The sequence below is a fragment of the Idiotropiscis lumnitzeri genome, chromosome 15, assembly GCF_059441095.1.
Source record: "Idiotropiscis lumnitzeri isolate Australia: NSW breed Sydney's pygmy pipehorse chromosome 15, RoL_Ilum_1.0, whole genome shotgun sequence".
In the NCBI taxonomy this organism is placed as follows: Eukaryota; Metazoa; Chordata; class Actinopteri; order Syngnathiformes; family Syngnathidae; genus Idiotropiscis; species Idiotropiscis lumnitzeri.
Window position 1 is genome coordinate 12,169,445 of NC_142405.1, and position 117,146 is coordinate 12,286,590.

At 41.1% G+C, this 117,146-nt stretch overlaps 7 protein-coding genes and 1 long non-coding RNA gene across 19 annotated transcripts; 4 read left to right on the plus strand and 4 right to left on the minus strand.

The window, feature by feature from the left end:
* Positions 1–433: 433 nt before the first annotated feature.
* rbbp6 (retinoblastoma binding protein 6) lies at positions 434–15,287 on the plus strand. Of its 2 annotated transcripts, none has more exons than XM_088317504.1 (19): positions 434–1,255; positions 2,511–2,604; positions 3,259–3,307; positions 5,820–5,864; positions 5,992–6,074; positions 6,162–6,258; positions 6,400–6,539; positions 6,626–6,798; positions 7,004–7,107; positions 7,877–8,035; positions 8,185–8,237; positions 8,580–8,682; positions 9,694–9,727; positions 9,827–9,851; positions 9,982–10,281; positions 10,381–10,491; positions 10,609–12,528; positions 12,789–12,906; positions 13,927–15,287. In XM_088317504.1, the coding sequence occupies exons 1-19, from the start codon at positions 1,090–1,092 to the stop codon at positions 14,893–14,895; spliced, it is 4,743 nt and encodes a 1,580-aa protein (XP_088173630.1). In that variant the 5' UTR covers positions 434–1,089; the 3' UTR covers positions 14,896–15,287. The 2 variants fall into 2 exon arrangements, with proteins under 2 accessions (XP_088173630.1, XP_088173631.1); XM_088317505.1 differs by having other exon boundaries at positions 12,792–12,906.
* LOC148322951 (uncharacterized) lies at positions 2,464–2,800 on the minus strand. Its single transcript, XR_015846682.1, has 2 exons — positions 2,682–2,800; positions 2,464–2,585 (listed from the first exon to the last, which is right to left on the minus strand). It is a non-coding gene; the product is annotated as an uncharacterized LOC148322951 (long non-coding RNA).
* A 10,871-nt stretch (positions 15,288–26,158) lies between the features above and the next one.
* On the plus strand, positions 26,159–65,371 carry tnrc6a (trinucleotide repeat containing adaptor 6A). 5 transcript variants are annotated; one of them, XM_088316364.1, is made up of 27 exons: positions 26,159–26,431; positions 27,753–27,802; positions 36,562–36,657; positions 42,289–42,586; positions 43,429–43,476; positions 44,364–46,394; positions 46,509–46,653; positions 46,761–47,227; positions 47,509–47,640; positions 47,762–47,914; positions 50,229–50,417; positions 50,534–50,697; positions 50,833–50,910; positions 52,286–52,444; positions 53,091–53,231; positions 53,765–53,881; positions 55,323–55,442; positions 55,599–55,691; positions 55,776–55,950; positions 56,077–56,217; positions 56,331–56,501; positions 56,569–56,709; positions 56,792–56,899; positions 57,112–57,342; positions 57,507–57,577; positions 57,657–57,796; positions 57,960–65,371. In XM_088316364.1, exons 5-27 carry the CDS (start codon positions 43,431–43,433, stop codon positions 58,306–58,308), a joined length of 5,562 nt encoding a protein of 1,853 aa, XP_088172490.1. In that variant the 5' UTR covers positions 26,159–26,431; positions 27,753–27,802; positions 36,562–36,657; positions 42,289–42,586; positions 43,429–43,430; the 3' UTR covers positions 58,309–65,371. The 5 variants fall into 5 exon arrangements, with proteins under 5 accessions (XP_088172490.1, XP_088172491.1, XP_088172493.1 ...); XM_088316366.1 differs by lacking the exon at positions 26,159–26,431 and adding an exon at positions 26,457–26,830; XM_088316365.1 differs by lacking the exon at positions 36,562–36,657.
* A 970-nt stretch (positions 65,372–66,341) lies between these two features.
* On the minus strand, positions 66,342–68,486 carry ndufab1b (NADH:ubiquinone oxidoreductase subunit AB1b). 2 transcript variants are annotated; one of them, XM_088317179.1, is made up of 5 exons: positions 68,261–68,486; positions 66,976–67,092; positions 66,816–66,903; positions 66,643–66,759; positions 66,342–66,564 (listed from the first exon to the last, which is right to left on the minus strand). In XM_088317179.1, the coding sequence occupies exons 1-4, from the start codon at positions 68,429–68,431 to the stop codon at positions 66,668–66,670; spliced, it is 468 nt and encodes a 155-aa protein (XP_088173305.1). In that variant the 5' UTR covers positions 68,432–68,486; the 3' UTR covers positions 66,342–66,564; positions 66,643–66,667. The 2 variants fall into 2 exon arrangements, with proteins under 2 accessions (XP_088173305.1, XP_088173304.1); XM_088317178.1 differs by having other exon boundaries at positions 66,647–66,759; positions 68,261–68,485.
* Positions 68,487–68,841: 355 nt separating this feature from the next.
* Positions 68,842–72,049, plus strand: dctn5 (dynactin 5). Its single transcript, XM_088316960.1, has 6 exons — positions 68,842–69,008; positions 69,153–69,221; positions 69,318–69,436; positions 70,582–70,693; positions 71,313–71,415; positions 71,516–72,049. Exons 1-6 carry the CDS (start codon positions 68,961–68,963, stop codon positions 71,611–71,613), a joined length of 549 nt encoding a protein of 182 aa, XP_088173086.1. The 5' UTR covers positions 68,842–68,960; the 3' UTR covers positions 71,614–72,049.
* A 427-nt stretch (positions 72,050–72,476) lies between these two features.
* hapstr1a (HUWE1 associated protein modifying stress responses a) lies at positions 72,477–79,827 on the minus strand. Its single transcript, XM_088316959.1, has 5 exons — positions 79,432–79,827; positions 78,338–78,418; positions 76,735–76,802; positions 76,408–76,618; positions 72,477–74,887 (listed from the first exon to the last, which is right to left on the minus strand). Exons 1-5 carry the CDS (start codon positions 79,625–79,627, stop codon positions 74,568–74,570), a joined length of 876 nt encoding a protein of 291 aa, XP_088173085.1. The 5' UTR covers positions 79,628–79,827; the 3' UTR covers positions 72,477–74,567.
* A 3,208-nt stretch (positions 79,828–83,035) lies between these two features.
* usp7 (ubiquitin specific peptidase 7 (herpes virus-associated)) lies at positions 83,036–102,850 on the plus strand. Of its 6 annotated transcripts, none has more exons than XM_088316974.1 (31): positions 83,036–84,016; positions 88,838–88,951; positions 89,059–89,257; positions 89,423–89,561; positions 89,718–89,806; positions 89,920–90,028; positions 90,172–90,302; positions 91,549–91,603; positions 91,694–91,774; positions 91,918–92,008; positions 92,308–92,390; positions 92,768–92,877; positions 93,465–93,621; positions 94,041–94,185; positions 94,290–94,420; positions 96,181–96,315; positions 96,891–96,992; positions 97,067–97,172; positions 97,513–97,605; positions 97,696–97,763; positions 97,960–98,060; positions 98,152–98,305; positions 98,516–98,583; positions 98,861–98,969; positions 99,548–99,625; positions 99,697–99,797; positions 99,921–100,020; positions 100,493–100,612; positions 100,683–100,754; positions 100,851–100,941; positions 101,049–102,850. In XM_088316974.1, exons 1-31 carry the CDS (start codon positions 83,932–83,934, stop codon positions 101,153–101,155), a joined length of 3,324 nt encoding a protein of 1,107 aa, XP_088173100.1. In that variant the 5' UTR covers positions 83,036–83,931; the 3' UTR covers positions 101,156–102,850. The 6 variants fall into 6 exon arrangements, with proteins under 6 accessions (XP_088173100.1, XP_088173096.1, XP_088173097.1 ...); XM_088316970.1 differs by having other exon boundaries at positions 83,037–84,016; positions 93,465–93,642; XM_088316971.1 differs by having other exon boundaries at positions 83,037–84,016; positions 93,465–93,642; positions 98,867–98,969.
* Positions 102,851–103,525: 675 nt separating this feature from the next.
* litafd (LITAF domain containing) lies at positions 103,526–110,316 on the minus strand. The gene is made up of 5 exons (XM_088317527.1): positions 110,150–110,316; positions 106,401–106,447; positions 106,228–106,320; positions 105,740–105,941; positions 103,526–104,309 (listed from the first exon to the last, which is right to left on the minus strand). Exons 2-5 carry the CDS (start codon positions 106,441–106,443, stop codon positions 104,192–104,194), a joined length of 456 nt encoding a protein of 151 aa, XP_088173653.1. The 5' UTR covers positions 106,444–106,447; positions 110,150–110,316; the 3' UTR covers positions 103,526–104,191.
* Positions 110,317–117,146: the final 6,830 nt, after the last annotated feature.

Genomic DNA, 117,146 nt, shown 5'->3' on the forward strand with positions numbered 1-117,146 from the left:
TGGCTCAGGCCCAAATAAATGGCCCTCAGTTTACACAGTCACTGCAGTGCAGAATAACTCACATGGGCTCGCGATAAATAATGTTTTGTCTCCCTCCAGAGGATGATTTCAAATGCACGAATAAAACTGAAGTCAACAAAAACGTAATGACAAACCGCTATACTATATTTATATTTTGATGACGACAATACTAATTGAGAAGGTTATTAGTTCCAATGTATCTTAAGTGGTTTCGCAAACATTTTGAGAGTTTTAAAAATAATAGTACTAAAAATAAAAATCGAATTAATAATGTGGACAGACGAAATCTATTGCGTAAAAAACTTTATCCGGTAAATGATTCTCTTCCTCATCATTTGTCTTGCTCAAACAGGTGCTCCACTTATCGGAAAGGCACTGTGCTGCCGCTTTCAATGCCATCGGAATATTCACAATGCTGTTGTCAAATGTGGTCATAGCGCTCCAACGACATAATCTATGGTTTGATGTGGATACATATGAGCGGTTTAGATCAAAACTGCATAGATATAAATCTAAGTTTACTTATTTTTAACAAATGAGCACTATGCAGACACTGATTGACTTTCACACGTGAACAAAAAACAACCTTGATTTAAATTTTTTGATGATTTTAAAATAAAAAATAAGAACTGATATCTAGTTAAAATGTTCATGCTATTAGAGCGAACAACTTCAAGCACCTAATCAGATAAGGACGTCTACGTCCGCGCCTACGTGTTCGGGATCACTTGAACGCAGCATCAACCGGCTCTTTGCTGACGACGAGCAGTCGCTTGGAGAAAGTGGAAACAGCTGGTAGTTTCTGTCAGCTACCAACTCGTCTCGAAAGCCTCGTTTTGTGTGAAGAAAGCACAAATTGGACTCCCAAGCAACTGACTCAGCCTCGACCTCACCCCCTGTTGGCGATCTACCAGGATTTGAGAGATGACATGTCTTAGTGTCTACTTTGCCAGACACTTGTTAGCTAGCCAAGTCAAGCTCCGGGCAGCTAACGCTAGCTAAGCTCCTTTACCAGCACGCGTGGGAGGTTTCCTGTCAGTGGGGTTGAAGCGGTTGCTTCGTGTCAACATGACTCATATACATTACAAATTCTCCTCCAAACTCAGCTACGCCACGGTGGTGTTTGACGGGCCGCACATCACGCTGACGGACCTGAAGGAGCGGATCATGAGCAGGGAGAGGCTGCGAGCCGGCGATTGCGACCTGCAGATCACCAACGCGCAAACCAAAGAAGGTAACGTGACATTGGCAGGCGTGAACGTCTGGATGTGTTGTTCTACTTGTTCTTTAACAAATGTTTGACAGATAAATGTTGGTTAGAAAACACGTGGTCCCGCGTTGCCATGCAGCTGTCTGGTGGGTCAAGATGAGTGGTGCATTTAGAATCCCCGAACCCCGCTCTCTCTATGTGTTTAATCGTAGAAAGAAAATCTGCGATCCGTTAGAATATGTAACCGCCAGGGGGCGATGTTTTGCGTGGCTTGGGTTTCGACTGTTTGGCAGGTTGAACATTTAACCGTGTTGAGTGGATTTCTCCATCATAAAATTTGTGCGCTGCATTCTTATCCTGGGGGAAATTCGGCACTCATGATTTATTTAACTTTGCAGTAAAGTCTGCTATCTTAATGCAAATACATAATTTGGCGCGCTATTGACAGGTAAACGAATGGCATCAGTGTCGCAGAGTTAATCAACTGATATTTGAAAACAACACTTGTAGAAGAGTAATATAACAATACTCGCAAGTATATATTCTTCATCCTCTGCAATGAATGACTAACATAGCTGGGGTACTGAGAAGCTGAGACCATTTCCATTCACAGTACAGTTGTAGATATGTATGATACTGCCAGCAGGTGGCCAAGGCGCACAATGGAGCAGCACAATGTCCATTAAATTGAATTTACAAAAAGTGATAAAAAGTGCCTTCATTGCCTTCCATTTAATGATATTGTTACTGTATGTTTTTATACCATTTTATTTGGGAAAGTTGCTTTGAAATGTGATTGTTTTGAGTTACAAACGTGTTCACGGAACAAGTTAAACTTGTATCTCAAGGTCCCACTGCATTTGTTTTTTTTGTGAGAATTATTATTGAGGAAGAACCAAGTTACAAAAAAAAACTACTTGTTTGTATTAAGGAAGTTTATTTATGTATTTTATTTTTTAACTGAAGCATTTTCAAATTTTATTCAATCTGATTTACACATTTTAAGTTGTCAGCTGTTTTTCCATTGGAGCGTTTCTTTACCAAAATGGCCTTGCGCTTCCCGCTGAGTGGTCGCTTTTCGGCCATATTTCATCAAACAACTAAAATGTTAGAAGTTGAAGTAAATCCTTATCTCATCAACATTACTGGTGTCTAAAACAGACCTGACACTGTAAAGACCTAAACGTTACTGTCATAGTCATGCAGTGTAAAAACGACAAGAAAGGTCAGGGTAAAATTCATTGTGGAACTTCTCTGAAGCCTTACTTTTATTTCTCAGAGTATACAGACGAGGAGGGGCTCATCCCCAAAGGCTCTTCAGTGATTGTCAGGAGGGTCCCCAACATCAGGGTCTCTGTGAAAAAGACTCACATGTAAGTTTCAACACTTAAAATACATTCAGTTCCATTTTAATTCTAATAGCACTTGTTTATCTGTGGCCACATCTTACATGAAACATACGCTCCGGAAGGTCTGCTTGCATGCTCTTGAAACAAATATATGAAGCCAGTTTTTGGTAGGGAACTTTGGTTTTTTTCACAGTTGGAACGCAGTAAACGACCTCAGTGGAACAGTCTTGTAAATAATAATTTATGTAACCAAGAGATTTCAGTGTTAATATGTAACCAAGAGGAGCTGTTTGTTCTTAGTGGTACAACCAGCCATCCAAAAATAGTAAAAAACAAAAAGGAACATGATGAAATGTTTTTCATCCAGAACTCTGATCAACTAATTTCTTTGACATTTACAGTATGTGGCTCTTTATCCATTTGTGTACAGCTTGTTCGAAATAGTATTATTTAGATTATCAATAGTATTTTTTTTTTACGATCACAACCAACAATTTCAATCTGTAACCTTATTATAGTCAAGTAATATGTATGAAAAATATTGCCACCGCGGTGTTTAATATTGTGCTACCTGTTGAAAATGGAGCCTAACGATAAAGTCATCCATTAAAGTGTTATCATAACACCTCATCATCAACTATAGTAAACATGTTTGTTCTTTTTCCCCCCATGTTGTAGTGAGCGCTCAGATGCCCATTGCCACTTTGCCTCTGGAGCCGTCAAAGCAGTACGTAACTAAACCACCACACTCCTGCCACATTGCTGTTGCGCACCAAACCTAAAAGTCAATTAAAATTATTTTGCAAGTAAAACGTTGTGTCAAATTTGACCTCAACCTACATTATTTACGTTTGGGAGGTAAAAGAAACTGCTTAACTGAGAACATGCTGTATATGATTTTTAAAGAGTGTACCACAATACCCAATTAATCGCTGATTCATTGACATTAGCGTTTCCACATGTGAAATTGCAGCAGCAGGAGAGCATATTGTGACGTTGTAGCAGAAATCAGGCCAAGAAGCGATCGATCAGCAAACTCTTTTATTAACTAAGACGGCTACTGTTGGCCACAACCAGGCCGCGACAACCAGCATAACGCTGACTCGAGTCAGTTAAAAATCAGTCTCTCCTATCTCACTCTTATTTCCTCCCGCCCTCCGCCATCCACCCCCCTGTTGCCTTCACAGCCTCTCCAGAGAACAGGAAACCGCAGAACTTGTGAACTATTTACATGGTCGCGGCACTATGAACAATAATCAAAGGACACTTGAATGGAAAAATCTTCTCAATTATGCATTGCATTGCATTGACCAATCTACAGAGAGCTTTATTTCCCACTCCAGTCATATGCAAATGGGGTGCCAAGTTCAGCCTGGGCGGGTCAAACGTTATCAAGCAGGCGGTTATTGATGTCTGATAAAAAGTCAACTGTTGCGCCATCATTCTGCATAATGGTGTCAGCCAATAGGCTCACATCCAAAACTGCGAGTCAGTTTTGGATTAATATCCAACTGTGATAAATGGAAGACGTGTACGTTTTAAAAAAAAAAATGTAGCTGCAATACTGTAATGATTGTTTTTTGTTGCCTCCCCACACAAAAACAAGCGGTTTTCCCCAAACCTTTTGCCATTACCAAAATAAAATGCAATAAACATCATCATACCTTTCCTATGTTGAAATAAGAATAATTTTAAAGATTTTACTCAGTCCTAACAAGTAGGCTTTTGATGACTTTTTTTTTTTTTTTGATTGTTTAGTCCGGCAGAATTCTATAAACAAACACCATATGTGTCCTCTAAAGCTTTTATTTGCTTACTGACCTGACTTGATTTTTCTCTCTGATTTCTCAGTAGAAGACGTGTCGTCCTCACTCCTTAGCATTGATTCCGTTTGGACTTTCTAAAGCTTCTTGTTTTTCTTCAAATAAAGGTGTTATGATGAAGCTGCCCAATGTATTATGTGTTTGATTTCAATTGAGTTATTTCATCTTGTCAACTATTCCAATTAGCGTCAACCATCTTGGTATAACCAGCCAATTTCATTGTTTTAAAATTGATGGGAAGACAAAAATTGTACTAACATTGGAATATTTTTCAGAAAGTATTTCAGGTAATTGATATTTGAGCTTCATTGACAGTTAATTAGATAATAACTACATCATATTATTGGTAGAGCAATATAGCTTTTTGTATATGACGCAACTTTACATAACCGGTAAATTATATCAATACAAAACCGATAGCCCAGCAAAAGTTATCTTTAATTGTTTGCCGATGACTTTTCTGGGCTGTCTTTTCTGCTTGTTTTGAGTTATTTTTGTGTTGGTGGCTACTCAGCAAATACTCAGTTCATGTGACCAGCCTAGCCAATGGTGGACATTCAACTTCTCGGTGGAATACCATTGGGCGCCGTTGTCCTGCTCTATTGTTGAAAGATAAATCCCGTGCTTGTCAACCAGTCTGTGAGCACGCTGATCGTTGAAGCTGAAAGTCAGCACTTAACATGCATTGTGCTCCTATTCAAAGACAGGAAAACTGTTCATCCACAATTGGGTGAAGAAAATCGTTAGTAGCCAAGTCATTTCAATATCATTTGTGTAATTGAATATTTATATTTTACTTTGTGGCAAAGTTTGCCGAAGATTTTCAAAGGAGGCAAATATACATTTGCATAATACATTTTAGACTCAAGTACAGACACACACCCATCTTGGGGTATTTAAATGCATTCTAACGTGTTTGATTTATTGTGTAATTGATATTTGACCTTCCGAATGTGCTGCTTAGTTTTAATTGGTGGATTTTGTGTAACGATGTTTATTGGAGTTGTAATTTACAGTGGTGTAGAAATGCACGGTGTCCTCATCAAGGTCTTAAATATTATTTTTTTCATTATTTCAAAATGGCTTTTGATCCTTATTTTTGCTCTTCCATACATGTACTGAGGCTAAAAATCCAACGTAGTAACTGATGTAATGATCTGGCCACAGACTTTTAAAAGAAAATTTAAAGCACAGCGATATGGACTTGTAGTTTTCATTACAGCCGTAGATGGAGAAGTCCTGGATTGAGAAGAATGGTAATGTATTTTTGCCCATAGAAATGTGTTGAACCACTGAACTAAGTGATACTTCTGTAGCACAAATGAGCACTTGCGCATCAAGCTTTATTATATGCGTCCTAAGTCTTTCTGAAACTGGGGTTTGTCAGTGAAATGGATTTGTGTTCAATTCTAACAGATGGATGACCATAGTTCTTCCAAAACGCTGCCTCTATTCTCCAAGGTATGCTCTAATTCATTCCCTCGTCATCCTATCACTCACCTTTTACCTGGATTATTTATTTATTTTAAAATGTGCAGTTGTGATGTGGTATTTGTTGGGGGCACACAAAGCTTTCCTCTCCATGCAGATGCTGAACCTGGCAGCTGCTGATGTGTCAGAGGATGATAAGATCAAAGTGGTGATGAATCAGTCCTCATATGACCCCATGACGTGAGATCTGCTCCCGTTTTGCTCTTAATTATTTCATATTATTCCATTCATGGTAATCCAGTCGTTTACTTCCGTCAATCTCTCTAGTTACAACAAAATGTTAGGTGGGGTGCTCCCTGCCAACTACACCTGTTTCCGCTGTGGAAACGCTGGACACCACATCAGGAAATGCCCATCCGCTGGGGTAGGAGCAAATAGTCTATAATAGTAATAATAGAATATACCTGATCACGTTTCAATTACTACAATTTGCAGTATTAGATTTTTAGAGTTGGTCCTAAATCAGCTATTGAGCAAAACCTTGTTTGTGTTTTACTGACTACAGGATAAGAATTTTGATACTCCTCCAAAGATAAAGAAGAGCACAGGCATTCCTCGCTCCTTCATGGTGGAGGTGGATGACCCCAACATTAAGGGAGCCATGCTGACCAATTGTGGACGTTTTGCAATTCCTGCCATAGACGCGTGAGTGTAACTGGGTAACTCAACACCCCGGAAGTAAGGAAAAGAGCAAATATGTTATTTGTGTGTGTTTCACCATGCGCCCACAGTCAGGCGTACGCTGTGGGCAAGAAAGAGAAGCATCCGTTTTTGCACCAAGAAGAGGTTGAGCCAGAGGATGAAAAAGTCCCTGTGCCTGAAGAACTCCAATGTCTCATCTGTCGAGACCTGCTTGTGGATTCAGTTGTCATACCGTGCTGTGGAAACAGTTATTGTGATGACTGTGAGTATCTGAGAAGCACACACCGAGTCACCTTGCAAGTAGTACCTTGGACATGTCACTCTGAACTGTGAAAGGTCAATGACACCATTTTCCGTCCTTAATGGATGGAATTTATTAATGATGTTGAACCACCAAGCTGTTCGGTTATTGTTCTACAGTTAAATGCATGCTATTGACGTACTACTTGTCAATCTCTTGTGTTCAGGTATTCGTACAACCTTGCTGGACTCGGATGGACACGTCTGTCCCACGTGTAACCAATCGGATGTTTCTCCTGACACACTGATAGCCAATAAATTCCTCCGTCAGGTAAAGTAGGAGAGGGGTTGTGTGATGAGATCAATGTTGGAAAGGTTTCTTTAAATATTTTTAAAGAGGTTATTTCTGTACTGTAGAGCGGAATCTCCAAAGTTGAACACAATCCATTGCACAATGAAGTGAAGTGAATGTATTTGGTGGAGGCTCAAACTGTTGCCGTTATATAACCTTGAACTATAGGGGGAAATGTTTTCCTCAAGCATTTTAGAGCATGGATGGATGGACGTGATATTATGTTTGCATGAAAGAAAAAAAAAAACAGCCATTGTGCAGCTACCGTTGGTTGTGTTTAACTTTTTTCCTGATGACAACTGACTAGCTATGGCCCTGCGTTGACCCAGTGACGTCGCTAGCCGTCTGACACCCCACAAGTGTGATTAGCGGCTTTTGCATTGATGAAGAAGGCAGCTACTCAAGAGAAATAATGTACATTGCATAAGACATTGACCATCGCCACTTTATGCGTACGTTGCAGTAGTATGCTTCATTTCGGCGCAAAGACGAACACGAGCGGGGCTCATTTATTGGAAAAGTCATATTTAATTACCTCATAATAGTTTTACCAGACCATTTTGATCTTTTGCAATTTATTCTGTGGTTGTCATTACGCTCGCATTTTTTTCTGTAAAACCTTCTAAGTACATTGGTTTTGGGGCATTAGACATTGGAGTTTCCACTGTAGCTTACTTGATTCCTTCTCTGACTCACCCGAATAGTTTCAATTCTTTTATTTCCCTTTTACTGTTTGTTTATCACACAGGCTGTGAATAACTTTAAGAAAGAGAGAGGCTACACCAGAAGTCTGAAAGGAAAGTCTGCCCCCCCTCAGTCACTCACTGCTGCTGCGACACCAAACCCTGTTCCTACTCCATTAACAACCCAACAACAGAAGAGCCACCAGTCCACCCGCAACCAGCAGGTCAACCTCTTTATGACTGGTTTCATCTCGAAGCAACACCGTTTGGAACTTGCGTACTACTAAGTGTGATCAGAAGGAGAGGAGTTGCTTGTCTCTCATCTTACCTCTACTGTAATGTTTTGTTGTCTCCTGTCTCACAATGCACGTAGGCTGACGTTAACGAGTCTGGGGCTCATCCTGTTTCCGGTCTACTACCGTCTGTGTATGTATTCAAATTATTCTTCGACGATTAGAACTGTTTTAGAAAACTGTCGAATGATAGATGTTAGTGTTCACCTGGAACAAATTAGGAGCTCTTGTTCTCATACCTAAAAGCTCTGGCTTTATACTTTTGTCTACAATTGTGCACTGCATACTGTAAATATTTGTACTGCCAACAGATGTTTATTCAAAGGCACCTTCATGTTGTTTTTTGTGATACTGTAAACACATTAATATTTTGTGGGTTCCCAGCCTTTGGATGTTGTGACAGTGATGTCACCGACTCTGAGTGAGGAGTTGATTAATACTTTATTCATTATACAATTCTGTTCTTTGTACGCAGTGAAGCTGAAGAAAAAACACAAGATGATTCAGCGGCTGTTCCGCCTTCTTTGCTGTTCTTGAACAAAGACCCCGCGGCTGTTCAAACACAGCCAAAGACACTGGTGAGGACACACACAAACGCGTCTTCTTCAAATGTACTGGTGGGTCCCAAAAAAAATAGAATGTCGAGGGAAAGTCCATTTATTTCAATTCTTTATTTCCAAAAGTCAAACTTGTATCTTATATTAGTTCACCACACTCTAAGGGAAATATTTCTAGCCTTATATATTTCATAATCAAGTTTTTGTGATTATGGCAGAAAGATGTAAAAAAAAAAATAATTCAATGTTTCACAAAAATTTTAATATTCCATGTGACTGACAAAAAAAGTAACTTCAACACTGAAACGTTGACCTGAGTTGTATTTTAAAGTACGATGACCTCATTTATTTGGGCCTGGTTTTGCATTAATGACAGCATAGACGTGGCATGGAGGTGATGATCCTTTAACACAGTTCAGGTGTTATTTTATTCTAACCTACTTTGATATTGGCCTTCAGATCTTCTGCATTTCTTGGTTTCTGGTACCCCATCATCCCCTTGACCCTATGTTGAACACACATACAGTATTAGCGTTAACACTTGATTGGTCATTGGTGTCACTGCTGTGGCAACGTCGAGGATGCTTGCTTGGTTTTGGCTGCATGCACACATGAAATGCGGTCTCCTCAAGTAAACATGTTTTTTCAGTGGCCTATTCACACTCAGGGCTCTTCTTCTGCGAGTAGAAAAGCAAGCAGCTGATCGCAGTGTGCACTCTGCGATGCGGAAGAAGAAACAGCCGAGCGCTGGCAGAAACGGGTGCACATTAGCTTGGCGAGAGTAATCCAATGGTTCACCTTTGGCCCGGCAGTGTGTTGTACAGGATGAGGGCTGGCTCTCTGCCTGAGACATACACGCCCTAAAATAAGCTAATTCAACTGTGGCAAGGTCTAATGTGGTCTATTATTCTTAATCATTGGGTAATTTGGACGCAAGCATGCCACAGACATGTTCAGACCCCTGGGAACTGTTTAAAATTGTGAACAAAAGTTTAATGTCTCCTTTAAAATTAGTCTTCGGTTTCTGATCAGGTTCACAATGACCCAGTGCAGAAAACCTCCTTCGGTAAGAAAGTGTTTAAATCGTACAGCTCAATATCTTCAACAAGTAATATTTTTAGTAATGACATGGCTGTTTTTTTTTTTTCTTTCCCTCAACTCAAAGGTCAGACACCAACCGGCATGCACAGGTCAGCATAGTTTGTGTGTATAGTTGTGCGCATAAGTATACCCTCGGGGTATGTACACTTATGTGCACAACTGTGCGTGGGTCAGGTTGACACCATCCGCAGTTTCAAAAGTCGTGTATCTTTCCCACAGTTCCTCCTCATCCTCAATTTGTCCCACGGGAAGTACAACTGAATTCCAGCCCATCCCTCCCTCATCATCCTCCAATCCACCTGCTCCTCCACCTCTCTTCCTCAGCCACCATTTCCACACATACCCTCCAGGTCAGCCGTATCTAAGTCACCCACCAGGACACCCAGTGGCCCTGCCTAATTGGACTCACACAAACCCTCAGGGTGCTCCCATCCCTCCCCTCATCCCCTCTCCCTCCTCCTCCACCCGTCCTCTCACTCAGAGGGAATGGTTCAGCCATCATGGACGCAGAAGGGAAAGGTGAATGACATGTCTATAAAGCGGACACTTGAAAAACATTCAAATGTCTTCAATGAAAAGTTTATTTTTAATTCAGTTGTGTTTGACTGCGTGCTTCAGGTCGCCTGGTATACGATCCACCTACAGACGCTCCTCTCGTTCAAAGTCCAAATCCTCTCGCTCATCAAGCAGGTCTAGTCGCTCCCGCTCAAAATCCCACGGCCGATCAAGGTGACTGCTGCAAAATATTTTCTGTTAGATTTTTATACACATGGAATAAGTGGTCAGAATGGTATTTGATGTGTTTTTAATCCTAGATAACTATACTTTGTTTATATTCTTCACCAGGTCACCATACTCGCGTCACAGAGTCCCACACACCCGCACCGACCCCTCCCGCTCCTACAGCTACGGTTACAAGAGGTCCCACTCGCCCACGCCATCATCATCATCTTCTCCCCGGGACGGTTCTCGTTCTACGTCGCAGTCAGATCACCGGAAAAAACGCCATCACAGCAAAAAGTCCTCTCACAGCAGCTACAAATCCAGGAGACGAGTGGAACACTCACCAACTTCTTCCAGGCATGCTGAGAGCCACTCCAGGCAGGGTTCTGCCAGTGAACCAACAAGCAGCCAGGAGACGAATACTGATTACTACCAGCAATGGAAAATACAATATAAAGAGTGGTATGATAAGTATTTCAGCAGTTATGTCACCCACTTCCACCAATTGCCACCTCCCTCGAATCCTATGTGGACGGACCAAGCTGAGAACCACTCCAGCCAGAAGTTAGACTCAATCAACCATCTAGACTATACGCGTAGCACTTTGACGCATTGTCATTCCCCTCCGTCTCAGTCATCCAGCGACAGTCGCTCCAGTCACTCGCAATCCTCCAGCGAGGGACATTCGCCTCCGTCTCGATCTTTGAGTGACTGCAGCTCCCCTCTGCCTCGCTCGCCCCGTGACACCCGCTCGCCGCCATCCGAGAAGGCTGCCTCTCACTGGGGGGATGCTGAAAAAGACAGCCAAGAGCAGGGAGCAACAGCAAATTCTGAAGACATCCCTGCCCTCAAACCTGAGCATGAAAGAAATATGAAATATGATGAAATAGTGTCAGAAGACAACATTCGTTCCCCGGAGGCTGCACACCCAACAGGCAAGGTTAAAAGGAGGACTCATAATACTTGCAGTGACTCAATCCCGGTCAGTGATGCTTCCGATGCTGTCCAAATTCCCCTCAAATCCAATAAAAAGGAGAAAGAAAAACCACGCAAACCAGAGAGTGAAAATAAATGTAAAAGAGGCAAAGATTCAAACTCTGGGCGGCAGGATGTGGAGAGGCGTGAGAAAGTCAAGCCCAGGGAAAAAGCTTGCAAAGTGGATAAAGACACACACCCTGAAGTCGACATTGCCCCAAAATCCGACAATAAGGTGAAAGGAGCAGGTGAGAAGAAAAATAAAGAGAAAAGTCCCATCTTACCTCCTGAAAGTAGGCACATGGAAGCCAATCTTGAAATCCCCAAGAGTGAATGTCTTCAGCCTATTGACAAAGAAATGCAACAAGAGCAGAAGAAAGAGGAGAAGAAATCACTTCCTCCAAGTGTGACAAACATCTGGGAGGAAGGGATGAAAGTGAAACGACAGAAGAAGATTAGCATCAACATCAAACTGGATGGAAAGAGACCTGAAGAGAAAACCCAAATACAACAATGGCCCTGTTCAGAAATTAGTGATGTAAAAGAAAATGAAATAGAAGCTCCGGCTACTGAAAAGCTGCAGGCAACTGGCCTTCATGACCTTTGGGCTGCAAAGGAGGAAGATGGGACAGAATCAAAAAAAGGGCATGAGAGACAGAATATAAGAGACACTGAGGAAGATGAAAGCGTGAGAAACGACAATGGAGGAAAAGCGATGGGGAGTGTGAAAGAGGAAGTGACGATTGATAATGAAGAAAAAGAGAGGACGATTATGAAGGAGAACAGAGAAGATGAGAGCGTGGCAAATAATAGCAAAGGAAAAGAAAGCGGCAGTGGGAAAGGGATTGAGGTAGATGACAGCGTGTCAAATGATGAGCGAGGAATAGAACATGACAAGTCAGTAGTTACGACTGAAAAGAGGACAACTGAAGAGGAAACTGGTGAAGAGCTGCCAGAAGAAGAGCTGGCAGAGGGAGTGAAGATAAAGAATATAAGTGATGAAGATATTGACTCTGTGATGATGTCACATTCCAGTGAGAGGCCAAACGCTAGAGCGGAGAGTGACAAGTAAGGAATCCATATTTTTCTTGCCCGCCACATAATGTCGTATTAAAATTGAATCAAAACTTCAGTTGTAGATCAATTATGGTTTTAAATCCAAATGAATATCCTCAGCGTGCTGTTCTGACAAATGTAATCGTCTCAGAATCATTTCAGTAGAACTATGGAACAAACCACATGATGGAAAAATTACTTTTAAAACACTTCTCTTCATTCCGTATTGTATTATCTTTGCTTTCATGCTGCTCTTTGATTTTGGCAAACAGCAGCACTTTCGCGCTGGACCACGGGGGAGGTGAGGAGCCTCTGGAGAGCAGAACAGAGGTGACAACACCCCCTCAGGAACAGAAACACGGTGAAGACGACACGCTTGAGCTCCTGCAGGTGTGTGACTCTTATTGTCTAGTTGCTGTTAACGTTTATTTCATACAGTGCAAATAATGACCTCCCTACAGACCAGCTTTGTTGATTTCATTGTTAGTGAGCAACCTCAGTTTTAAGACAGAATGCCCGCATGCATTCGAAAGTTATAGACTGAGAATTGAAAAAAAAATTCTCTTTGAAATGGCTCACAGTGCCGAGATGAAGGCTAATGCAAAAAGGATGTAAAATATGTCAATTATAAAATCAACCTAATATGTAAAAACAGCAATAATGTTGAGCGGTTGAGGGTTCTAATAGTTTTCACTCATCTTTGGTGTCATATTTGGTGGGAAAATAAAAAGAATAGTGTTGTGTAATCGCAGTTTCCCTGATTAAGCTGTTTCCAGAAAATGGACTAAACCAAATTGTATGACAACTTAAGCAGTATTTTTATAAGGAAATTATGTAAATCCAATTCATGCCTACAAAACACACAGAAATATAAACAAAATATGTTTTACGTCTGCTCCACAAATCAGAAATCTGAGCTGTGATCTTGCCACAGGACATCTGGACCCGAGTAATCAATGGAATAATGGGGATAGGCTAATTGAGTCTGAAAAGATCAGTTAGTGACAGGCTTACCTTAAAGTATCCCAGAATGCAAAGTAGTGCTCAACAAAAATGATTACATATCACATGATGCATGGCAGCGATACATGGGGGGGGGGGAAAGGGACTTTCCATTCCCGTTTGATTTGAGAAAGAATTTAATATCATTAGAACAAAATGGATGGACAAAGTGCTTTGTCTGCATTCAGTTTGTAAAATAAATGAATCTTATAACACTGTTATATATCTTTGATCATTTAAGAATCTAGCGGGTAAAAATGCTCAAAATCATCCCGATTATCAATATCTGTGTACAGATGTTTTAAGTCTCGGCCTAGGTCTGTATTGTTTGATTGCTTTTTTTTTTACTTCTCTGGTGTGTGGAGCAAGTTCACAGATGATTGGGTCACAGCCTTTCTTTTTTTCTAGGTCCCTTGCTTCAAATTTGAGGAAGAAGACCCTGCAGAAGATGAAAAAGTAGTGACGCCAGGCCACGGGGAAGCTCAGGGAGACGATGAGAAAGAGAGACCAAGATTAGCTGAGATGCATCCTGCGACTGAAAACAAAGAGCAAAACCCTTGTCTGGCTCCCTCTAGTGGCCAAAACAGAAGTGCCACTGAGCTGGAAGGAAAGATGGGAGCTGAGAGGCCTTTGGAGTACGAGATAGACTTGAAAGGTGAGGTGGGGAATGAAAAGCAAAACGCAAAAGAAGATGCAGAAACAGAGTCGCCAATCCCACCCAAAATCCAACCCTCCTTGACATCTCATCATGCTGACTTGGGGAGCCATCTAATCGATCACAGTGAGTGTAAAAAACAAATAAATGTAATACCCGATGACAATTCTAAAAGCACAAATTACGCTTATGTCCATATCGACCAGCATCTCGATAATGACATGGCGGAAAGTAAATCCATAAGAACAGAAAACAAAAATAGCCCTCTGCGTTCCCTCGTTCACCTCTCTGGAAAACTTCACGGACCCCCAGAGTCTAGCAGGTCGAGCCTGGCATTAAAGCCTTCTGATGAGCCCCCGGCCAACTCAGTGTCCAAGTATCACCATGAAGTCAAACAATCAGATCCGACCACCGTCAAGGTGAAACCCCTGAGCAGACAAGAGCTATGGAAAAGGTACAAGCAAGAAAAACTGTTAAAAGAAAGCCAACAGAACCAAGGGGTGACAGAGCCGGAGAGAGAAGCAAGTCGTGAGCTCAGTACACACGAGGCAAAAGCGGAGCGAATGGATGGAGAAAAAGCCTCCAGTCACAACAGCAGCATCATGAAGAAGAGTGAGCATGAAAGGAAGCCAAAGAAGGGCAAACGACACGGAGACACAGACCGAGAAGAGCTGGAGAAGGAACTCAAAAAGTTCAAGCAGAAACATGATGGTTCTTATTGAAGTGGAAGGCTTCTTTTCCTTTTTTTTTTTTTTTTTTTAATTTTCTTTTCATAAAGTGCCTCTCGATTAGCTTCTTATCATCTTCTCATGTTAGGTTTGGTTGAACTTCATCCAATGATCAAAATGAAAGGTGAAAGAAAAGCACTTTAGTCTTTAGGTGGAGCTCAAGATGCATCTAGGAAATGTTACATGTCGTAAAATTTAATTTGACTGCCGCCTAGTAGCAGTCCACAGAATTTTGCTGAATGACATTTGTGACTAATTTATTGTGATAATTTATTGAACCTTTGTTGCCTGTTTGTGTAAATTTAATTTCAGAAGGCATGCTGCTTATAGGTTATAAGGAAATTTAGTTTTTCCTGTTTTGTAGGAAATAAAAATAATTCTATGCATTTAAATGTTTTTTTTTCTTTTCCTCAGTCAAGTTAATAACTTGGTAAGATAGTCGGAAAAATGCACTGCAGTGGCATTTTTTTTTTTTCAGTTACTTTCCCTATAAATTTCCGTTTTACATCAAAAACGCAATATTAGGCTTGTTGTTAATGTAAATACTTCTGACAGAGTCGTTCTAAACTGAAGAATTGTTGTTACTGCTCTTTTATTGGATGTCACTGGACAGCGCTGGTACGTCTTCACAGACTCCATTGAAATCCAAATCAATTTTTTTTTAGATTCTGCTTTAATTTGTCTACGCGCAGTACTGCAAAGTTATTAAAGGCCATCTCGTCAAAGGAATTTGCAGCAGATAGACGGGTGAAGCATGCAGCAATTAAGATCAACATCTCATCTGTTCTCATTGCGTGTGGCGGGGCTCACAACATGAGGTATGATTTTCTTCACCGTTCACCGTTTCAGCATTTCACTCGTATGATTTCTGTCATTTCCTTTGTGTCCGTGTGATGTGTCTGCAGACATGTCAGAACATTCTCCCGACACTGTCTGGCTGTGCTTTGTGTTGTTTGTGCTGCATACAGATGCGGAGAATGAACTGTTGGGATAAAGCACTGCATGTTTCTGAATTTGAGGAACGAAAGAAGCACAGTTTAGTGGTTCAGGGGTGGAAAGTCGTTAACGTGGCTGCTTTACATCTTTAAGGTTTGGGGGTCGAATTTCGACTGCAGTCTCGTTGCGGAGTTTGAAGGTTGTATTTCTCTTGGTATTCCATCTTCCTCAACAACCTTAACTAAGACTAAATTGTATGCAAGTGTGAATTTGAATGGTTGTTTGCATAAATATACCACAAGGTGGCAGTAAAGCTGTTTTTTTGTTGTTTAAATGGAACTCCTCAACTCTCTTCGACATAGTTTATTGGGCCACAAAAACAACAAATGGGAATTTTTCTCTTGTTCCAGAGGATAGGTTCCCAAAAAAAAAAAATAATAATAATTTCCAGTTCCTTGAATTGTTATCACCTCTAGGCTAGCTTGTCATATTCAAAGCTTCCGATGCCTGTGAGTGTGTTTTGGTTCATTCACATGATGTCATCCATCCCCACTTCTGTGTTGTGAGTAAGATGTCAAATTTCTGGCTGTGCGAGCGCTCTCTTTAATTAGCGTGACCGTGGCGAAGACTGAAGGGTCATTAAGATGTGGATAAGGGAGGCGTTTAGGCTATTATGTTGATTGGAGTGTTGTCTTGTCATTGCAACAAAGCAAGGCCATCATCCTGATGCCTGCAACCATTGTTTATTATGCACGATCATCATTCAAATCATCCATGCTTTTAAAATACATAATACAATTCAGTCAATATCAGACCGTTTAATGAAAATTGTATTAAAAAATAAATTCAGGCTGGTCACTGTTAGGAAATAAGGAATCTTGCAGTTGGTGGAAGTGGCCTGAAAGTGCCTATACATGTTTTTCTTGTGGCCCCAGCAAGCGTTACACTGTGCTGCCCTGCATCAAAGTCAAACAGGTCAAAATATTATTTTCTTTGTCTCTCTCTGGCCACAATGATCACTCACATGTTGGAATAAAATAACAACAGTTCACCTTGTTGTTACCTTCTACTTTTTCTCACATCGGCTGCACCTTTTTCGTCTCAACTCGCTCTGCGTCTTCCTGTGACTGAAACGGCTTTGCACCTGCCATCTTGGGATTTTCCTCCATTTTAAAAACCTCAATCCTGGTCTTAGTAAAATAAAGAATACATGACATAGTTTGTGGTCCATGAAAGATTCAAATTATTGGTAGCGATGAGGGGTGTGTCTGTTTGTCTCCATGTACTGTGTGTCTGTGTGTGGGCGAAGTGTAATTCTATGCTCTCATGAATAAGTTATGCAGGCACTGACTTCAAGAACGCACACACAAACATTGAGCTCAATAAACGCATGTACATGCTTGAAATTGAACTTGTACAAACTTGTATCATGCACATTTTACAGTTTAGTCCAAAAACAAGCACACCCTTGATATATGTAGAGCAAAAACAGAAGCATTTGTTTTTATCTCTCAATGACACAAGTGCGATTCATTTAAAATGGGTTTTGGCCTTTTTTTTTTTTTATTGCATTTTACGAAAAAGAAAGTGCTCCAGTGGTCTAAACATGGCATTGCATTTTTATCCATCTCCGGGGGCACCCATTTTGTCATTTGCTGTCGAATGAAAATTACTTCAAAGTTGCTCAGTTAACGACCAATTATGGCTCACCTGTTTTCTGAGTTTGATCATGTGACATTCGCAAACTGAGCCATTGGTTATTAGCTGAGCCCTGAGTAGTGATGCCATTATCAGTAAATAGCAAGTGGCACAATGACTGTCCTCCTGAGATAGATAAAAACTTAAGACTACGCAGAACATATTATCGTTGAGACATTTTTGGGGGGTTGACATCCCCTTTAATAAAGATTTGTTGTTCAGCAGTTTTGTTCCGTCCTTGAATGGTAGTTTTTATTTGGTAGAGTCTTTGTCGTGTGGTCATATTTATTTGCTTTGCTGCTGTGTTAAGTCCTTTTATACATTCATTGCGAAATGTGTTATGACCATTTAAATAGACTATATTTAGAGCACGTATTTTGCACATATGCATGCATTCTGAACGCCATTTTTGTCTTACATCTGGTTAGGAAGTGCGTAGTCCTACTGCCCCTTCGGTCATGCTGGTGACAAATTGTGCACCCCCTTCTAACATTTAAGTTGCCCATCCCTGGTGTAGCATCATGCAGAGAACAACCAAGGAACAGATAAGGCGTGAGACATTAGTACTTAATCAAGGACAAGAGGTAAAGTGATACAAAGTTGATTAAAGACAGCAAGGGACAGTTAAATAAAGTAACCAATTTTTGATGAGGTAAAATAATGACAAAAGGGGAGCAAGAGTCATTCCGGTTTAAAAAAGTGTCTATTCATAGCCTAGCATTCGTTTAAATCTAATGAGGACAATCTACTCTTATAAAGGGAGGCTGATATGTTAGTGGCAATCAAATGAAACCAATTGATGGTGTGTGCGCGTGCGCGCTTGTGTGTGGGTATGCCATTGCACCGCTGTGTAGAAATGATGCACAAGCTCTGGATCTTGCTCTGGGGTTGCCGTGGTAACGCCCGTTACACTGCCAGGCCACAACTGTGCATACACGCACACAGTTGTAATGAGAGACAGGGAGATTGGCAACGTGCCAGCACCATCTTAACATACACACACGCGCACACACACACACACACACACAGCCCTACCCCCATGTCCAGGAACATTGTGAGCAGACACACAGTTGAGGTTGGGGTGGGGGGAGGAGGGGGGCTGGGTCAGTGTGTGATGATGCACACACTGAGAAACTTAACCAAGATCAATTATGGCAAAATGCATAAAATGACCAAAATGATCATCTGCAGCGGTGTTCTAATGAATAGAATCGGCTTGTGTTTTTTTGTTTTTTTTTTAATCCAATGTCATCTCCTTTCATCTGCTGTCTGCTGACACTTCCTCTCATCCTCTTTTGTCATTCATGCTTTCAAGTGCGCCCTCTTCTCTCTCACCGTCTCTCTTGCTCTGCAAGGGGTCTGTTCACGGCCAACAAAAGGCCAGTGGTGGTCCGCTACATGACAATGCAGCTTTCAGGTCGGCCACATTTTATTGTATCACGAGCCAGCACACTCCCTCCGCTGGGTTTCCCTTTTCTAATACATGGACTCTACAGTCAAAAAGCTTCACTGGTCAAAGTGTCATTTTTTCACCTCAGACTTTACAAACTGGATTTTTAATGTCAAACCTGCATGACGTGAGTCACAAGGTTTTAAAAAGTATTTATATTCTATATAAATATATGTTGATGATACATAGACATGGATGGATGTCATTTGTCACCTATCAGGGGGGCTGTGGCAAATGCTCCCATTTCTTTTAAAGCAGAAATTTTCAATTTACAAAAATCTGGCCATGACGCTCAGTCAGCTGAGCAAACTTAATGAGGACAAGCAGCATAGAAAATGGATGACTGAAAGTTATTAGGTAGAAAACTGATTTGATGGTAAATTATTGGTGGCTGCTGTTGCGGCAGATTTAGCGTGATAAACAGGGGCTGCACTGCATAAGTACGCTTCAATTAAAACATTTTAACCGTAAAGTTCTATAGAAACGTTCTGTTAGAAAATGATTCTAATGGATGACGAAAACAACAATTGCGTACTTGAAACTCAATACAGTTAAACTCTGGACTGAATACAATACCTCTGTAATATGAACATTTTAACGGTAATCTGTCAGTTGTGGTTGGCAGGAATTTGACAGTGACATGTAAATAACAAAATATCACAATAGTGGTTATGTCCACAATGAATATACCGTATGCAAATAAATTTAAACAAGGTGCAGACATTTTGAGCATTTGCCTTTTTATGAGACAAATGGAAAATATGACTTGTGACTGTATATGTGTCATAAAGTGACACGGCTAATAAGTCATCCTTATATTTTCAACATTGCAAGAGGAGTACATGCACTTCTTCATCTTTGGCTGTGATATATTTGCAAAAACAACGTGATCATGTCTTGAGTAACATAATGTAACCTGCAGTCGGCACTCCAATGAACAAAGCACTGCGGAAGAACAGCTTATGACCTTTAAATGTTGCTTTTTGAAGAGGCATTTTCCTTATTTGGTCCCAAACCTTTACACAGCCCCGTTCTGAAGCTATGCACTCAATGCGATTTTATGTGCCGCATTGTAAAACACTGGAGATCCCGGTGCTCTTTGACCAGTGTTCTGCATGAGCTGCTGTGGTAATAGAGGTGAAAGGGCCGCACTTGATAGGTGATATGCATGCAGATAGATGAGAGGCCATTTGCATAAAAGCATGCATCCCTTATCACCAGTATCTGCATAATGGGAGAAAGCTCCTGCGGGGCGACCTTTTCAGACTTCCAGAATGTAATAATGTAATGATGCTATGCGCTGGACTGATGCCTGTATGATGAGTTTGTTTTTGTGCACACGTGATGTTGCTCGACTCATTGGACACCTTTTAATGAAATCCTACGGGAGAGCTTTTTTTATTTTGATTTTTTACTTTAACAGGGATAATTTAACATGGCAACGAAAACTGTTCTTATGTTGCGGTAATACACTTTCTTAATAGTGATTTCTAGCGTCAGAAAATTGCCAGGTTTCCATTTAAACCTATTATTTCTGTCTAATGCTTAAGACCTCTAAACACTTAACTTATAATTAGCCGCCTGAGGAGACGGCGGGTAAAAAGGAAAGGAGATAAAGATAGATGAAAGTGAATCAAGACTTCAGTCAGCAAGAGTGAGGGTGCCAGTATCTGTTAAGCTATTGTCACGTGTGTGCGTGTGCGTGTGTGGGTGGAGAAGGAAGGAGGAGAATAATGAGAAAATAATTCCATTGAAAACTGGAAACTGTGAGAAATTAAAGTGCTGTGGTGATGGTGAGGTGTGGAACACATGAAGGCCGTGTGAGGGTTTAGGAACCGCCTCAATGTGACAGTGATGACGTACTGTATGTAATATAGACGTTGTTAAAGGGGAAGTCAACCTAAAAAAAATCTTGGCAATGATATTTTTTATGCGCATTAGGTTGTCGAAACATGGCATGCTGATTAATATTGCGTTTGCGGAATGTTAAGCAGCAAAATCCATCAGTTTTTACCCATCTCCCTTTCTGTCGAGTTGCTCAGGTAATGATCACCTCGTCATCTGAATCTGAGCTATGATTGGTGATTATCTGAGCCCTGATCAACTCTGATGTCATTTTCACTCAACGGCAAGTGTCAGAATGGCCTCCCCCTGAGATGGACAAAAGCAGGATTTTAACTCATATTGTACAAACGCAACATTAATCAGAATGCCGTGTTTAGACTAGTGGGCCGCCATAGAATAAATTATTGTATGGAAAATTTCGGGGTTGACTTCCCCTTTAAGTCCATTTATGCACCAGTCCACAAGCCATCACATTCGGTACACCTTTACAAGTCTGTTGTTAGTTTTCCTTGGCAGAAATGGCTCTGAAATAATTGCAGTCGGTGGCTCACTATCACAGACTCAGTGAAACCACAGGATTAGAGCTACTCATTTTGTAATAATTTCCACAGTTCTTCTGTTCGTTTCGCAATTCATTAGCTCGGTGTGAATGTGTGCACTGGGGCCAGCCCATTACTACTTGACATGCAAATCTCTTTTCTGACCTTCTTCTCTTTGTAGCTCTTGCAATCCCTCCCCCCACCACAAAAGCTCTCGCTCTCGCTCTCACTCTTTTCTCTTTCACTCTTTCTATCTTTCTTTCGTTTTTTTCTTTTCCTTTTTATTTGTTTCTGTCTGGCTTTCCTTCTGTCTTTTCTTTTCTTCTTATTTTCTTGTTTTTTGTCTTTCTTTCTTTCATTATTTCTTTGCTTCTGTCCTCACCCTTCACTTTCTGTTTACATGCTGCCACATTTCATTACAATTTTCTATGCTTCCTTCTTTGGCCTCTGTAACAATGGCGCACCCACTTTTGCACGTTCCTGCAGCTGCACAGGATCATTGTTCATGTGTCTGTTTGTTTCTCAGTGATATTACAACATGAGCAAGTTTCAGTTTAGAAAAATCTCAATAGAGGAAGTCAGGGGTGAGTGGGGAGAGAACATTCCAGGGGTCGAGGGTTTTTTAAGTTTGGTGTAAATGTAACTTTTGCCTCTGCCAAGTTCAGAGGTAGTTTTAGGTGACACTAAAACGAGGCAATTGATTTTTTTGGGACTACACTGAAAAACGGTGCTTTTTAATCATGAAATTCCAACATGCATGATTTCATATGATTCAAATGTGTTAACCTGTCATATATTATTTTATTGTTTTCAGTAATCCTGCAACCGACGTACATGATCAAATTAAGTAAACTTGGATATAAATAAAGATTTTAGATTCGATTTGATCTATTTAACAATTTAAGCCATAATGAAACTACAGTGAACCATTTTTTTATCATTGGAGATATATACAGGATTAGTACAACAAACGAGAAATAAACATTTAATTAAACACCAATTGTTTTACCAATTGTAGAATTTCTTTTAAAGATCCACTCGCTTAGCTAACAAAGTGAAACATCACATACAGGCGAACAGAAATTAGCATTGATGTTAAAATAATTGATCATCTTAAAATAACCAATACTTAAATATCAGGAGCAGCGACACATAAAAAGACAACATAATCATAACTGTTCTGAATGAACTTGTTTTTCATGAAAATTTCTTGAAGCATTTGTTTGTGGCTTCACATTTCTACTTCCTTATAATATTTCGAGAGTACACTTTCGATTGCAGAAAGTGCCGCTCGCCACATTATCGTTAGACAAACAAATGCAAATATAGCACTCTGTTTTTTTTCCACACTTTTTTTTTTTTACCAAGTTAACCAAAGCAGTGATCTGCACTTCATTGAGCACTATTTTTGTTACTATCTGGCAGTAACGTTGCTGCTTGAATTCATTTTACTCATTTAGACTCTCTGGGCTTGTGCACATGTGTGGCGTTTTCTTTCTTTTGGTATTTTGAACGCAGATTGTCGCGGGTGTTTGCGCCATTGTGGGCGTGAACACAGCCGACTAGCGTTGACTATGTGTACAGTCTTTGACATGGCAGAAGGGGAACTAGATTCCTGGGACTTTATGCAGAAGATTGAAGCGCGCAGACTATGTTCATAAGGAACTGCAAACATTCTTCCACGAGCGGACGATCACAGATCACCACTGTCAAGTGGGCACTTGGAGATCGCGTTCCACCCCGATCATTCAAGTCCATATGTCACATCCCAGCTGTGCCGCAGCCAATGAAGGTGACAAAGGTCTTGTATGGACTACTTATTATTGTAATTACATTGTTTTATGGATTTCACAACAAATGCAGAGAAAACATGTTATGATGAAAAACAGTCCACGCATTAAAACCAATAGCAAACTTTCATTTTTAATTTAAAACAATGAAAAAAAATCAATACCATCGCTATATATTTTTCTTTCTTGATTTGTGTTATGGAGAATTAATTGACTGGAACTTACTCAGTAATAGGGTAGAGCCTGGCTGTCCAGTACAATATGAGCAATATAATTCCTTACATTACACTAGATAAATTTACTAGATAAACAGTATGGTTAGATTATTCTCACATTCAACAAATTTAATCGGTGCATTATATTTACGGAAAGCGCTTTGTTACAGCTCTAGCTGTTGTGAAATGTGCGATATAAATAAAGTTGTAATGTAATATAATAGAATATAGAGTACAACAAGCACACAAATACTAAAGCAACTAAAATCATTCTGGCATTCCCGGTGCCGACTGACGGGAACCTTTGACCAAGTCTTTCTCAGCAATCCCTGATAACGATGTCATTATGAAGATGCATAGACTGCAACGACAAAACACTAGCAGGTTGAGTGCAGAGTGTATGTCTTCAGGAAATGAACGGCAGTGTGTGTAAATACGAGCGTGAATGATTAAACCACCTCGGGTCTGCATACAACACGCTGCCTGTCAAGGTCGCTGTCTAATCTCTGACTACAATGTTCATATACACTACATTTATCCTCATGTTATAGGTTTTTACAAGATTGGAGTTTCTATCGAGGCAAAAGACATGTCATATATAAAGTAGTGTGTGTTTAAGTTTCATTTGATACTTTGAGTCGTGTCAATCAAAATTATTTAATGAGCAAATTTCAGAAATAAAAAAAATAATAATAATAATCTCAATTAAAGCATCAGTCAATTTCCTCACTAGATGTTATCAGTGCCTCATATGCATGTTAGCTATCAGATTTGTTTGCACGTGTGTCAAAGTGCCCCCCCGGACCATCTGCTGCCATGTCACTCCGACAGCCCGTATTACCTCCAACCTGTTGGATGCAACCGCACAAACAAGTTCCAATGTACTGTATATCGTGCTTTCAAGAAAAGTGTTGAAATTGTGGTTAACATTTTTTTTCCTCATAAATCCGAATTCACTCTTTTACACCAACATCTTTGTCACTTTTTTGTTTAAGGTTGATTAATGTTAGCTGATTTTACTGATAAAGGTAAAAGTAAGAAAAAAACAATTCAACATTATTTAAAAAGTTTATGCAATGCCCTGTTTATGCTGTAATTGGGGTTGAAGTAAATACTTTTAAGAGCCTAGTCATTGAATGGATTCTTTAATCTGCATTTAATAAACACCGTAGTCACCTTTTTAGTGTCCGCGCTATCACCCTGACTGACTGAGTGTGGAATTTGAACTTCTGCAACACGACCGACTTCTTATAACGCATTGAAATGAAACCACAGAGCACCTTTTAATGACGGTTAATTCTTCTTTTGTGACACTACAACTTGATACCCAAAACAAACAAAACAGCATGGAAAACTGTACTGTCATTTAGGAAACATGATTTGCGAAATATTTCCATTTCGTATTTTACAAGCTCTTTAATCTAATCGGATTGTAAAGTAAACACAGTTGCCGGTGGTAAATCAGTAAGGCAATTGACTGTTTTTGCCTCTGGCAGGTTAATGTTCAAAACAGCCACCCACAACCATGCAGCGCTGCTAACACCCACAGTTTTCACAGATTTATTATACTCTTTCTTTTTAAACTATTTTTAGGGCTGATGTGAGAAGACTCAATTGGATGCAAGACTGCGCTAGTGTCGAATGAGTTCAGGAATAACGTGTTGACTCGTTGAATTCATACATCATTTTCTATATAATTGAACATAATATAGCACTTGTCCTCATTAGGATCACGGGAGAGCTGGAAGCTATCCCACCTGACTTTGGACCAGAGGCGGGGTAGACCCAGGACGAGTTGGCAGCCAATCACAGGGCACCTCTAAACAAAACTCTTCTCGGTTTTAGAGTCGCTTTTTGTTTATTTCAGCCGGCAACGTGTCAGAGTGTCTGCGGAAAATCCACAATCATGCGTCTCCGCACAGGAGGGTCACTCGAATCTCACAATTGTGAGGCAGACATGCTAACTGCTGTTCCACTGTAATTTCCAATTGTAAAATTGAATAGTTCAAAAATAGTAATTATGGCTTGCTTCCTTTTAGGAGTGCTTTAATAGTTGAGTTCAGTCAATTGTGGACCAAAAGAAAGTATACACACACTATATATTTTTTTCCATTTTATTACATTTACAGTTTTTTTTCCCTAGCAAAGTACAAATGAAGGAAGGAGGTTAACCTCCATCCTTTATTCTTTCCTTCCCTCAAAGTTATTTTTATTCTCTCACCCTTCCATCCTTCCTTCACCAAAACCTATTTTCTGCCTTCCTTCATGCTTTTCTTCTTTCCTTACCTCTTCCATCCACCGCAGATCTGCTTTTTTCGTTTCTTTCTTGACTGCCTTCCATGTTTGCCTCGGAATTGCTTTTTGATTTTGTGTCCTTTCTCAGTTGCTCTTTTGCCTTCATTTCTTCTTGACTCAGTATTTGCCATCGCTTAAATTCCAACAAATAAAGTAAATTAATTTCCAAAGTCTGTATCTACGTTTGGCCCACATTTTATACTGTGGATTCAATATATATAACTGAAAATGTTAAAATGTGACCCCCCCCAAATAATAATAAAAAAAAAAACTAAAACCATTTCCATTTGAGGGCAATATGACATCTATGCATAAACACCCAATTCATTTATGAATGTTTTCGAGAAACCTCCAAATTTTACTTAGCGGTAATGAGTTTTACTTTTCAGCTTCTCGGCTCTTCTAGTAGTGTGCGGTTGTGTTCAGTCAGAGGAAGTGGAGAGTGTTTTCCTCAACACCCTCCCCCCAGTCACATACGCGTTCAGGCGAGCGGGCCGCCGCCCCCATTCTCCCTTCCTCCCTCCCTCCAGCGTGCCCGCGCAGACGTGCACGCGCACAGCAGCGAAAGCATCAGATCTGCAGCTAACAGCTAAATGCTAAAGGTTAGCCAGCAGCAGTAGCAGCAGCGAGTTAAGAAGAAAATGGCGATCATGCAGGACGAATGTCTCCCGTCGTAGATGCTGCGAACGCGTTCAAGGAATTCTTTTTAGCCTTACAATCGGCTTTCCTTTTCCACTCTGTTGCACTTTATTCTTCAATGAGGTGAGGATTGTTTTTGTTCACGGTTTTTAGTTTTTTTTTTACGCCCCTTGATGCCGTGCCATTGTAACCTTACCGGGCGTCATCGACAGAGTACGGAGTGGCGGAGATAAGTTCAGCCGCTGTCGCTGTTGTTTTAGTTGGCTGAGCTGAGCTAACTGGTAGTAAAGGCGAGCGGGTAGTTTGTAAGCAGTTTGCAAATAAAATAGTACATGCATTTTAGAATTTGTGATTCAAAAACTGTTGGACACGTACCATTCGTATTTATTGATAAGATAGCTAGCGTTAACTACTTATAGTCATTGGTTAACCTTAGGTGGTTACGCGTTTTTTCCCCAAGTATTATTATTTAATCCATGCTATCCTTGTGTACTCTACAAAGCTATTTCGAAGGACGGGTTGGTGAGTAAAAACAACTGGCAGCGCCTTGCATTAACATTCGTGTTTTGAACACGACCGCAAGTGAATTAGCCGCTTCGTCGTAGCTTGTAGCTACTGTTAGCATTAGCCGCCATGCTAAATTAACGACGCAGATTGCTGGGCGGTTGTGCAAACAGACTAGTTGGCTTTTACGGAAGCTTTCGAATGCTTTTACGTGCAAGCGCTTGTGTTTTTTTGCGTTTACATTCTAATACGGTGCAGTGTAAAAGTAATTCGGCGAGGGGGTAGTTGTCCAGATTCTATTTAGATCGAGGGCGATTATAACACCCTCTGTCGGCAAAGGGGCACCCATCAGCTGGTTCATACCAGTAAACGCTACACTACATCGCCTTGCTTGTATGCTTGAGACTTTATTAAGCAGGTCAGACGAGGTCACGGCACACAATACGGTTCTGCGCAGACTCTCGACGGGGCTTTTGTTAGTCTTGGTCGCGTTGGAAAAATACCAATGGAATCGAGAGGAGCCATGTTGGTTAAAGCTGTGAGTGAGCCAACAGCTGAGGAGATAATGGCCGATCAGGACCTGAGCTGTGACTCTGACCTAAACGCTCTCTCGCGCTCTGTCTTTCTGTCTGCAAAAGCCAGACACGCGCACACGCACACACACACACACAGCTCGTTGGACCTGAACATAGAAGACAGCTTTCCTCCGTTTTCTGCCTGTTGTGCAGCGCAACTTGTTTTCCAACATATTTTGCATTGTTCGCTGACTGTAATTGCGAATAATTGCGGACAAGTGTCGCAGTTTGTTTGTGACCGTTTGTCTTGCATCACTCAAAGTCAACACTCATTGCGAGTCAATAAAATCGTGTTGTTAAGAGATGACTGACATGCTATTTTGATATATTAACATGATCTGTTTGTCTTTTTTTTTTTTTAATAGATTCGGAATTGGAAGCTTTTGCCACCAAAGAAACTGAAGCATCTTAACAGGTGTGTGTGTCACTATGAACACTTTTCATGCACACGGCACTATTGTGGTCAGGGCCAGTAAGTCCTTCTGTCACACAAAGACGAACATCCATCCGCGCTCACACTCACACCTAGGGGAAATTTAGATCTGCCGTGCATGTTTTTGAAATGTGGGAGGAAATCGGAGTACCCGGAGGAAACCCACACATGCACGGGTGGCACATGCAAATTCCACACAGGACGGTCGGAGTCGGAATCGATCCATGCATCTCTGTACTGTGAGGCCATCGTGCTGACCATTTCCACCGTACCGCCCGCTATCGATTCAAAAAAAAAAAAACTGATTCTGATATCTGGCAGAATTAAATTAGGAAGACCATGTAATTGCCAATTAATTATAGGACTAGATAACGCTAAGGAATAAAATAGCTTAATTTTGGGCCTGTTAGTGCTTACAATATCGATATGAATTACATGTACAACAGTTGACTCTTTTACATGACTTTGTCGGTAAGAATTTTTTTTTCTCTAGTTGAAAAAGAAAAATTGACAGATTTTCTTTATTTTTTTTGTATGGTGATATTTGATTGTCTTATGTATTTTGTTAAAATGATACTGAAGGCAAAAGATTATAAAAATAAATTGGATCAGATCATTTAATCTGTAAAAAAAAAAAAAGCCACCGTTTGGCAGATGCATCCATCCATCTTCTGTACCGCTCCTCCTCACTAGGGTCGCGGGGGGTGCTGGAGCCTATCCCAGGTATCTTCGGGCAGTAGGCGGGGGACACCCTGAACTGGTTGCCAGCCAATCGCAGGGCACACAGAGACGAACAACCATCCGCGCTCACACTTATACCTAGGAGCAATTTAGAGTGTTCAATCGGCCTGCCATGCATGTTTTTGGAATGTGGGAGGAAACCGGAGTACCCGGAGGAAACCCACGCAAGCGCGGGGAGAACATGCAAACTCCACACAGGATGGCCGGCGCTGGGATCAAACCCACGCCCGATGCTGTCTCTCACTGTGAGGCCATCGTGCTAACCAGTAGGCCACCGTGCCGCTCCTTGGCCGATGCATTTATTTAGTAATTTATTTATTCCCAACAACATTTTGGGAGTGCTGTAAAATTAAATTCTCATCACAACAGGCAACGGTTTGGCAGATATTGAACAATTCTCAAAAAAAAAAAAACAGGGTTTAAGCTCTCTCGTGCCAGTCCAAGTTGACATTTACTGTGAAAACAAACATAAAATAAGGATAACTACCACATAATATTATTTTACTTTTAAGTCTGCTAACTTAATGCGAACACATAATGGGAAACGCCTTCGAAAGTGGGCTGTGTTAAACGCATTGAAGCAATGGATATTTTAAAACCAACGATGCAACAACATATAAGTTATTTGGTGACATGAAAGCTTTTTCCACGATGGTTTACTACATCATAGATCAGTATTGTCGTTTGTAAATGAGAGAAGTCACACACACGTAACCACCAACTACATAGCTGCGTTGACTTCATGGATGTCATTTTAGCATGCACACGCCTATAAATAACAAGGTGAATGTATTGTTTACGATTAGATAAATCAAATGCACTCAAGCAGAGTTCTATGTTAATGTTTATATAGGCCATTCCACTAAATCGGTGCCATTTATGCACCCAGGAAATAAAATAAATAAGGATAAATATCATCGCGATAGTTCATGTATTTGCAAATTTTATCATTTCCATTTTCATAAAGATTTACAATTAAAAAAAAAAACATGAAATAAAACATGTCAGCGATTGACCAATGCTCATTTTGAGTTGGTCAATGTGTATGATAAAATTTAGACGCACCGAAATGTATTTATATATAACTATCATATTCACACACGTCAATCATTTGAATTTCTTTACCGTATGAATGTAATTTTTTTATTTCATTGCTGCTGTATGGTTTCTTGACTCGGTGTAGGCACATCCTCTAAACCGTATGTAACAGTTGTGTGGCGTTATATTGACATTTTAAGTATTGCTGCTATTAAGGTTCGGATTAAGGTGGGCGAGTCCCTACATTTGGCCAAAATTCATTAGTATTTCTTATTCACATATATTTTCAGGTGAAGGGATTTTGTCCAGTTGCTCCAAGGTTTTCCAAGTTAGTATGTGGTCCTTAGTCCAAAAGTTCCCCATACGTGGCTTAATTGACAATTTATAGTAGCCACACATCAGATAGGAGTCTATTGAAATTGCTCTTTATTCTACTTCTAAATAATTATCTTTTTGGGGGGCCTTGAAATACCAGAAAACCAAATTTGCAACATGATCCCCCAACGTCTCACTCTGTAGAGCCCAAGTTTCAACAAATTAAATTTGTCATAACGGGACTTGTCAGCGTGTCATCAGGGTCCACTTGAACCATATGAGCGATTGTTGTGGTGGGTCTGCCGGAACCAGCACTGGCCCTATTTATTCAATCAATGAGTTTCAAGGATCATTAAATGTTTAGTGTCTTTATACTGCATTATTTAAGAAAATATTACCATGTAGTTACTTTTTTTGCCATATGAACTCAAACACAATATTTAACGTTTGAAATTTTTCGACTTTGTCTTCACGCCATTCATTAAGGGAGGATTTGAATTCATTGATTGATTTATTGACCATATAAACACATTACAAGATAAAACGAAAAAAATGAAAGAAAGAGACAGAAAATAATCAGTAGATGTCATAGTTCAACTTGTTTTCCATGTTCAAAGGGAGTCGGAAGAAGTCCGACACTCATCTAGAATTAAAATATTCAATTTTCAATGTTTACAAATTAAGGAGTTGATTTTATTGTATTTTTTAAAATTACATTTCCACTGGGCTGGTCAGTCTATTGTCGGTGAACTTCAGGTCGCCCAACTAGAGTCAAGTAGTAGCCCAGGGCCACCCTGTTCATGGTCCCAAGCCCAAAAATCAGCATTTTGGTTTGAAGAAACTATTTTTGGAGGAATTTCAAGACTCATATATTGAGGCTCTCATGTTATAGAATTATGTGGGAGCTGCACACACCTCGCATCGCACTTTCTCAATTTGACTGCACAAATAAATTGCCACGTTTTACATGAGTCCAATCATAATAAGTTCTTCGTACCACAGTTAATCCGTGAAATTTTGCTTACCTGGAGGATAAGCTATGGAGAAAAATTGTATGTTAGACAAATGGTCAACGCTAAATTGCAAAACATTTTTCTTACTCTTATCTAATGTGGGCGGGGCATGTTGTCACAACTTGATTGTTCTATTATCAATTCAAGGTTTTCTCATAAAATAGCGATGTTAGTGCCCGTCTGTTCTTTTTAGCATCTTTAATTACATTTGTGGCTGTTTGTGTATGTTAGCATGGTGTGTGTGTGCGGACTGTGGATGGGCAGCTAACGCTTATGCAAGCACATGCAGTTCCGTTTGAATTCAATTGGAGGGTCGGGTTTGGTCTCGGCCGCATTGTGCTGAGTAAGCTTTGCTGTTTTAAATCGCTCAATGAGAAGCCGCGATCCTGGTGTTTTGTGTGTGCAGAGATGTTTGTGTTAAGCTTATTGTCTCTGTCCACTTTGTCCACACGCAGCCACACAAAGGAGCTGGAAAAAGGCCGCTAGTCCATCACCTGCATGTGCAATTTCCCGAACTGGATGTTTTTATTCTGATCATCAACCTGCTAGATGTAGCCACTTTTTTTTCTTTTCTTTCTTGGGCTAATGTTGTGAAATGCTCCCATGGTGATCCTTATTTGCTTATTTTTATGCAATGAGTGTGAACTTTCTCCCTCTTAAATGTATTTACAAGTCAACCACAAGACTGCCCCGTTGTCCGAGTGTACTTTTTTACTTCGGCGCTATTTTGAACAGTAATGTCATTTCGTGCCTTAAGTTGTCATCACATTTGATGTCTGATATGAAAATGCTTTGCTTGTCATTGCCCGTGCTCAGTTATGTAATTATGGTAACAGAATGTCTGATCGTTGTTTACTTTTGATTTGCTGAGTTAATCAACTTGTTGATATCTTCAATGCGTTTTATAACTGCTCAACTCTAAACTTCTTTCGCAGTGCAACAGAGCTGGTATGCTGGTTGATCATTTCTTCGTGCATGTAGTAAAACCACACCCTAACTGGGTTATGACACTTCAGCAACATGCGTAAGTTAGGGAGAATAGATTCCAACTACAACAAAAAAAAAAAATTTTTCGCTAAGTAGTTAACTTAACAATGGGGATGCACTAGTAAGCGACAGCGTACAATTGCAACTTGGACTTAGAATTGAATGCTGGTTTGATTTGTGGCATGTCAAAAAATAAGTCAAAATTTTTGCAATAGTTTTCCACAATAAAATAGTCTTCTTTCATAAAGGAATTAGCACAGTCGAGAAATATTTACGGTAGACAATTTTAAACGAAACAAGGTCTCTCAACGATTATCAAAAATTTATTAATTTGCCCGTTGATTAATCATTGCACCGCCAGAGTAAACAAGTTCTCTTTTCCAACCAAACTTGCAGAATTAGCATGACCTGAAGCGACCCTACTGGGTGGTGATGGAGACTGGTGGGAATCCCAGTATGTCATCCATACAAAGCCTTCTCTGTAGGACTCCTCATATAGAAAAGATAACTTACTTCATCCCTTTTAATTGAGTGATGGCTTTACTGAAGGGGGGGGGGGGTCCAGTGTTAAGCCGCTATGAGAACATACTAATGCAAATTGATGCAAATTATGTAGTGTGCTGCATGCAAATTAGCCACGCGACCATCCCCGGCTTTTGTTCTTCCAATCGGGTGAAATCCTTGTTTCGAGGCAGCCTTTGATGTCTGTAGGTCATGTTTGGGTGCACATCTTGCAGTTTGGTGTGAAGATTAACGCTTCCTCCAGGCTACAAATAGAATCAATACATGATCCCCTTTTAAACTTGGCTTCACTGTATGACTCAATATAATTCGCAAAAACATACGCCTACAGTGTTTTATGACTGGGGAAGTTTGAAATATCAGATGTCTGATTTCTACCTCGTCATAAAGTCTAAATAGTTTGTAATTGTATGTACTAGGATGGCCGAGTGGTCTAAGGCGCCGCGTTCAGGACCCAGTCTCCCCAGGAGACCTGGGTTCGAATCTCGAATTTCCCCATTGTGGGACTAATAAAGGTAATATTATTATTATTATTATAATTCACAGGTTTTGTCAGCAGGTGCTGTCTGCCACAAATCACTGTTTTCTCTGAAGTTATTATCGTTTTGGGGAAAATTGAACCATTTCATTGTTGGTTGATTAAGTGGCTGTAGATTGCTTCAGTTTTTGGGGGTCCCCGTTTGATCATTAGTGATTATTGAAAATGACGCTCAGATTAGTCTCTTATCGCAAAACCGCAGTTTTGACAATCTCGAAATCGCGTTGTCAGAGATAGCGATTTCTATCAGTCGTTCAGCCCTAGTCTTGCGTCTGTGGTTTAAATTGTACTGCACTTTGAATTTAAAGCCATACTGCTCAGCTCTAATTTGCAGGTGGAAAGGAAACCATCCCACCCGATGCTGAGCAGCAACATTAACTGACACATGAAGAAGCACGATGAATTGAGCTGTGTTCATCTTTAATGACATGCTTGCCGTTCAAAAGTTACTGAGATTGTCGCATTCATAACGCACTTTATTCTTTTGTGACACATCTGTGGTTAATTTAAAATATTAAAAAAAAGACATTGTGCTGAACAATGTTTTTCTTTGACTTTTTTTTCTTTTTTTTGTGATGCACCCTGTCGTCTTCATACCTTTTTATCTCCTCTATCACAATGGCGAGCAAAGTATGTGCTGAATAGTGCAGTAAACTGTCCAGATATTTTCATGCTTTTATAATGGAACAAAGGCCATATTTAGTGAAAAGCTATTTTGGGAATGTCAATCCTGTTCAACAGTCTGGTGACGGGGCTCTTGGGCGTGTTGTTAATGGCTGCATTGTGTTGGGAGCAACTGTAGATGTTTTTTTTTTTTCCATGTTTTCTTCATTATCCCATTGATTGTGTTTACATGATACTTGACAAATATGATTTGGTTTTTTCGCCTGGGGGATTATAACAAGTGTAACAAATAAATGCGCTTATCACGGTCATCTGTAGACACACTCTAGCTGTGGTTTGGTTACATTTTTAATAGTTGCGTTTCCTTACCACATAGCTCTGGAATTAGATAACTCAAAACCTAAAACACATTTCCAGCAGCAGATGTGTGTGCCTCTCCAATTAGATTGTCTGCCTATTCTTTATTCCGTCTTGATTTTTGCCACTCTTGGTGCCTGCTTCGGGGTCGGGGGATGGGCGAGTGTCAGCCCATTCATAAACAGATGCTGTCTGTATTAGTGTGTGTTCTCTCCAGGAGGCTCCCACCGTGCTTTGCTGTTGTTGTTGAACCCCGAGCCATCTGCTGAAGCACTTGATATTTGGGAAGGAGCGAGGCTCCGAGAAGCAGGGGCAAGTGTGGGAACCACAGGGAGGGGGGTGGCAACATTTACGTTTGATCAAACCGTTGTGATGGCTCGTGATGGAAAGCTGTTAAATGAGTTTTCCGATTGCAGACGACAGTGCTGCTGTTTGCTTGATGCATCATCAGTCAAGTTCATACTCCACTGCAGAAGTTGTTCCTTACATGTGCCCAAGAAGGGCACTCAGAACGCTGACTTGGATCCACTATTGGATGACGAGCAGTTTCTTTACAAACTGACTTGGCAGTCATGCAACAGCGTAGTTACCATGCTTGCAGTTTTGACATTGTCAACTGTGTGTTAGAATGGTTAGGATTAAGGTGTTCATGTCATATTTATTAGCCCAAACTGTAAACTGACTTTGCAGATGGGGAAACACTTTTTTGCATCAAACTAAATTGGAATTGTGTGTTGTCAGATCAAACTGTGTTGTAGGTAGTAACTTTGTACTTCTGAGTCAGTTTAGTCGCATTTTCTGTCACCAACTTATTCTTCAGCCGTTTGTCATTATGAACGCCGGCTTGCTGTTCGATGTTGTCACCATTCTAGTTTACACGAGCAGTCACGGAAGGGCTGCGAGAACTGCGTTTAGCTACACTTTGTAAATGAAAGGAAATGTTTAATTCTTAGTTTTCGATGGTTTCTAATGATATCTCCACACCAACCACTTGTTTTGCATACAAAACAAAGAAAGAAAGAGAAGGAGAGAGGTCACTGGATATTTCAAGTGAACATGACCCTATCTATGATTGTTCCAAATCTGGGCCATCCAAAGCATCTTGCTGCTGATTGTTGTTGCGGCAAGAATTAACTTCATGTTTGTGGACATAATTGTCTATCCACACGATGAAGTCAACAAATGGGACCACATAAATGACTCCTACAGACATGATGACTCGGTGTGATAAAATCTCTTTTTTTTTTTTTTACACTAACAGCTCCTGCTGTCTCCAGTCTCACTTTAAACTGTCACACAACTCCTTAATGAATGAACTTGCACCTTTTCAACTACAATGACATCATGAACTATTTAATGTTAATGTGACATCTGAACATTTTTGGGCATTTGGTTAAGTCACCAAATCGGGCCTTTGTTGTAATCCCATTGATGGATTAAACAAAAGCCTGCATCTTTCTCCAGTCGGTTAAATAGTGCATCTGCAGATAACAGGGTAAATATCTTGGGAATTAATATCCAATTGGGAAAATGTGCACCATTGGCTCGGGGGCAAATCACCAACAGAAAAAATGAAAAGGGGTCGGAGATGGATCACTACCGAAATATATCACTGTAGACACCTGATTAATATCAATAGAAATTGAACCCAATATAATACCGATCAGACCAGACCCATCAGTTTTATTAAATAGGTAATTGTTTTTAAAATGATCCTTCGGGTCCTTATCCTTCTGGTTTTTTTTTGTTTTTTTTAAGGCTCACGGGGCGGTAAACCCACCAAACATTCTTTGCAGTAAAACGTATGCGCCTTCACTAGTCTAAACATGGACTTCTGATGACTATTTTTTGTGGAATATGAGTTAGGCAGCAAGTTACGTCACTTCTGTTGACATCACAGTTGCTCAGGCCTCCTGTAACGACCAATCACAGCCCTCCTCTTTTCTGAAGCTGAGCCATGATTGGTTGTTGTCTGAAAACCCTGAGCAGCTGTGATGGAATTTTCACTTGACATCAAGTGACAAAATGGCCGCCTCCTGAGATGTACAAAAACGGGTGGATTTAACTTAGTTAACTCATATTTCAAAAATGCAATATTAATCAGAATGCTGTATTTAGACTGCTGGGGCGGCATAAAACATGTTTTTAAATAATATTTTTGGAGTTGACTTCCCCTTTACAAATTATATATATTCAATATATAGAGAGAGCAATATCGACAGATATTAAACTATATTAGTTGTATACGTTCGAACCGTATCGGCCAGCCGGGGCTTCCAATCAGAACTGAAGACAAATAACCCTTCACTATTTTTAATTCAGAATTGTTGCTTTCTTTTAAATGAAATTATATTAATCTGGAAGATAGTGCTCCACTTATTTCAAACTTGTTACAATAATCAATTGTACACGGATATCTTGAAAAATTGCGTCATTTAGTATAAATACATGATCCAGAGAAAATCCGAATGATTTGTATGCAGTTGGTCGATTCGTTTGTATTTCTATCAGGATTGGCTATTTTTCTCTCTCTTAAAAGCTTTGGCTATTTCGCTTGGCTTGCCATTGGCACTGCAATTCAGACTTTTTCTTAATGCCCTCCACAGGGAACCCACCCACAGAAGGACAAATTGTGGATGGAAGAAGGCGAGAAACACACTGTGTGAGTAAGGAGGATAAGACTGTACAGGACTGGACAAAAGGTAGAGAGATGATATCAGGATGTTAATTTTTTTTAATTTTTGATCATTTAATTGATATTTTAGAATAAGGCTGGATGATAACTAAATATCAATATGCATCGTGATAGGTGGGTGATCATTATCAATAGAAAAATGCATTTGATAGAATGCTAGTTTAAAAAAAAGGCTACAGCAGATTTGTGCTACAATTAAAAGGACATAAAATCACATTTTGAGCACTAAAAGCATGTTTGGAGTACACTTAAACAGTTTTTGTGAGACTCATCAATAGAGTGCTCGCCTGTTGACCCCAGAAGGAGCAACAGAGCCATGGAAGAAGACATACGTGCGAGCACGCTCGAGCGTGCGACGTACAGTTTGTACGCCGCACGCTCGAGCGTGCGACGTACAGTTTGTACGCTGAATGAAAGTGTGTCTTAACTTTCGAATCAATGAACAGTTACCTCAGTGCAACACTTGCAATAAGGTTATGTGGTGCAAACGAACATGACTTAACACCACTGGATAGATAACGTCTAGATACTGGTGTAGAGGTAAAGAAATTTACTGTCTCTGACAGGGTCACTTAGCGTCACAGTGAAGTCGCAAGTTGGTCGGTAAATTAAAAAAAAAAAAACTTGTTAGTCAAACAGTGGGTCAACTAAAATAAATGCACTCCAAGACTGTATTTGTATTAATCTAAGTGTCCCAATGCTGCTGCTTTGGGTTCTGGAAATTTCACATTTATACACATGTATGTTACAATGCACACGACAACGTATATTCCTTGAAAATTAGTTTTTCCGCTAGAAATTTTGAATGGATTTTTTCCCCCTGTTGATTGTTTTATTGTAGTTTAACTGTAACCCCGTAAGAGTTATCTACAAAGTATCTGTATTGAGTGATATAAGTTTGGCAAACTATCACTTTTGCTCTTCTCTTGGTTGTTGTCTTTGTTGTTAATTGCGTTTAATTTCACCTGATTTTTAAATGGCAGAACACTGCTCTATTGTTTAGGAAAACAAATTACCTCTTAACCGCTGGGCTACTTCCAGAGGACAGTCGTCAGTCTTTCATTGGAAATATGAATGCAGAACGACGCTGTGTTTTGTCAGCGGCGTACTTTGCCTCTTGACGTAGTGCTACTTTTTTGTTTCAATTGCTCTTCCACTTTCCACTAGCTCCTCTTTAGGCAAGCCTACTGGTGTTACTTACAACAATGACGTGTACCGACTGAACGTGGGATTGTCTCCATCACGGATCTTGACTTCACTCGCGTGTTTCCGACACTGTCTCATCATGTTTTTCTGCCCATCCTACTTTATTGTGAGATGGTGTGACAGACATCTCCGTCAAATCTCAGTAACATAGCATAATAATCACAAGGCTACAGAATCAGAATGCCCTCTATTGTCGTTATACTCAGTGTACAGCGAGATATCGTTATTACAAATAAAATAATAATCAATAAAATAGATTTAAATAAAAACAAAGAAAAAGTGGTTGTAAAAGTGCCCTGGGTGCCGCGTTATGTTGCAGTTCTGCAAGGCAGAGATAGTTGTGTGTGAGAGTTCACCATGGAGAGGACTCTCGGGAAGAAACTATTTTTCAGTTGTTTGTCTTTGTATTGATGCACCTGTAGCGCCTGCCAGCGGGCAACAGGTTGAAGAGGTGTGAGCTTAGGTGAATATTGTCCTTAATGATCTTGTGAGCTCTGCTGAGGCACAGGGTAGAGTTGATGTCCAATAGGGAGGGGAGAGGGCAGCCAACACCCAAAGTGTTAAGTTTATTGGTACACGTGATAGTCACTAACGTGGCTATGATGTGGCTATGAATCATAGTCAGTCAATTCTGAATGTTAATCAAATATCGGACATCCGGCAAACATTGAGCCACACGCAGAAAGTAAACTAGGTGATGGCGGTATTAGTGACGTCTCTTCAACGTTTATTTGCTTTGTCAATGTGTGTTTGCTCCCTACTTTGAAATTAACCAACAAAAAAAAAATCTTCATTGGCCAAGTATGGAAGAACACACACAGACTTTTTCTCCAGTACTCTGATCCACACTAGTATAGCAGCAATTATAAAAAGAACAATCAGGACGTAACACAAATAACAGATCATGCTCGTCTTGAGTGGTTCCACTACGGTTGGTGTACAATTTCTTTGCTTTGAAATACTGCAGATTCAATCAGAACATTAACGCTATTTGTATTTACAACAAACAGTACTCTTCATATCAAGACTTTATTACATTTGTGTATTTAATGCTGATGAATATCCTCAATATTAATTTTTTTTTTCCCAGGATAGTGGCAGTGCTGTTGTTAGGGGAAAAAGTCCCGTCGTTATGGCAACATTTTTTAACGCGCAACTCCTACAGGCTTTTCTTGGCTTAAATGACCGCACGGGCCACTGCTGCCACAATGTTCCTCTTCTGAGTGTGCACGCAATTTATAAACCAAGAGAGCAGCTGGCTTTTTCCTGAGCCCACTATCTTACTTTCACAAGTTGAAAGACTGTCAAGCAACAAGCATTTACGTCACGAGTTCATGCGCGTGTGGTTTGGAGCAGATAACATTTCTAAGGATGGGAGGGGTTTGGAGCTTCTGGCAAACACGCAGCAATGTGCAAATGCGCTACCTTGAGGTTTTGCTTGAGAGTCAATAGCTGATTTCTGTCAGTATTCAGTCCTCCGCACAGAGGTCAGTGGTTTGATACATGGTTGTTCAGCTACAACGCCACTCGTTTCAATGAATTCAGAGGGCTTGCAAATTAATTTTTGGGATTGATTTAGGAGGACTTAAATACTTTTTTGTAAAGAAGGGATAATTATAAAACATTCTGAAATGCATACGTCCTCAACAGTGTATAACAAGACTTGGTTGACATAGGTAAGTATTATGATGTATGCATACAAATACCGGAGAAAAATATTTAATGTAATAAAATGATCTCTGGATAAATAGACTTGTAAATGAGTTAATTGCCCATTTGAGAATTATTATTTTTTTAAGTGTCACACAAAAGCCCATAAACTAAGAGTTCGTTCATTGTAGGACTGTCACTAAAAAATCTTTTTAGAATCAATTATGCTTATGCTATCCATTACTTCACTCGTCACTCGAGTAATCGCCTCCGAGGCCTCGTTAAGTCATACATGACTGAATTGTTTCAATTGCTAAGAAGAAGCAAAGTGTCATTTTCCTACAGCAATGACAGCTGCAGTTATTCGGGCAAGTAGCTGCGAAAAATGCATCGAGTACAAGCAGTACTGAATTCACACGGCACTCTCTTGAGCTGGCTGACCCCTTTGCTTTTTCGTACATGTTAGAAACTGCAGCTGCATTCCACTCGCATCAACCTCAAAGATGGCTCTTTGTCACTCCTCTTTCCACATTCCGTTTCTCTTTTACCTTACATTACATTTTGTCTTTTAATTGTTCCTATTCTTTGCACCGCATCTGTCTATCTTTGTCGGGCCCCTGTTCTCACCTCCTCCGTCTGTAAGACGATCGCAGCCAGTGGTGCTGCCAACTTTTGGGGCCCATGTGAAAGCTGTACTTCAAGGGAAGCTGAAGAAAATAAGAATGTGTTGTGCTCCGAGAGGTTGCTTTATATCATATTTTAACTGCATTCATTTGTAAGTACTTAAATGCTTGTAGCCATTTAGAATCCGATGCTTGTGGGTCAACACTTAGCGATGTAAACAACTTGGTTCCGTGGAATGGACCTGTTGTTTAATGTTGTGGGTACTGTTATTGGAGGCTGTACCTTCTCTTATTCCACGTGTGGTTCCAGAAATCTGTTCTGTTTGTCTTCTGATTAATCTTGAAGTATGGCTACGCGGCCTGTTGACGGCTTAACTCTAAAAGCTGGCTTTCTGCCGAGGGCTTCAGAGAATGAGCTGAGAGTAACTAAAGATGGAGCGGACGTCAGTGTGCCTTGTCAGCATGCCAGGCTCTGTTTTATTGCTCACTGTTTTTAATGTTTTTTGGGTTTTTTTTGTTTGTAGCAAACCAATGGTGTAATAGCTCATTCTAAATACCGATAAGGGAAGTAGTACATTAAGGCCATGACTGGTACAGAAATTAATTCTCACAAACATTTTAATACATTTGATCATTATATGTGAAAGCTTGTCCATTGTCCTCACATGGGCTGATTTTATTTTTTGTTTTTATTGACTAGTGAAGCGAGTGTTGGTTTTTTTAACACAAATTTTATAAATAGACCTGTGTACTGCTGCAGTAGGCAGGAAGAGCTGAACCACTTTCTAACCTCTTTGGAAAGGTCAGAGTTGTACACACACTTGTAACTGTCAAATACACTTGTCCACTTTGACCGAAGGCTACCTGTGTTCAGATTTGATGGTTCATATTCTCCTTTTTTTCATGGCTTGCACAGGTGTGGAGTAATAGCCACTGGTCGATGTTTGTTTGGCAAATTTACACGTGGCACGGCAAGCTGTGTTCAGTGGAGACTGTGGTCTCTCAAACGCACAAGGATTCTTCGACCCGTGATGGTGGTTGACGCTTTTACCTCAAAGTCCAATCCATTCTTTTCCAAAATGCTTGTGTGACTTTTCAAAACAAGCCTTACCAAAGAAAAATCAGTTCTTGTCAAACTTCAAACCAGAGCAAACCAATGTGGTGCCTGCTTGCTCCAGGGGCATCTTGAGTAGCCCGCTGCCTTCATCCAAAAAAATAGCTCATTAGTTACGTGACATTGTTTTTTCTTGACATATTACTGAAGTGAGCTTTTGAAAATGGAAACACTGGCAGTCATTTATGGTTGCAATGTAACAAATGACCACCATCGTCATGAAATTTTCTAAAGGAACATTAAATGAGTGTCAGGTTTAAATGCTCTGACGCCTTTTGGGAGAGCTTTCTAAAGGTGGCCGAGGTCAGAAGGAACCAGGCAAGGTTGTTCGTTTTTACCGGCCGTGGCAGGGAGGGAGGTACAGAGAGGGAGCAAGCTTCCCGCCCCGCCGCTTCCGCTTTTATTAGAGCTTGAAGCAGACTCGTAACAAAACAGAAACTAGCGCATCATGGCTGACAACGAAAGCAAGGAAACAGAAACTTAACTCATAACGAAAGTTAGATTAGACAACTTAACTCTAGAGCAAAAATGTAGGTGTGTGTGCGTGTGCAATTAGTGTATAAAAAACATGATTAGTAATACACAAACTGATTATATAAGATTACTTGAGGTTGTTATGATTTTCATCTTATCTTACAATGAGCACTTCAAATGTGTCTATAAAATCCCCCATTAATAAACACGTTCACGAAAAAAGATGCCCCCACTGCTCTTCTCAGCAATCCCTAATTTGCGCTTCTTAAATGAGTTTTTAGAGCAAGTGTTGCCGTTTGAAACATCACGGCCATTTTGAACCGTTGACGTCTCAGAAATTTGGCTTGTAAGTTGGCAGATATTTTTCAACTGTCAGCTAATCAGAGGAGGTGGTTCCCATAGTAGAAAATGGACTGAATGAAAGGGCCGAGGGGAAATAGTGATACTGTTAACCTCTAAGTTTTTTTTTTTCATATCCTGTCATGAAATTAAGCTGGATCTGTTAATGGTACTGAGCTATGTTGCCTATAAATATACCTGACCTTTTTTTTTTTTATTTGTTTATCCTCAGGGCAGGACCAAGTCCCAAATCCAAACGGCATCCACTTTCCCAAATACACGCACACACACACACACACAAACGCACATTCAGTGTTCATCAAGTCCTCAGCGATGCCAAGGGGGCCTGATCCAGAAGTTGCCCACTCTGAACAACCCGACCTCTTCACCCCAGACCCTTGAGGTTGTACCTGCTGAAGAAGTACCCCTCTCCCTCGTCAACCTGGGAACCAGAGAAAAACAGTTGTCCTTTCAACCCGGGGAGGCCCTCAATCCCATCCAAGAGCTGAAGCCGTGTGCTGCCCTCACAGGTAAGATTAAAAAAAAAAAAAAAAAGTGATCTTGATTCTCTATTTGGACCAAAATAAATGGATTCATGTGCGCAAATGCAACTTTGTTCGGGTGCTGGATTAGGTTAATTCTAATTCTATTAGTTTTAAAATTGCTTCGATTTAAAACCATTTTGGTTTGGAACAAATCTTTTGTAAACAGGGGTTACACTGTTTTTAAATATTGGGCAAAATAAAATAAAAATGTTGTGCCGTCAATTGTCACCCTAGGTTGTATTTAGAAGCTCAGAAATTAATTTGGGGGCACAAAAATCAATGCATTTAAAATGCTACTAATCTTAATCATCTGTATATTTTGTCTACCCAGTCAGGAGAAGAGTGAAACATTCTTTTGTGCTATGGTAGTTGAACACTTTTTTTTTTTTTTTGCTGGTCTCACATCTAAACCACACCCCACGGCATGAATTGTTACAAACTGAATTCCCCCCCCCCCCCCCTTACTCTCGACTGCCAGACAAGTTTTTCGTTCAGATTTTGAGCAGGTGTTCAAGGGCATAACATTGCCAAAAAGCTACATTGAAGTAAGTCAGTTGCTACATCTAGTGGGAAGTCGAGCTCAAATTTTATTCTATTAGTAATTGTTTTGGTTTGAATCTGGAACTAGTATTTATAGGTTCTGCATTTAGCTGAAAATGTCCATTCAAGCTCTTCTCTTCTTCTCCATTTGAGCCCATCTAACTTTTCTTTTTTTTTTTAACTTGTTTCTTATTTTCTCTCACTCTTTTCTTGCTCCTGCTTCCATTTTTTTTTGTTCTCAGGTAAAGATCTAACAGCTTTTCCTCTCACACGCTTTCTCTTTCCAGGCATGGCTCCCATTCGGGATTCCGTCAGCCATTCCCCTAATCAAACAGGTGACTACACATTCTCTTTCTTCTTCTCAATTTCTTTTTCTTTTATTGTGCCCCTTTGCTTGCCAATCATCTCCCCTGGCCTTGATTATGGATGCATTTCTCGCATGGCATGTTAGAGATTGGGAGGGTTGAATGAGGGGAGGTTGACTAGTAGAAGCATTGCGCACACATCTGTGAGAAAATGAGACGTACGTTGTTTGTACACTTCTAACCTGAAAGAAAGTAATGAAAAACTGGTTAAAAAAAATCTGTTTCTGTCATTCAGTAAATATTAGTAATGTTGGTAAATCCAATTTACCTAACTTAGGAAACTCTTTGTCTGACTTCTTCTTTCATGCTTTCTTTATTTAATCTATTCAAACTAGTGTTTTCAATTGTAGGTGGTGGCTGCCTCTTGATTAGGGTTAATTTGGAAATTTGAGAATCTAGAAACAACAAAAGACTTTCCAAAATGCATTCATGTGGTACTCTCACCAATTTGCGGAAATGAAAGCAGAATTACGTTTTAGAGATACCCATTCAAATATTCCGAGTGATTGTTTATGGATAAAATGAGCGTTTTTCAAATTGAGTCTTTCCTGAAATCTTTCACCCTGTTATTGTGAACATTTTGCTGTGCTTGATTGATTAACTTTTAGCCGGTGCATGCTTTTAGTTCTCACTGTAATTACATAATGGTGACAGATGAGTCAACGCCGAGACCTAGCACTTTCTCAGGATGTTCGCTCAGGTGACTCGTTGGAGGAAGTGAAAATGTATTTTTAGTGACTAGCAGGCCATTTATAACCACACCCACCCGACTGCTGTTGACAATAGATTGAACCAAGAATGATATAATTATTACCTAATCAAAGCGCATAACACTGTTGGTGTTTGATTCCCTCAAGGCCTGGAACACCCTGGCTTGGACTCGCAGTATGAGCCCTCTCCCTGGTCTTCTGGCTCTCCCTGCAGTGGTGACAGCAACAGCAACTGGGGAAAAGTCCTAGTGGATGGAAGCACAGATAAAGCCAACAACCCCTCCTCAACTAATTCTTCTGCTTGGCCCCCGTCATCTTCGTCTTTCTCTTGTTCCTCCTCCTCTTCCTCCTCCGGCTGTGGGTCCGGATCAGACCCCGAGTTGGCGTCAGAATGCATGGATGCGGACTCGAGCCCGTCGACTGGCTCAGAGAATAATTTTGCTGCAATTGCTGTGACAACTGGGATGATGTCAGCAAATGCTTCTTCCGCTGAGTCTTCTTCGACATTCACTCCTTCCTCTGACATGATGGTTGGCGTTTCTATGAACGGAGACAGCAATGGCAATAGTCGTCAGGTTAATGGCGGGGTAGTGGGAACAATCTGTGGTGCAAAAAATGGAAATAGCAACATTACTGGACACCCTCACTTCTCCGTGGCCGGGTCCAGCAGTATTGGCAGCAATAACATGGGTAACCACAACAAGCTTGTTAATAACAGCAGTGTTTGGGGGACTCAGTCAGACAACACCATGATGGCTTCCAGCGAAACCACCACTTGCTTAATTGGAGCGTTGACTCCAAATACCATACCCTCAAATGCCAACCTTGGTGCCTGGCCACAAAATTCTACCCTGAGCCCAATGTCCCAGGGCCAACGGCCTCTACAGCCTCAGGGGATGAATTCAAAATTGGGTATCGCACCCCAACAGGGCCCCTTGATGGGATGGGGTGGCATGGCAGCTCCCGACAAAAGCAGTATGATAGAAGACATGGAGGTGAATAATGGTACATCAAGCAGCAATGTGTTAGGAAGCAGCAACAGTGGAAATGGTGGCCTGCAGCCCACCAACTTTAACACTGAATCCAACGGACCAAATAACACTATGACGATGAATACTACTACTACTTCTACTACTACTACTAACGCAACAATGACCTCTATTCCACCAAACTCTATCGCCTCACCTCAACTGAGCGGGGAATGTTCCTGGGGCTCAATTGGAGGAGCAGGGAGTGGTGGTGTGCTAGCCAATGGAAACCCTTCATCTACCCCCCAGCACACCCACAGAGAGATGGGGGGTCCCGGAACCTTTGGTACGCCTTGGGATGCATCTACCTACTCTGGTGATAAGGGTCCCCCCAATTCAGACACTGTGAACCCACAAACCCCCGGCTTAATGCAGGCTGGGAATTCCCAAATGTCCTCTACTGCTGCTGTTAAGAGTAATAATAACCACCATAACACTGCGGGTTCACGCTGGGATCAGGGCCCTGCCAGTATCGCTCCTCCGAGTCAAAGCAACAACCCCTGGGGTGTCAGTACAAATCAGAGCCTAGACTCGACAGGACAAATGCCAGGGACTGTGAACCAATCTACAATGAGCTCTTCTTTTGGGGTACCTCGGCCGTGGGGAAGCAGCGCATCCTCCTCCTCTTCCTCCTCCTCCACATCTAACAAGCTGTCAAATGGAGAGTGGGGAACAACCCATGGGAACAACCATTCGGATGCTGAAAGTCATAAAGGAAGTGCTGCTAACAATGGCTGGAAGAGCCTGGAGGACGACGCCATGGGCATGGGTGGTGGAGGGCCTGGTAGCGCAAACCTGCCAGGTGTCTCAGGAGGCTGGGGCCGCTCAGGCGGAAGTGAGGGAAGTGGCGAGAGCTCTGGAGGCCAGTCCAGCTCGGACCGAGAGAATGTCCTGTCAAAGGGTGGCAATCGAAGAAAGGTCAACAATCCGTCAGCGTTCATATCATTTCAGAGTCGAACTGATGTGGACCCAAGGGTTCTATCTAATACCGGATGGGGACAAACACCCATACGACAGAATACTGCTTGGGATGTTAGTTCCACCAACAAGCAGCAACTGGCGCTCAGAGGAGATGAAAGAAAACAACGCTCTGGCTGGGGAACCGCAGCGCCCTCACAGTCGGCTCCTGCCCAAACCTCAGGCGGTACAGGTATGTGTGAAAGTGTGGATACATGCATCACCTTTAGAGAGAAAGTGTATTGCTTGTAAAAGCAGCAACAAAGAATTATGTAGAATTGAACTGATTTTTGTTTTTTACTATAAGGTTGGGGTGATGGCCCAGATACAGGAAGCTCGGGTTGGGGCGAAACGCGATCAAACTCTGGGTGGGATAACAAAGGCCCAGCAAGTGGAGGTGGCTGGGATCATGGCTCCAGTTACAAAGGGGGAAACGTCAGCAAAGATGACAGGTAAGTGACAAAAATTGTTTTTTCATCTTGACTGACTGCTAAAACTTAATACTGTTTTTACATCCATGATCTAATATATGACAAACACCTTCATTCATCCCTTCCAGATCCAATACATGGACTAATGTACCCAAGCAGCAGCAGGGCTGGGGTTCCAGTAGTGGCAATGAGGATGAAGGCTGGGGTACTGCTGGAGACAGTTCCAGAGTAGTGTCTACCAACCACTGGGGAGATCCCCACAAAGGTTCGGGGTCAGTGGGCTGGGATAGCGACAGCGATCGGTCAGGTTCTGGATGCTGGAGTGAGCCTGGGCGAACTAATACTAGCAGCAGTAACACCTGGGGAGGAAGCGGAGGGTCAAATACTCCAGACCAGAGTACTCAAAACTCTGGCTCTAACTGGGGAGATTCCAAACCTAACCTTCAAAATAAGAGCCAGGGTTGGGGGGAGCCAGTGAAGAACAACCAGGGTTCCCAGAACTGGGGCGACACCAATTCTAAAACCTCCTATACTTCCAACGAGTGGGGGAAAGGTCCCGACTCCAACCCGTCAAGGGCCAACAACAAGCCCACAGGTAAATGAATGTTATTGTTTTGTTGTGATACACTTTTTGTACAAATTAGGACTCGCCTCAACTGAGTGCACACACACTGCTGGTGACGCTTGGAGGTTCAATGCCTTGCTCAAGGGCATCTTAATGATGCTCTGGTAGTGGGCTGGTAAATCTCCAGGCCCACCTCCAGCTTGCACGTTTTGTTACTCTCCTAGTCAATTATTTGTCACCTGTGTGCTGTTGTTTTTGCAGCTGTAATGTGCAAGGACTTGAGTAATGGTTTGGTTTGATTCTGTCATCAGGCTGGTTGGGAGGTCCCATGCCCGCAGTGGGTCAAAAGAACGATGCTGCGACTGGCTGGGAGGAGCCTTCTCCATCATCCATTCGTCGACGGATGGAGATTGATGATGGAACTGCAGCTTGGGGCGATCCTGGTAAAATCGCCTAAATTAAATTTTGATTTGAAGTAACCGTGCAGTTGACCGTCATAGTTGGTTGTACAACTTGGAAGAGTTTCACTCACAGCTGTCATTTTGATCTCCTTTCCTGCGATAGTTAAATACCATGGCGGAGCCGTTAACATGTGGAACAGAACTGGCCAGTCAGACCAGGACGGCATGGGCCCATCTTCTCAACATCAATCACATAGCTCGACGCATCATTCTCAGTCCATGCAGCCTCATGGACAAGACAAAGGTGGAAGTTCAGGTAAGTTCATTGAATAAATATCTACATTGACTTAAATTCACACACAAAAAAAATGAGGGTATGTGGGTCAACCTGTCTTGTGACTGCGCCGTGTCAGTCTAACACAGAACTGGTCATTTTTATTTTTCTGCAGCATCGACCTTAGATGTATGATTCTGACAGAGTACCTTTCAAGTGAATTTAAAATCTCAATATATTGTGTAATCCTTATCAGAGGACCTGGGCGATTTACTCGATACGAGCAACTTTTTCCACTTTCCTTAACACCTTCCATAGCCTGCTGATGCACAGAGAAGTGTTTGTTTACTAAAGCGGGACAGTTTCATCATGCATTTGGAATTGATTCAAGTTTGTAATATCAGAGAATAAGCAAAAATGGTCTGCTCCCAAGTCTGTTTAAAAGCGCGTGAAACCAAAGTGAGTAGCATGACCAAATTATTTTAGCATTTGAAACTCGACTGGAAATGTTTGTCTGTGCGCAACAAGAAAGGAAAAAGTCCTGATAGACAGCCAAAATTAGCGGGATACTTTTCACATTGTTTTATGAATAATAAGGAGCGTGGGTGAAGGCAATCATGAGAATGGTGCTGATTGTTGCCAAAAAAAAAAATGTGTATATATATAGATTTTTTTTTTTTCCTTTTTCTTTGGGGGGGGGCATTTTCAGGGACTTATGTTTTTTTATTTTATGAAAACTGCAGTTTATTATGGTAAACTTGACGATGTTTTGTTAAAATGCATTAAAGGTTGTGATTACAGAATTTGGATTTGAAATATGATTTTCAAAATTTTCCTCATATTTTTGGCAAATGTCATTTGACATTTCTTTTTCCTTGTTTATCTTAAAGAAATTTATGTTTAAAAAAAACACTCATGGCTCACTTTCTTGAGCGGTTATTATGTTTATGGGGTGGCCAGGTTCTGCATGATGTGCCTTAGATGATAATTCTCCAGATTTGTGTGCAGTATTGCTAAATCATGGTTTTATCTTCACAACCAAGTGCTTGCAGTGTTAACTTTTGGATACATTTTGTGCTTGCAAGTAGAGACAATATTGGAATACAGAAGTGGGGTGGAAAAAGTAGCTGTGAAATGAAGCTAATACGGACATGTTGGCACAAGCCTCGTCTGAACGCCTTTTATGATGGAAAGGCATGTCTCCCTTTTAATAATTCAATTGCATATTTCTTACTGTTACAATTACGTTTACACTTCAGTCTGTAGAGTTATAGTTTGTTGGGAAACCTGAAGGCAGCAAATATATACAGCCATTGTCTTTGCGGATTTTTTTTTTTTTTTGTGAATGTGGTTGAGTCATCCCTTAAGAATGCTAAGAGCATCGTTCAATACCCCGCCCCCCACCGCTTCCCCCTTTATTAGCCTCTCTTCCGCCTTTTCTCTCTCGCTTGCCAATTGCGCTTGCAATAGAAACCCAGACTTTTGTTGGGGTTTAGAGACATGCAGTTATGTGCAAGTGGGAACGGCCTGTGTGAAAGAGCTGGGGAAAGTAAAGGGAGGGGCTGTCAGGGTTATACAGGGACTCTGTCGAGTGAGCTAACTGGAGCAGCTAAGTGGATAATGAGGAAGTTGGGGCCACCTAGGCAGCTACTATGAGGAGGAAATGTTAATAGACTTTATGAAGATACGTTTGTTGATTGGGGTTGCAGGGAATTCAAATGAAATATATTGTTATTAAAATGGCTTGGCGTGTAGGGCTCATGTGCCCTCGGTTTCCCATCCCCGCTCTTAGTTACAAAGAAAAAATATTTGGGAGCTGGTATAACTTGAATTTGTTATTTAGAGCAGATATCTTTTAAAGGTTGACGCTCGCTGTGAAAATTTGAAATGGAGTAATATTTGTGATGTTCTTGCCTTTTGCCAGCAGTTGAATTGTTGCATGTACATTTGAGATGGCGTATCTATTTTTGCATGCATTTCTAGCAACCTTGTGACAGTCAATGTGTGCTAGCTTGTGTGCTTGCCTTGTTACATACGGGACACTGGAGCCTCAGGCCTTCCATGTGATCCGGCCTATTTTTACTGCGAGGTATCCTTGGCATCTCCCCAAACTCATCCAGTGGTGGGAGAGGCAACCAGGGCTTGTCGGTCAACTGTAACACAAACCCTCATAAATGCAGTGCACATATGACAGTGGGAGTTGGGTACAGCCAACAGTGGGTCAGCAGGAATATTCTGATGCTTGTTTTTGAGGGCTCAATGGCTTATGATCACCGGTCAGCCTTGTTTTTGTGTTTCACTTTTACTTTTAGAGATATTACAGGACTTGACATTTTAAATTGTGCTTTCCATTTAGGTTGGGGTGAGCCTTATCCCCAGCAGAAAGAGTCCTCAACATGGGGCGAACCCTCCTCGGCTCCGCCTGTGACAGTGGACAATGGGACATCTGCCTGGGGGAAGCCAGTGGACACTCGCTCGAGCTGGAATGAACCTACCCGGGATAATAGAGAGCCTGCATCTGGTTGGGGAGGTCGTCATAAGTCTGGTTAGTGTCATAGCAAGTTCTCTGCTAATTGCGGCTGTATCTTAGTTTAGTGCTTCCGTTAAACAGTTGACTAGTTGAATGTTAAATGTTTTTCCCCTATATTGCCCCCTTGTTAGGACTTGGTTCCAAACCAATGGACACATGGCGGGGTGATGACTCTATGGGTAACAGTTGGGACCAGGAAGAGGAGGTCGAGATTGGCATGTGGACTAACAACCAACAGGACAACAGATCACATGACCAAAACACATGGAACTACAAGCCTAAGGGATCCTGCAAGGTTTGTTTCGGCCGGGACACCAGCACTGTTCACCGGTAGAACAGTTTATCGTCATTCGTTTGTCCACAATGCAAAGTTGTGACTCATTTCAAATGCTGTCATGAATCTAATTTGTTTACTGCTATTTGTTTTTAGATGAATAAACCAGTCAACAAACCAGACGAGCCATGGATGAAACCGTTCATGAACCAGTTCAACAACATGAGCTTTTCTGTAAGTATTTGACCATGGGTGTTGCCAGTGAGATTCTTTGTCATGTCATGGGAGCGTGCAATCCAAAACACTTAACTAGTGTTGTACAGACATTTGCCATCGTTGATTTAAGAACAACCTTATGCCAAATAATCTACATGTGATTGTTTTGCATTTCAAGCTGTTACAAATTGTGATGCCATCTGGTTTCATAACGAGGACAAACTAGCATCAATCCTCACCCGGTTGCAGTGGTAAATGGGTGGTCCCTATGGCGGCCCGTGCATCTCACACCTAGGCCTTCTTTGAAGTCCTATTTAGTCCGATTTGAATGACTGCCTCTCATTTACGGCACCACCACTGGAGACGCAATATACAGAAACACACTTATGCAGTACTGAGTGAGTTTTGGACGACCTAGCTTCTCTTGAAAGGTCAGCTTTGAAAATGGCCTTGCAAGTATATCTGCAATGAAATTTACACTTTTTTCTCCTCCATGCTTTAAAAAAAGCTAGAATATATTTTAGATTTTCTAACGGTCGCCAGTTTCGACTTTCTGGTGTGTTGATTCCACATACCGCTGCCTCCTCACAAGTCAGTATCCAATCACAAGCCGCATTCATCACCGTCAACGTAAGGCCAGCGAGAAGGCCCTACTATCATCAACTCGTGATCTGATTGGCTAAGAATTCAGCAATAGGATATAATGTGAAATCAATGTGAAGAATATGATCAGGATTTCTTGATTATGTTAGGCCAGCAGAGAAGGCCTTGACTGCCCACGGCTGGGTGGTCCCGGTGTTTGGACCAAGCATACAGGAGCAACTATATATGATGCAAAACTATGATGTAAAACCAATGTTCGAGATTAGTACTGTTCTATGAATGCTTGCCCATTGATCTTCATGCGAAAGCACACAAGGATCCCGGCGGTCGTCTGGGATTCATAAAACTGTAGTTGGTTTCACTGTATATCGCCATGGGAGCTCTGGACATTGCTGCACAGGAGGTTGAGAGGTTCCTGATTGAATTTTACTTCACCCACAGAGGCGACAGTCGGCCCTCGCGAATATGCCTTAGCATCGAGCCAGGCGTTGCTTAGTCTAACCCTTACAAAGGCTGACATAACACACAAAATGGCAGTACAATTTTTGCATGCCAGCAGTGGCAAGCCTGCAAAGTGTGGTCGGGGCACAGTTGTTTTGTGGCCAAACCGTGCCAGCTGGATTGTTGGGCGATGCCTGCCAATGATTATGTTTTGAGTTGGTACTTGTTGTTAGAGAATCACTGGTATTTATCATCAAGCTGCCACCCAAAAAAATTTCCTTTAAGACCATCATAATTCCTTAGTCATCCGATTTTTATTCCCTTTTTCTTGTGATTTTTCCGTTCATAGCGAGACTCGCCTGAAGATGCCATGAAAACTGGCGTAGGCATGGTGCAAGACAAGCGCATGGACGCAATGGATTTCAGCGGAGTAATGGGGAAGAATCAGGGGTCTCAACACCAGCTCCCCAAAGACTCCCCCATGGATCGCAGCTCTTTCTATGAGAAGGTAATCCTGGGAAACCGACTGTACTTTGTCATGTTGACATAATTTTCTATAATCGACAGGATTTAATAGAAATCCACGCAAGAAAACGTGTGCCCATTTGATGCGTAGTAAAATAAATGAGCACAACCAAATAAAGTCTGACTTAACTGGGTAATGGTGCACTGTTTCCTAAACAAAACACACACCTGAAGCTTAGTGAGCATTTCTGGAATTGTTGTGAAGATGAGGCACTAATTCTTTGTCCAGTCTGTATCATTGGTACGGTACATGTACTGACGTGCTGCGCCCCACAGTGGCCATTTCTATACACTGCACCTTATTCGTGAGATTGTACTTTCTATTTGCATCGTGTTACAACTGATTACAAGTACAATTGGATCTCAGTGAAGTAATGGTTTATTGCCTGGCATTTTTTTTAATTGTCTTTGCTTTGCGGCTCTTAGCTTTTTGTTTTGCTCTTGCACCCTTTCCTACGAGATATACAGTATCCCTCTTTGCGCTAGCACTACCTCACTCTTCCTTTTAATATTCACCCTCAGATTAATCACATTCTTCCCTGTCTCTGTGTCTGTGTGTGTGACTGGCTGTGCTCCCCCTGTGCTTGCGATCCATCTGCTGTGCACACCGGCCGGCCTTGCTTCCGCAGCTATCCGTTCCGCTCTCCGCTTCAGATGAGCACTGCTCCAGTCAAAGCATGAGCTTTTCCCCTCTCACTTCCACTCAGCCTATCCTATGTCACGACTCTGGGCCATCTCCTGCCCAGTCTAGTCCTGGCGTCTCTCGGAAGGTGAGTGCGCAAGCAGTTCCAGGACGTATGCCGGCTTTCTCAACCCCCTGGTTTTCTGTCAGGAAACACGTATTGGTGGTTTATCTGCGTTTTTCAAGAATTTCTTGAGTCAGCACGCATGTGCGCGCAAATAATTCACATTTTTCCAATTAATTTCAATGGCCATCAGTTATGAGCAGATTTGGGTTTTTTGCGGTCTCTATCCGTCGTAGTTTTGGAGATGAAAAATGTGGCTCTGTCTATCATTTAAGTTGCCCATCCCTGACCTATGTGCATAATTTTTTTTTCTTCTGAAGTGGAGAGGCTGTGACACCAGCACGTACCAAAAAAATGATAGCTGTATTTCACACAGTCCTGCTCTATGATTCCTTTATCAAGTTATTTTAGTTATTAAAATGCAAAATATCATGAAAGGTACTGGTGCATTGCCTCTAGAAAGTTTGTTTTCTACCTGTGCTTTTTAGAGAGTTTCAATCCCATGCAATTGTTTGACCATGAAGATAATGTGCATTTTGTCTTGTCTTATTACTTAGAATGTAAACCCAATGATGAGTGGCAGCAGCTTAGCCCAGGGCCGCGGTGGGCTGCAATCTCAACTCCCTCATCCCAACTTCCGTAATCAAGTGCCTCCTCCCATCATGCCCTCTCAGGTAGACCGTACGCCATCAAACTGAATACACAATTATTCCTTCAAAACTAGAAATGTCTAATTCTGGTCCTCAGCTGCTATCCTGGATGTTTTAGATATATCCCTGATAATCCTGATCATTTTAATCAATTGAATCAGGTGTGCTTGGAGGAGGGAAACATCTAAAACATGCAGGATAGCAGCCCGCGAGGACCAGTTTCGGACACCTCTGCTTCATACCAATATTTTTGCACCCAATTATTTCTTTATTACATTTAAAGTTTCATCTTGTCGCTTTTGGGCGGAATCCTCCTACTTTACTGGGAGTAAAAAACAAACAAATGCCAGCATGGTTGAGTTGCCAGGCGCCGCTTTTTTCAAGTGGTATTATACCTTATATCGCTGTTACACACAAGATACTACCTAAAAAAATGCATTCAATCACTAATTTAACACTGCCATTTATTAAATATAAATACAAAGCCGGTGGCAGCGGAGTACTTCAGTCTGTGATCACGTGAAGCCCGCAACGTTCAAAAAGACTGATAATGTCACAAGTCCGCCGCTTCATCTTCACAATCGCCTTCTGCAATGAGCGCAATGAGCCAACTAACCCCGTTTATTAAGTTTATGTTCATATAAAATGGAGACTCAATTACCTCCATGACACACGAGACCTTTTGCAACGAAGCATCACATGGATCCAACCATGAATCCAAACCAACATAATCCAACAAACCTTACTGTTCTCCCTCATTATTGTAAAAACAAAACAAAGCTAAAAAACAAAACAAAACACCAAGACGTTAAACGGAGGCAACAATTATGCCATGCAGCTTCCGTGGAATGAAGCTCAAGTAGTTTTGCCACATTTCTGAAAAACTCAAACATAAGTTCAGTATTCAAGAGCAGCAGTATATTTGTATTTGTTTTCATGGAATTTTGACCGCTTCTAAATTTACATAAAAAGTTATAGAAAATGTTGCGACGGACCATTAGTATAGATTTGTGAAGAAAAAAGGTCATTTGACCATATTTGAACATACAAGGTTTCTGCCGGACAGCGACGATTATATACCCAGAGCTGATTAAGCGAAGCGTGGAGAGTCCTGTCGCTGAAATGCACAAGTAATGTAAATGAAACGGGCGATCATTACTGACCGCCTATCTGCTCCTTTTTTGTTTCCCGCTCATTTCCTGTTTGTATTATAGTGTGAGCTACAGCAACTAGGGCACACTGCTTTTTCCTTACAATCAAGCCATTTTGTTTGAGGTGGAGTATTGAATTTTACAGTTAATTACACAGTAGTATTTCCTCCATAAGAACACCATGCACTTCATTTTTTTTCTTTGAAGCTAGTTGGTAGACGTGTGAGGGCCAATTGCTTAGTTCAGTTACCGCCTCCCCAAAAAAAACAAACAAGTGATGGCTTCATCGAAACATTCCTGTACCTTTTTTTCAGGTCCCTCCACCCTTGTTGAAATACCCTAGTGGTAATGGAGCCCTGAACCCTTTGTTAGGCCCTCAGCAGGTGGCTGTGCTTAACCAGCTTTCCCAACTCAACCAGCTGACCCAGCTCCAGGTAAAGTGCCAGAAACGGTTAAATTAACAACCCCAGCGCAACATTTTATTTTCGACATGCTGTCGCAGATGCTGTCCTACAAATAGACCAACTTCATGAGCTACCAGCTTATGTTTTTCTTACTTTTTTGCTTCTGTTTCAATTTTCCATTTGCAGCGTCTTATCCTACTCCAGCAGCAGCAGCAGCAACAACAGCAACAGAAGCTTCAGAGCCAGAGAGTAATGCCTGTGGGACGGCCGCCTGAGCAGGTTTGTTCGTCATCATTGTGTACGTTGTTGTTCGGGTTTCTTATTAACTAACTAACTAACATTTTACGACTCTGCTGTCTTTAGATGCGTCCTATTGGTTCGTCTCCATCTATGATGCAGCCACCACGTCACCTGGACGCTTCGTTGCTAAAGCAGTCCTCTGCCCTCAAACCATACCTGGATAGCTACTTGCCCCACAACAGCCCTGAGATGCAGAAGGATACTTCCACGCTTGGATCCTTCAGCAATTTCCCTTTAAGTATGTTAACTGCTAAAAAATACCCTTGTGAAAAAATAAATTAGTCATCTCCTTATTAATAGGAATGGTCAGTTGTATATGATATGAATTGTTACCTAAATGCATTTCCTGTGTTGTTTCCGTCAGGCTTGAACTCTAACCTGAATGTATCCCTGGACATGGGTGTTGGTACTAATGCTGGCAGAGCTTTAGGCTACAAAGAACAGCCCCAGTCCAGACTGAAGAAACTATGGGTTGCTGACCCTCTGGAGCAGAACAACAAATCTGGTACACATGACTTTGCATGTAGTTTTCAGACCATTTTGAACGTCCTTCCCTTTCCTCCAGGGACACTCTTTTGGATCTTTGACGTGTCTCCTGTTTTTCTGTCCGTCCCACAGGTGCTATTTCGTCAGGACTGCGTCCGGAGGACTCTCCTTTTTATGACTTCCTGTCCCCTGGCCCGTCTCCCCTGAGCCCTCCCGGCCAATCAATAGGCTCAGTGGGTGACGGCTGGCCGTCCCGTGCCAATTCCCCCCCACCCCACGGAAACACTGTCACTTGGCCCCCAGGTATGTTGATTGATGAACACAACAGCGTTTTGCCTAGAAAGCAGCTAATGGTTGTTTCTGTGTGTAGAGTTCCGACCTGGTGAACCTTGGAAAGGTTACCCCGACATTGACCCTGAAACGGACCCTTTTGTGACCCCCGGTAGTGTCATTAATAACCTCTCCATCAACACCGTCCGTGACACAGACCACCTCAGGGACAGGAACAATGGTGAGTCATGTGCATGGTGAACACAAATTTGGAGTGAGCGATGTTCGAATCAGACTAATTCCCTTGCTCTCCGTTTGTCCAGGGCCATCCTCATCACTGAACACCACGATGCCTTCTAATAGTGCCTGGTCATCCATTCGTGCCTCCAGCCACAGCGGTTCCCTCACCAGTACAGCACAAAGCACTTCAGGTAAGCATTCTTCTTTTCTTTTTTTTTCTTTCCCACGCTCTCGCTCTCAAATTCAATTGCAGGTGTTCGAAACTCACTATTCAGTGGAGAACAATAGATGGGGATTGGGACTTTTCTAATTGCAAAGGAGTGTGGGTCAGATGTTCCTGCAGGCCACACCATTCCTTTTCCTCGTGGTGAAACTTGTGCGTTATGTTCCCATGTCCACACAGCCAGACCCAGTGAGTCAAAATGGTCTCCCGGCGTTGGTTCTGTATCAAACTCCTCTCTTGCCCATGAGCTGTGGAAGGTCCCTCTGCCTCCCAAGGCGCTATCTGTGGCGGCCCCCTCCAGACCTCCCCCCGGCCTCACCGGTCAGAAGCCCAGCTCGGCGTCCTCCGGCTGGGATCCATCGGCCCTGAGGCTGGGGGGGTGGGGCTCCACTGACTCCACATACGCACCTGGTGAGACATATCCACACACTGTGAACACATTTAGTGTTTGTCTTAAGACTACCAAATTTTCTCTTAGTTTTCACGTTTTAACCTTCATATGGCTGACATAGACAAATTATATAGTGACACGCACACTCGTCGGAAGAGTTAAGAGAGTATTTGTTGGCCGTCAGGTTCCAGTTGGGGTGACAGCAGCAGCTCAGGGAGAACCCAATGGCTTGTTCTGAAAAACCTCACGCCTCAGGTATGCGGGCAAAAAATAAATCTTCTAAACAGCGTCCAGTTGGTTCACGTCATTAATTGTTGGTCCAACGGTCCCACAGATTGACGGCTCGACACTGAAGACTCTGTGTATGCAGCATGGCCCTCTGATCACATTCCACCTCAACCTGCCGCATGGTAACGCTGTGGTGTGCTACAGCTCCAAGGATGAGGCTGCCAAGGCCCAGAAGAGCCTGCACATGTAAGCGCTTTTTTCATTTCTCCATCTTGATATATCAGAGCAAACCTTTTAGGTCACCCTCACTCTTAGGTATCACCTGCAACCAAAGGTGATCGTTCAAATGAATACCAATAAGTCAATATGTCCTCCAATTGGCACTCACACTCCTTGCGCTTGTGTGCAGGTGTGTTTTGGGGAACACGACTATTCTGGCCAAGTTCGCCAGCGAGGAGGAAATCAGCCGCTTCTTTGCACAAGGGCAGTCATTGGCCACTCCCTCCTCGGGCTGGCAGGCCATTGGCTCGTCTCAGAGCAGAATGGATCAGGCCCACCCTTTTCCCGGCCGCGCCGCCGAGCCCAGCCAATGGAACAGCGGCGATCTCCACGGCTCCTCCCTCTGGGGCGGGCCCAATTATTCCAGTAGCCTGTGGGGGAGCCCCAGCGGCACGGAGGTGGGAAGGATTGGCAGCCCTTCGCCAATCAGCTCCTTCCTCCCGGTGGATCACCTGGCGGGCGCCGGGGACTCCATGTGAGCGGGCGTCGGCAAGGGTCAGTGGCGAATTGTCAATAATCAGCAGAATGAAAGCAAAAGAAGTGGCACTACTCACTTATGACAAGATGACAAACAAAACGGGGTCCCCCCCTGTGGAAAACAAGTTACGTTTCTCTCTCTGCACATATGTCCACTTTGTTTTAGCCCAAAAACATATCAGTCGGAATACTTGAATCCTGCAGGCCAATTCTATAATGTGAACGGATGGATATTTGCTTCCAGGTAGTGCTCTTTCACACCGAAAAAAGCTTCAATCGAGCTCATTTTTATATATACATATATATATTTGTTTCATTCGTCATGTTTATTTGAATTCCAATTCTTTTTTTCTTTTTTTTGCTGACAATGTTGGAGTAAGAGCTTTTTAAACTTTGCACTGAATGTGTTTTTTTTCCTCAGTATATATTTAATCTGCAATATAGAGGGAGCAGCCAGTTTTTCCAGTGTAGCTGTTTACTCATTGAGGTCCTTACCGTGTATGCGTGGCCGTAATGTGTGTGTGCGTGCGTGCGTGCGTGTGTGTTTGCGCGCTCCTTTCTTGCCTTGGCACGCCTACCTTACTGCGTTGTCGTGGAGTTCAAGATCAACAGATAAATTCAAAAAGAAGAGAAGCTAATTCGGGAGGATTATCTGGGGATAGTTCAAAAAGAGAAAAAAAAAAAAGTATTGCACCAATGTTTGTTTGAAAACTAAAGAACGTTGAGCTCTGCAGTGCAAAGGACTGTAGCCGCAGCTGGGACTAGCATGCCCCAGCTCCCCTAATGTCGGGTCCGGGGCCTATCTAGCAAGCCCACCCTCGAGCCCCAAAGTGGGCAAGGGTGGGAACAGCACTTTGAGAATAGGCTTTCAATATTTTGGAGGTGCCACACTGCAACCTCTTGTTTACAAGACTTAGGAGGCGGAACGTGTGTTCATCCTTCATTAAAGAGAAGATGGAGTAAAATAGAAAATGCTCATAAAAAAAATATATATATGTAAAAATGTGAAAAAAAAATCTAAAACATTTATAAAAGATACAAAAAAAAAAATTAAAAAATCTTATCGAGGATGAAGATGATGCTTTGTAACTCTGGGAATTCGGATCAGTGTTTTTGGCCATGGTGTTGGTTATTTGAATTATTCCTCTTTGTCTGTTAAATAACCAGCAATGGTTCTCAGGAAATTAAGCCAGTTCCCCCCCTCCCCGCCTCCCTTATAGTTGATTTAAATAAAATAAAATTTAAAAAAAAACAACTACTACTCCTCCTTGTAGGAAAGGAAAATCCAACTTCTAGCACTGAAAACTATGTATGATAATAAATAATATGGTCTGTAAGTTTCTTTTCTCTGCCAAATAACTGCTTTAAGCTGGAGAAGCTCAACACACTGCTTTCAATATGCTGTCTTTTGAGGGTTGGGGGGGGTCCAAGTGTGTGTGTGCGTGTGGGAGAGAGAATGTTTGTGTGTTTGTGTGTGTCTCCTCCACTCCACCCATGTTAAAATCAACAGTGGGAGGAGTGTTAATGTTGTATAAACCAAGAGAAAGGCGAAACTGTATCTATGCATACTGTAGCTTCTCACGGCCTACTGAGAGGTGTTTTTTTTTTCCTCCCTTCCTTTCGCGTCTGACAAGTTTTAAATGTTTCATTCAGTACGACGACTTTATAAACGACATTTAGCTCTCATTGCCACAAAGTGTTTTTGTTTTTTTTTTTGTTTTTTTTGGGGAAAGATAAAAAAGGATAGAAGTGACTTGTTTTTTTAAAACAGTGAAGCAAAAGTCGTCCACATTTCATTGCCTTGATCCCAAATGTGTCCGCAGATGCAACAAGTCAAGTGGCTTCTACCTGTTTACAAATGGAATATGATTGTATTGTTGTGCTTTGTTCGGGCTTCACGATATTGGAAAAAAAAACAAAATGCGATATGGATGTTGACTTTCATTCTGTCGAGATTATTGCGATATATATTTAACATGTACCTAAACAAATGACATTTTTATCTAATGATATTTTTTTTCATCATGCGGCAAAATAAGCAAGCCCAATGTGTTCTTAGCTCAATAATTGTAATTCCCCTACATGATGTCCAACTATTGGGTGGTGATGCGCATTTAAGGTTGCATCAGACTGGTCAAATTCCGATAAAATAATACAATTCCATAAGAAAATGACTGCATGTCTTTGCGATATGCGTATTGCATAGGCCATTATCGCAATATTGATATTTGTATTTGATTATATTGTGCAGTGCTAGTAGGGGGGGGGCATCTTAACCTGATCAATAATGTGTGAATGTGTGTCCATGTTAATAGATGTTCCCTCTTAGCTGTCATCGTGTAGCTCCCATGATGCTCACCTTTTATTTTATTGTTTTTTTTGTTTGGGTGCGGGGTGGGCCTTTACAAAAAAGCTTCCGAGTGCACATGAGCGTTAGCGAAGCCATGGACCTTAAACTCTTTGGTGTGTGTGCCACTCCAGGTTTTTATTTGACAAGTGTGACACGTTGGCTTTAGTTTTGAAGCCGAATAGTGACTATTTAACAATGAGTATTAGCCACAAGTGTGCGTGTGTGTGTGTGCGCGCGCCGCAGTATTGAACTGCTTTACCAAATAATTCAATCAAAAATATTAGCTTACTTAATTCCACATGTTTTTGCTTAAACTTTTTTGTGGGTCTTGTTCGACACATTTTCTCAAGAGGAACATCTGAACTTTTCTTTTGTGATTAACTTAACTGACATGTTTAAGTGAGGAGCCTTGGATTTTGCACTTGGTGGATTGTAAGAAGTCGCGTGAGCGCAGAGCAAAGCCGTTCGGAAAGAGGCGGCAAGCTGGTGATGATGGCGCTGAACTTTGTTGAAGATGTCTGCGTGTGTGTATGTCTTAGTTTATAGTGACAGGGTATGTTGTGTGTGTATTGTGAATGGAAAGTGGGTGGTTTGCTGGCTCCATTGAGGATGCAGCAAGTTGTCGGGTGTCCTTGCTACCTTCCTGTTAGACCTGTCCACTATAACACAGGCAAAGAGTTGCATTCAACTACTTGTTGCGGTCCAGTGAAACGCATGTGCTGTCCATCTGCTTACCCGCACGTCAACATTGTTCACTCCAAAATTTAGTGCACGTTCTAAAGTGAACCTGACATAGGGCCTTGAGACAAAATTCACAATTTCTGCCCCCCCCCCCCCACCCCCAAAAAAATTCTAATGGCCAATGTGGCGGCAAAGCACTGTTTTTGTCCAAGTGTAACTCCCCAACTTACTGACATGGTTCCCCTGCACCAAAATGATGACTAAGCATTATTTTTGTCTAAAAGAAACGTGAACTCCCGCTAAAGTTTTTGACACCAAAATGACACAAGATGGTCGATGGCATTATTTTTGTTTAAATGAAACTCAGGTCACGTCAGTGGAATTACTTGACATCAAGATAAAAATTGTAGGCACCGGTTGAAGTGGGCATCAAACTGGTGGGCCATCGTGTTAATCAGCACCCAATAATTGCGATTATTCAGAGCAATATTGCGATTACGATTCGATTAGCGTTTTTGTATTTTACACGTTAAAATGCTACTGTTTGTAAAATACATATTAAGGAGTATTAATGACGAGCCAATCAGTATGTCAGTCAAGGCTGTAGCGCTGTCTGTCTTCATTGTGCACTACGTGACTCGCTGCCGCTCAGTTCGGCAAGCGAGACGGACAAAAACAATCGCGGACAGTAATATATCTCACAATACATTACTCTGTTATCCGTTTCTGCTTCGACTTGCTTTTTTATATACTCTTTAACTTTTCCTTTACATTTGTCTCTCATTTCCTCGCTCGCCAATGCAGCATATCCGCTCATCTCCTCCTGCAATCTTCCTCACGCATGCACGCGCACACCCACACGTCACACACAAGCTTGTCACAATGCTCGCAAAACTACGATTGTGAGTCCGTTTCGTTTCAGACAAAGAATTTGATAAATATTATAATACAAATCACTAATGTCTCCATTTGATAAAGTATGAGGCGTTCTCCTCTGGCGATTATATTGTATTCGTTTTTGAGGGGGCTAGAAAAACTAGTATATTCACCATTGCTTGTATCAGACATGCACGATTACAATTTACAATGTTGCCATTTGTGCTGAAAAGCTGCTCTGAAAGTGAGTTTATCACCGGTACGCACAAATACTTGGGAGATAGTTTTCCGATGACACTTTTTTTTCAAAACGTGAATGCTACTGTTAGCGATCTTAGCGTAGCACGTGAATGACCGCTAGTCGTTGCCTCCCCTTTATCTGTTTATTTCGAATCTGTTTGACAGGATTCATACTCAAATCGGTCGTGCTGTTTTAAACGTTGAAATGCGTTGGTCGTGTTGCCTCTGGATCTGATGCGTTTTTTTTTTTTTTTTATGCGTTTCATTTTTGCCGAATCTGCCGTACGTCCAAATAATGGACATACCGCCCGTCTATAGCACGAGCATCTCCCTCTCCTTATCTACGGCGACAGAAGTTTCAGGTGCACGCGTAATGTGTTATTGTCGGACTGCGCTAACTGTTGGCACCGGAGCGCAGACTAACGCGTGTTAGCCAACTACACTAATTGGCCAGCGCTATTAAGACCCGAGCATCGACAATTCTGGTTGGTTAATTCATCTGTCACTCAAACACCGAAGGTTGGGGGGAGAGGAAAAAATAAAAAACCTCAGTCATGTCGATTAGATTCCGATTTATCGTGCAGCCCTAGCACCCAATAAGCAGCCCAGTTTCTGAGGTCACAAAATGAGCATGATATAGCTGCGAACACAAAAAATGTTAAAATCCCATATGATGTCTGCTGCTCCGTTTTTAATGTGGGGATAAAAAAAAAACAAATACATTTAGACATGCATGCTTTTCATTGGACAGTGACGCATTGCTCATGTTGGCGTACTGTAGTAAACAGCAAGTTGTCAAGGCAACAGATTGGCACAGGGACAGCTTGGGGGGGGTGGACGCTAGGTCAGAAGGTTGTTTCTTGTGATTGGCTGTCGTCTTCTGTGACGAACTGCTTGACCTTCCCCTTGTCTGATCTTGGATCAGCCTGCTCGAGCTCCCACTCGCTATTCTTTCTCATCACTGATCCTGCATCAGCTAAGCAGGCTTTCCTTTGATCATTTCATCTGCAGACTCCAGACTAACTATATCACCATGCTTCTGCCTGATTCTTAGTTTTCAGTTCCTCCTCCTAGGCCTTCTCGGATAGACAACTTGCTCAACAAATCTGTTGTAAGGAGGAGGGAGGGTTAGGTTGTTTGTGACAGGTTGCCGCAAACATCGACATACTATTCATAAACGTTTGTTATAGAACCATTTATTACCACAGACATTCTTTGCCAATTTGTGCCTCCTACAAAATGGCGCCAAAGTTTTGGAAAGCCAATTTTGAGGAGCAACGCTAGCTAGCCGCCTTCCTGCAGCATGACTGCATTTTTTTTTTTTTTGTTCTGTCGTCGAGAAGGGACGAGCAACATGCTCACGTTACTGTTTGGCTGCATTAGTTGATTTCCATCTTTGTGCTGGGAATTTGTCAAGATGATGCCAACGGGAGGTGGTAGCAGGAAGGAAAGGGACAGGGGACTGTTTTGTGAGCGTGCGCGTGTATGTGTGTATTTAAGAAGCAAGACGGCGTGGAATGCTTGAAGCTGAGTTTTGCGACAAAGATGATGTAAGGAAAACCTTATTCAAAGTGAGCGAGACCCACCTTGAGCACTGTACAATCTCCAGGGCTGCCCAGCATTTTCCCAAGATGGATGGAGAGAGGGAGGGACGTGGGCGGGCGGGAAGCTGGCAGGTGATACTTTACTACTTTTTACTATTTAAGAATAATGTGACTATGTTCTCCTCTTGACTGAACTCTTCTGTGAGCAAACACCCAGTGGCAATTATTCTCGATCAAAAATGCTTGACACACACAAGAATGACGCCCCCCCCCCCCAAAAAAAAAAGAAAATGAAAACTGTGATTACCTGCTGACTTTTTATGTTTGTCATTTGAGTATAAATATGCGCAAAAAAAAAAACTAAACAAAAAGCTTTAGTCGAACCAGCACAAAGAGGGTGGGTGTCGCTCAGAGAGACTATGCAGTGGAGTGTTGAACCCAGGCTTCCATGTCCAACTTGGGTTTTTGTGTTCTTGAAAATCCCTTAAAAATAAGAAAAAGCATTTAAAAAAGAAAAAAAAAATGACGGTATTCCCAATAATATTCCTCAAACATGTTGTGCCATTGTTGAATCGTACTGCTACTACAAATACTAAACTTTTGAAAAAAGGAAAAAAAAAAAAAAAACTTTACCTAGCAACCGTCGGGCCAGTTGTAGCAGAAAGTGGGTGCTTGCGTGGTCAGGTCCATTCGTTTCTTTTCCCAGTTCGGCAATAGGCTGGTGAAAGTGCAAATTTTACAGGACATGTTTTTTTTTATAGAGATTCTAACAATCCACCGTGTCTAGTTGGATCACCTCTTATGCACATTGCCTTGGGAGACTGTTTTATATATATATATATATATATATATATACTGACAGTGTCTCTAATCACCGAGAGGGCGTCTTCCTCTCCTAGAAAACGACAGGAAGTAACTTTATTTTCAAACGTCTTCCTCGGGTCATCACAGGATTTTATCTTAACTTTTGGGGAAACTGCACTTTTTGAAGGACAATCTTTATTTGGGTATAATGATACATTAATTTAAAAAAGAAAAAAGAAAAAAAGACAAAGTGAGCGAAGTCACCTGATATGACAAGGTATTAAAACCAACTCCAGTGTGCTCTAATATGAATGTCTCCTCTGATGCTGTTTGGTTTCATTTAATATTTTTACTCCTTTTTTTTTTTGTTGCTTGGTTTGTTCAGTATTTTTTTTCCTGAAATTTTAGTGCTCTTAAGAGAATGTGTACTAAAGTGTAGACTTGTAGGTAGTAGGTCTTCTGTTGGCTGTACTCGTATACTGATTACTGTTTGTAACCTCTGGCCCCTTCAGCCAGCATACAAAGCTGTATAACTTGGGTACAACCCTCAATAAAAGACTAACAATCACATTCATGTCTCATCTTCCTTTATGCTCCATTAAACAGGCACAGCTCCAGATTTTTTTTCTTCCTCTCCAGATTTAAGGGTTGCTTGAGTGATACGTAGGGGGGCTGAAGAAAAAAAATATTTCTGTATTTTAGAATATCAAATAAAATGTTGGAAGGGCTTAACTAGCGCCATGCAGATTTTTGACAAGGCTAAAACTAAAAACTTTATTTATCTGGGAAATACAAACATGAAGCCACTGCATGGGTCATTATCATAATGTGGCCTCATAGAGCGGGCCTCATTGGACTCACTAATTTAAGTATCTGAGATAAAGAAATTTTGAGGCCATATTGTCCTGGTATTTGTGCAAATGTTTCAGACAATGTTAAAATTGTTAGCATCTTATTGGACATTTTGTAGTATCTTTATCTTTTAATATTAATTCACCTTTATTTGATGCACTTCATTCCAGGTTATTTGGCACAAGTTTAAAGCTTGATTTTCATATTAACGGCAAAGTCTCCCCCCAAAATTTATTTGTAATGTTTTATGCACCTTTAAGAGTCTAAACAGAGGATTCTGATTATCTTTGTGGAATATGAGTTCAGCAGGAAAATATGTTTATAGCCATTTCAGGGGGCAGCCACAACCAATCACGAGTCACTTATTTTCTGAAGTTGTGCAATGATTGGTCTTCATCTGAGCAACTGATGTCATTTTCAGGAGACAGAAATGACAAAATAGCCGCCCTCCGAGATGGATAAACACGGGTGGATTTTATGCTTCACTCATATTCCACAAACAATATTGATCAGAATGCCATGTTTTGAGTAATGGAATTGTCTAGAACATTCTTGCAAATAACATTTCGGGATTGACTTCCCCTTTAAATATGCATTTTATTTTTACAAAACAAATGTAGGTATTGTATTGTGATAATTGTCCCTCACTAATGTAGGCAACTGAACAATGCTTAAAAAAAAAAAATGCTTTACGCGGAGACAATATCTTTATTGATCAACTCGGAAGAAGTTATACAAATGTGTGGAGGGGAAAGCAAAGACATTTTATTTGAGCTGTTCATTTAAATACAAACGCAAGACGCTTCAGCAGGAGCAGATGCTGACAACACCACGAATAAAGAAGCGCCAACTGTGAGGATGTGGACAAATCATTTGGTGTCATCTTCCTGTAGAGGTTGGATGGTGTGACACTGCATAAACAAAAAGAAGAATAAAAGTAAAAATATTGGGGGGGTTCTACAGTCATGAGTGTCCCATGAGAGACTTACTTGCCTTGTTTATTTTTTCCTTTTTCTATTCATAAACATCTTTCTTGTCTGCGATGTACTGTACGATCTCAGAGGGAGTCATCAACTTCTCGCCGTCTGCGTCGGGAATCTCAAAGCCTGCAGAGGTAACAAATTAATGAAAACCAACAGCAAGGAAGGACAAAGTCACTCACCGAACTCATCCTCCATGGCCATAATGATCTCCACCTGGTCCAGGCTGTCCAAACCCAACTCTTTCATAAAGTGGGAGGACGTCTGCAGCTGAGGGGGATTCACAGGTGCTATATTTTACTAACTGATGCATTGTTTCCCAGTGTGTAGATTTAAGCTCACCTTTTCGGGGTTAATCTTGTCATAGAGCTTGAGAACGTACATGACGCGGTCTTTGATGGTCTCTAGAGTGAGTGGCGGCAGGTCGCCATATTGCCGGCACAGCACGCCTGAGGAGGCCTAGAAGCGAGGAGGGAGAGAGCTCAATCAACACTAACATAAGCAGATGTTTACCTTAAACAATGCAGTACTCTTTTTCTGATTGGGTCGCAACAAAGACAGATGTCTTTTTTCTCTGCTCCTCTCTTGCCCTCACCTTTCCCTGCTTGGGGGGTCTGGTCTCGTTGCAGTCTTTTTGTCAAAATTATCACACCAACCTCCCACTGCAGTTTTCTTCCAAAAATCAAAAGCTTCCGCTTTATCGGAAGTGGGCAAGGTGCCAGTCATGTTTGAAGATGTCAACATCAAGACTCATGCGATGAGTAAATTCATGCAGGTATGAATAGAACTGAGACACTTCACATACTGGATACCAACGAGGAGAATTTAACTTCTCACCTCAAATAATTGATCACCAATTGATACCCAGTGAGAGTCCAGTGAAAGACTTAAACTGACTAAAATTATTGACAGCCTGTGCCCAAAATAATTATTATTCTCCACTCTTATCCCCTGGATGTTGACGAAGCAGGACCCCCCCCCCCCCCTCAGTTAAATTCTTGTTCAAAACTTTGCAAATTGGCATTCCCATTATTCTACAGGGAAAGCTGATTTGAGATTAATCTGTTTTGAAAAACACGTGCTCACCCAAAAAAATAAAGTTGCATCTCAAGGCACAAATTAAACGCATACTGCTATGTTCCCCCCCACCACTTCTGAAATTATTCAAATATATGACTGCTGAACATTTGTGTAGCACTTTTCGAAACATTACATGCTGCTTCACAATCAAAACAGTCGATTTACAAAATCAAATGGAACATCTTATACTATTTCATATTGTAATAGTTTTTAACACAGAGACAGTAGTGCATTACCTTGATTTAAAGCAGCACAGGAATACGACCATAACATGTGAACATTAATCATCTATACCACCTTATGAGTTGCATCTAGAAAATGCATCTCAACTTTGTTAGCAAGCTAGCCAACCTGACGTGTTATCAAACGCAAGTCGTACATATTGTACATTTTGATAAACTATTCAAAGCATGACAAGTCGACCCAAAAACTTGTTATCCAGCATTAATTTCCCCATGCTCTGGTAACGCAATCGATTTTGAAAGGCATTGGTAGGTCACGGCGACACACGCTAGGCCAAAGCAGCTCAATGATCGGGGACACTCACAGGGCTCTGGCCGAGCCACCGCGTCCTCCGGTTGGCTGCGGCGAAGGAAAGCGGTCGGAGAGCGGCTGCCGCGGGGACTGGGGCGGCTCTCACTATCAGGTTAGCGGACAAAAGCCGCAGCGAAGGTCGGGCGAGAGAGCGGACACACTGGTGCAGGGCACGGGACGCCATGACGGAGAAAGTCGGCAGGTACCCAACATGCACTGCGAGAAAGAAGACGAACCAAGGGCTTACCAGTGCGCATGTGCGATCCAATTTTTGGATTTAATTTTTTTTAAGAGGCTAAAATATATTTGTATCTAAATTTATTTTCGCAATACCTTTTGTAAATAGTAAAATGTACTGCTAAAAAATAGATAAAAAAGAATCACTTACATTTGCAGGTCTGTTCAATTGCAGACAAAAGTAATCAAACTCCAGTTACATAGACTTGATTAGTGCGATAAAGTATATTAATAATTCGTTGAGAATCACAAATCAATGTAAGTAAAAATATTTCGTAAAAAAATAAAGCATTGACAACATGATAACAAGAATATTCCATTCGTGTGGTGAAATCAATCGATAATACTTTATTTTACTCGTACAGTCTGGTCATGTATCCAATCAGATCCAATCGAGCATATTAAAAGAATACAACAAATGCTTCACATTTGCCTTTTGTTTATTGTCCATTAAATAGCTCGTCGGTTTCTCAGCCATGGAGTTGCCTGAAATATTCTACAACAAAGCGGAGTATATTGAAACGGTAATGTATTCTTTTTAGACGCTGTTAGCTAGTATGCTATGTGGCTAACGAGTCGGACAGGGCGTTGGACCACTATGGTTACGTTAACTTGAGCGAGAATCACGCATCTATCGATATTAATGTTATACTTATTCTTAATTTCAGGCGTCTGGCAACAAGGTTAGCAGACAATCGGTACTCTGCGGAAGTCAAAACATCGTACTTAATGGCAAAGTAAGTTCAAGTATACGAAGGGAAGATTTGTGCTTTATTTTCATGTCTGAATTTATTATTTTAAATGTCTTTTTTTATGTGTTATCTCTCCTCCAGACCATCGTCATGAATGACTGCATCATCAGGGGAGACCTGGCGAATGTCCGGGTGGGCAGACATTGTGTGATCAAAAGCAGGAGTGTCATTCGTCCACCTTTCAAGAAGTTCAGCAAAGGGTATTTGTATTTTTATTCGTATGATACTTAATGCGCTTAGATACTTCCTGAACAGTTGCAGGTGTGTATATGGTGTCGACATGTCAGGTGGGGTACATCCTGGTCGCCAGCAGATTGCAAGGCCCATAATAACAACAACAATAATGATAATAATAAAAAATAATAATTTTACATATATATATATATATATATATATATATATATATATATATATATATATATATATATATATATATATATATATATATATATATATATATATATATATATATATATATATATTAGTATTCAAGAATCCAAGAAAGCTATTAGAACAGTCTTTTAATTAAATATACTTCATATTTGGTGATTTTGGTCCAAGATATTATTCAAGTAAATATCTGTTATAAGCTTTGCAAAAAATAGTAGTTGAAAAATGTAATTAATCACAATTAATCATGGATTTTTTGTGATTAATTAGTTTAAAAAAATAATCACCTGGCAGCACAAAAAAGTACATATATATATATATATATATATATATATATATATATATATATATATATATATATATATATATATATATATATATATATATATATATATATATATATATATATATATATATGTATATATAAATATAAATAAATAAAACCTTGACACTCAAATCCATTCCTAATGACCATTTTAGAGTCTTCTGTGAAGCTAACATTCATGTTTTTTGCAATGTGAGGATAAATCAGAGAACAAGAAAACCCACGCTAGCATGGGGAGAACAAAAAACAGCACAGGAAGGCTGTGTGAGATTTGAGCACTGAACCTCTGAACTGTGGGGCAGAAGCGCTAAGCGCTGTCTTAAGCATGTTCCATGTTTATTAATTTTTATTATGCAGCATAGTTTCAAGACCGACCTGTGAAAATAAGCATGGTGACATTTGTTTTTCTACTTGTACTTTAAGTTGTGGCGAATGACTTGGGAACAACACGACCAATTGCTTCTTGAACCTTGTCATGTAAGCGTGTGTAGTAGTCTTTAAAAAAACGGATTGACATTTTTCAAAGGCTATTTTTGAAAAACACATGTTCTTTGTTGTTCTATAAAAGTAGCTTGTGACTCGGCAAAAATAGCAAAATGCAATGTTTTATTTTCTATACCTCGCTCACAGAGTGGCGTTCTTCCCCCTGCACATCGGCGACCACGTGTTCATCGAAGAGGATTGCGTGGTGAATGCAGCCCAGATCGGATCCTACGTCCACATTGGCAAGAACTGCATCATTGTGAGTTTGCACGCAGAGTCATAACAGAGGCTCACCCGCTCTAGTCGGTCACATGCAAGTCATGATGAGACCAGAAGTTACACTTTATTTTTAGTTGTAGAATCACTACACGATACTCAGTCAAGATATAATTTGAATACAGTCATGGTTGTGTATGACAAAAAAAAGTGAAAACAAGCTGTTAAATGTTGTCAAATCACTCAGCAGTGCTTAGAAAATCCCGATAAAAACTAAAACTTTTATTTGGGGTTGATCCGAGGCACTTAAACTGCTTTCAGGTACGTGCTGACTCCTATTGAACATATCTGCACGCAGCTTCATCCGCCGGTTATAAGAGTATGTCCACATTCGTGCAACTGATAAATAGCTTACAGATGATTTGATTTTGAAAAAACTGCACATGCACAAGCAGTTAATTCTCCACTTAACATCCACGAACCACCCACGCTCATCTTAGCGCCTCCCCGTCATACAGAGATTTTAGTCTCGCAGTCGAGATGCATCACTTGAGCAATACTTCCTTGACACCAATAATTAGATGCTTACAGAGTCATTGTGTGGGTATAACTGAAAGAGCACAAAAAACAAAATAATAAAGAGTTTGTCATGTCGATGTCAGGGTCGTCGCTGTGTGCTGAAAGACTGCTGCAGAATCTTAGACAACACTGCTCTTCCTCCGGAGACAGTGGTGCCACCTTTTACGGTCTTTTCAGGATGCCCAGGTCTCATGAGCACACGCTTACCTTCATGAATATATGTATATATGTGTTTGTTTTATTTATGTATTTATTATTTATTTATTTAAATGTGTATTCCTTTCAGGTTTGTTTTCGGGGGAGCTTCCAGAGTGCACACAGGACCTAATGATCGATGTCACTAAGAGCTACTACCAGAAGTTTCTTCCCCTCAGCCAGATATAAGACCCGTCTGCTACCAACGCCTTTTCCATTTCATCCTTCTTTTCTTTTGTATAAGGTCCAGTTTGCTGTCTGCAGCGACCAGCAGAGCTTCTGTGCTGATGGGGAAAAAAAACTGTTAAGACACAGTTTAAGAATACATATGAAAGATTTCTTTACCCTTGATTATGTATCATAAAGTAATTTTATGTCGCAGAGAGAGGGGGAGGAAAAGGCATCTTTTTAAGGAACTTGTCACGTGCAGCCTATCAGTGAGGAAGTCAGACAATACTAACTTGGACCAAAACTGTCTTGGAAGATACACATTGTTAATTTTTTGTCTAGGATGCATCATTGCAGTGCATTTTGGTGCTGTCATTGTCTTGAGCAAGAGACAGCATCTTATCCACTCCTAGAAATGCCTGGTATGCTCTTGCTAGATTAAATTATATTGAAGGAATTTGTGCACTTATGTATTCCTCTCACATCTGTCTACCAATTGTGAGGTGCAGGGTTCAAATCAGCTTGGGCCTTCCCGTGTGGAGTTGCCATGGTCTCCCGGTGGTTATGTGGACATACATTGGAGGGTTGATTGTTGTTGCATTATAAAATGATTGTTTGATTACAAATATATATATTACAAATATATAGTCAACTGGGAGGAAATGCACAAGTTTTACTCTGGCCCCATCTAGTGGTCAGATGTAGAACTGCGAACAATTGAATTTCACTGGTACCCAGAACTTGTCAATGCATCATCGACTCAAGAGTCATGATTAGGTTTTTATCTTGGGCTATAACTACTGACATTTAATAGTTTCGAAAGTCAGGCCCACTTTCCAAATTCTCAAAACAATATACTTGCTTCAATGACTCATTCCAGCCTATTTGCAACTCAATTGTTTTATTTCAGCTTTACAATGTGAACCACATATATCATACCAACAATTAAATGTTAAGTATATAGATTCGCCATTTATTAGCTTTTTTTTTTGACAATTATGTATGAAGAAAGAGCTGATAATAATGTTGGCTTCAAAGACGTGGCTCGTCTGCCTGTATAGAAAATGACAAAAAAAACAGAGTTGGGATTCAATTCCAAATGCTTCTGTTTTAAATTGTAGCTCTTCTCCTCACATGCACGTCACGCAATGTTCCCTGAAACAGCTGTGACGTGCAACCACTACCACGATGCCTTTCAGTCAAAAGTGCTGCAGATGCGAGTGAGTGTTAAACCACAGAGGAGAGTTAAAAGTGTGGAAAATGAAAGCTATGCAATTCATCCGAAAATGCATGATTTTTTTTTTTAAACAATAGAAACAAGCTGACAAAAAAAAATCTCCTTTCACCATAGTGTGTCACTTTCAAGCAGGGGGTGAGTAACCTACGGGCCTCAAGAGAGTTGGATCTAGCCCGCCATGCAATTTTAAAACAAATTAAGCCTCGGAGGGACTGCTATAAAATCCAGAAAACATTTAACCAACAAATGCTCACAATATAAAAAAACATTTTAGTTTTTTTTCTCTCACAAATTTAACAAGACCCTTTGAGGACTGACTAAAAGGCTCCCCACCTGTGATTGAGACCAAAACTTCCAATGATTGTTTTACTTTGAGGGAAAGGTCCTATATTTCATAATAATAATAATAATCCTTCCTATGATAAATTAAAATTACGGTACTCTTTCCCAAAAACATGTACATTATCAAACAGCCCAAAACAACCCTTCACATGTGGTCAGACGCTCTGTAGTCAAATGAAATCCTACTTTTCATTGTTTTTGCAACAAAAATGAGAGACAGTCAATTATAAAACAAGCCAGCAATCATGCAGCAATATGAGAGCCAAAGTAAATCACGTTTGAAGTTTCAACAAATCTGGCCTGCAGTTTGCCAGCTTCCATGTTGTCAAGATGTCACGTGGCTCACTTCAAGTGACTCCAACACAGTAGAGCCTGACTGGAAATGAATGCGTGATTAAATATCTTAGGGGTTTCTTTTCAAAATGTGACTAATTTTAGAAATTATTTAAAAAAACAACACCAAACTTGAGCCAATGTGACATTAGAGCCTCTGAAAGCCATCGTCTTGCATGTCATATGCTAATAAGATCAAAATATAGCCTGTGAGAGCGCAAATTATTGGATGTCTTGTGAGCACGTCTCAAGTCTGAGGAGAAACTTTTGTGACTCATTAGTGACATATCCTTTTATTCTTACAGCACCGGTTTTCTCACATGAAGTTAAACTTTTTGTGGAAACAAAAGACGAGGACGAGATAACTAGAAGCGAGTGTTCAGCCGCGTATGATTGGCAGAGCGCTCGCCGGCGTCCGCGTTCGAACAGGCAGAGGCAACAACTGCAATGCAATGGAAGAGCCGATTTTGTTTGCATGGAACCTTAAGTGCAAAAAGCCTTATTGCAACTCATCGGAAAAGTCGCACAATCACATGGAAGAGCAGCTGCTTTTTAGAATACGACTGCGAAAACGGGGTTGGCGAGAGGATGCATCTTGAAAATCCTCAACAAATACTAGAATAACAAAAAAAAAAAGGCGTGAAACTTTCATTTGGCTATCACTGTTGAAAACAGTGAAAATAATGGTTAACACTGATGGTAAAAGAAGAGCAAGTGGTTGAAGCATCGGAAGAACAGGGCGAAATTCAAGTGGGGACTGTTAAGTATGCAGCGAGTAACAGAAAGAAGTGTTTGACGTCCTCTGTGACACCGCACTTCCTATTAAGGTGGTGGGTGGGGCTGGGGCTGGGGGTAATAAGGGCACAAATGTGTCAAGAATCAAGTGGCTTTAGCACAGTGCGTCATCAACGACGGGACAACTGCCTGGATCCCTCCAACATGGTGGAGCGGGTGCAAGCGCGCGCACGCATGCACACACGCGTGCGCGCTGATTTGATAAGAGGAAGGGAGACCACGAGATCCGCCTTCTTAATGGAAAGCTTCGTGGCGTCTTCGGGGCAGTTCAAATCATCCGGTTGCGTTTGTGAGTGGGCGAGTCTGTGATGACGTCACTGCATTGGGTGGAGTTTCGTTTCCTGGCCGCGCCGCCCCCCCCGGCCGACGCCGAGCCGGAAGAGTCCAGGTGCAGCGCCATCTCCTCAGAGATGAAAGTGTTCAGGTCCACGTCCAGGACGCCGTTGCGTCGGCCGCGGCACAGCGCCCCCGAGCCTGAAGAAGCCCCTCCGCCGGTCCCGCCTCCATTGCTGCTACTCCCGCTTACGTGCGTGGGAGACCCCGGGGGGCCCGAGCGCACACTTATGCTCGCCATGGCGCCGCTCAGACCTGGACACCAAACAACACAGGTTAGCAGGAAGTACCACCACAATTAATAACATTCAAATACAGTCATGTAACATTTCCGTCCCAAACAAGGTGGATGTTTTATCACTAAAAAGTATCACTAATAATAAATAATAATAATTATAATTATTATTATTATCGTAATTAATATTGTATTATTTTCGCCACCGTAACATTATGCACATTTTTAACATTAACACTGCACTTGCATATCAGAAAAGAAAAAAACGGCTAGTGAGGTCAAAATTACAATAAATATTTGCATGAAACACACCACATTGCGTCGCATGACAACCCATTCTTACGCCACGTGGCCTTTGTGTGGGTTGGAAACGAGAACAATGAAGTAAGCGTGACCATGCATTTCCTCACGCGCTATCAAAGTAGTTTGTGGTCAGTTTTGTAGTTTCCTTTATTTTGACATTTGTGTGACAATGAAGAGGTGAGGTACAGCTGTAATGCAAATCATTTTGTTTATCCTGGCACTGTTCATTTCGATTCAAATGACTTCTTATTAGACTTAAACACAGAACGGCTGAGCATTCTATGTACATTTTGTGATCAGCTGAATGTTTTTAATTCGCCAATAGATCATCGACATCATTGATCGGCCCCGCAAAATGTTACATTACAGCTGCAGTGTTTCCCCACATATACATTTACCTGTGATGGGCCACCACAATTTAAATTTTGGCCGCTGCTAAAATATCTTGGTGCTACCTGTCTGTATGTAATAGCCGTGCAAACTTTCATTGCGGCACCGGAAGTCCATCTGCAGCTGATGTGGTTCTTGAGTGTGTCCGATAATATCAGAATTGCTTTCCTTTGTGATACAGTGCTTCCAATAACTGAAGTATCATTACATTTGTTTGAGAATCAATGGTAGTGGTATCAAAGGCATCGACAGCTCAAACCTGCACCCCAGTCCAGCAGGCGTCATCACTTCCACAGCACAGTCGATTCTGTTTTTGTTATCTGTGCTTACATTCGCTTAGAAACACCAAATCAACAACAGCAGTTCCACCCTCTAAAAGCATAATTTATAATAATATATAATAATATTGCCTTTATTAGTCCCACAATGGGGAAATTCGAGATTCGAACCCAGGCCTCCTGGGGAGACTGGGTCCTGAACGCGGCGCCTTAGACCACTCGGCCATCCTGGCAGCCAATTTAGGACGATATATAGAGATATTCTTGCTCACAGCCCAGGAGGAGGGCCATCCCCCGTCCCTACTGGGCCACAGTGAACTCACCTTATCTCTGAACCACATGTGGAGAGACCTTTTCTCTCACAAGTACACACTTGCGTGTATACGAGGCCACCGTTTAAACATGTTGCATCAGACTGCGAACCTAATTGGTCTAATTTAAGACAGCTTCATCTTTGGTGACAGCCTGAATATCAATAAGGGGCATTTTGATATTTCAACCACCAGAGGAGTGAGCCTTTCAGACTCATTTGAAATCAAAATGCCACTGATGAGGATGATGTTGCTTACCGTGCAGCGCGATGGCCTCCCTGAAGGGCTGGAGGTCGGCTTCGACAGACGAGCCGGTCTCAACCGGCGAGTTAGCCCGGCTGGGGGCCACCATGGCCAGCCTTGTGTTGGCCCTGCTACTCCGGTGAGGAGGCGCTTTGCCACACAGGAAGCTGATAAGATCCTCCCTGCGGATGGTTCTCCGGCGCTTTTTTACCCAGGCCAACATGTCCTACAATGTGGAGCACAAGCATGCTAATCAGCGGCTTTATTCAGCCATTCATGTTTTCTTAAAATCCATCAAGCTACGAGAATTTCATCTTAACATAACGCTAACACATGGCCAACCTTATTACGCCGCTGGTGTCCTATCTGGATGCCCCTGTCGAAGCTTCGCTGATGGGCCTCAACGCTCTCTATGACGATTAAAACAAAAACATAAAAATGATAAGATAACAGTCACATCATTAACAATCTAATTAAAAGAAAATCAAATTAAAAACATGCTTCTAGATGCTTTTATGAAAGTACTACAAGACAATATGTTGAGATCTCCATACACAGACTATACAGAACAAAGAGTCCAGTGCAATGTCATTCTTAGTGCGTCACAGCATTTGTGTAGCTGAAGCTGGTGAATTCCAAACATTGTAACAAAGAGTATAAGACTGTAGCATTGTTATTAGCCATCAATAGAAAGAACATGCCATTCACCAACATACTGAAGGTCATCCGGCCCACAAGTGGTGTCCTTCCTTTTAGGGGGCGAATACAGTCAAGTCTGTCAGGACTTGGTTTGGGATAGTACATTAAGATCCATTTTGGGCCATAAAATTATTAGACATGGTTGTTTGAAATAGATCAAACAGAACCTCCCATGTCGAACAGTTTGCCAATCTGACAATTTGGAATTCATTCAATTCAGTGAGCGGCGACAAGATTGACTCCACAAGTGTTTTGGATTGTGTCACTGACTATGTAGTACTTGCCTCAAATAAGTGCCATGTAGGTGGTGTGCGTCCAAAAAAGACGCCCATTTGCTTCAATTAATGTGCATTTTACCCCAAAAATTGATGCCACCGCGTACTAGTTAGCCCTATGGACAACATGAGTAGCCCATGAGTCTGTTCCGAAAATAGCTCACCAGTGATGGGACTTATGAAAAATTAAAACAAGACAATGACATCATCAACAAATTTAAGAAGAGTAATTGCTCGACTTAATATTGTCCAAATTCTCTGATATCTGTACTCCTTCTTGAAAGTTGTTTCTGTGTTTAATTACAGGAAAATAAAGCAAAAACATTGGTAAGCACATCCATCCCTCACACGTGATATTGCTTAATTGTTATTTAGCTGTTTTTTGAGCAGTAAAGAAATCTAAATAAACAACTATTATTGGCAGCTAAACAATCGGTGAAAAAATGTTTTCTAATACACTTTGATGCTAAATCAAACTTGATAGAGTAATTAATTCTAAAAACATTCGAGAGTGATAGCTCTAATTGTACCGTCAGAATCGAATACAGGGTCGTGCGTAAATGGAATTTACACTGGTGGTTAGCACCTCCACCTCATAGAAGCTCAGGTCTGTGTGGACTTTATATGTTCTCCCCGCGCAGTTTTCTCCAGGTAACCGCCACTTATTCCCACATTCCCAAAACATCCATAGTAGGTAAAATGAAGACTCAAAATTGTCTAAAGGTGTGTATAATGCGAGTTTACATTATTTATGTATATGTACCCTGCTAATAGCAATCCAGATCTCATATTTAAAGCCACCTGAAATCAGTTCTTGCTCAACTTAATGAGAAAACTTGCTATAAGAAATTTAAGTGTGGATGAATGTAGACTAGCTGTATGTGAATGCTACTCACGCTGCATTGTATTGTTTTTATGTTATGCCTTTAAGGTCTTCAGCAAAACTGTTAGAATGGGAGTGCTACTGGTACCTTTGTACAGGTTGGTGACTGCTGTAGCAGCGTTCTGAAATGGCACCCAAAGTGACAGGCCCTGCTGATGACATACTCGATCTGTGGGAGAGATACAAGACGATGAATGGGGGGTCATTTGGGGGATCCAGATATGACAACATAAGGCCAAACAGCAGCTAAACATCCAAGAAGCACAGCAGGTCTCGATGAGGCCATTTTATCCTGGGTGTACAAAGTCACTGGCACCAAAATAATCAGCAGGCGAGTTTGGCAGCGAAGAAAGGAGACGCACACCAGCTGAAGTGTCCTTTCAGCAGTAAAGTTGCAAGGCAATGTCAAACATATGTCGGTGGACACAACACGCTCTAAAAATAATGATATCAACCGTCACCAGGACCAGACAGTCGTGGCTGGCCCAAGACAAACCAAATTTCATACAGGCAACTAATAATATTCACGCCATTTTGTGATTGGAACGCTGGCTAAGCTACACGTTGCCTCGATAAGTGTCCACTCAGCAGCTGACCGGGTGTCTAAATGCGAGCATGTGTGCTGTGCCGATTAACTTTCGTCGCCATTAATCGAGACGTGGAATGTAACGGTGAGGAAAACAGATGGTAACATTGACAGTTCCACAAACTGTCAGCTGGTAATGTCGCGTAGATACGATTGTTGTTACCATCGCCATTTTGTAACTAGCTTGGCTAATGACGGGTTAGCAAAATGCTCCAACATCGAGTCAGCAAACTAGTTTATTGACACACTACACCATTTGCTTATTTTAATTTTTGTTGTTGTTTTTCAAACGGACATTATTACATTTCTCTAAGAAGCTACACGAGGCTCTTTCACAGTCTCCCAACTTATGGCCATCAATCAAGTTCATAGTTCACCTAAACGTCTGACACAAGTTAACATAAATTCTGCACAGCTCAGTCAGTTGTGCAAGTTCCTCTGTACACTAGCCGAGTCCATTAGAGTCCGATCAATGTGTCCAAATGTCAGTAAGGCTGAGCTAAGTTGCTAATCAACAAGCTAAAGGGTCGACTGACGGTGTAGCCACACTGTCATCATGCTAACAAGCAGGCACACAAGAAAGCGACGGCTTCAACCTTTGTATAACTGTGCCACGGCGGTGGCAGAGTTCTGAAAAAGATGCCATAGTTTATCCTGGTCGTTGTCGGCCTCCTCCTCGCTCGGCTCCCTCTGCTCCGCCTCAGCCAAACACTGCCGCTCCCATTTTGAGAACCAGTGCTCGGGTCCGTGCTCCTGGATTTCAGAGTCTCCGTCTTCCTTCTTCTCCTCCATGAATACACGAAAGAACTTGCAGAAACCTTAATTGTAAGAGTTTAAGGTTGGCGTGTGGCTGATATATCGAACTGGGTAAGAATATTTGAGGAGAATATAGCGAATTGACTACTTCGCACTCGATTGTGCTCTACGGTGCCACGACCATATCCGAAGCTATGCTTAGCCAACTATTTTCTGAGTTGCCGACGTCAGGGATATATACAATCGTAAGCTACCTTGTTGTTCGCTTAGTCCCGCCCCCGAGGTCGTAAACCTGACGGTGATTGGCTAAAGGAAAGATAAGAGGCGGGCTTTATCTTCAGAGTCACAAGTCCATTGCGTTTCCGACTTGCCCTTCACTCTGTTGCCACAAAAGAACCTCCGTGAAATTTCCCCATTTCGAAAGCTTGCAAGAGAGCGCAAGCTTCTTCAAACTACAATGCCATACGTAAATACTGTTACAAATGAATTGATAATGTTTCTAAATATACGTATTTTGGAACCTTTCCTTGTGTTTTCTTGAATATTCAATGAACAATCCACTTTGTTTGATAACATTAACCGCTATTATTTACTTTTACCGGAGTTGTCTCGCGCTGAAAATGCAATTTAAAAGCAGTATCTTTATTCATTGTTTTTTATTCTGCACAATAAATGTGTGAACGTACAAAAAAACGTGAAAATATAAACCCTATCCAACAGAAATTGTAAAAACTGTGAAACTCTGTTTTCTTGCTTTTAATGCGTAGTGTATGTATTTGTGAAAACTACGTTTTAATAAACCATTGATGTCTGTTTATACGCATGAAACAGAAAAAAACGAGTGATTTCCTGAGCAATACACAGCACAACGAGGCGGATGGGGTAATACGAGCATGACGTCACACTCAGGTACAGCATACGTTGGGTTTAAGAGTTGCCCTCCTTGACAAGTTCAAAACAAACAAGATCTGCTTCACGAAGATGGCATGGCCCGGCAAGAACGATGGCACGAAGGGTATGCTTTTTTCCCCTCAACCCATTTTAGGGTGTTAATGTATCTTAAGTGTAGGATGAACACCACTTTTCGCCCAAAGTCAGCTGGGATACGCTGAAAAGAATAAGCGGTATATGTTTTTCTCATCATACATGAAGTTAGCAAGGATGCTTCAGATTTTAGATTACAACAAGCTTTCTATATCCCGATGTCAATTCTAATGTTAGTTTATTGCTTAATAACATGTTCCTTTGGGTCTATTAATAGAAACATGAATCAACAGCTATGTGTGGGGATAGCAGCTCAAATTAATCTGATTATTAGTCGTTTTTGTAGTATGTGTCGGTCCCCCGAGTATTTTTTTAACAAGATTGACTTATTTGACATTTCCAAATTTGGGTGATAAATATTCCAATGATAGTTTTCGTGTCGATACGAACGTAGATTTTAAAATGCGCATTTTCCTCACTACCTTCGTATCATTTCCTCTCAAACTGACAGGTGGCCATTTTGTGAATATTCAACAATGTTCTCGTATTAGTAACATCTGAAAACATGGACCACGCATGCTAGTCACATCACAGACATAAAGGGTTATTATCAATACACATTTCTCGTGGTGGTGTTCGCCAAAGCCGACAAAGATGAGCACAAGCTAACGTGATGACATGCTCGGACGTTTGTCGCTTGACCTTTTGAAGCTGACAAATAAGTATGTGTATGTGTGCATGTACGTCCACCGCTTCGCAGAATATCAATCGATTTTGCGTGAGTATTGTGTGTTTACTTATATTTACGTGTCAACGGTTAGAATTTAAAAAAAAAAGTTCAGATGTTATCTGGAGTGACGTAAAATGCCGAAATGCATATTAATTGATACTCTGAAAAAAAGCGCTAAAACCACGCAAAAATAACTACCCGGATCAATCAATTAATTCATCAATATCAAGCACATTCACAGATTAAAAAAATAATCTTGAAGACCACAGATGCCAGCTCAGCCGTTTGGTAGACTAGGTTTTATTTTACACTTGTATCTGGTTTTGTGGAACTCTTAACAAATGTGTGCTGTTGCACCCTTGACGGATTAAATGGAGATGAAAGGCAAGAAGGTAATCATTTATCTTTTCTGAAATTTTCCCGTGCATTAAAAAAGTACAAAACAATGTTCCCCAAACTCTAAACCAAAGGTTCTCAAGCATTTTACAGTGAGTCCCACCCCACCTAAAATAACTGCACTTAGTCAAGTTTAACCATCATGACCAATATTAAAATAGTGCCGTAGTAGACTTAAATGTTCATCAAAAACAAGATATCATATTATTCCTGAAAAGTATATTTAATACCATAGGACATTGTAACATCATGCACATTTTAAAACATTAACACTGTCATAACATAATTACTTAATGATTCAATTAAAATTATTGCACTTAAAAGTTACATACATAATGTATCTAAATAAATGTAATTGTAAAAAAAACTATTATTTAATATCAATGCCAATATGTTCAAAAAAGTTAATTACAAAAAAGTTTTATCTAACTGAAGGTTAAATAGAACTGAACTGTAGCTATCCAGGTTGTGATTTTTCTGGGGGAGTACCACTAGCAGCAGTCCACGTACCATGAGTAGGATCTGTAAAACACTGACAATCACTGCCCATATTATTTTAAAGTACAATTTCTTACTGTTGTCCCATGATCATTCTCCCTTTCCCTTACTTTGGAAGAAAATATTTTTTTAAAAAAATGTAGTTTAATTTGCTTTAAATACAAATTGTACCTAAAGAAATGTAAAAGAAAATTGTTTAAGATTAAATGCAAATGTATTTAATTTTAGAGTTAATTATAACCAAGTTTAATTTAACTGAAAAGTTAAATATAACTGAACTATACACATCTTGACAGTGATTCTTTAGAGGTACCACTAGAGGGCGCCCGCGTACCAGCATTGTTACCCGGACAACACTGAGAGCCACTGCTTGTCTATTTCTGCCCCCCCACCCCCAAAAAGCATAATTTCTTGCTTTCTTGCAGTTTTTCCATTGTGCTCGTTAACACCACCCTCAAACTGATAAAAAATGTTTGTCATAACTCAAAAGGAAAATTAAAATGCAAACTATTTAGTATTGATTGTTGAAGGTTTAATGAAAGGGATTGAATTACTAATTCGTATTGTTAAATGGATAATACACTTTTATTTTGATTGCAGTTACAATAACATGTAATAAAAATGTTCAGGTAAAAAGAAGAATATGACAATGCGTTAAAAGTGTTCATTTCAACTTAATGTCTTTTTTTAATGTAGCAGAGTAAAGGCGTTTTTTTAATTCGTCGTACTTTTTGTAAGTTTAGCGAAAGATAGCGCGCATATGATGAGATAATTTCGAATGCCGGTTAGCGGTGGAAGTGAACCTTTGCGGGGCTCCGCCACTGTTTGGATCTCCATGCGGATGTGACATTTCGTAGAAGATCGCGTCCGCCATTTTGACTCAACACATTGAGCCTCGCACAAACGGACGGGAGGAGCGTGTCGAGGGCCAACGCTTGCATGATCACGCACATTCCTCTTTGGGAACGGCACTTGTTTGACGGGAATGCGACGGCTTGCCGCTTTTTGTCAATAGGGACGCTTTCGTGGGGAATTTGTTTGGGTCGGGGCCGCGGCAACTCTCGTCTCCGCGAACTTCCATATTAACGTCAGTCCAAGCTATTCCGATTTGCAACCTGGTTTGAATGGATAGCTTTCTCCAACGCTCTTCCCCAGACGAGGGACACACGGAGGAGCACACGGACTGGGGATATCGTAGGCAAAGTTGTTAAATGTGTGGCTACCGCAAGAGATTTTGTTTTCATTGTTGTATCGTTAGCCTTTATCGGCTACCTTGTGTCAGGTAGCTAAGCTAGCTGTAAACCGGCTATTTGTTCCACCAGGTGCGGGTCGTGTTTTTGCTCCACACTACCCGGTGGAAAGCCGGAATAATTTAGCTCCTTTCAGCGGGCCTCCCTCCTTGGAGCCCCGAGCCGTAATCACATCCTCCGCCAGCCAGCTACTCGCACCCACCAAAGGCGCCGAAATTGGGCGAATAGCGAGCAAATACGTCCGCGTTTCTCTACCCGCTCCCCCGCCGACCTCCCCTCCTCACTCCCCGGCGCTGACAGCGGACAAGGCCGAGGTCGCAACAGAACAGGCCCGGCCGCCAAGATTCGAGCGGTCCACTCCACCTCCGCATCTTACCACACCTCAGCAGCAGTCCAGAACCTGGTTCGCATCCGAACTGGTCTCGGTCGACGGCAACCGAGAGATCAGGGAGCCCCGCATCGCAACGACAAAAGCTGCCAACATGAACCACCACCACCACCACACGCAGCAGCAACAGAAAGCCGGCGAGCAGCAGCTCAGTGAACCCGAGGATATGGAAATGGAAGGTTAGTGATTGTACTTTAGAAGCAATTGTCACACAATAGACGACTTTTGCACCAAGTGTGCATGAAGTTGCATCCTTGCGAGGGGAGTTGAACTTTACAGTAAACATGAGGGCCCGGAGCTAACCGGCTGCGTTTATGCTGATTGCGCGTCCATTGCTGCATTCTCGCTTGGAGCTGACCTCATTTTGCCTTTTAAGCTTGTTAAGTTTGTGTGTGCCTGCATCTTCGTTTTGCTTGAGGATGCCACAGAATACCACCCAAGCATGACTGTTTAACGCCTTATGAAGCATTCACGTACCGAGATAGATCTCGTCTTGTTTAATTCACTACCTGTGTTTGATCATTTGTTGCAAGGGATCGGGTAGGCGGGGTATTTATATCTAGTGTTGATGTCCAATTTAAGTGTTTGTAAACAGTGGACTTGTTAGTGTGATAATTAATATGGATTTTGCATGATAAAATATTCACTGGGGTCTACGGGTAGGTGGAATTTTGACAGCTTCTGGCACCTGTTCTTTGCTGAAGAGCTCACGATTCAATTTTTACGTGACCGACTTACTCTCAAAAAGCTATTAGACAAATTCTCGTTATGCCAGCCTCTCGTTGATACTTGCGTTAGCATCTTGTTTGATGACGTGAGTACACAAGCGGGCCCTGCGAGGTAGGAACTCTGTCTGGGCCCCAAACGGGAAAACAAGTCAACTTGGCTATAATTGCAATGTTGCTCGTGTACAGTGTTGTCGGCTTCTTATTAATAGCTGATATTTTAGGCTGGTAAAACGTATGGATGTTGCTAGCAAGGAAGCTAATTCGAAAGCAATTAACCTCGAGGCCCACTTGGCTTCGTACGTCCACTGGCTAGCACGTTAGTTAGCTTCACGCGCTAACGCTGACGGAGGGGGTGTGTGGCGTTCTAAAATGGTGGCCTGTGTTTTGCAAGCTTTTCCTTGCCGATGAGACCGGTTTAAAATCTTAATTAAACACCAAGTATGTTTTACCGTTTATATGCCTTGTAGTTTTGGACGATATGCGTCCTCTGTTATTTCTCGCAGCCTGCTAGCTGAAACTTGTCACAGCAGCTAATGACGGCCTTTAAGAGACTGGACGGTGGCTAAGTGTTTGCTAAAGAGCTAAGTGGCTAACGCAGATGCGTCAGTCCCGGTTTGCCAAATTGACAATGGTTTAATTTGTGGCGTGAGTGCGATTGGGATAGCAAGTCATGAGGAAAACACTCCTATGTCTTTCCAAATGATACTAAATGCTGCTATGGCGGCAGTGTGTTTAGTAACCGTTGCCGCCGTAGTCAGGCCAGGCCCACACTGGGGCAGCGCGGGGATTTGCTGCTTCATTGTATGGCAGACCAAACGGCATGGAGCTCGCCATTTTTAATCATCTCTGTTTTTGTTAGTCCACTCTGTAGTCGGGGCACATCTGACGGCAACATTGCAGCAGTTCCTATTTAACGCCAGCGCCATTTCAAATGTGTGTTTTTCCCTCCATGATCATTTGAGTGAGTACAAGACTTCAGCCCTCAGCATCACTGCGTCACTTATCCCCATTGATTTGAATTCCTGGTTTAACGCACTGCTAATTATTCTTCACCAGCACACATGTTGTTATAGTTAAATGTTACATTTGATGCTCGTCACTTAAAGGTCTGCCCCGAGCCTATTTGTCATTTTACCTTGTTCATTACCTGTGTATGAACCATATTTTTTTCCCTGCTGTAACAGCTGGAAGACAATTTATCCAGAAATTAGTGTTGCGTGATACTTTAAACTTAGTTAAAGAATGACCAGAAGTATAAACGCTGGCGTCGGGCTGAAACATGTATCAATTAAGGTCATTTTATATTTATTTATTTTTTTCAAAAATCGATGCTATTGGTTAATCCTCATGCGAGTCTGTTTTTTCCCAAATTGTGATCAATCCATCCATCCATTATCTGAGCCGCTCTTTATCGTGAGGGTTGCCGGCAATCTAAAGTCTAAAATGCCTTGCCTCTCTTTGATTATGCATGTAATGGTTATGGGGGCTCCTGAAAAGTGATATATTTGCGGGTACAAGGATTCCGCCTGATGCCAGCGATTTAAGTTTTGATGCACAGTTGCAAAAGAGATCACTTTTAAAAAAAAAAAACATTTGTTGCTAAATCCAGCCCCAAACGGTCCTGTTTTTCAGCGCAAAATGTGTGTGATTTGCATTATTTGTTTTCTACTGTGTATAATGAAGTATAAAACAACTATTCTACATTGTATTTTTACGTCTAGGTATGAGTTCTTGGAAACATACAAAATGCAGATTTTGTCTGGCACCTGCAATACTGCATTTAATTCTGTTTTTACTTTTAGAAAACCGACCAAGTGAGAAGTCCTTCATCAAGTCATTTGAGTTCTTACTTTTAGAAAATCTGACTCGGTGCATGGGAAAATCAATCAACATTTTAATGTTAATTTGTGTAATGTACTTGAAGAAAGCAAAATCACTTCTTTGGATGTCAACTGGAGGGGTGGAGGAGATACCCTTTGTTTCCTCAAATTCAGAGGAAGCAGACAAACATGGATGCATATTATTAGTTTTAAAGGCAGGCAGGCAGGCAAACAGTTGCTGTTGTTCCCTTGACAACTCTTAGTAGGTCTAGGGTCAGAAATTAAGGCAAGAGTTGTCATGAGAAGAGATGCTTTATTGCTATCAGGAAATAATTGAAAAACATTTTCTGAATTGTTGACACCTTGATCTACTAGAGGGAGTCATGTCAAGTATAATTAATATTAAATATTATATTAATTAAATAATATTGATTCTTGACTTGTTCAAATTTAACCAGACTTGCTTACAAAAGTGGTCAGAATCCATCTCATTCTCAAGGAATCACCTGTGCACAGCTCCGCCGGACCACCGATTTTTCAGTTTGTTTAAAGGTCTAAACTTCCGCAGACTATATTTTTTCTTTTGGTGAATCCATTGTTTGGTTGTGGTTGTATGATTTGAATGAGATTCAGCTGTAGCTTTCCAGAGCGTTGCGTTACAGTTCCATGCAGCATTGTAGTGCCAGTTGCCTGGGGATATAGGTTATTGGGTGGTCTATGACTTGTTCCTCTGTTTGTTTTTTAGGCTTGGAGGAGTCCTACAACTTGGCATCCTTTTCGAATAAGTCAATATTGCTTTAGTCACTGTCTGAAAATTTGCAGATTCACATGACCTATTGAGAAAACCCTTCGAAGGAAGTTCTTTGTATTATGTTTCTGGGTTATTAAGAGTGAACAAATATGTTGTCCCATGGAAATAGCTTCCCAGTTATGAGTGCAATGTGCACAGGCAGAAGCGGACAAGAGATGAACGAACCCCGATGGCAACCGGTTGTAGTTTTTGGACATTTAATGCGCTGAAATTTTGTAAATTCTCTGGAGATGGCCACTAGCAGCCAGGCATGGTTCTCTCCCACACGGCTAACAGTTGCCGCTCCGGTGGTGTTAAAAGTAACGGCACTGCTCAAGGCAGCAATTAGCTTGCGGCCGCTAAACAGATGAGGTTAGCAGAATAAAATCAGCTTCTGACCATCCCAACATACGGCTGCGCGCTGTTGAGTATGTTCGCGTCCGCCACCGCTTGCAGCCAATTCATAAAGCCGTCAGGACCACGGTGCGAGTGGGCATAAATTTCGGATGAACACCTCATTAACAAGCCCAACAGGTGTTGTTGTTAAGTTTTGCATCAATGTCACACACTGAGCTTCACGACAGCCACTTAGGTGAAATTTCAACGTTGGACTTGATAAATCCAGCTTGCCAGCGCACGTCCCTAGTGAGGTTATGCAGTGCAGAAAATGGATGGTCAGACGTTAATAAATTCAGAGCACCAAAGCTACAGCCAGTTTGGCCACACTGGATGCGTCATTTCCGGATGAGTGGTTTAGGCGAAAAACATAAGTTAAGTAAAGGCATATGGCGACCAACGAACAATTAACCTGCACATAAGCTGCTCATTTCCTCTTTCTCAATTAAGTTAGTCATGGAAAGGCTTATTGTTTTGTGATGTTTTCAGAGTTTGAAGTGGGCCCAAGTAGAAATGACTGAATACATTTTGACAACACATTGACAAGCTAATATAAATTTCCTGATTTAAAAATAAACGAATAAACAAAATCAGCTTGTTGTAAAAAAAAAAAAAATGGACCATCCCAAGTGGATGATCCCTTTAAGAGTTTTTTTTTTAACTCCATACAAAATTTGGCAGATGTTTTTCCTCCTCCAGTCCACCTGACATTAGGCATGGGATGGTATTAGGTTCTGACGGTATGAAAACCATGAGCAAAAATGTCACTGTTAAAATAACAGCTCCAAAAAGACCTTATTCAGCAAAATTTGGGTAAATAAAAAAACAATTCAACAAAATGTTCTTCAACAAACTATAGACTATTGAGCACAGAATAAACATTCCCCACCTGATAACCTTTGTTTGAGGGGAGGGGGGGGATAATGCATATTAAACAAGGCAAAAAGGCATCTGTGTTGGAGTATGTCCTCTTGCTCCCTCGCCTCCCTCCTTCATTGTGCGGTGAAAAAGAGGAAAAAACATTAAGAGGCAATTAATTTAACTTCAAAGAGGCGTCTCATTTACTAAACTCTGCAAGTAGCCAATCATATGTGCCCCGTTCAAACATGCCCTCAAAAACACAAAAAAAGGAGAGCTCATTACCGGTGACAGCCAGTATTAGTGCTCATTAAAACCTGAACTTTTTAAAATCATGGTAAACCGGTAATAGGACCATGCCTAACTGTGCTATATAATCATTTTTACTCACTCTCACTCTCTCTGCAGCTGGGGACACCGACGACCCTCCTAGAATTCCGGCCAACCCAGTCATCAATGGTAACATGGCCATGGCAGACGGACACAACAACACAGAGGAAGACATGGAGGACGGTGAGGAGGGTGTGCATTGACACAAAACTTGTATTTTGACATTCTTATTCTCACCGACTTTTCAGTGTGAGCTCGAGGCCTTCTCTTTCTTATTTGTTCCCTTTCACTCACTCCAGACACCAGTTGGCGGTCAGAAGCAACCTTTAGGTTTGTGGTGGAGCGCTTCAGTCGCCTCAGTGAGTCAGTTCTCAGCCCGTCCTGCTTTGTCCGCAACCTCCCATGGAAGATCATGGTGATGCCGCGCTTCTACGCTGACCGGCCACACCAGAAGAGCGTGGGCTTCTTCTTGCAGTGTAATGCAGAATCAGACTCCACGTAGGTGTTACTCTTTCAATTAGGAGTCTGTGCCCCTGCTAGTGTTTAATTTATAAATATTTTGACTTTGCTCGTACCGACTCGCATCATAAACAACCTGTCCAATAAAATGTGAGGCAAACCTTTTTGGATAATAACAATGGCACTTAATTGTGTCGTGTTCAGGTCATGGTCGTGCCATGCCCAGGCGATGCTGAAGATCATCAACTACAAAGACGACGAGAAGTCATTCAGTCGCAGGATTGGTCACCTTTTCTTCCATAAAGAGAACGATTGGGGCTTTTCCAACTTCATGTCATGGAGTGTAAGTCTATGCACATATTGAGACTCTAAATAGGGACCTTTGAATTATACATATTATATTTGGTCAATCCTTTGCTTTTCTTTTTACCCAGTTAGGCGTTTCTTTCCACCTTCTAGTGCCCTTGATGTGAGCTTTGTGTCTGGCATTGTTTTGCAGGATGTTACTGACCCAGAGAGAGGCTTCATTGATGACGACAAAGTCACATTTGAGGTTTACGTCCAGGCAGATGCCCCACACGGAGTGGCGTATGTAGCTTTTAATACTTTTTTGGGTCATGGCTGTCTGAGCCCCACAGCTTCTCTGTCTGTGAAGGCTTGCTGCATTCAGACAGTAACATTTGTTTTTTTTATGTGACCAGCTGGGACTCAAAGAAACACACAGGCTATGTTGGGCTCAAGAACCAAGGAGCTACCTGCTACATGAACAGCCTACTACAGACACTCTTCTTCACTAACCAACTACGTCGGGTAGGATAGTTTGTTTTTGGTGTTTTCACATGTTTAACTCCTGACACTGTTTCAATTCCAAATGTTTTTTGTCAAAATAGTTATTTTGGGAATGATCATATTGGGGAAAAAAATTCCAAAGTATGTCAATCCAATCATTGCAGGCCGTGTACATGATGCCCACAGAGGGAGACGACTCATCCAAGAGTGTTCCTCTGGCATTGCAGAGGGTTTTCTATGAGCTGCAACACAGCGACAAGCCTGTTGGCACCAAGAAACTCACAAAGTCCTTTGGGTAACATATTTAAACTTTTTTTTTTTTTTTTTAGTTGATTGTTTCGCAAGTATCATTTTTTTGTTTACAGATTATCGATTGCTTTTTAATATGTAAATCTCAAAGACAAAAATACATTATGAAGAAGAAAGAAAGCTTAAGTTGCAATTATGGGGCGGATGTTAATTTTTACAAAAATCGAGGCCAAAGAACAGTGGCGCTCTGACGTGGGCCCTGGGTCCTCGTTTGCTAGTCGTGGGTGGGTTTGGACATCTCTTTATAACAAAAGCTGCTTTTGGAACCCAATGGGAGGGGAGAGTTCTCTGCCTCTCCAAATTTGCGCTCTGTCAGAGTGGCGTCGGGGCTTGAGTGAATTTTCAAACGCACCCCGTGTTGATGGCAGCTAACAAGTCCTTGTTGGATGAAACTTTAGCTTCATTTGAAATGTTTTTCTGTTTAATTTAAAAAGGGTTTCCTTAACTAGAATCCCACGGCGCATTTTGGCCAAAGGTAGAATTTGGTCAGTTGTTGCACCTTTTGGCACTGTTTGTTTTTTTTCACGGCATCAGAAAATTGCACACTAAATTGACTTGACACAGATGTGGTAATAGTGTGAAGAGCTTTGAGTACCATGGTTAGAAAAGCGCTATACAAGTGACAGCCCATTCAATTTGGGAGGAATCAACTGAGAAATGTGAGTTGCCGTTGGTGCATTACCACCACTCTCTGGCCCGCGGCAGTCATGCACCAAAAGTATTCCCCCAACCACCGAAAGAACGTCAACACAGTTGAGGAATGGGCACTTTGAGCTTCAGTTGGCGCTCTAATTTCAATTTACACTCTTCACACCTGAACTTTTCATAATAGGACCAGCTAAACTTGGAAACAAGTGTGACTTGTAGTCTGAAAAAGTGCTATGTAAAGTTATTTCATTTTTACTCTGCAATCAGTGAGAACCACTGTTCTGCACCATTGGCATTCGGGATGTACTTAACTGTTTTAGTAAGTAATCTGATATGATATGTTGTCACATCTTTGTTAGTGAACAAATTACAACTGTTACCTGTCAGGTGGTAAGTAAATATAGAATTATGACTACTACAACTACTCAGCATTATGCAAAAGTTATTCTCAGCAGAAGTAAATCTTTTGGAGTGTCTTATTGTTCAGGTGAATGAATGGAGGCACTGTGGTGCTTCAAGTCCGAGAATTCTGTCAATCTGTAGCTAGTATATCCTAAAATATCTGCTATTTGTATGTTTTGCAGATGGGAAACTCTAGATAGTTTCATGCAACATGATGTTCAAGAGCTTTGCAGGGTGGTGAGTTCTTGCAAAACCACTGTTAATAAAACATCTCTGAGTTTATGTGTTAACGCCGTAAACGAAAATTTGGGTTTTTGTGTCTTTCAGCTCCTTGACAATGTTGAGAACAAAATGAAAGGCACGTGTGTTGAGGGAACCATCCCTAAACTCTTCAGGGGAAAGATGGTGGTATGTTTTCTCTCTTCATCATTCTCTTTGACAGACATCATGTTTGAAGTTTAGTAGTTACAAAACAAATTTGCTAATTATCTTGAGTAGTGGCCATTTAGGCCACTGTGGTTTCATAAACGTGTACGTGTGTCTCTCTTCAGTCATACATCCAGTGCAAGCATGTGGACTACCGATCAGAGCGGATAGAGGATTACTATGACATCCAGCTTAGTATAAAAGGAAAGAAGAACAGTGAGTATGAGCATAACAACCTTTGGGCTTTTTAAACTGTGAGAATAGTGCTACAGTCATTATGAGCCAAGACGCCGTGGCTCTTTCAGTCATAATGTGTTATTCCTTAATTAAATAGAAAGTAAATTGTTTGAATTGAGTAGTGTGTAGGTCAACGACCTGACAAGTGTGTATATAAACATCACATACTGATCAATCCGTGTTCTTGATTAAAAAAAAACAAAAAAAAACACTAAATTGATCTCTTAATTTTAATGGCTTGATTTCTCTTCTGATGAATGCTCTCCTCCTTTCTCCAGTTTTTGAGTCATTTAAGGATTATGTTGCAACTGAACAGTTAGATGGCGACAACAAATATGATGCCGGAGAGCATGGCTTACAGGTAATGTAGAATTGTCACTTGACCACAATCATTTATTCCCTTAGTATGTCTTCCCAAATAAATCCATCCGTGTATTTATTTTTTATTTTTAAATCCTAAACAGGAAGATCAATGAAATTAAATTTAATTGATATGCCTACATTTATACTTGGATTGCATAGCTATCTTAAAGATAATTTTTTTGGACCTATTGAGTGAAATTGGATAATTTCTGGCGGCATGCCAGATGGTCTCTCACAGCACACTGGGCCGCTGCTCAGTGGTTGGGAATCGCTGGTCTCGCCTAATAAGGGCATCCCACCGCCTGTCATGCGAGCATTCAAGTCAAAATTCAGGATGCAATGTCCTTACCAGGTACTTGCTTGTTTGGTCTATAGGAGGCTGAAAAAGGAGTGAAGTTTCTCACTTTCCCACCAATCCTTCACCTGCAGCTGATGAGGTTCATGTATGATCCGCAGACTGACCAAAACATCAAGATTAATGACAGGTACAGCAGTTGGAAGTTTTTTTAAAATTTATTTTAATTTATTTTTTTAATTTGTGATCTATTCATAGTGTACATTGTCACACAGCTCACGTGAGACGTTAGCGCTACCTGCAACACACTTGAATTTAGATTAATTTTCATCTTTTTGATGTGGATCAGCACATTTGCAGCAGCGGTATCACTTTGACATGTTCTCTGTAAAGAGCAGCCTGTGACCTTGTTGGGCAAGATAGTGCTTTAATTGTTATTGGAACAGTTCACTGTGACACTAGCTGAGCGCACAGTTTTTGTTTTTTTTTTCTCTCCAAGCTTGCACGCTGTGAGTCAGCCGTGTGGCAATATCCTCCATTACCTTGAAGCCGTAGGGCAGGGTGTATGGATTAAACATAATTGGCCAAGGCAATCGTCAGGGTTGCCCATCTCTGCTTCGCATTGTTGAACGTAAAGTGATGCACTTTGATCAAGCCCTTCTCTTTCTTTGATTCTTGCTTGCTTTACTTTTAAACTCGTTCACTGTGTTTTTTTCCTTCTATATTTATATTCTATATTCTATATATAACATCTCGATATCCTCCTGTCTTCCGTAGATTTGAGTTTCCAGATCAGTTACCTCTGGATGAGTTCCTTCAGAAGCCAGACTCCAAGGACCCGGCCAACTACATCCTGCACGCCGTGCTCGTGCACAGTGGGGACAACCATGGCGGTCACTACGTCGTCTATCTTAACCCGAAAGGAGACGGCAAAGTGAGTGTCAAGGAGCCAATAGTGAGAACAATTTTTTTATATATACATTTCACCAAAAATTCTGTGGTTTGGTATTTTTGTGTGTGGCTGATGCTTCTGCCAACTGTGTTGTTTGATGATGACGTTCCACTATTTCAGATGCAGATGTCCAAATTGGCCATCTGTTGGGCCACCAAATGTATTTTATAAATGAGACTTAAATTGTAACTTGATGGTTACTTAAGTGAACCTACTCATTTAAAAGCAGTGTTGCGTAATAATTCTCTTGCCTTGTCATCAGCAGATCACTCTAAGAACATCAGCCACAGCAATGTTTGAATGCATCTGTTGTGTCGTTCAACATATGTAAATGGTTGTCTCAAGTGCTCTGTGCGGCTCTTCCCTCCCACCCTTTCTGCCCGTTCTTTGCTCTGCTGCAGTGGTGCAAGTTTGATGACGACGTGGTATCGCGCTGCACCAAAGAGGAGGCCATTGAGCACAACTATGGTGGACACGATGACGACCTCTCTGTTCGCCACTGCACCAACGCGTACATGTTGGTCTACATACGGGAGTCCAAGCTGAGTACGTAAGGCAGGATTTATGGAGTGCAGCCATTTTTGAAAGGCTGCATAAGGGTGAGAAAGTAATGGGCTGAGCTCACACACACTTTTTCCTTTTCATCCCAGGTGAGGTGCTCCTACCCATGACTGATGTGGACATACCCCAGCAGCTGGTGGAGCGTCTGCAGGAGGAAAAGAGGGTGGAGGCACAGAAGCGGAAGGAGCGTCAAGAGGCTCATCTCTACATGCAAGTTCAGGTGGGAAATTAGAAGTGTTGTTATTTTTTTTATTATTATTTTTTTCAATAGAAATGTAATGGAGATTGGCCAAATACATCACCAGTCACTTTTAAAGAATAAAAAAAAATCTTGACAGTACTCGTCTAAACACCGCATTCTGATTGAAATTGGGTTTGTGGAATAATGAATTAAGCAGCAAAATCCACCTGTTTTGTTTTTTTTTCATTTTGCCTCGTGAGGTCGACTGAAATTGAGACAAACGCAGTATTCATCAGTGTAGCATGCCCTCCATCCAAAAATATGATTCTAGTTAGTTACAGTCAGAATAATGTTAAGTGGGACTGTATAGAAGATACTGTTGTAAAAAAAGTCTGACTTGACTTAATTCCCTTAAAGGGCAACTGTTTTGGCTTTTCGGATCAACTGTTAACATTTCTTGCTTAATACGTTTGCTAGTCTGTCACTTTGAATTGGAAACTAAACTGAGTTATAGGATGCGTGTTAACGCCATTAGCTGATGTGTATCTCTGGATGATATTTAGCTCATGGTTGGCATTGTTGCATATGTTTGTTTGTGTGCCTGCGTGCTTGTTTTGGATGGCTAACTCAAGGCCGTGGCATCAGTACAGAGCTGCTTGGAGGTGTACTTGAAGGAGTTGTTTGCGTTGAATGTTTTTTGTAGCTGTGTGGTTAGTTACCAAACCAAGTAAAGTGTTCTTGAATAAAAAAAAAAAATTACATTCTTAACGTTAGATTCTCTGCTCCCATGCTAACCTACCATCAGAGCATGTCACCCTCTAGGCATGACTAATCAATTTACTCTCAGTGCAACTTAACAATGTAAAGGTTTAGTTATTCTTGGTTTGAGTGATCATAACCTGGAGAGGAATGGATGGTTTCCATCGTATTTTCTTTTGACAACGTTCAATATTTTGTCGGGAGTTACTGCATCAACATTTGACTTGTTGCAATGAGGGGGGCCGTGCTTCCCGCATAGATGCTCATTATTAGTGTTGTAGCAGTAGCTTTCTTTGTGTTGCGAAATACAAATGATGAATTGTGTATCACTGAGTGGTGAAACAGTGGTGGGATTTTGTTTGATGGCCCATCTTATTAGCAATAGCCAATCTCGGCTTTGCGGAAAACTTTTGTGCATGCTTATGTGACATAAATATGTTAATGTTGGTGTGCAAGAGTCCTGCCATTTTTTTTAAGCGAATCTGAGTTTTCTTTTGTTACGTTGTTTATGTGGCATGACATGTCTGTAAAATATGTATGCTTTTGTAATGTTTTTTTTCTTTCTAGAGTTTTCATTGTTAAATTTTCGCTGGTCCAAATAATGGTCGCTGACATGGTTTATGTTGAAGCGGTCTATTTAGTTTTGATGTACAAAAAGGTCTTGTCAGGCTGTCTGCAGTGGACAGTCAACATTTGTTTTTGTCACCATCCGATCTTCTGCAGAAACCTATAGAAGCAATGCTCAACCGACGGTTTTGTGGCAATGTCGTTTGACATCGCTGAACATTTCGCCAGAAAGTACTGCATTATATATGTTTTGTATTCAAATTTGCCATTTTGTTTTGTTGTTCCACATTCAGTGATTCTAAATTAGCATCATATTTGGACGAAACGTTGAGCTTAACTGTCCAGTGGTATTGACCCCAGGAAAAGCATGCGTTTAAAAGCACTGTTTAAACAATTTATGCATCTGAGTTTAGTCACTCCATTGTCCTCTTTGTGATGTGTATTCATTCTGTGACTCCCCCCACTCTGTGCAGATGGTGACAGAGGACCAGTTCTGTGGTCATCAGGGTAATGACATGTATGATGAGGAGAAGGTGAAGTACACAGTCTTCAAAGTCTTGAAGAGCTCCACGCTGCAAGAGTTTGTCCAGAACCTCTCCCAGACCATGGTGAGGAATACTCTCAGGCCAGGCCATGTTGAGCCTTTTGCTCTATTTTGGTCATTCGCTCCTATTTTGTTGTTGCTGCTTATGTTTGCTTTCCATGATTCCAGTCAGTTGTTGGGATTTTAAACCACGTCATTTTCACCTCTGATTCATTTAATGTTACACTGCAGAATTGCATGCATGCCAAAATGCACCCCGATAAAACAATCAAGATCACTCCTATTGCCTCCTAGAATGTCAACAGGAACTGAGAAAATGAGGTAGCGCTGTGAAAACATCAAATGGACCAAAACATGTTTGTTGATAACTTGACTTATCTATAATACATTCGACCGGCAAATAAGGCATCTTTTATTGATGCCCGGGACGGAGTGCACTTTAAAAGCACGACTCAAGCAAATTGTCCTCATTCACCCAGTGAAAAGAAGTCATGCTGCTGTCAGACATCTGAACAATATAAGGCAGCAGTTGGCTGCCCAAAGACAGAATTGTTTAGTCAACAGTCTAATCTGTTTACATGACACGTGCAGATATGGCTCCATTATGATTTTCCAATTGCACTGTGTGAATGCTTGCAGGGTTTCCCACAGGAGCAGATGAGGTTGTGGCCCATGCAAGCCCGTAGCAACGGAACTAAGCGGCCCGCTATGCTCGACTACGAGGCTGACTGCAACAAGTCGGTGAGTGATTGAGACGGGTCTCTTTCTCTTGATTATCCAGCGCGGCTCGTCATTTACTTTGGATTTTCTTTCAGATGATTGGCTTGAGTGACAACGAGAACCCATGGACAATATTTCTGGAGACAGTGGATCCCGAATTGGCTGCCAGTGGTGCCACGCTACCCAAGTTTGACAAAGATCGTACGTACCGTAATGCATTCCCCATCCAAATCAGTCACATGGTTTCAACATTAATTTATTCACATTGAATTTGGGTAGACCTTTAAAGCACACTATGCAGAACACCCGAAGTATGAGTTCCTCATTGGAATGTCAACCTTCTAGAATTTGTTGCCACATTAGTCTTCCAATAACAAACTATCTATGACCTAACTTGGGTCCTGAGTCTTAATCATTTTGTGGCCTCTTCTACTGGATGTTAAACATCAAATCTGAACAATTGGCATTCATACATTTTTAATTTGGAATGATATTGTGTTTTGAGTATTTTGTGACGATCTTGTCTCTCTTGTCCTTTCAGGTGATGTCATGTTGTTCTTGAAGATGTATGACCCGAAAACAAGAAGCTTAAATTATTGTGGACATATCTACACGCCTATATCCTGCAAAATAAGTCAGTAGCAGCCCCATCTAGAAAACACAGCATGCTTTATACAGCGCTACGTATCAGTGTGTTTATTTCTGCTCTTCTATGTGTTACCAGGAGACCTGCTACCAGTCATGTGTGAGCGAGCAGGCTTTCAGCAGGAAACTAGCCTTATCCTCTATGAGGTGATCTATTTGTGTAGCGCGCACTTGTTGGCACGTTCCACGCTCTTTCTCACTTTGCTTCTTTTTTTAAAAGCTGTTTCTGACATTCTCTCCTTTTACACATTTATAGCATTAGTTTTCTCACATATACAGCACAGAAAACACCTTCACTTTGCAGTTCCAAAGCACATGTCCCTCAATGCCTTGTTTGTTACAGGAAGTTAAACCCAATCTAACAGAGCGGATTCAGGACTACGATGTCTCACTGGACAAGGCCCTGGATGAACTCATGGATGGGGACATCATTGTCTTCCAGAAGTAAGCGCCATTGCTCAGGCTTTGTTTTCCAGTTTGCTCTTGCCAAACAAAGCCACACATCTTGCTGCCTTGTTTTCCCTAAATTGCGCAGGGACGACCCCGAGAACGACAGCAGCGAGCTCCCAACGGCCAAGGAATATTTCCGGGACCTCTACTACCGAGTAGATGTCATCTTTTGTGACAAGACCATCCACAATGACCCGGGCTTTGTGGTCACACTGTCCAACCGCATGAACTATTTTCAGGTATAGCTCTGCTAAGAGAGGGGGAGGGAAACAACACCTGGATATGTTGGGTGACTTCAAATCAATTGTCCTGGTGCAGTGAGGCGGAATTATGACAATGATCTCTCATTGCTGTTGTGGAAGTGAAATAAAAAATGTAAACTAGTTGAGATGAGGCGTGTCCTGCGAGTAGTAACATTTCCATGTTTTTTTTGTTTTGTTTTTTGTTAGGTGGCGAAGACGGTAGCCCAGAGGTTGAACACAGATCCCATGCTGCTACAGTTCTTTAAGTCACAGGGGTAGGAGGCTCGTCTCTTACACACGCGCACACGAAAAAAGAGGCCTGCATGTGCTGTCATTGACACGGTTGACTTTGATGACATGCCGTAGAAATGTTGCATAACCTGTCCCCCCCCACCTTATTTTGTTGTGTCCCCTCTTCCTCCCACCTCTTCTGCCCCCCTTTCCCCTCTCGCATCTTCTTCCCTCCTGCCCGCCATCCCTTCCCCTCTGCCTCCTTTCCCCTCCCTCGTCCTTTTCTCCATCCTCCCCCCTGCCTGGTGGTGTGGTGGCCAGGTACAGGGACGGTCCAGGGAATCCTCTCAGACACAACTATGAGGGAACGCTGCGGGACCTACTGCAATTCTTTAAGCCGCGGCAGCCCAAGAAACTCTACTATCAGCAAGTGAGAACTTCTTGCTTTTGTTGATTTTCGGTCTTCTTTGGTTTGGGTCCACATTGCGTAGGAAAGTGCTCCTTAGGCCACTGATGCACCACAATAAGTGAAATCCGTAAAATAGAAATAACCTAGTGAAGTACTCCCTAGGCGTCTTTCTTATAGCATTTGTGGCACTTAATTTTTAAATATACAAATAAATTAAAACACTTTTAAACTAATGTTGCCCCAAATAATCTAACATTAGGATTGAAAATCTAGATGGGTCCCTGCTCTGCAAACATAATTAGATGGGGTGTCTCTGGTGATGCAGATAGACTTTAAAATGTAGTAACATAGCTAATCCAAGAATTGCCTACAGATGCCACAAGTTGGTGACAAAGCCCTAGATGAGCTTACTCAGCCAAGTGCAAATTTACAATTTAAATTTACCTCCAGTGCGACCACACCCCTTGTCGTTGAAATAAGGTAGTAGAGTTCATCATGGCCCGAAAACCAAAACGTGCAATTGGCAAACTAACACTCACCATACAATATTCATGAATGTTTATTTATTTTATTTTATTTTTTTCCTCCCACACATGCAGTTGAAAATGAAGATCACTGACTTTGAGAACAGGAGGAGCTTCAAATCCATATGGCTCAACAGCCAGTTCAGAGAGGAGGTAGGCACGCACATGCATGCACGCACCCCCTGATGTGTGATGTGAACAGTCCACACCCCTGCTCTCTGCAGGAGATCACCCTCTACCCTGACAAACACGGTTGTGTCCGCGACCTGTTGGATGAATGTAAAAAGGCAGTGGAGCTCTCCGAAAAAGGCTCAGAGAAGCTCAGGTATCTCGCCCTTACGAGTGTGTGTGCACCTGTGTTTCGGCCTTTTTCTTTGTCTGGGCCCTGTTTGGTATGATGAGATGGTCTGCGGGGCATTAATCCACCCTCCCTTCATCCTCCCTGCAGGCTGTTAGAGATAGTAAGCTATAAAATCATCGGGGTTCACCAGGAGGACGAGCTTCTAGAATGTTTATCTCCGGCTGCCAGTCGCACCTTCAGAATAGAGGTAATGCATGTGCACCTGTCTGCGTGCGCTTGCTTGACTTTTTAATAACTCCTGCTAAGGCGTCAGTGTGACCCGCTGCATTTTTTAAGAAGAAAAAAAAATGGGTGGTGTGGAGTTGCATTTGAATATGAGCATGAGCTTTGTGAAGCTCTTCCAGTTTATGACACACCTCTGAAATGACATTTGTGCAAGGTACTTTTGTTAATGATTATAATAATATATTCATTTATATATGTGAAAACATTTACCACAATTATCACCATTATCACTGCTGATTCAACAAGAATATACCATGAACATCCCAATGTGCAACTCTTTAATTCTGCACAGCCGCCATTTGAGCAAATTCAGTGGTTTAAAAGATATGTGCCAATGTTTTTGTATTCCAACATGTTTTCTGAGTCGGCATAGTGTTACAAATGTCTAGTGGACTCCATAGCTACTCTGACGCTTGTTGGTCTTGGTCATCCAGGAGATTCCTGTGGACCAGGTGGATCTGGACAAGGACAGTGAACTGCTCATCCCTGTCGCTCATTTCCACAAGGAAGTCTTTGGCACGTTTGGGATCCCCTTCTTGCTCAAAATCAGACAGGTTTGTGTTTGCATTGTTTGCGTTTCATGCACAATCGTGCGTTTCTCACTTGTTTCTGCCCTCCCAATAGGGTGAATCTTTTCGGGAGGTGATGCGGAGGATCCAGACCATGTTGGAGATCCAAGAGAAAGAATTTGAGAAGGTACGTCTCACGTGTAGCTACTCAAAGAGCTTCTCCACTATCGCTGCTGTTTTCTGGCACTTATCTGTGACGTTTCTTGTGCTCACCATACTGCAGTTCAAGTTTGCCATTGTGATGATGGGCCGACATCAGTACATAACTGAAGACGAGTACGAGGTCAACCTGAAAGACTTTGAACCGCAGCCAGGTATTTACCGATGCCAGCGCACTTCCCAGACAGCACATTTGAAGTGTTACTTCATTGCGGGAAGCATCCCATTGACAAAGATATCTCTCTCCCCCGTGTAACCGCAGGAAACATGTCTCACCCGCGCCCCTGGCTAGGCTTGGATCATTTCAACAAAGCTCCAAAGAGAGGTCGCTATACCTACCTGGAGAAAGCAATCAAAATCCACAACTAAAGCAGCCCGTTCTTACTCCTCCTCCTCTTCTTCCTCTTCCTCCCTGCCTACTTCACACCATAACTGACTGTAACCAACCTCACGTGTGTGCGCGCGTGGAAGTGTGCGCTTGAGTGAGCGTGTGTATGTGTGCACGCGCGCACGAGCGAGTATGCGGGCGCTCGTACGTGTGCTCATCACTTTCAGCCCCCTCCCCCGCCCGGACACAAGCGAGCTCCGCACTGGCTCTTGTCTTCAGCCCATCTTGCTGCAGCTGATGGATTCTCTTTCAACTCCAACATAAACTGCAACTACAACTTTTTTTTTTTTTCGTTTTGCCGAGCTTTTTTTTTTTTTTTTTTTTTTTTTTTTTTTTAAAGCCACTCCCCTCTTTATTTTTTTTCTCTCTGGCTTCTCTTAACTGTTGACTGCCTGTGTTGTTGCCTGGATGTGGCGGACATGAATTTGGATTTTAATGTGGAGAAGTGTGACACAAGATAAAATATTATACTATAATGTATATATCTTTATAAATATACATAAAGCTCTAGACTTAATTTTTCCCTGCTCCGCCTAAATTGTTTTTGTTTTTGTTTCTTGGGTGGGTTGATTTTAAATGAAGACTTGCTGCTGTGAGGAGAGTTGAGTAGAAGTACGTTTGCGAGGACTAACTGGCAGGGAGGATGAACAATTTCTCCACAACAAAACAGCTGGGAGCTGTTGGCATCCATCTTTTTACGCTGCCCGAGTGTGCTTCTTACATTTTCTGCTCTCGCCCTTTTAGTGCAACAACGAAATAAGTATTTCCACGTTTACGCACAGTTGTCTCACTTAGTTTTGTTGGGAGACTATTTTTTGTGTCTTTCTGCAGAACTTGTATTATGATATAGTAATAAGAATCCACTGCAAATGTTTAAAGAAAAAAAATAAAACGCCGTTAAAAATGAGGAGGGTATTTGTCTGTATTTCATCTTGCACGCTGGCACTTAACGTCAGAGAGCTCAGGACTGGAAAATGTTTGTCAGTTTGGATTTATGGGTGACACGCAGTCCCTGGGGTTCTCTTGTTTAATAGTTGGCCGCTTTCTCAGTCATTCCTCCCTTGGAGCACCAAAGCAGCTCTGACATCTCTCCATCCATCCATCACTCGCTCTCTCACATCTGCTCTGAGTATGTCTCCCCCTGGTGGTTGGGAGCAGTAAGCGCATTGTCCTGTGTGGTAGGGAGCAGCATACTTGTCGAGCTGGCACATTTGAGGATTGTGTAAAGGACAAAAACCAGCATTGTAAGAAACACTAAATTCCCAATGTTTTTTTTTAAGCACAGATGGAATGCGCCTCAGTGCTTAGTGTGGCTCTGTGAAGACAACATTTACAAATTGTATATTTAAAAATATGAACATGTAAAATTTAAAGAGCAACACAAGCCTTTGTTGTGGGGTACAGAAGGAGCCAGTTGTTCATATTTCTTGTGTGTAGGTTTTTTTTCCTTTGCGTTCCTGATGTACCATTTGACAAATATTTTCTGTTACGTTTGTTTTTCAAGCTACATTGGTTTTGTCTTGTCTCCAAGTACAGTACAAAGATGACCCACAGAATCACGTCTTTTTTTTGTTTCCAATTGAAAATCCTCAGTGTAGCAGCAGTGTACGACAACTATTCCTGTATATTGCCTTTTTGCTGGAAAATGTATGTTGAATAAAATTTTCTACAAAAGACTCTGCTGCTTGTTTATTATGGTGTTTGACCACCATAACTCAATCGCACATGATCTACACTCCTCATAAGAGGCCTTTTTCAGGGCCATATTAAATTTGCATTAAAAGTATTGTCAATGCACTTCGGCAACCACCCACTAAAGGATAAAAGTTTATTACGTGAGTGTGTGTTATGAGTTTTTTTTTTTTCATTTTAGTAGATATTTTGTGTCACCAAATGTTACCATTGAGTTCACTCATTAAAAACTGGTGCGATATTGTTTGCTGGCAATCTAATCTGGAACAACCTATCATTGAACGATTTATCATGATAGCTAAATCGTGATATGAACATTCATCCATCCATCCATTATCCTAGTCGTTTATTCAAGATGGTGATATCTTAAATCGGTGTTATATGTATTACTGGCTCCAAATTGCATGTACCGAGTCCTTTTTACGCTGGTCTATGAATGTAACATTAAGGCCAGCCAATCACAGGTCTTATATCGTACTGGCCAATGACAAACACCCGAGGGCGGGAGTACAGTATTTTTTTTTTTTTTAAATAACTAATCAGCCAATTAATCATCTGTCTACTTTTCCCGCCAAACATTTTAATCGCCGTTGGCCGATGTCAGCCCATATCAACAAGGTCAAAAGCAATATTTAAAAAAAAAAAATAAAGACGACACATTCATAAAGACTATTTTTATTTGACAAATATGGTTCTACAATAATTAGTGATGATACAAAGGAAGTCTTACTGTGGGACTGATGGAAGAGATTTACTTATGTATTTATTGTCCTATTTAAGAGTCTGTTTAATGAATTTTGTTTTTCAACAAGATCTAAGAATATAGCATAGTCAATTTCATATTTGCAATATGATGCATGTGAAAACATTCTACATATAATGGGTGGTTTTGCTATTAACTTTTCATCAGGGGGGGGAAAAAACGTTATTTTACATGTCGTTGGTGGGTTCAGACTTGGTGCTGTACATGACTTCTTTGTCAGTTTTAATTCCTTCATATACAGAGACATACACACATTGAATAGCTTACTGTATTGCATTGTGCCACAAACATGACAATTTCCACTTTTCAATTTCACATGATTGATCCCTTAAAACACTTAATAGGTTTAAATGTATGTACAAGCCTTCATTAGAACTAAGACGGTGTCAGAGTTGAACAATGGAGGAGATATTGTTTGTTGTTGCTGTAAACAGAAGAAAGAAGTGCATGGGAGCCATGCCAGCTCAAGCAGGCTCAACCATAGAAATAAGTGACTTTGTTGTTGTCAATTTGGTGCAGGGGTCTTATTTTGACCAGTGTGTGTATGTGTGTGGGGCGGGGCTCAGTCGCAGCATTTCCTCTTCTCCACATGCAGCAGTCTATTGCAACGGGGGCACGTGTGGTGCGCATCCTTGAATTTTTTGAAGAGCAGCGGAAGCAGGCAGCAGCACAACACCAACCTGCGCACACACAAAGGCACACACACACACACGCATGTATTGGTTGTCGCTCGAGGAAAAACAACCGATCAGAGACAGCAAATGTGACAGTTGACATGTCACTCATTTGTCGTGCAGTCGCGAGCACTCACACTGACCTTGAGTTCTGGGATATTTGCTGAAACTATGTCGGAATATCTATGAAAGAGTGTATTTGATTTAAATCAATTGTTGTTACATGCTTGAGGCACTGCCGCTAGTTTGTTACCAGAGGCCTGTTTTTCCACTCAACTCATTGATTTGTCTCATGACAAACAAAAAAAATCTGTCTGTGTTGGCGCAATGCATCATGGATTATATTTAATTCTCAGTTAACCATTGTTGTTCACTACGTTTTAAGAGGACATTGAACAGGTGGAAACTTTTACCTGCTTTATGAATAGCACTGCAAAATTGCCAACTTACTATATAGTGGATAGGAAGTAATTCTATACACATTTAAGAGGGAGTTTAATGTTTGTGATTTTGCTCTGGCAACCCCTGCCTCATCTGGGATGAAAATGGGATGTAAAGTAATTTCCAGTCACTGGTGGTTTCTGGCATATGTGGCAACACATTCCAAAACAAGGTAATAACAATATAAATGTATCCTTATTTGAGCATTTCATCTCAAGGATGGAACGCTCCACCGTCCATTTTGGAGATGAAGGATGAGAAGTTGTTTTTTAAAAAGGATGTACTAAGCAAGGCCGTAAGTGGGCTTTTGTTATGCTGTTTCGTGCACTAGCACTTTAACTGGAATTCAACTGAGAGTGCACTAGAGCGAGAGAGAGAGAGAGAGAGAGAGGGAGAGATAGAGAGAGAGAGAGAGAGAGAGAGAGAGAGAGAGGGAGAGACAGACACAGAGAGAGAGCGAGTGGGGGGAAAAAACAGACGCATTACGTGTGCCTGTGTGAAGAAGCAATTGAGATCCAAAATAAGTATGTTTTTCTTTGGCTAAATTTAGATATTGTGGATTTTAATAAGTGACTTTTGTAGTCCAGAAATTATGGCAAGTGGGTGTGAATAGCAAAATAGGCCAGCTAATGAGCTTTAAATAATGCTTATGAATTCCAAAACCTCTGCTGTTACCCTCTCATCATGCATTGATTTATTTATTTTTTTGGTGGCAAGACGGACTGGTGAAATGCAAGGATGGAAGCACTTTAAAAGGACGCAGGACGGACGGGAATGCAGGACTATTATTTTATGAATAAGTACGGAGGGGCAATTGATGAAAGGTGATCAGGTCGCAGATGCAGGATGGATGACGGACCGGCAAAATAAGGTAAAGTGCCCATCTTTGCTTAATTGCATATAATTTGAAATATTTTAAAGAAAACACAAGGTCCACCCAAGTGTGTTTTTCAACTGTGTGTGTGTGTGTGTGTTAATGTGTAACTGTTGCTCACCCAAGGCAGACAAACAGTAGAGCCATGAGCCAGGCATACGTCCCTGGTTTGTAAGTGACGTTGGTCATGACTTGCTGCTGGCAGGAGGGGCACGTGGTCAAGCCAGAATTATAACCCAGCGATGTGTCGTAACTGGTAAACTTCTTTTTGCCGTCGCCGTCGAAGCCTGTGCTCAAGCCACCACCGCCTCCACCCGTGTAGACTGATGGAAAGGACAAAGCCGTAGAAGAATTAATAAATGACAGCGGAACAACAAGCACTTCATGGAAAGTCCCTCTACACTTCTTTTGCTTGCTAGCAATCTCTCTCTCCCTCCCTCTCTCTCTCTCTTTCTCTCTCTCTCTCTCTCTCTCTCTCTCTCTGCTTAAGAATCAATCACCACCAACTAATTCACCTGCCACCCTTTTGCTACACCAGGAAAAACTTTATAGAGCGACCACTGTATGCATGTATTTATGTTTTCTATAAGATATTGTGAATGAGATTACCTGGTACGGCGGGTGTGATAGTCTCTGTGCCGACAGGGGTGAACGGAGTATGCACATGATAGACTTTCACCTTGTCTCCCGAAGGTTGTTCAACTAAAGCAGGAAAAAAAAAACATTGATGAAACAAACATGAAAGATGGCAACAACGACGATGGTGTTGATGCTAAAAATACCTGGAATCGTGTAGGGAGGAGGATGTTTTATTTCTGAAGCCATGGTGCTACAATAAAAGAGGGCATAAAATAGTTAGCAACTTCCCTGCGGTGTAGCACCGCTTTCTGCCTCTAGAGGGCGTAAAATCTGTGATTAGTGCAGCTTGGCGTGTCAGTCATGCTTGGGATGTTTTAGGTACTGCTGCTGCATTTTGCGCATGTATGGTGTCTGCAGCCTGGACGAAGACAACGCCCGGGCGTGTTCCCCGCTTGACGTGTTTCCTTCTGGGTGTGGTTAGCCATTAGCAGTCTGATCAATTGGCTTTAATTGCAGTCTTGTGTTTTATCTTGCTTTTTTTTCTTATACACGCAGAAACAATCTGTGCTGCATCATGAAACTGATAAAGGTCATCATAATTTACATTTACATTTGAACATTTTAATTTATAATTGCACACTGTGGGAAGTTGTTCTCATTTAGCATTCTCTAAACTAAACCACAACATTTTTTAAATTCTTGCAAAGGACTTTTAGAATTATACAGCCATGTTTATGTCATTATATCATAAATTTATACCGTATACGCTTTGGATGTTGTGAATAAAAAATAATAACAAATTAAAGACAAACAGCAATACTCTGATCATGAAATCTGATATAGGCAAATTGTGGATTAATTTTTTTGTCACCTAGTTATTAATCACAAGGCTGCCTTCCGGTCAGCGGCTGCACTGCTGGAATCCAAACACACGCGTGGAAAAAAGAATGTTGTTAAAATGGTGCAAGAAGTCCAGAATTATAACCAATAGTTTATTCCTATTCTACCCGCAAAGGTAAGGAGACACAGATTGAAAGGTTACATTTTTGGTGGAGTTTACCACTAATATGTGTAGCTTCTCTATTCATAAATTTCACATGCCCACACTTTTTATTACATTAATCACGTTGAACAAAATATTCCAAAAGTTACGAATGAGTGGCTGAGTCTCTTGGACACTTGACACTTGACAGAGACGATGATGCTTTACTGCCCTTGCTTCACATGCCCACGCACACGTGTCCACACATATGCTGGTAAAGGAATGTCGCTGAACGGCATGTTTTTCACAGACGGAAGGGTGTGCCGAGCCAAATGTCGGAGACTAACTTACTAGCTCAAATGTATGCAGGATGGATCTCAACACTCTGATCTTATGGGTGATAATGATTGACAAACTCAAACAATTATTACATAGTTGATATCAGCATTTTTTGTAGTAATCAGAAATAAACTGATTATTTTCAGGGGTAAAATGGAGGTTTCTCGTCATTCTTAGTTTGGGTGGCCCAATGCTTTAGCATGCCACCTTTTCCAAGTGAGCATTAGGCTTCATGAGGACATTTTTGATTGTTTACAAAAAATAAGTATGGCAGTAGGAAAGCTGGTTCACATCATGTTTATTTTTTTAAAGCTTCAAATCATAATTGTTTGTTTTTTAACGAGTGTGTGCGTGTGCTTGTTGTTGCCAGCACAGCTCATCTCGGCTAACTGGTTGCTCCCTCACTCTTCGCCTTTTACCGCAAGCTAGCGGCATGACGTACATGACATTATTGTGCTTGGATTCCATTACGTGCAAGAGATGAAAGGGATGGGCTTTGATTGGTTTCATAGTTGCATACAGCTGCCATGCGGATGCAGCCGTCAGCAGATGATTTATGGAGCTGCTGATAATGGCGATGGGGCTTGGCTCCCATAGACATTTATATGTCGCATTGTTTGAAAAGGGAAAAAAAAACAAAAATCACAGCTTGAGGAACAGGTCAAGGATTTGTGATCACTTTGAATAAAAGATATGCGTCCCTCAATTTTTTATATGGAAAATATTGTATACATAAGGGGGCTGTCAGTTATGGATCCTTAGAAGCATCATCACTTTTCCATCAAATTTTTTTTTTTATAAATATAATTGATCAGAAAAGCTTAACTACTCTTACACATTCCTGTTCACAGTCACATCCACAGTCACTGAAGCTAGCACTTGTATAAGAAAAAGTTCATGATCAGGTCAGTCCGCATTCTGTGGTCATGACAACAAGAGTCCCAACTCCCCACCTGCGTCACTTTGCCAGTCACAGGCATCACATCTGAGCCAAAGGTGTGGCATCTGTGCTGGTCAAACCAGACTGGTGGAAGAATTTTTATCATCCTCTGACTTGCTTTAATCACCTCACAAAAGAGCAGGCAGCCACGGGTAATTACCTAATTAACACGTGTGACGTGCGTGACTTCACAGCAAGAGATGGGCTTAAATGTAATGACGAGAATCAAATGGCTACATTTAAGCAAAATATTTTTTTCTTCATTTTTGCTATAGAATCACGGTACTGATTTCAAGATAAATTCATGCATTAAAATAAAAACAAAATAAGACTTAAGGGTGGCGTAGTTGAAGTCATCTTATTTATTATTTAATTAAATTTTTTATTTAAATCTAGCCTGGTAAAATGCATTATCTTGACAGACAAAGAAGAGCATTTTTTTTCTTAAATTGAGATATTCAATCTTTGCGATTTTAGTTTTTCCACTGACTAAAAATGTTTAAAAAAAAAAACAGTTCCGTAGAACTGAAAATGCTTACTAATGCTCAGTGGCGGTGTACAAAGTTTGCAAAGTAGGAATTACAGTACATGGAGTTGAAAATGAACTTTAAATCTAAAATATTGCCTATGTGCATTTCTGCCAGAAGGGAGCATCTGTGAGTCGTTTAAGAGCGGGACTTTTATCACTCACAATTCACTTGCTCAAGTTTTAGGGTGAGTCAACAAACTCCTCAGCCTGAGGCCCCCGTGAAGTCACTTTGGGCCCCAATACTTTAATGTTACAAATTTAAAATGCTATTTTCTACTGACAACATTACAAATGGGGCCATAAAATTGTTATGCATCAATTTGAATCTTGTTAAAATTATATTTTATTTTTCCGTGCAACAATAATAACTACCCAAGAATGCCATATCAAACGTATCAATTGTTATGGTTTTACAATCCATCCATACCAATTGATCAAATGAGTAAATAATCGGACCTATTGCAAATCAGAACATTGCGCTCCTGCACTATTGCGTGTATTTAATCATGATGCCTCCTTTCTTTGACAATGTGAACACAACTACTGTGTTGCAGAGCTGCCATTAAACTTCTGGCTGCACCTTCACAACACAATGACAATGTTTGCATTGCCACTACCCGTACAAGCTAACCCACAAAAAAAAAACGTGTTTGTATTGCATGATCGCATCAGCTGCAAATGTTCTGATTGGTATGTCTGATACAAAAAGAGAAATATTCAGTCTGATAGTCCCCCTTCTTGAGAAATTTTCCGAAAGTCTTTGCGTTAGCTTCTCATCACTATTGAAATCAAATCAAATTAAATTAGACACCTCTCATGAAAGCAGGAGAAATACATTCTGTCTTGTAAATCTGATACAGTGTGATAATCTACTTTAAATGTACATTTTGAAATTAGAATTAGTGACAGTCAAAAAGAAGACGCAAAAGTTTTAAATTCGCACACAAACAAACCATTTTGTGCCTATTATTCGATTTTGTTCACTTGTTCCATTATTTTGCCTTTCAGAACATCCTTCAGAGGTGCCGTCTCTCTTGCTTAACAATAGAACAATATAAGAGCCCTCCAAAGACAATTTTTTTAACCTCATTCAGTATAAATCCTGATCCCTTCTTCATTACATGTCCATAAAAAGAGAAAGCTCCATCAGTGAGAGTCTCACCTGGTCCAGGTGCTGGTGTGAGTGTGCAAAGTTGTGCGCGAGCTGCTGCCACTACGACGGTCCAGACGCAACACGACTGCCAGGTGGAGCTTTGTCACCTGTACCTCTAAACCCTTGCCTCACCCCCAACACGCCTACCGGCCGCGCCCTCTTCGCCAGGACACCGACATGCACGAGCCGTTCTTGCTAGGCGTAACTAAAAGATTTCTACTTTGTTCTTTGTCTCTAGCAGATTATTGAAGGAGTGTGTGTATGTGTCACTTACTAAAAGGGAGTAAAACCTGTTCCGCTCCTGCTGAGGTGTGCGTAACACATATGGTCTAAACCTGCAGATTTGAAGCTTTTTGGGTGCTAAAATGGGACCTCGCGGCCACAGACTAATACTCAATGACACGAGTTTACGCAACAGCTGAGAAAAAAAAAAATCCTTGAGAAAGTCGTGGCGAGTGTAAAGGAGAATTTGTTTGTGACTGTGCCTCAATAATTTTAAAGGCATGGTTGGGTTCTTAATACATTCAAGAAATGCTGATTGAATCTCAACCCAGTAGGGCTTTCAGGTCTGCAAACTCAGGTGAGTTCGTGGAGCCCAGAGTTCAAAGTAAATATGGTGAAGCTGCATTTAGCCGTTATGCTGCACACAAATGGAATAAGTTGCCAACAGAAGTGACGTCAGCCCAGAGTGTAAATGCTTTTAAATCCAGGTTAAATTTTATTTCTTTGCAAACCATATTAAGGTGCTATAAACGATTTGAAATCGTTTATTTATTTATTTTTTTTTTTTTTAAATATTTTAGAAACCCACTTTGTTTTCTTTACTTTTAATTTTTGTTTTCTGTTAATGTGTTTACATGGCAATTTTTGTAAACTCTTTTCGTTTTTATTGTTTTGCTTTGCTTTTGAAAGTTGTTAACAGCTGTGATTGTAAATGCTAGTAAGTGTTCTCTTTGCTTGTGTGAAGCAAAATGAGTTGCCTTGTGTAAGAATCGCGCTATCAACAAAAGAACAAGATCGGCATATGACGATCAAGGCCTTTCATAGCTGCCGATCACAAAAAACGATCACCTGCAGCTCGCACTTTGCAGCCTGCAGTCAACTAGAGACCAGCCCGTGTGCAGTGTCACTTCCGCTTGGTCTTTCCCTAACTGCACATTACACATCAAACCAGCGACTGAATCATAACATATAGCTTTGCATTTTCTGCACTCTCAATATGCAAAAAAGTCCTGTTTGTGTTTAACAAAGGGATGAAAGATGGAAACAAGTGCCGCAAAGAAGAGGAATAAGGATTCGTAAAAAGTCAAATTTGTATTACTTTCAATGCTTTCTCTCAAATGACGAATTTCTTTACATTGAAACAATAAAAAAAAAAAAATCAGTAGACATTTTATGTTTATTATGACAGAATTACAACAAAAGATGGCACCATACATAATATTATAAATAAATATGTCTTTGTCATTGCATGACCGATATAGGATTCTATTTGTGGCCATCCCTCTTCTAGTCTTGACTGCTTCTAAAAAGCTCCAAATTTGAGTATGTTTGACGAATCAGCTGATAACATAGATTAGCAAGTGCAACAGAGGAAAGTCACAATTTGTGGCAACTCATAAAAACCTATGAACATCCCGCAAAAATAATACTTGGTATTTCATTTCCTGAGTACAAGAAAGGAAGGTTGAAAGGCGTGGCAAATAAATTTGAAAGAGAATGAAGAGCATCTTTCCGCATAATAGTCAGGAAATAATTCTCTGTCACAGTAGGAGGGATGTTAAAATCAACCGCATAGTTGATAGATAGATTATTTTTGTTAATTCCTTATACTTATATCGAGTCAGCTGCAGAATCTATAAATTGATTGCGATCTTGTCCAGTTTTCCCCAAATATGTGAAATTGAACAATTTTATCTCCCAGCAAATGAATGGGAATCACAGGTCTGACATTAGAAATGATATAAATGTAAAATATGTAGTTACTTCTGGTTGAAAACAGAACAGCACTCTTAAGATGTCAGCAATCTTGTTTGCTGTGGGCTTTAGGTGGACCCAAACATGAGGCAGCAAGCCAAGAGGGAGTTTTCATTTGAGTCAAAGAAAGAATATGTCTGGAAGGCATGAGGAGCTGAGGACAATAATTAGTAGGCAGTCCAAAACCACCATCGCGCACCAGCGATTGGAGCGAGACAGGCAAGTTGAACACAAGGGACAGCGCACGGGTGGCACAAGAAGTAGAGAAATTGAAATTGAAAGTGAGCGCAGCTGAATTGAAATAGAATGAGAGGGACAAAAGTTAGCAACATAGTCCCAATAATTGAGTAATTGATCAAAATTTACCGTATTTTCCAGACTATAAATCGTTACTTTTTTTGCTAGATTTTGAACCATGCGGCAAATGCCACAGTGCGGCTTTTCTGTGGATTTTTCTTTCACTGGTAAGGGGGATCGATAGTTCAGAAAATACGTTAAATAAATCTTGATTTATTTTTTCTCTTGGGTCTGTTCTGTTTTAATTAGCAAAGTTGTTGCGGTGTTAAAAGGCACTGTTTTAACAATTTGTTTACGTACCTTTATGCGCATTTTCAAGGACAAAATCGTTCTGTACATGCAGTAAACAACTAATTTTTTTCAACATCGAAAACTGCAGCTTATAGCCTGGTGCGGCTTGTTTTGTTTTGTTTTTTTTCGTTTTTTTTTTTCCAAAAAGAGTCGCTGTGGAAAATACGGTAAATGTGTCACTTGTGCTAACTTTGCAATTGGAGACAAACTGTTTGGTTCTCTAAAATAAACAAGTGGCCATTGTCGCATCGCCAACCAAGTAACACTATTAACAAACAAGTTTTTGCATGAAATTTATGGATGAAGATAAAATTCACTTTCACCACTGGAGATAAAATTAATTTGACCTTCTTTAAATGTTTGAATACACATGTCCAATTGCTCAATGTTTCAATATATTTTCCACATCACGCATGAAGGTACCGAATGGAAGAATTCACAATAGGTGCTCTATTTGTGAATGGAACAATATATTTCCTGGTTCCACTAAAAACACTTTTTAATAAACTGTCCTCTTTTTCATGCTGTGCATATTTTTACTTCATGAGAACAAGACGACACCAAATAATTGATCAACAGTACCTCATTGCGAAAAAGACCTGTTGTGAATTCTGTTGGTCCGCACCTTGTTTTAAAACAACAATTTGTGCAAAATGTACTAGAAAGTTGGACAAGGATTCAAACATTTATACAGAAAGTTCAATTTAACAATCGTTAAAAAATTAATCTGAAACTGGTAGGAGTTCCACAAAGCTCTGTATTTAGTCCATTAACATCGATTCTAAAGCTAATTTGACAATGAGTGTCTTGATCTTCATGATCATGTCTTTTGGATATCATTAAGATTTTGTTTTCACTTGTCCTGGTCAGCCCCGTCTTTTATGTTGACTGATCGGCTCCCACGCTCACTTGTCTTGTCCAGGTGTTCCTCGTTGTCTCGTCAGTTTGCTTGTATTTAGTTCACTGGTTTGTTGACCGTCGTCATGTCATGTATGTTAACGTTTATGTTGACTGCATTCCTGTACTTGTTTTGTTGCTTTGAACTTTTTTTTTTTTTTTTTTAAACTTTCGTTAGTATTTTTGATAAAAGTTATAAACGATAAATTACCTCCCTTTTTTAATTTTTTAGAAAAACACATTTCATTTTGAGAATCTCCCTCTAAGCTTTCCCGCTTCCCTGTACTTGGTTTGCATTTTTTTTTAATGTAACTTTCAACATTGCCAAAATATCTTACGCTTTACCCTCTGAATTCACTTCACCATCATCTCTCCTATCGGATGTGGTGTCGGAAGTCACGGCGGTGCTTCGCCCCAAGTGAAAATGTTACAATCAAGGCAGCACCCCGCCCATATGTCAACGGGTTCAACATATTTTTGGGGAGGACCACTTCAATAAACAAAATGTCTCCTTCGTGTATCTTGCTAAATTGATTTGTTACCTTTTTTTTTTTTTTTTTTGCACCAAATCCCTTCTTAACATAAATGGAACAATATTTGTATACTTAAATACATCCTTGATAGTTTTCCCATCTTGGGATTTCCAATGCAACAGGGTGTTGAAAATAAACATAGCCATGAAATACAAGGGGAAATATGTTTTTATGATAATACAGTAGGGTGATTATACCCTGATGTGATTTTCACAGTCTAAAGGCCTTCTGACGGAAACCATGACTGTAATGTGGGCCGCCATGAAAATGGATTCGACACCCTTGCCTTAGATAATTACAGCAAGCCGAACTCAATGATGTAAAATAAACACTTGGATGACCTACAATTGACGTCAATTCAAATCAGAGATTGGGACCTGAGAAAGGTGTAACTATAAAAGCATTTCTTTGTAATAACTTGGCCTGCATGTCACTGCAAAAAATGTCAAAGGTTACAGATGACTAATTTTCAACCTAATGTCGGTAAAGACAAATTCGATGTACAGGTCACCGACTCCCCTCTCAAATATTACATTTCCCTCCACATTTTTGGTGAAGATTCTTCAGCTACCACACAAAAACAAAAATGCATTTGTTCTGATCTTGTTCCGTGACTTTCCCGTGCTTCGTTTTGTTGTGCCTCCGTCATAGCATCTCTCCTATAAATACGTCGTTGGATCGTATGCCTGTTCAACCACATTTTTCAACCATTTGTCACCGGATCAGCATATACAGAACCAAGCACAAAATTTATTTCCATTTTTAAATGTTGAATGCACCGCAAACTAAAGCAGGCGGCTTTCACGGATGTATTAATATTTTGAGTAATAATATCCAATTTCACTTTATTTTCTGGAGAATTTTTCACCCGTCCAGAGAAGAGACACACATCAGCAATGGCATCCATGAAGGTAAAGGCGTGTGAGAGGGTGTTGCCTGCGCATGATGTCAAATGGGTGAGGTGGCGGTATGTGCGTGTCTGTTTCGACGGGCCTGATGGACAACATTCCTGACAATAGAGCCATCCTCACAACATTATACTGCAACTGTTGAATTGTCAAGTGTTGAAATACACACGAAGGCTGACCCTCTTTTTTTGGCTCCGTGACAAGAAAACTATGCGAGTCATACTGTCTAATAAATGCAAAAAAATTCAGTAAAGATAAAATGGAAAACAAACACTTTCAAGGAGACAAGTGGTGTTTAGCAAGTCTTCCAAATGATGAAAAATCAAAAGATGTTAATTAAATTACAAACTTGGTGAATGTTAAAGAAAATAATAAGGTGCGATTTTACATACTTAATTTAGCCTCACATTCCAGGCTGAAAAAGTGCCTCAGGGCAGTACTTTTTATCAGAAGTGGTTTAAACTGTTTACACCAAATATGTTGATGTTGATCTGCAATGCAACCTCCCCTCTGGATCCAAAAGGTGTGGTGGCAGAAGGATTGTTTATATGTGTATTTGGTTAGTCTGACTGCATGTAGTTAATGAGATGACATAGTGAGAGAGAGAACTGTGGGCACAACTATGCGAAAAAAGAAAAAGAAAAACTTACACTTACTGACACAATTTTAAAGGGGAAGTCAACCCCAAAAAATTCTTAGCAATAATATATTCTATGTAGCCACACTACCTCAATCATGGCATTCTGGTTGATATTGCATTTGTGGAATATGAGTTGAGCAGTAAAATGCACCTATTTCGGTACATCTCGGGGGCGGCCATTTTGCCGACTGAAAATGACTTCTCGGCACAGTAACAGAAAACAGGTGAGTCGTAATAGGTTGTTACCTGCGCCCAAAGCAACTGTGATGGCATTTTCAGTCGACAGAATGTGACAAAATGGCCGCCCGAGATGGCTGAAAACGAATGGATTTTGCTTTTTCTATATTTGATATTCCACAACTGCAATATTGATCAGAATGCCATGTTTAGACTAGTAAAGGCGCATAGAACATATTATTGCGAAGATTTTTTTTTTTTGGGTGGGGGGTGACTTCCCCTTTAAGTACACATGCACAATCTAGTACAACAGTTGTAATAAGAATTTTGCCTATACTGTACAAACGAAATGATATTCAATTTTCACTTCTGCGATATTATGAAAAAGCATTTAATTGTTCTTCCTGTTACAATAAGTCACTGAAATAAGTAGATGGACAAAGAAAAAGGATTTGTAGCAAATCAATAATAATTTTCGGAGCAATTAAGTGAAATAGATAGTTTCCCAGGACACAGTAGATGATGACTCATGGCACATTGTGTTAGATCACATCCTCCGCCAACACACCTGATTCAAATAAGTAGCTCATCTGCAAACTTTACAGAAGCCTGATAAGATAAGTTTTTCTCCATCTGTTTTGTTACCATTCTTATCAGTCCATTGATAATAGAAATCACTCAAGCACCCTTGTTAAAAAAAAAACTATATATATATATATTTATATATATATATATTTGTTTTGAGAACTACAGATTAATATAGTTCCGCTTAAAATTATTCCAAACCCATCGCAAATTAGATTTGTTTGCAGAGGTTACACATTTACAAAATATTCCAATGGACAAAACAACAATTTAAACAGCCTTACCCAACTCATCTTACAAGTGGCCATTATTTTTGTAAAAGTGGACAATTAACCAGATTGTTTATTCTGTTACCAAATAAATGTATAATAGAGTAATTGAAACTGGGGACGAAAATTATTTTGTTGTTGCTTACAGAATTTTGACACCAGTCGTTAGAGGTCTGAAATTTAGGAACATACGGCACACAAGGTGGGTGGAGTCACCGAAGCAAAAATAGACACTCACTCAGCTGGTATATAAACTCTGAGTGGAGAGAAAGTAGATTCTTCTTAAGACTGTATGCACTACTCACTTATATACACTTCTCTTCAGGTGACTTCCACTTAATTCTTCATCGTTATTCTCCCCTAATTTAGACTTTTCAACATCATTTGTGTCTTGATTGTTGTTTTCATTTGCATTGTTGTGAGGGTTTGGGC

What these genes read in the sequence shown, in the direction of transcription:
- rbbp6 (XM_088317504.1), top strand. Translation starts at nt 1,090, where the DNA reads ATGACTCATATACATTACAAATTCTCCTCCAAACTCAGCTACGCCACG. An exon ending in TCTGTGAAAAAGACTCACAT is followed by an intron (nt 2,605 to 3,258) that starts GTAAGTTTCAAC and finishes CCCATGTTGTAG; the next exon opens with TGAGCGCTCAGATGCCCATT. An exon ending in CATGGACGCAGAAGGGAAAG is followed by an intron (nt 10,282 to 10,380) that starts GTGAATGACATG and finishes TGCGTGCTTCAG; the next exon opens with GTCGCCTGGTATACGATCCA.
- tnrc6a (XM_088316364.1), top strand. Translation starts at nt 43,431, where the DNA reads ATGGCTCCCATTCGGGATTCCGTCAGCCATTCCCCTAATCAAACAG. An exon ending in GGGAGGTCGTCATAAGTCTG is followed by an intron (nt 50,418 to 50,533) that starts GTTAGTGTCATA and finishes CCCCCTTGTTAG; the next exon opens with GACTTGGTTCCAAACCAATG. An exon ending in CTTCAGCAATTTCCCTTTAA is followed by an intron (nt 55,951 to 56,076) that starts GTATGTTAACTG and finishes TGTTTCCGTCAG; the next exon opens with GCTTGAACTCTAACCTGAAT.
- ndufab1b (XM_088317179.1), bottom strand. Translation starts at nt 68,431, where the DNA reads ATGGCGTCCCGTGCCCTGCACCAGTGTGTCCGCTCTCTCGCCCGACCT. An exon ending in ACAAGATTAACCCCGAAAAG is followed by an intron (nt 66,904 to 66,975) that starts GTGAGCTTAAAT and finishes AATCCCCCTCAG; the next exon opens with CTGCAGACGTCCTCCCACTT. An exon ending in GGCCATGGAGGATGAGTTCG is followed by an intron (nt 66,760 to 66,815) that starts GTGAGTGACTTT and finishes TTACCTCTGCAG; the next exon opens with GCTTTGAGATTCCCGACGCA.
- dctn5 (XM_088316960.1), top strand. Translation starts at nt 68,961, where the DNA reads ATGGAGTTGCCTGAAATATTCTACAACAAAGCGGAGTATATTGAAACG. An exon ending in ACATCGTACTTAATGGCAAA is followed by an intron (nt 69,222 to 69,317) that starts GTAAGTTCAAGT and finishes TCTCTCCTCCAG; the next exon opens with ACCATCGTCATGAATGACTG. An exon ending in GGTCTTTTCAGGATGCCCAG is followed by an intron (nt 71,416 to 71,515) that starts GTCTCATGAGCA and finishes TATTCCTTTCAG; the next exon opens with GTTTGTTTTCGGGGGAGCTT.
- hapstr1a (XM_088316959.1), bottom strand. Translation starts at nt 79,627, where the DNA reads ATGGAGGAGAAGAAGGAAGACGGAGACTCTGAAATCCAGGAGCACGGA. An exon ending in CGTGGCACAGTTATACAAAG is followed by an intron (nt 78,419 to 79,431) that starts GTTGAAGCCGTC and finishes TCTCTCCCACAG; the next exon opens with ATCGAGTATGTCATCAGCAG. An exon ending in AGTCACCAACCTGTACAAAG is followed by an intron (nt 76,803 to 78,337) that starts GTACCAGTAGCA and finishes TAATCGTCATAG; the next exon opens with AGAGCGTTGAGGCCCATCAG.
- usp7 (XM_088316970.1), top strand. Translation starts at nt 83,932, where the DNA reads ATGAACCACCACCACCACCACACGCAGCAGCAACAGAAAGCCGGCGAG. An exon ending in ATCTCTACATGCAAGTTCAG is followed by an intron (nt 94,421 to 96,180) that starts GTGGGAAATTAG and finishes CACTCTGTGCAG; the next exon opens with ATGGTGACAGAGGACCAGTT. An exon ending in AAGAGAAAGAATTTGAGAAG is followed by an intron (nt 100,755 to 100,850) that starts GTACGTCTCACG and finishes ACCATACTGCAG; the next exon opens with TTCAAGTTTGCCATTGTGAT.
- litafd (XM_088317527.1), bottom strand. Translation starts at nt 106,443, where the DNA reads ATGGCTTCAGAAATAAAACATCCTCCTCCCTACACGATTCCAG. An exon ending in TCCTCCCTACACGATTCCAG is followed by an intron (nt 106,321 to 106,400) that starts GTATTTTTAGCA and finishes TTCCTGCTTTAG; the next exon opens with TTGAACAACCTTCGGGAGAC. An exon ending in CTACTGTTTGTCTGCCTTGG is followed by an intron (nt 104,310 to 105,739) that starts GTGAGCAACAGT and finishes GTGTGTGCGCAG; the next exon opens with GTTGGTGTTGTGCTGCTGCC.